This window comes from Mixophyes fleayi, chromosome 3 (assembly GCF_038048845.1).
Source record: "Mixophyes fleayi isolate aMixFle1 chromosome 3, aMixFle1.hap1, whole genome shotgun sequence".
NCBI classification, from domain to species: domain Eukaryota; kingdom Metazoa; phylum Chordata; class Amphibia; order Anura; family Limnodynastidae; genus Mixophyes; species Mixophyes fleayi.
The window spans coordinates 143,048,206-143,192,384 of record NC_134404.1 but is presented as its reverse complement, the minus strand read 5'-3'; the positions used below and the strand labels follow the sequence as shown (position 1 = coordinate 143,192,384).

At 39.7% G+C, this 144,179-nt stretch overlaps 2 long non-coding RNA genes across 2 annotated transcripts; one reads left to right on the top strand and one right to left on the bottom strand.

Annotated features, from left to right (window-relative positions):
* Nucleotides 1-30,857: 30,857 nt before the first annotated feature.
* LOC142142787 (uncharacterized) lies at nt 30,858-97,618 on the bottom strand. Its single transcript, XR_012689330.1, has 4 exons — nt 97,544-97,618; nt 80,616-80,688; nt 42,152-42,173; nt 30,858-30,978 (listed from the first exon to the last, which is right to left on the bottom strand). It is a non-coding gene; the product is annotated as an uncharacterized LOC142142787 (long non-coding RNA).
* LOC142142788 (uncharacterized) lies at nt 97,207-127,721 on the top strand. The gene is made up of 3 exons (XR_012689331.1): nt 97,207-97,733; nt 122,096-122,164; nt 127,450-127,721. It is a non-coding gene; the product is annotated as an uncharacterized LOC142142788 (long non-coding RNA).
* The last annotated feature ends 16,458 nt before the right edge of the window (nt 127,722-144,179 follow it).

The window sequence follows — 144,179 nt, the reverse complement described above, 5'->3', positions numbered from 1 at the left end:
TCAGCCGTTATATAATCTAGAATATAAATAGAAATTGAGAAAGGCAATTTGGTATCTGTCTGCATCATAATCATCAACATCATCATTAGCGCCCTCGTCGCCTATACAAATCTCCCCCTCATCCTCTTCTAATTCCAAAGTGGCATCCTCAATTTGGGTATCACCGGCTACACTCGGGCTATTAAGGCACACATCAGCAGAATGCTCACGATTAGACATCCCACTGTTGGATGGACTCTCCACAGGGATTGTTGTCATTTGTGAATCAGAGCAAATATTCTCCTGTAATGCCTCACTGTTATCTTGCAGCTCGGCTTTGACGCGTAACAGCAGTTGTGCCCCAATTGTAGGCTGGGTAACTTTTTGGGATCTGCCACTAATAGCCAAAGGTGAAGGCCTCATTCTCTCTTTTGCCACTGCGTGTGTAGAATGGCATGCTTGCAATTTTTTTTTATCGTCACTTAACTTTTGCTCAGTTACACTTCTTTTTCGCTTCAATACAGTAAAAATTTTTTTGGTTTTTGTTTTTTGCACTAATTTGAAAACACTCTGTTGTTTGACATCGCCTTGGCCAGATGACGTACTGCGAACACTAACATCAGGACTGGTGACAGAACCTGGTTGCTCATTCAGATCATATGTGGACTGCTTTGAATCCATTCTGAGCGCAAACCACTGGGGAGTGCTAAAAATTATTTAGTAGATACTGCTGACAGATATGACTTTTCACAGCCAGAAATATTAATGCACAATTAGGGAGGACACCCCAAAAGCACTGAGGAGTGCTAAAAATTATTTAGTAGATACTGCTGACAGATATGACTTTTGACAGCCAGAAATATTAATGCACAATTAAGTAGGACACCCCAAAAGCACTAAGGAGTGCTAAAAATTATTTAGTAGATACTGCTGACAGTTATGACTTTTGACAGCCAGAAATATTAATGCACAATTAGGGAGGACACCCCAAAAGCACTGAGGAGTGCTAAAAATTATTTAGTAGATACTGCTGACAGATATGACTTTTGACAGCCAGAAATATTAATGCACAATTAGGGAGGACACCCCAAAAGCACTGAGGAGTGCTAAAAATTATTTAGTAGATACTGCTGACAGATATGACTTTTGACAGCCAGAAATATTAATGCACAATTAGGGAGGACACCCCAAAAGCACTGAGGAGTGCTAAAAATTATTTAGTAGATACTGCTGACAGATATGACTTTTGACAGCCAGAAATATTAATGCACAATTAGGGAGGACACCCCAAAAGCACTGAGGAGTGCTAAAAATTATTTAGTAGATACTGCTGACAGATATGACTTTTGACAGCCAGAAATATTAATGCACAATTATGGGGGACACCCCAAAAGCGCTGGGGAGTGCCAAATATGAAGAAAAAATAATAAACCTCTATCCTCCTCTCTACCACTAGCGATTTTGGTTAGAGCAATTGCAAGAACAATATTGTATTCTCTGTCCCTGCTCTAATTAGCCTATGACTACACCCTGCTCTCTCCCTCTGTCAAATGGCGATGGATTGCTGTGGAGGCGTGTATTTATAAAGTTGAAGTATCGCGAGAACCGAGCCCCGAGATCCGACGACGTCACAATGACGTTCGGCCTCGATTTGGATTCGGAATGGGCGGGAGAGTACCGAGCTGCTCAGCTCGGTACTCGGATACCCAAAGTTCGGGTGGGTTCGGTTCTCGGAGAGCCGGACCCGTCCATCTCTAGTGACAACAGAACAGGAGAATCAGCAGATGGTGAGAGAATGCTCAAGGAAAGTCTATGACTAGCAGCACTGGTAATGAGTAGATGTATGTACACGAGGAACCAGATGGACAAGGAAACGTGAGGAGAGTCATAGGTCTGCGTATAGCAAGTTGTACCACTGCTATAGTGAGGAGGAATGTCCAGGAGAAGCGAGGAGGTAGTGAAAGTCAGCGGTCTGCGTATAGCAAGTTGTACCGCTGTCTATAGTGAAGGAATGGAATCCAGGTGAAAGTAGGTAACGGGGAAGTCAGTGGTCTGCGAATAGCAAGTTGTACCACTGCTTATGTGAGAGGATACTTGAAACTGGTGTCACAGGGAACAGGAGTCAGTGGTCTGCGTCAGCAAGTTGTACCACTGCTATATATATGTGAGGAGGGGCACGAGGAGATGAATGTACAGCAGAGTATACACGGGCACACAGAACTTGATCCCACGATGATATCCACAATACAACGATAACTGACAAGCACTGCTTGAAGTATACAAAGTCACAATAGCTATCCAGGCAATAGGAAACAAAGTCAATGGTAACAATAGCTTCAGTGGATAGGAGGCTCCGGAGGAGAACACAACTCAGTCCAGATGGATATGCAATACAAAAGCAAAGTCAATGTAAAGTATGCATACCGCGGTTCAGGAGAGCAGGCTGTCAGAGAGACGTGCAGGGATACCTGAACGGCTGAAGGCCGGCAGGAGGAGAGACCACTGGAGGGTGGAAGCGGTAATCAGGTTGGTGCAGCGCACGGCAGGTAATCCAGAATCAATGAAGCAATACTCAGGAAGCAGTAGTAAGTGAAACTGGAAACATGATGAACACGGGAGAGTTGAGGCTGTCTGGTATCCAGTAGTAGTGCTGGAGGCAGCGGAGAGAAGGCACGCTGACCACGGCATTGTAGAGGCGGTCTGGAACCCTGTAGTAGTAACGGAGGCAGTGGAGAGCTGACACGAAAAACACAGGGGAGTTGAGACGATCAGGAACTCTGTAGTAGTAACGGAGGCAGCGGAGAGCTGACACGATAAACACAGGAGAGTTAAGACGATCAGGAACTCTGTAGTAGTAACGGAAGCAGCAGATAGGAATCAGCTAAGTGCAGGCACGATGAACACAGGAGAGTAGAAACGAACAGGAGTCCGGTAGTAATAGCAGATAGGAATCAGCTGAGTGTAGGCATAATGAACACAGGAGAGTTGAAGTGGTCTGGAAACCACAATAGCAGTAAACAGGAATCAGCAGGAGCTGAATACACAAGGAACACAGGAACACCTTCAGAGGCTCATGGGGAATGAGACTCCAAGATCAGGCAACCAGGTAATGATCACAGGTGGTTTAAATAGGGAGGGTTGCCTGATCATCCAATCAATTAAAAGCAACAGGTACTGAAGGTATGATAAGGGCTGCACATGCGCAGACCCTCAGGATGGCGGACGGCCACGGTTCCTGAACACACGGGAAATGGCACTCACAGTCCGGTGAGTGACAGTGGCCCTGCAGAGCAAGAGCAGCAAGCTCAGGTGCTACGAGTTGCAGAGGCACAGGAGGAAAACACCAGCTCTTAAGGGAAGATATGGTCCAGGTGATGCGTGACAGGAATGAACCACCTGGTCAGACTCTGCAGAAAATGTCATCAGTTGATAGAGTCCTATCTGATGTCCTTTGACAGAGTTGAAAATAGCAAATTGGCTCCTGAAATTTGGTTACGAGGTTTGCACCATATTTACCAGGCAAAGCCCAGTGAACTTAGATAGATCTAGATGAGAACTGGGCATCTGATTATCTGTCCTTAAAGTGTGAGATATTGGCTTGCTATCACACACAGGGCAAGTTGATCATTCGGTTGGGTCCCAGCTCACCTGTCTGTCCTGCTCCTCCTCCTCTTGTAACTCCAGCTACAGTGCACCCAAGCACTGCCTGCTGTTCAGTACTTCTGCATCTAAGTATATGCTGCTGCAGACCATTGCACTCTCTCATTCCAGTTATAGTGCTTCCAAGCACCACCTGGACCCTTGTATACTACTGCTGCTGCCCTATATACCTCAGGATGATCCAGTCCCTCACTGCCCAGCAGACCTGGACCATAGTATGTAATTTCTTCAGACCATTGCACTCTCTAGCTCCAGTTACACTGCTCCCAAGCATCATCTGGACTCTGTGTGCCAAACTGCAGTCCTGTATACCTCAGGCCGACCCAGTCTCTTGCTGCCTTGTATACCTGGACCTGTATACATTTATATATCTTTAGTGCTGATCTCTGCACCCGTCTACTCCAGTACAAGCTCCCTACCATCACATGTACTCTCATTTACTACAGCCACAGAACATCACTGCTCCGCTACTCCACTTTACTGTCGCTCTGCACTCCTTGTCTGTGGTGTGCTTCTTCTACAATACACTCTTCATCTGTTGCAGTCACTTTGCCCCTAATTCTCTACTGGGTCTTGCTTTGCACCTACTTCGAGGACCATGACCTGCGTCACGGAAGCAGCCAAGCCCATATCCCCTTGTGGGGGTCACTGGTGAACACCTTCTGTGTCGTTAGATGCCATGTCTCCCTTTAGGTGGTGCTAAACTAAGCAGGCCCCAAAAGGATTCTTCTGACCCCTAGCCCATGACATTTGGTTTGGGGTTTCAGGCCCAGCACTATCAGAAGTGGCTCTATGACAAACCGATCAGATCACAATTCTCCTACTCGGATTGTTAAAGTTTTAGCGATAGATCATTACATCCGGGGGCTGGTCTGCGACCTGCAAAGATGGGTGCTGCAATCGGACCCACAGACTTATGAGGAGCTTGCCTATCAGGGCCACAAAATATTCCTCTCTGACCCTAACAACAGCAATTGGATAAATTCCCTGGATCAGTCCCCACGATGATGTCCTCTACTGATACAATGTTTTATTTTACTAAAGATACCATTTATTGGCAGAAATGCATCTAATACATGTTTTACATTTTGTTAGAAAATTTCCATCATCACAAACTGTCTTTTCTCCATTAGCAACATGACAGAGCTTTGTGACAGGTTGACAACCTCTAGCAAAGAAACAAAATACATAAATGGACATATATATGATATCCCAAAACATAATTTAACATAGTGATAAGTAAAATAGCAAAGTGCTTTTATTACTTTGTCATAATACTACTACTCATTACTGCAAAATATGAGGATAATAGAAGTCACCTCTGAGCTCCATAATGTCCAGCCTTTTACTTATGTTTTATCATGGAACTGCTCTGTGACATCTAATAACCTCATAGTTCACAGTAGCAAGGACCCAAATATTTCAGACACAGTGAAGGTGTCAGCTTTAAAGTTTCTTCTGAAATTAGTGACAGTATAATCAGGCCTGGTACATCAACTTCTAGGGGCCCTCACCATAGCCGCAAAAAGTGGCGTGGTCACACCAGGTTTGTGACTCCTCCCACTACATAGGCAGGCCTGGACCATGGTATTTTATACCTGCCCCCCCTTCCCCTCTACACACTCTATACATACTATGGATTCGAAAATCAATTAATTAAAATGCACCATTTTACATAGAAACATAGAATTAGACGGCAGATAAGAACCACTTGGCCCATCTAGTCTGCCTATTTTTTAACCTATGGCAACCTTAAACCCTATTCGATCCTTATTTTTTTGTAAGGATATCCTTATGTCTGTCCCAAGCTAGTTTAAATTGCTCTACTGTATTAGCCTCTACCACAACTGCTCCGGCATTCTTGTTTAACATTAAGGAAGGAATATGCTTTTCTAAAGTATAATATATACTGTATCACAATTAAGATATATTTTGTTTTACAGACAAAGGGTCAGAGAGCAGCATCTTCTCACACAAAGATGTGGAACACATGGAGGTAAAGCCTCATTGAGTATGGTGTAGGCATCCACCATTAAGTGGGTGACATCATCTACGCATTGGGACAAATCCAAAAATACATTTTTGCTATTTCCAAATAAGTTTATTATTTGTTAACTTATCTCCTTTTTGTTATATTGTTGTTATAATCTGAGTAGTTTCAAATATTCATTTATTTTAACATAATAAGGTAAACAAATGACAAAAGCGCACAATATAAACTTAACAGAATTTAGTATTTGTAAAATCACAATTTTATTTTAAAATGCTTAGACAATGCACTGCGCTCAAGTTGCAGTATTAATAGACAATAAGGTGTTAACACAAGGGAAACAAGTGTGTTTAGATCTGTTCTTTGTTAATGGTGCAATCGCAGTACACAACTCAGAGGATAAGGTGTTAATACACAAGGGAACCAAGTATGTTTAAATGCGCTCATTATACTAGTACAGTACCAGTAAAGAACTCATAGAGAAAAAGGTGTTAATACACAAGGGAAACAAATACACTCAAATGTGTTTGTGGTTAAAGGTGCAATCACAGTACACAAGGCATACACACTGTTAATGTATTGTTTACTCAATTTTAAATATTTTAAAGTAAGAAATACTTTTTTAATGTGAGCTGTCTTTATTGAGAAGTGTGACATATGCTCCACTCTACATTAAGCTGTACTTTATGCTAGCAGCATCTGTATGCTGTAAGAAGAGTTGGTTGTAGGTGTGCCTGATGTATTCTTCACATACGCTTTGTGCAAATGCTTGTGATGTACAGATTGATGCAACTTGAGATGCATCCAATTGTACACATGCACATGGGCTTATTCATGGATGCATTTTATCATTCAGTGAACCCCACTGTGAGTTTGCAAGTCATGAGTGTGAACATAAGTTTGTGCTAAGTGCATTAGGAGGCAAATGGTGTTGCATTACACCTGTCTTTTGTAAATTATATCATATCTTGAAAAAAGAAACACACCTGTATAATGTAATGAAATTACATTTATTAACCAACAGGTATTCTTTTAACTTTAATGGAGAAATAATGAAACATTCAGTTAGCTTCTGTCTTTGAGTAACATTTCAGAAAATAGTGTAATCATTCATACCCTAAATTGTCCATTAAATGATTTGTTTTTTAGTATTTAATATATCGCTTTGCTATTGCTTTTTTATTATTTATTATTGTAAAACTACATTTTTGCAATAAATAAGTATTTGCATTTCTACACAAATTAAATCAAGCTGTATATTTGAAGTATACCTAAAATACTAAGGGTTATGTACATTAAATTGTTTTTATTATCTATTTGCAAATGCAACACTACAGTGCATTTGTAATTCCCATAAAATATGCTTCAGTTTCCCAAGACAGCAGCTTACACAATCAGTTTGCTGTAAATATCTGTAAAAGATCTACATTTGTTTAAGAATTAAATGATGATTGTAATTCATTTGTAGCAACAAGAAAACATAATACAGGATTTGCATACCTAAATATTAAATATTAATATATATTAAAACTTCCTAAAATAATCTAAAGTAAATTAAACCAAAAAAGTATACCATTTTGAAATCAGCACTGCAGTTATAGAAGGACAGCAGGATATGTTATTATTTTTTTAAAATCTAATCTAAATATTATGACATGTATATTGTTTTATATATTTACTTGTAGCAGAGTTTACACTTTCAAAAGTGGTGTTTAATAAGTAATAATCAAATGACATACATTGTGAATACAATATGATACATTTACTAATACAAAGTGGTGTAGCTGTGAATCTGTTAGTGTGGTCCTAGATACTTTAAATATAAAAGTTCTAAACTGGTCATTTAACAGTTAATAATTAGCTCCATGCTGAAAACTGCAAGGTATCGTCATGACCACTGTTGGTTTTGGTGATTGGAACAATACAATATTACAGTCATGGCCAAAAGTTTTGAGAATGAAACAAATATTGGTTTTCACAAGGTTTGCTGCTTCAGTGTTTTTAGACCTTTTTGTCAGATGTTGCTATGGTATAATGAAGTAAAATTACAAGCATTTCATAAGAGTCAAAGGCTTTTATTGACAACTACATTATGTTTATGCAAAGAGTCAATATTTGCAGTGTTGACCCTTCTTTTTGAACACCTCTGCAAATTGCCCTAGCATGCTGTATATCAACTTCTGGGACACATACTGACTGATGGCAGCCCATTCTTACATAATCAATGCTTGGAGTTTGTCAGAATTTGTGGGTTTTTGTTTGTCCAGCCTTTCAAAACGGACAAGTATTGAAAAATAGAGTATAAAATATAGCATTTTTGGGGGGCGTGCAGCTGCTGCTGAATGCCACTCACAAACACTCTTTTTTTAATATGGACAGAAGCAGGCTAGGGTAGAGGATAGAGAGGCATCAGCCCCCAGGCCGGTCCCAAAGTGGGCTATCTTGGGCTGGGTCATCTGTATTTTTTCCCCCTTAAAATGTTCCTGCTGAGTCTAGTCTTACTCCCTAGGTTAAAATTTGATGAAAAATGAACAAAAATATAATATAATTATATATAGCCTTTTTTTGGTTGTGCAACTGCTGCTGAATCTCACACACAAACACCCAGTTTTTAAAGAAAATTATTTCAGATGTCAGTACCTCACACTTTCAATAGAAAAACGTAACATTTTAAAATAAATAAATCAATTTGTTTTTTTGATTCTGCCTGAGAGTCAAACAGCAAAATCACACTGTTTTACACTACACTAAATAAATATACTACTTAGTGCAAAATTATATCTAACTCAGTCTGTATATACTGTCTAATACTATTATATATGCAATGCATTAACAACAACCCGTAGCCACTAGTTAGTGTAAAGTCTATCAAAGATTGAAATTAAAAGCAATTGATCATCAAACTATTCTAGCCGACTAATTTCTACAGAACTGCTTTACAATAATGATACGATTCTATTGCTTTCTTGCCAAAAAATATTTATCTGAAATGGAGTTTTGCCTCGTTTTGAGATCCGAATTTTGCGTGCAAAACCAAGCCATGTCTCGTTTTCAATCGGATCCCCAACGTTGGATCTTGATGGATTTCAACTAATCCAAACTGCTCAGGTCTGGGCCAGGGGGCAGGGGGGCAACGGCCCCCCGGGCCGCTCAGAAATGTAGCTGTTAGGGCCGGCCGGCATATGTTACTCTCTCTTCCGGGGGGCAGCCAGCCGGTAAACCGGCGATAAACGTGATGCGGCCGCCTGTGCGCCCCCCGGGCTGACATCTGCCAGCCCGCGCCTGGAACTGCTCATCTCTAATAAATATACTAATAAATATACTGTGATTGGTTGGGAGTAGGTTAAGATTTCTAACTTTGTTACACAAAACTGGGAAATACGTTGAACAACCGACAGCAAATATACATACAAGTACCAGGATACTGGGAAAAGGGATTCTATATTTTAACATATTCTTGCACATATTCCCACAGAAAATCAATAATTAATTGCTAACACCTGGCAGAGACCATCTGGCTATGATGGATTATGGAATGCTGTCTTTGTTCAACATTATTATGCAGGCTCATGCACTAAAACAGTTCCTGAATATGTAAACATGTATACATCTGTACAATATCATCGCTATTTAGGTGCTATTTTCTAAATGCTAAATGCAAGTCAAACAGGTTTATACTGCCTAAGTATTCCTCAGGAACCTTTCAAGAAATTATACTAGAAATTATACTAGTTTTTAAACTATATATATATATATATATATATATATATATATATATACATACATATATATATATATATATATATATATATATATATATATATATATAAATGAAGTGAAAAGTATGACACATTGTACTGGAAGGCAGCTAGAAAAAATATAATTGTATAGACCTTATAAGCCTATAATCATTACATTTTAATTACTTAGTTACATAATTGACAGTAGACTCTGCTCATAAATATGTAGTAATGAGTTTATAAATTGCACAAATTGCTTTGATATGTGTGAGTATGGGGATAAATATGCAGTTATTTACAGTATTATTGGTGGGGTTCATGAATTCAAACAAAAGAGATTGATGTCACATATTAATTGATGTATAATGGTATTAACACAATAGACTCAGTCTGCAAGTCTAAAACCTATACACATTGTGGATAGAAATGCTCAGGCTCAGTATCTTAAAAACCAAGCCCCCTTGAACATAAAAATCCGAGCTCGGCTCGTTACTTTCCCGCTTCCTCGTAACTGAAAGCGAGGCAAAACATCATTGTCGCGTTGTAGGATTTCGCAGGTTTTAGATTACATAAGTACCTCTTGCCACCGAAGATCTGGCTCTATTGCTCAGACAGACACAGATGGGGTAGCAGTGCTCTTCTCACTCTCCAGTCTCCAGTGACATTGCGCTGTGCCATTGCTCACACAGAAACAGGAGGGGTGGCAGTGTTCTTGTCACTCTCCAGTGCTATTGCTCAGTGCCATTACTCACACAGAAACAAGAGGGGTGGCAGTGTTTTTGTCACTCTCCAGTGCCATTGCTCAGTGTCATGGCTGACACAAAAACAGAAATGATTATATTTTTTTCATGTGATCCAGATAGACAACACAACATTTATATAACTGCACTCAAAAGGTAATGTCAGTGATAAATATTGAAAAAGGGATTATTCTTGCAGTAAAAAAAGGAGGTATATTTACCGGATGTAAAACACTAAAATTGTCTGGAACAATAATAACAGTGCTGTTGAATTTAATACAAGTGTAATTTTTGAACTGTGAATTTCATTAATGCACGCAAAACCTATTATGCACTTTTTAAAAAAACATACGTAAATTGGGCATATACATGTCAGTTTTCAACTAGAAGCAGATCTGATGAAACATCTCATCTTGAATAGGGGCCTAGGTATGCTCTGCTTATGCTGCATTTTACCGTATTGAGACAGACACAATACACTGCTGGCCAGGGCCATCTTTTCCATTGGGCACGATGGGCAGGTGCCCGGGGGCCCCACGGGGCATGGGGGCCCCATAGGCAGGGCTCTTAATTAGAATAAATAATCCTGCAATAGAAAAAACCTGCAAAAAAAACTTTCAAGGGTCACTGAGCAAGTACATCTATCTATCTCTATCTCTATATATCTATATCTGTATCTCTATACATTTATATATATATATATATATATATATATATATATATCTATATATATATATATATATATATATATCTATATATATATATATATAGATATATATATATATATAGGGGCCCCGGTGCACTGCTTTGCCCGGGGGCCCATAATGTTGTTAAGATGGCCCTGCTGCTGGCAGACCTGGATTAAGGCTTGAGGGGGCCTGGGACACTGAAGACAGGGGGGACTCTATGATGTAATATGGTTATCATTTCAGACAAATTTTAGACAAATTCACAGGCAATACTGTGTGCACTAATGTTAGGTGCATGCAGCTCTACCTTCACGAGCAGTACAGTGTGAAATAGGACATACTGTCCTTGCAGTTGGACCAAATCCTGACGAAGCAAGACAATCACCAAATTTGTGACTGTCCCACCAGCATCAGGGTAGTTGGCAGACTGTCCTGCTCTCTCCTACGTTCTCTTGTCATTTTCATTACCTGTGCCTGCTGGAGACTTTAGCTCAGTTGCAGCTTGTCTGGATCCGGGAATACATGTTTTAGAAAATTCAAACCAGCCCCGTCACTAAATCAATATTATGCTTATTAATTAGGCCTCCCTCCAACACTAAGTTTAAAATAATAGTATTTACATTTGATAAATAGATCTATTTACCTCCAACCATCCCTGACATTAAATTAATAGCATATACATTTAAAAAATAGACCTATTTCACTCCACCCGGATCCAATATTAAATGACTAGTATTCTCATTTAATATATAAGCCTATTTCCCTCCATCCAAACAGCCCAAGCAATAAATTAAATAGCATTCAGGTTTAATAAATATAACAATTACCCACAACCATCCCTGGAATTAAATAATTCATATTCACATTTAATAAGTAGCCATCCTTCCCAAACACAGGCCCACATTCAATTAATATCCCCAAGCCACCACAGCATTAAATGAAAGGTCCTGACCCCTCACCTTCAATTAATAGCCCCCACTATTACATTAAATATCCCCACCATCCACCTACAAATAAATTGATAACACTCACCATTAAATAATTAGCTTTGGCCCACAGTCGACCATTAAATAATAGCCTACCTCCCACCTAACTTACAGTAGAGACCCCCACCCCAGCAATAAATTAAAAGCATTTATGTTTAATATATATACTAGATTTCTCTCACAATATCACTACCATTAAATAATTCCTATTCACATTTAATAAATAGACCAGATTCTCCCCAAACAGCCCCACATTAAATTAATAGCCCCAACACCCCACCTTAAGTTAATAGTCCTCACTATAAAAATAAATAGCACTTATTAAATAATTAGCATCCACCTACAGTCCACCATTAAATTAATAGCCTACCTCCCTGACACATTATATTAACATTCCCCCCTCCCTTCCTTCACATAATATATTAACATACACCCCACCTTACCTAACACATTATAGTAACATTCCCCCCTCATTTCCATCACACATCATATTAACATACACCCCATCTTCCCTAACACATTATAGTAATGTGCCCCCCTCACTTCCATCACACATTATAGCAGCATACAACCACCCCGCCGTTCCCTCTCACTTACCTTGTTCTAGCTGCGCGGTGTAGGATCTTCTCTTTCAGGATGTTGTTATAGTCTTCTGGGATGGGGTACGGTAATCTGCTGCTGTGGATACTGACACCCAATATATCTACAAAAAAAAGATGAACAGAGTAATAACGATATAATTGAAATGTAGCCTTACCTGTACAGCGACAGGGGAGATTACATAAAGTAGTGGTATGCGACCGCTGCTAAATCCAAAGATGCTGGATGGCGACGGCCGATATTGATGTCACGTAAGTTCCTGGCGGACCCTAGCCCTAACCGCTAAGCTTAACATACCTGTTTAAATAGATGTCGGCGTCTTCAGTGACGTCAAAATCAGGCATTCAGCAGCTTCAGGTATAGCAGTGGTCGCATACCATTACTTTGGGCAATCTTCGCCGTCGCTGTAAAGGTAAGAGTGGTTTATAATTGCATCGGTATTAATCTGTTTGTGGTTTATTTGCAGTTATACTTGATGTTGGTATCCCGAGCATCGGGATACCGATTAATACCGGTCTACTGTACATAAAATGCATTTTTACAGTTGCTTTTGACTGTAAACACATGTTTTGGCATGAACACACTACAGACATCACTATCACTCTGCACTTACACCTGACTTTTAGATGGTGCAAGTGATACAACAGAAAAATACGTACATTAAAGATGCCTAAGGCTTGAGTGTTATATTCCTTAAATGAGATAAAAAACTGCCTTATAAGAAAACTGGATTACTGAAGACTTTCATAGTATACCCCTTAAAAAATAGGCCATAAAAAAGATTGGACCCACAAACAGGGCACATACATAAATATCCAAAACCAGGGCACAATATCAACTTATCTTATTTTTGTACCTTATATAAATATGGAACCCCAAAGAAGCATTAGATAAAACCTTTCTGAAGTCCATTTGAACAATATGGCATATTATACGAAACAAATGGAACTTAAACAGTCAGCATTCCCTGTTTCTCCCACTGTAAGGCAACAGTGAGTTCCAAGAAGGACAAACTGCCTGCAAATTCAAAATTTGTCCAGGAATGAATACCATTAAATTTCTAACTGATTAAAACAGCAAAAAGGCACTAACATATTCTATATCCAGAGTTAGTCATGAATTTATTAATACTCATAACTTAGCTTTATTACAAGCGGAAATGAAAATGTTGTTTTTGAGAGAAAGTTCATTGTCATGGCAAAGAGGGACTGAGGCAGCAATAAAATTTGTCATTCTCAAAACTTTTGGCCATGACTATATATATATATATATATATATATATATATATATATATATATATATATATGCCACATACTGTATATACTGGCATGCTGTATATGCCACAGTCAAATTATATGTGTGTGTGTGTATATATATATATATATATATATATACATATACATATAATTTGACTGTAGCATATACTTCACCATCTACTTCTGTAAAGTATGCCACCAGCAGGGCCATCTTTTCCATTGGGCACAATGGGCAGCTGCCCGGGGGCCCCACGGGCAAGGGGGCCCCATAGGCACGGCTCTTAATGAGAATAAATAATCCTGCAAAAGAAAAATACCTGCAAAAAAACCTACAAGGGTCACTGAGAAAGTACATCTATCTATCTCTATATATCTATATCTGTATCTGTATACATCTATATATCTATATCTATATCTAGGGGCCCCCGGTGCACTGCTTTGCCTGGGGGCCCATAATGTTGTTAAGATGGCCCTGGCCACCAGTTATGTAATACAGCAAAAGAACTGAAGATCTGGTGGTAAATGTACCAAGCTTCGATTTTGAATTCCAGCGATTTTCTCAGGCGAGTTTATAATCGCCAATTTATTAACCAGCATTTTGATGTAAAATCACCCGTGATCTGTTTCTTTCAAAATCGCCATTCTCAAAATCGCTACAAACCGCGGCCCCAATTTTTTCCCACCCTAGCTATGCAAATCACCAAATGTCTGAAGCTGCGATTTTGCAGACTCGCCCGAGTTCGATTTCAAAATTGCCAGATACAACACGCTGCTTTTTATAGGCGAGATTGCCAAACACATCACTGTTACACTGCAGGGCAATGTTAATATAGTAGGAGGCACAATTGAAGTTTCAATAGCCCATCTTTTTTGTTGTAGAGGGACAAAAATAACTTGGAATTCTCTTACGGCGGACAATTAACTATAAAATATATGTATTTCATCACCAGTGGGCCAATAATTATATTTGTATGATATGGCAACACTTATACACTTATAACTAGTTTTCCAGATGGGGTCACCATTTCAATTACATTTTTGATGCACTACAAGATGCTTCATTTAATAGGTGTGATTAGGAAACACATCCGCCAATTGTCTATGCAAGCTAATAAGGACTATGCAAAGGGACCCAAATGCCCAATACTCTGAGGGTGCTTGAAAATGGTTGGAAAAGACTTGTTGGTTGTTTTGAAGCAACACCGACAGGGAGAGAGGAACATCCACAGCACCAGGCTTCACTTAGGCCACGTGGGTTTGTTTTTCTTGGTGTTTTTATGTGGTGCTGCAATCATGTAAATGTATTTACGTTTAATTGTAAGTGATTCTGGATATGGGTGTCAATCCTGGTTTAAGACACCTCTCTAATAGAGGGGTGATAGGACTTCCTTTTGGCCTTCATAAGCCCACATTCATGTGCATTGATACATCTGGCAGTGTGTGTCTCTGCCCCAGGTAAGGTCAGGGCTGGATTAAGGGAATGGAGGCCCCTGGGCTAAGGGGGCCTCCTTTCACCCACGAGGGCCCCCCTCCCATGATCCGAGCCGCCCTTCCCCGGTGAGGTGAGCCGCCCCACCCCAAGGCACTTACCTCCTTCTCCTTCTGGCATTGCAGTCCTTCCCCGGCACGCTGTACGCTCTTTACTGAGATCTCGTGAGAGTGAGACTCACGAGATCTCCTCAGTAAGGAGACTGCAGCGTATCGGGGAAGGACTGCAGTGAAAGTGCTCAGCAGCATTGATCGCGCCAGGGGCGCCCCCGCCCCCGATTGATCAATACTGCTGCTGAGCACTTTCAAGGGCCCCCTGGATGCCCGAAGGCCCCTGGGCTGTAGCCCAGTTAGCCCTATGGTTAATCTGGCCCTGGGTAAGGTGTTGTGGTGATGTGTGCTGCACAATTTGGTCCTACACCAAAGTATACCCCTAAAACCAGCAATATACAGTAGTGAACCAGGTGAGCTCATTCCAGCAGCTGATGTTCATAATACAGATGTGGGCGGGGAGGAGGTAATAGAAGATCATCTATAGTTATTTTTCAGTTGAGAATGGTTTTAAAGTAAGTGTAATTATTGTGCAGTTACCAGTAACGTTGTTTTTAATTAGTACCTGTTATTGTCAAACCAACATCATTGTGAACATCATACGCAAACACCATTAACCTGATTTTATGGGTATATGTATGTCTGCTGAAATAACAATTTAGGCATTATTGACTGATAAAAACAATTTAATATGTTTATCCAGATTGCCCAAGTAAACAATAACAGTGTACATAAAGGACACATTTATTAACTAGTTAAATGTGAAAAAAACAGAACTAACACAGGCTGTGTTTCAAAATCAAAAATAGGTGAATTGCCATAAATGCAATACAATTTTTTATTTTTATTCTTTTATCTTTTTTTCTTGGCTGCAGGCTCTGCAGCCTTATCCTGTCTGGTGGATGGCCGTCTGCCAGCCTTGATCCTACAACTGCAGGAGTAGCAGACAATGATGGGCTTGGGGTTGTGCTTTCGGTGCTGGTAACTGTTGTGGAGGGCACTAATAGGCGTGCCAATCATTGCCCACACACCAATAATAAATTGTGGGGCAGTTCACGCACAGCCCCTGTCAAATTACTTAGTCCAGTGTTCAACTGAATAAGGCTGGCATCAATCCTTTCCAAGAAAGTGATCATAAGCTGCTGATTGTCCTGCATATATCACAGGCAGCTGTTGCTGAATCCCTCACAGGGAGTCCTGGTGAAATTGTACCACATTTTCCTGAATCCTATAGAAATGCTGAATGGATTCAGCCAAATTGGGCCCAGTAGCAGTTGGGGTTGGTGTAGCAGTCGGGGGACTTTGTATAGCCCGCACAGGCTCCACAACCTCTGTTAATGTGCCAATGGGCTGTAAGATTATGAAGTCCTGACTCCACGTCTACAATATCTCTTTCAGGTGTGTCCTCCCTGGCACCTTGTGATGTTCCTTAGAAAATGTAAAAAAACATTAATAACCATTATCTGGTCGAAAGAGTTGATTTACATTACATAAAAATGATTAATAGCAGAGCTATTCCCTCCTCTCACCATGCATCTAGTCACTTCTCACCCTTCCCTTTGTTCTTTCCTTTACCCTTCTCTATTCCTTTTCTATCCCTCTTCTCCTTCTTCTTCTTCTCCTTTTTCTGTACGAAAAGTTTGGGCGACTCACTTTCTATGTTCTGCGCGGGTCGTAGTCCCTGTGTGATTTTCCTGTACTCTTCATTATGTGTATTTATTATGTCAACTGTTATTTTCTGTTAATGTGACCTTGCAAAAATAAAACTTAAAAAAAAAAAAAGGTTAATAGCATTTCCACCTCTCCTCCCCCCTCCCCGGAGGCTGTGTGGGTGAAAATGTGAAATTTTGATTTTAATATTTTATATTGTGCAAAAAACATTCAGCAGGAAAAAACATTTAAAAGTGCTTAGACTTTTGTTTGCAAAGTGCAGAAAAATCAAACTTTTTAAGGCTGTGTGGCAATCTCCCACATCTGCCCACTTCCTAGTGAAGTGGATAGAATTAGGGCCAAAATGCAGTGATTCCCCGGGAATTGCAGTATTTGGTCCAAAATGACATGATTTCAGAGCCCCGAATCTCCCGCACGCCCACATGCCCCAGGGAGGCTCCCGGACACCAACTCCAAAAAGTTGGTATGAGATAAATATTTACACCATTATACAGTACTCACCAGCCTGAGGGTGTGACACAGGTCTGTCAGTTAATACCATTGAGGAGCTCAATAGGGATGAGCTGCTTGAACTCCTCCTTGCAAGTTGTATAGGCCATGACAAGAGCAGGCCCACCTCCAGTCCCTGCAGCTGCTCGCCTCTCCTCGGTAATCTTCTACTTCACTCTCCTTTTAATATGACTAATGCACTTGCGGAAGTTGTCAATACTTTTCTTAATGGGGCTCACTGTATTCACAGTGTCACATAATTGTGACCACTGCTGATTTTTCTTGCAAAAGTGATCTTTGCAGCTAGGCTCCCCAAAACATGCTCATACCATACTTGCCAACTCTCCCAGAATGTCCGGGAGACTCCCGCTTTTCACGGGAGTCTCACGGACTCCCGGGAGAGTGTAGCAATCTCCAGGATCTGCCCACTTAGTGGGCAGAATTAGCTCCAAAACGCCGCGATTCACCGGGAATGGCGGTGTTTGGCCCCGCCCCTTGCTGTAAAATGCCGTGTTTGCGTCATTGCGTCACGGGGGCGGGTCCAAAATGACGTGAATTTTGGAGCCCTGCCCACCATCACGCCCACCTCCCCCGACAGGCTCCCGAAAGCCAACTTTAGAAAGTTGGCAAGTATGGCTCATACAAAGGCACTAAATTGTGTATGGGGGTACAAATTTCCTCAAAACTGAAGAGCACATTGCGCCCGTACTTTGTTTTGCGCACAGATGGGCCTGCCTCTTCCTCCTGCTCCTCCTCACCTCCTTACTCCTCAGTTTTCCTCCTCCCCACTCTCCCTAGCCTCCTGACCTCTTCTGTCTTTCACCATGCTGACAAAGAACACACAGGGGAAATACAAATCAACATACAAATGCACACACAAACCAAGGACAAGGGGACATACAGTAAAGAGCAAAAAAAAAATACACTCGTCAAAAAAAAGAAATATTAATTAACACACAGACAATAAGACAAACAAGAGCAAATAAACAAAATAATACACAAACCTCACTTTCTACACTCCTTAACACAAACTATTCTCTCTCATACACTGTCACCTGCTCTTTCTATGCTCCTTAAACCCCTTTCAACTCAAATAAGAAAGTAGCCTGTTTTTTATAATGTTAGTGAAGTCAAAATCGCGTGAGTTTTGCATGTAAAACTTGCAACCAATCAGAAATGAGTATTGGTTTAAAAATGGCAATTTTCAGCTAAACACAGACGAGTTTGAAATAGCTGCAAATCGCGAGAGATGATCAGTGATTTCAAAGATCAGAGTAAAAATCGCTACATAATACATATGGAGATTTTGATCGTTAAATTGCTGGTCATCTCTTGCGATTTGCGGCGATTTCAAAACATCGAAAAAAATACAGCTTGATACATTTACCCCCTGGTCTTCACCTTTAACAGCCCTTATTTCTCATAGAGCTACATATGCTAACTGGTACTCAGTTGCTCCCAGGTCTTAGAGCAATAGTATAGGTTTATATTTATGAACTGGCACATACAAGGCATATACTGAAGACTGGTACCCTGAATCAACACAGAGCAAATACCAGATGACAAATGGTAACTGAATACAAGAGGCAGAATAGTCAGGTACAATCCAAAAAGGTAGCATGTGGCAAGCAGAATATTATGAGACACAAACAGGGTAGCCAGCAGAAAAGAATAATCAATAAACAGCTTAAGGTCAGTGAAGGTAGCAGACAAGAATGGTCAATAAACATGCAAGGCCAAAAGTCCAACAGACAATACAGACACAGAGCACAGTGACGCAAGCTATCACTATAACAGGCCAATAAAAGCCATATGTACCAAATCCCAATAAGTCAATCAGCCCAGCAGTGTTACCTTATTACTGAACATTGTATTCTCAAATATGACCTTTTTCCTCTGACAATGATTATCTGAGTTTGAAATGTCACCTATTATTTTATTATTAAGTTGTATACTTAAATATGTCAAATATGACTCTTTTCTCAATGATTATGTAATACATGTCTAATGGTTATACCACCTAAATACTCTATGGAAATAAGTGCATACTGAAAAATGCATACCCCTGCTCCCCTTTTTTGTACTTCTGTATCCTTTTTATTACTACTTGTTCAATAAAAACACTGTAGAAAAAAGTATAGTGCAAAACTGTTTATCCAAACTTCCTCTGTACTTTTGCATTTAGAGGCATTATAGAAGTTGGGAATTTCCAACTGTGATAATCAAAATCAAGTAAAGCTGTACACATACTATTTCAAACTTGCATGTGCTTAAGTATGTAACCTTGGTTTAATCATTATTTAAATACCATAAGGGTAATTTATAAAGATACACAAATAGGTGTACATCAGTCAGTTACATACATCAATCAGTTATACACATCAGTTAGTTATACACTAGGGGTGTGCACCGGGCACTTTTAGGGTTTTGGGTTTTGGGCTCTGATTAGCTTGAGGTTTTGGGTTCTGATTTGTTTTGCCAAAACACCCGACGAAAGGTTTTGGTTCTGATTTAGGGTTTTGGGTTCTGATTTATTTTTAAAAAAGCATAAAAAGCGCTAAAATACATTATTTTGGTTTTTTTACACTCCTACGCTATTATTAACCTCAATAACATTCAACTGGTCTCAATTCCACTGCACATATGGCTGCTCCTCCATCCTCTGCAGCATATAGAGGGTGGAGTTCTAGCGTGTCAATACCTCTTGTTTTCGATCATTAATTATTTTTGGATTTGCCCCCAACACTGAATGTAGTTAAATATCTGATATGCATCTATCTGGACTGCGTAGTGGAGTGGCCCCAGTACCCAATTTGGTACCGGGGCCACAATATATCACCCTCAACAGGTATGAATTCCACTGCACAGATGGCGGACATCGGATGGATGTCTAAAACCAACATAGATGTTAAGACCGCAGTTCCTCTTTTTTGGGACTGCACAAACAATTAACGTAGTAATATAAATGGAAGTTACTATTTTTTTGAACTAAAGAAAGAAAGAAAGTATTAATAGAATTGTCAGTTACTCCTTTTTGGAACTACAAAAACAAAGAACGTAGTAATAGAAATGGCAGTTCCTCTTTTTTGGAACTTAACAAGAATTATATAATTTTGTTTATTCAGAAATGATGAGTCTCTCTATTAGAGTGTAATGCCCCTTAAAACTCCTTTAAATAAAATAGTATGTATTCTAGGAGACCCTGTTTATATATTTAACTTGGTTCTGTAAAAATATGCATGATGATCACTGGACAGAGATCTGTAATAGAGCAGCGATCAAAGTGGCCTGATTAAAGGTCATGTAAGATCTTAAAGCACTCACAATTATATAGAGACTGTATTCTCATTAAAGACGCTGCCTAACGTGTCTAAAAGTTGGCACTAATATAGCGCTTGCTTCACTGGGTGATGTGAGCAAGCGGAGTGTGTTAATATGGAGAGACCCTATCTAAACATTACCTATTTTTAGTGACAGCAGCAAGAGTGAACGTAGTGTGACTTTGAATTGAAATAGTACTACCTATTTTTTGTGACAGCTGCAAGAGTGAACGTAATGTGACTTTGAATTGAAATAGTACTACCTATTTTTTTCAACCTAATTTTTTTATTTTTTTTTTAAATTGTTTTTGGATAATTTTTTTATTTTTTTTATAATTATTTTTTTATAACTTTTTTATAATTTTTTTTTAAATCTTTTATAACTTTGGAATAATTTAGAAATAACAATGCCCTTAGCAGAACAGAGCACAGGACACAGCACCACTGGACAGTGCTCGGATCTGACTCATCCGCGCTGTTCGGGGGGGTTCGGATTGCCAGAATCCGAGTCCGCTCATCCCTGTTATACACATCGGTCAGTTACATACATCAGTCAGTTATATACATCAGTCAGTTACATACATCAGTCAGTTATACACATCAGTCAGTTATACACATCAGGCAGTTACATACATCAGTCAGCTATACACATCAGTCAGTTATACACAGCAGTCAGTAACATATATCAGTCAGTAACATACATTAATTAGTTATACACATTAGGCAGTTACATATATCAGTCAGTTACTCCCATCAGGCAGTTACATACATCAATCAGTTATACACATCAGTCAGTTACATACATCAGTCAGTTACATACATTAATCAGTTATACACATTAGGCAGTTACATATATCAGTCAGTTACTCCCATCAGGCAGTTACATACATCAATCAGTTATACACATCAGTCAGTTACTCACATCAGGCAGTTACATACATCAGTCAGTTACTCACATCAGGCAGTAACATACATCAGTCAGTTACATACATCAATCAGTTATACACATCAGGCAGTTACATACATCAGTCAGTTACTCATATCAGGCAGTTACATACATCCGTCAGTTATACACATCATTCAGTTACATATATCAGTCAGTTACTTGCATCAGGCAGTTACATACATCAGTCAGTTATACACATCAGGCAGTTACATACATCAGTCAGTTATACACATCAGGCAGTTACATACATCAGTCAGTTACTCACATCAGGCAGTTACATACATCAGGCAGTTACATACATCAGTCAGTTATCACATCAGGTAGTTACATACATCAGACAGTTACATACATCAGTCAATTACTCACATCAGGCAGTTACATACATCAGTCAGTTATACACATCAGGCAGTTACATACATCAGTCAGTTACTCACATCAGGCAGTTACATACATCAGGCAGTTACATACATCAGTCAGTTATCACATCAGGCAGTTACATACATCAGTCAGTTACATTCATCAATCAGTTATACACATCAGTCAGTTACATACATCAGTCAGTTATCACATCAGTCAGTTACATACATCAATCAGTTATACACATCAGTCAGTTACATACATCAATCAGTTATACACATCAGTCAGTTACATACATCAGTCAGTTACTCACATCAGTCAGTTACCTACATCAATCAGTTATACACATCAGTCAGTTACATATATCAGTCAGTTATACACATCAGGCAGTTACATACATCAGTCAGTTACTCGCATCAGGCAGTTACATACATCAGTCAGTTATACACATCAGGCAGTTACATTCATCAATCAGTTATACACATCAGTCAGTTACATACATCAGTCAGTTATCACATCAGTCAGTTACATACATCAATCAGTTATACACATCAGTCAGTTACATACATCAATCAGTTATACACATCAGTCAGTTACATACATCAGTCAGTTACTCACATCAGTCAGTTACCTACATCAATCAGTTATACACATCAGGCAGTTACATACATCAGTCAGTTACTCGCATCAGGCAGTTACATACATCAGTCAGTTATACACATCAGGCAGTTACATACATCAGTCAGTTACTCACATCAGGCAGTTACATACATCAGGCAGTTACATACATCAGTCAGTTACCACATCAGGAAGTTACATACATCAGTCATTTACATACATCAATCAGTTATACACATCAGGCAGTTACATCAGTCAGTTACTCACATCAGTCAGTTACATACATCAGGCAGTTATACACATCAGTCAGTTACATACATCAGTCAGTTATACACAGCAGTCAGTTACATACATCAGTCAGTTACATACATCAATCAGTTTTGCACATCAGTCAGTTACATACATCAGTCAGTTACTCACATCAGGCAGTTACATACATCAGTCAGTTACATACATCAATCAGTTATACACATCAGGCAGTTACATACATCAGTCAGTTACTCATATCAGGCAGTTACATACATCCGTCAGTTATACACATCATTCAGTTAAATATATCAGTCAGTTACATACATCAGTCAGTTACATACATCAATCAGTTATGCACATCAGTCAGTTACATACATCAGTCAGTTACTCACATCAGGCAGTTACATACATCAGTCAGTTACATACATCAATCAGTTATACACATCAGGCAGTTACATACATCAGTCAGTTACTCATTTCAGGCAGTTACATACATCCGCCAGTTATACACATCATTCAGTTACATATATCAGTCAGTTACTTGCATCAGGCAGTTACATACATCAGTCAGTTATACACATCAGGCAGTTACATACATCAGTCAGTTACTCACATCAGGCAGTTACATACATCAGGCAGTTACATACATCAGTCAGTTATCACATCAGGTAGTTACATACATCAGACAGTTACATACATCAGTCAATTACTCACATCAGGCAGTTACATACATCAGTCAGTTATACACATCAGGCAGTTACATACATCAGTCAGTTACTCACATCAGGCAGTTACATACATCAGGCAGTTACATACATCAGTCAGTTATCACATCAGGCAGTTACATACATCAGTCAGTTACATTCATCAATCAGTTATACACATCAGTCAGTTACATACATCAGTCAGTTATCACATCAGTCAGTTACATACATCAATCAGTTATACACATCAGTCAGTTACATACATCAATCAGTTATACACATCAGTCAGTTACATACATCAGTCAGTTACTCACATCAGTCAGTTACCTACATCAATCAGTTATACACATCAGTCAGTTACATACATCAGTCAGTTATACACATCAGGCAGTTACATACATCAGTCAGTTACTCGCATCAGGCAGTTACATACATCAGTCAGTTATACACATCAGGCAGTTACATTCATCAATCAGTTATACACATCAGTCAGTTACATACATCAGTCAGTTATCACATCAGTCAGTTACCTACATCAATCAGTTATACACATCAGGCAGTTACATACATCAATTAGTTATACACATCAGGAAGTTACATACATCAGTCAATTACTCACATCAGGCAGTTACATACATCAGTCAGTTATACACATCAGGCAGTTACATACATCAGTCAGTTACTCACATCAGGCAGTTACATACATCAGGCAGTTACATACATCAGTCAGTTATCACATCAGGCAGTTACATACATCAGGCAGTTACATACATCAATCAGCTATACACATCATTCAGTTACATACATCAGTCAGTTACTCACATCAGGCAGTTACATACATCAGTCAGTTACATTCATCAATCAGTTATACACATCAGTCAGTTACATACATCAGTCAGTTATCACATCAGTCAGTTACATACATCAATCAGTTATACACATCAGTCAGTTACATACATCAATCAGTTATACACATCAGTCAGTTACATACATCAGTCAGTTACTCACATCAGTCAGTTACCTACATCAATCAGTTATACACATCAGTCAGTTACATACATCAGTCAGTTATACACATCAGTCAGTTACATACATCAGTCAGTTATCACATCAGTCAGTTACATACATCAATCAGTTATACACATCAGTCAGTTACATACATCAATCAGTTATACACATCAGTCAGTTACATACATCAGTCAGTTACTCACATCAGTCAGTTACCTACATCAATCAGTTATACACATCAGGCAGTTACATACATCAGTCAGTTACTCGCATCAGGCAGTTACATACATCAGTCAGTTATACACATCAGGCAGTTACATACATCAGTCAGTTACTCACATCAGGCAGTTACATACATCAGGCAGTTACATACATCAGTCAGTTACCACATCAGGAAGTTACATACATCAGTCATTTACATACATCAATCAGTTATACACATCAGGCAGTTACATCAGTCAGTTACTCACATCAGTCAGTTACATACATCAGGCAGTTATACACATCAGTCAGTTACATACATCAGTCAGTTATACACAGCAGTCAGTTACATACATCAGTCAGTTACATACATCAATCAGTTTTGCACATCAGTCAGTTACATACATCAGTCAGTTACTCACATCAGGCAGTTACATACATCAGTCAGTTACATACATCAATCAGCTATACACATCAGGCAGTTACATACATCAGTCAGTTACTCATATCAGGCAGTTACATACATCCGTCAGTTATACACATCATTCAGTTAAATATATCAGTCAGTTACATACATCAGTCAGTTACATACATCAATCAGTTATGCACATCAGTCAGTTACATACATCAGTCAGTTACTCACATCAGGCAGTTACATACATCAGTCAGTTACATACATCAATCAGTTATACACATCAGGCAGTTACATACATCAGTCAGTTACTCATTTCAGGCAGTTACATACATCCGCCAGTTATACACATCATTCAGTTACATATATCAGTCAGTTACTTGCATCAGGCAGTTACATACATCAGTCAGTTATACACATCAGGCAGTTACATACATCAGTCAGTTACTCACATCAGGCAGTTACATACATCAGGCAGTTACATACATCAGTCAGTTATCACATCAGGTAGTTACATACATCAGACAGTTACATACATCAGTCAATTACTCACATCAGGCAGTTACATACATCAGTCAGTTATACACATCAGGCAGTTACATACATCAGTCAGTTACTCACATCAGGCAGTTACATACATCAGGCAGTTACATACATCAGTCAGTTATCACATCAGGCAGTTACATACATCAGTCAGTTACATTCATCAATCAGTTATACACATCAGTCAGTTACATACATCAGTCAGTTATCACATCAGTCAGTTACATACATCAATCAGTTATACACATCAGTCAGTTACATACATCAATCAGTTATACACATCAGTCAGTTACATACATCAGTCAGTTACTCACATCAGTCAGTTACCTACATCAATCAGTTATACACATCAGTCAGTTACATACATCAGTCAGTTATACACATCAGGCAGTTACATACATCAGTCAGTTACTCGCATCAGGCAGTTACATACATCAGTCAGTTATACACATCAGGCAGTTACATTCATCAATCAGTTATACACATCAGTCAGTTACATACATCAGTCAGTTATCACATCAGTCAGTTACCTACATCAATCAGTTATACACATCAGGCAGTTACATACATCAATTAGTTATACACATCAGGAAGTTACATACATCAGTCAATTACTCACATCAGGCAGTTACATACATCAGTCAGTTATACACATCAGGCAGTTACATACATCAGTCAGTTACTCACATCAGGCAGTTACATACATCAGGCAGTTACATACATCAGTCAGTTATCACATCAGGCAGTTACATACATCAGGCAGTTACATACATCAATCAGCTATACACATCATTCAGTTACATACATCAGTCAGTTACTCACATCAGGCAGTTACATACATCAGTCAGTTACATTCATCAATCAGTTATACACATCAGTCAGTTACATACATCAGTCAGTTATCACATCAGTCAGTTACATACATCAATCAGTTATACACATCAGTCAGTTACATACATCAATCAGTTATACACATCAGTCAGTTACATACATCAGTCAGTTACTCACATCAGTCAGTTACCTACATCAATCAGTTATACACATCAGTCAGTTACATACATCAGTCAGTTATACACATCAGTCAGTTACATACATCAGTCAGTTATCACATCAGTCAGTTACATACATCAATCAGTTATACACATCAGTCAGTTACATACATCAATCAGTTATACACATCAGTCAGTTACATACATCAGTCAGTTACTCACATCAGTCAGTTACCTACATCAATCAGTTATACACATCAGTCAGTTACATACATCAGTCAGTTATACACATCAGGCAGTTACATACATCAGTCAGTTACTCACATCAGGCAGTTACATACATCAGTCAGTTATACACATCAGGCAGTTACATACATCAGTCAGTTACTCACATCAGGCAGTTACATACATCAGGCAGTTACATACATCAGTCAGTTACCACATCAGGAAGTTACATACATCAGTCATTTACATACATCAATCAGTTATACACATCAGGCAGTTACATACATCAGTCAGTTACTCACATCAGTCAGTTACATACATCAGGCAGTTATACACATCAGTCAGTTACATACATCAGTCAGTTATACACAGCAGTCAGTTACTTACATCAGGCAGTTACATACATCAATTAGTTATACACATCAGGAAGTTACATACATCAGTCAGTTACTCGCATCAGGCAGTTACATACATCAGTCAGTTATACACATCAGGCAGTTACATTCATCAATCAGTTATACACATCATTCAGTTACATACATCAGTCAGTTATCACATCAGTCAGTTACATACATCAATCAGTTATACACATCAGTCAGTTACATACATCAGTCAGTTACTCACATCAGTCAGTTACCTACATCAATCAGTTATACACATCAGTCAGTTACATACATCAGTCAGTTATACACATCAGGCAGTTACATACATCAGTCAGTTACTCGCATCAGGCAGTTACATACATCAGTCAGTTATACACATCAGGCAGTTACATACATCAGTCAGTTACTCACATCAGGCAGTTACATACATCAGGCAGTTACATACATCAGTCAGTTATCACATCAGGCAGTTACATACATCAGTCAGTTATACACATCAGTCAGTTACATACATCAGTCAGTTATACACAGCAGTCAGTTACATACATCAGTCAGTTACTGGGGGCAGGGACTGATGTGGATGAGTTCTCTGCACAGCGCTGCGGAATCAGTGGCGCTATATAAATAAATGGTGATGATGATTATTGGATCATCTGCAGCCAGTTCCCTTTTTAAGGGCCCTCCTCCGTTTAATGGGTGTCAGATCATCAGATCTCCCTACATGATAGGAAGGATCTTCTCTGCCTCCTGTTCAGCTACTCCCGTTGTGTCTGACAGCGTTACCGGTGCAGCTCAACGCTTCCCAGCTATTCTTGTGCAGCTCATCGCTTCTCAGCATCACCTGTGCAGCTCACCGTTTCTCAGCGTTACCGGTGCAGATCATCGCTTCCCAGCATTACCTGTGCAGCTCATTGCTTCTCAGTGTTGCCGGTGAAGCTTATTGCTTTTCGGTATAACTCGTGCAGCTCATCACTTCTCAGCATTATCACTGCAGTGTATGGTTTATCGTTTTTCCTGTTCCAGAGTTATAACACCTGTGTGGATCTCAGTGCTATTGCTCACTGCAGCTCACCGCCTAGTTCTTCAGCTTACCTCACTGTCAAGACCTGTGGCTTCACTACAGAGCATCGCTCTTCCTTGATCCAGTTCCAGATTTATACACGTGTGGATCTCGGTGCTCCAGCTCTCTACAGATCATCTCTTCACTATGACTGCCCTTCTGCCTCACCGTTGCTTGGTGCTTCCGAGCGTTATCTGCTCTGCGCCCCCCCTAGAGGACTGTTGAGAGCAGCTATGACCATATTCACTTTCGGGAATCCTTGGTGAACACCTCTCCTCCGTTAGACTCCGCACCTCTCTGGGTGTAAGCCGTCACTCGAGCAGAGGTCAAGACACTCGTGACAAAAACCATGATTCCACTATTTGATATTGATATTTAGAAATGATTTGTATAACTAATATATCACTATTTTATAAGAAATATGTTTATTATGATCTCTTTTGCCTCCATGCATCAGGTCACCATGTTATAGGATGGCTGCCTCTTTAACCAAACAGTTATACAGTGCTTAACAAGTTTTCAGATTTAAGAACAGAGAAAATAGGATTCTGTTCAGCGCCTCACTGTCAGCTGCCTCTGGGAGGTACCTTAATCAGCTACACACTAGTTGATTTATTCAAACAATTTTACAATAGTATAGGGATCCAACCAGCGCTGTTTAAGAAGATTCTTCATTCTTGGTAAAAAACCATGAACCCACAAATGGATGTATCATAGTCATGCGTGTGATATATACGCCTGGATATTGTATGGACTAGTTTCAAAAAGATTCCTTGGAAGTGCGTTGGAAAGTGTATCATGTGAGAGAAGGACTACCCTCCATGGAATATAAAATCTACATGGTGACCAGCAGTGAAATATCCCGGCTTTATATATCACATGCATGATTATCTATGACTGTGATACATCCATTTGTGGGTCCATGGTTTCTTTTTTACCAAGATTGAAGAATCTTCTTAACTGATGTTATCTGAAAGTTTCAATAAACTATCCTGTAAGTAGATTTCCTGTGGGAGAGGTATATGTTGGATGGTTATCGAGACATGTACATGTTTATGAATCATTAGAAGTGGGGTTTTGTGTAAGTACTTGCACATAAGGGGAAGAGTGGTGATGACTGACATGTGGAATTCAAGATAGAAGAAATGTCTGCATTATTATTGATTATTATATTATACCATGTTTATGTACACACACAGTTGCACTATGTTATGTTTATTTTTATTCCCCTCTATGTACGTCTGCTTTCAACATGGAAGAGCTGTGAACAACATCTGTCCCACTCATCAATGAATATAAGTATTTTTATGTTTTTTCTTATCTTCATTTGAGAGATAAACAGTGCTGGTTGGGTCCCTATACTACTGTGAAGTTTTCAGCTTTAATATGCGAGATTGCAGCTTCCGCTTGGTATACTCATAGATAGGGACAGAGCTAAAGGTCCTCCGATTGCCCTTGAACAGTCGATTCATTCACCTCTATTTTAGTTCACCAATGGAGGCCCCATTTTTGTCTAAAACTCTCTCATAAAAATCTATAGATAATACTTTTTTGACCATGTATCTGCACTAACCTGTTGTCATTTATTTACTCTTATTTAGTGAATAAATAACTCAGGGGACGATGAAACCAATATGGCTGTTGTGATTGTATGCAATGAGACAGATATGGAGGGAGTAATGAGAGAAACATGGAGAGAGCAACAATGAGAGAGACATGTAGGGGGCTCAATGAGAGAGACATGGAGATAACTGCAATGACAGACATGAATGGGGTTACAAAGAGAAAGACATGGAGGAGTCAGCGATAAGAGAGACATGGGGGGAAATGAAAGAGACATGGAGGGGGCCACTCCTTAAAACCTAGCAGGAAATTGTTTTACATGGGCTTGGTATAATCAACTACAAGACAGAACAAAGGCAAATGTAAATGAAAACATATATTGCATATGACAATTGATATATACTTTGAATCCTATACAATAACATAGTTTCTCTCCAGTACTAGTGAAGTGTTTGTGATTGGCTGTTTACGATTGCACTGTTGACTTGCGCATATATTATAGTTTTGCATGCATATTTAAGGAAAACATTTTTTTTTTGTACTCGAGATGGGGAGTTGTTTCTGCTGTATTAGAGAGGGGTTATTTTACAGTTTATTGATGTCTAATAGCAAATGCACTTGTTGTGCATGAAACAAATGGGCAAAAACAGAGACGCAAGTTGGAGGAACGTGTCTGTGATGCATGCCTGGTCTAAACTAGGAGCATATGGTTCTGGTGCGACCTGCATATATCTTCAGATGCATACGGCTCAGCATATGGTCGCAAATACACTATTTTTACATATGGCAGTTTTTAGACTAAATTATGCCCGTTTTGCGGACAACTCTGCACCAGGCCCATTTTGCTCAATTGGGTAACATGAAATATTAAACACTGTAGTATTGATTAATAATAAAACATTCATAGGAGGATAATATAAGTATAAATATAAACATATAATATTGTCACCATTTTTATTCCAACCAATTAAATTAATTTGTTTATATAATGCTTGCTTCTTTTACGGAGAATTCTCCTATGCTTCTTTAAAAATCAATTTCTGTGTGGATGATGGAGTTATCTGAAATAGAGGTGAGTGAAAATTCAATCATTTTTCACAGTGGGTATATGCTTAGCTCTTTCACTTAGTTCCTGCAAAGCTGATTTTCTCCTCTGCTTTCTTCATACAGAAAGTGATGATGGTTCCATTTAGTCATCTAACACCCCAGAAAATTCTTAAAATTTGTTGTAAGTGATTTGGCAGAACAGAAAGCAAGTTTTTATTTTCCCCACAGTAAAATAACTATGGATGAAAAGCCAGCATGTTGTCTGACTAAAGCTAATGTAGAATTTCATTTATCACAATTGAATCAGATGGTTGATAGAAAAACACATTTTAATAAACATTGTGCATATTGTAATCTCAGTCCAAAGCACCTAAATTGCTCCAAACCAAAATGTGTAAAATATGAAAATTAATGGACAGTGAATAAAGTAACAGGGTGACTGTTTTATTCTATGACAACATTTTGTAATATGGAAATTTTATTGTCTTTCTCATTTAATCACCCTTGCTGTTCATAAGTGTTTACACACGTGGGTATTCATTTTGAGCAATTAAAGCACATTCTTGAAGCTTATTAAATGCATTTTAAGAATTAACACTGAAAATGCAAAAATGATGTTAGCAATTAGATATGTAAGCAAACACGTACTGACAGTGCGCTGGCTTTGCTCTGCATCAATTTCTATGTGGGCTGCATTAAAGCCTTTTAAAATACAATGGATTTCTATGAATGCGCTCATTATGCACATAGTGCACTAGGCTACAGGGAAGTTTTGAGAAGTGTTAATGAATGCACATTTTGAATGCTTTGTAAAAAAACAAGTATAAGTTTATTTTCCATGATTTGATTAGCATTGTTTTTCAACACCATGGGGTACATGTATTAAGCAGTGGATCCGTCAAATCCCAGATATTCGACGATTGTGACAGCCATATTTAAAATTGCTGTTTTAAATATGGCTGTCACAATAGCCGAATATCGTTGATTTGATGGATCCAGTGATTAATACATTTACCCCTATGTGGATGAGCCCTAATAATGTTTTGGCTGTTGATTTAACACCAAAATACTGTATAACATTTTATATTTCAGTTTGTCTCAATACTAAATACCATGCACTCAAAAGGGTTTTCCCAGCCTCACCTTTAGTTGTATGGAGCCAAGGCAAATTAATAATCCCTAAACAAGTGCTAGGCGCCCTGCCTATCCCATGTGGAGGTGGTGGAGGACACAGTAATGGTTCCCAGCTCAGTGCTGTCAGAACTCACTTGAGTTTGTAGACCTTCAACCACTTGAGAGCAACAAGTTGTCTAAACCTACCCAATATTATAATAGATATCAGAGTGCTGCTGGGACCCCTATAACTATCATTTAAAGTTACCACCTTATCTGAAAATGTGGAGATACAGAACTGCTGTGTCCCAGTGACAGATACTATTGCTGCAGCTTAATAAATGATTGATGTCACTAAAACACTGTGATTTCCATTGTATAATCTAGAGAGAAAATTCTGTTGTGTGTCTTGGCAAAGTTAATTTATTAACAGATGTCAGTTACAAGGTTTGGGTGGGTTTTAATTGGGTCCTATCTGTTTAAGCAGTTAACCTGCCTGGTCCCGACATTGACGCATTAAATTTTAATTCTTTTTTATTTCACGCTGAACTCAGACAGTGGTGTCGGTCAGTTGCCCAGTCGGAAGGAGGTCCTGTCATCCTTCTGCCTCCATCGGATATCTGCAGAGTCATTTTTGAGGTAAGTCTGTCAATATTGATGTAGTTTTTTCATGAAATCGTTCTTTTCTTGCAGGTCTTCTCGCTGTCGGATTTTTCGTTGTCGCGGAAGTGATTACCACCAATGCAGTTCATAGGTCAGTTCAAATGATGGGGGTCAGCTCTCCAGCAAATGCATACTAATATTCCCGCCGAAAGCTGGTTCAAGCTGGTCTATTTACATTACACACACAATACCATTCTGATCATTAATTCCCTATAATCCATAACTAGCATACTCAAGGTGCGATCTCTTAGCCGATTGAAACGGATATCTGATGATAAATAGGGGATTAGATTGATACCAAACATGTTATGCTTCCTGTATCCTGAACCTTAGATCTCAATAAAGTGCTTTTAACATTATTATATTTAATTATAAAATCTATTACCTTTGGTCATAAACGACTATGTGTTGGAACTATTTTAAGGTGAATTATTTACAAGTGAATGTGTAATTGTAAGTGTATGTGTGCGTTATTTATCGTGCGATTGTGTCATAACACATGGCGTACTGATCGCAATCGCATGCTTAAAACAGTATTAATCAATATGGTTTACTTCATCTAATTATTTGACTTCGACAGCTGGTACCTGCAGTCCGAAATTCCGAGTAGAAAGTCATACTTTATCACCAGGTTGAAGAACAGGAACCAGTTTTCGGTGGCGATCTGCTGAACGTTTGTACTGTTCAGAGTATTTCAATAAATTTTCTTTACCAGAAGTCCAAATAATACCCAGATCATGGATAAAAGAGCGTGCAGCAAGAACTGTGTGAGCTTGAGAAGAAGAAAAATCTGGTAGTATGGGATGAGAACCAAAAACTGTGTAGAAAGGAGAAAAGCCAGAGGAATTATGAACGTGATAATTATGATCAAATTCAGCCCGTGGGAGAAGATTACTCCATTCTGATTAATTGTTAGAGGAAAAACAATGGAGAAATTCCTCAAGATCTTGGTTAACATGTTCAGTTTGACCTTTGGTCTGAGGATGATATCCTGAGGAAAACTTCAGATCGACTCCCAAATCCTTAAAGCTCTTCAGAAGTGAGATACAAATTGGACTCCTCGGTCACATATGATCTCCTGCAGACATCCGTGGAGATGGAAGATCTCTTTGATAAAAACTTGTGCAAGTTTGGGAGCAGAGGATAGACTATTTAATGGAATGAAGTGAGCCATTTTAGAAAACCTATCCATGACCACCCAAATAGTGTTGAAATCATTACTGAGGGGAATCCCGGAGATGATATCCATAGAGAGACTGACCCATGGTCGCTCTGGGATAGGTAAAGGGGAAAGTAAACCAGTTGGAAGGTGTCTGAGAGGTTTATTTTGGGCACAAACTGTACAAACTGTACAAGCAGCGACAAATTCACTGGTATCTGACCGAAGGTTTTGCTACCAATAATGCCAGGATAGTAAGGCAACAGTCTTCTTAAAGTGAGCATGACCCGCAAATTTAGAAAACTGAGCCCAGCGAAGAGCCTTCAGACAAAGATATGGATCCAGGTAATAGCAACCACAGGCGGAGTCCTAGGAGAGGATCTATTGATGGAAACAATGCTGGAAGGCTCAAGTATAAGCCGAAGTTCGGAGACAGCTAGCAGGTCGGATTCATCAAAGAACCGAGACAAAGCATCCGTTCGGAAATTCTGGGCACCAGAATGATAAGTCTCAAATTAAAGCTGCTAAAGAAGGAAGACCATCGGCCTGACGAGGGTTCAGACAGAGAGCATCTTGCAGGTAAATGAGGTTCTTGTAGTCAGTAAATACGGTGACTGGATAGATGGCTCCTTCTAGGAGATAATGCCACTCCTCCAAAGTAGATTTGATAGCGAGCAACTCCTTGTTCCCAAAACCATAATTGCGCTTGTGTCACTCACCGGAGTGTAAGTGCCTCCACTCTGGTACGTGGTTCTCCATCTTTCCCGCTCACACCTGTGTGGAACCCGCCATCCTGTCGCACTGGGCATGCGCAGGTCCCTTTAACAACTACACATGACCACTAATGTGATTGATGGATCAATCACCCCTCCCTACTTAAGGCACCTGCAGCCTTAGGTAGTGGCCTGATCTGGAAGTCTCACTCCCAGTGAACTTCTATAGGTGTGTGCAGTTTCCAAACTGCTTCCAGCTCTACTCCTGTGTGCAGTTTCCAAACTGCTTCCAGCTCTACTCCTGTGTGCAGTTTCCAAACTGCTTCCAGCTCTACTCCTGTGTGCAGTTTCCAAACTGCTTCCAGCTCTACTCCTGTGTGCAGTTTCCAAACTGCTTCCAGCTCTACTCCTGTGTGCAGTTTCCAAACTGCTTCCAGCTCTACTCGTGTGTACAGTTTCCAAACTGCTTCCAGCTCTACTCGTGCTTCAGCTTCCACGCTGCTCCCTGCTCAACTCAGCGGCGGTTCCCATACCGCTATAACGCTTCACTTCTCAGCTGATTCCGGATCTACACAACTGGGTATGCTCTACTGACTATTGACTATTGCCTATTGCTCGCATACCAGTTGTATACATTGTTGTTTGCTGCACAGGGTACAAGTACCCATATAGACTGTGTTACTGCATTGCTTCATTTAGGACAAGCTTTCACTCAAGCTACAATATCTCCTCACGCTACTACTTAGCGTTATTGTGCATATCTGCTGTGACCAGCTTCTCCTCCCTGCAAGGCATCTACTCCATACAGACTATTCATTGTGCCTTCCATCTCTGCCTCACAAGACATTGCTCTACTCGCGCTGTTTCCATACAGCCACAGTTTGCCTTTCAACTTCACTCTCCTGCACCTGGACAAGTCCTCATTCCTTCTCACAGCAGTGGTACAACTTGCTGCACGCAGACCACTGACTTCCCTGCTACCTACCCGCACCTGGACAAGTCCTACTATCACAGCGGTGGTACAACTTGCTATACGCAGACCACTGACTCTACTATTACCTACCTACATCTGGACCAGACTCCTCACCATAGCGGTGGTACAACTTGCTGAACGCAGACCACCGACTACCCTGCTTCCTACCTGCACCAGTACTATTCTTCCCATCACTGCAGTGGTACAACTTGCTGTACGCAGACCACTGACTCCTCCTCTACCTACCATCACCTATCTACGTCCACTCCTCGTGTCTACATTATCTTCAGCCTCCAGTTTACTGCTCCAAGTCGCTGACTTTCCTCTAACCATAGCTGCAAGTCGCTGACTTCCTCAGACTATCTTTACTCTCCTGCTGTTGTGTCGCTCCAATCATTCACCTGCCTGCTTTGAGGTGCGTGCCATAACCCCGCCTCTCTAGCAGAGTTCCATCTGGTAAAACTCGGGTAAGCAACTCCTAGTGCCCGTGACAGCTTGGATGGAGAAAACTTCCTGGAGAAGAATCCACAGGGACGAAAAGAGAATTCCTGTGAAAGCACTGCTCCCATGCCAGCAGATGAGGCATTCACTTCGAGGAAGAAAGGCTTCTCCTGGTTGGGCTGGACAAGAACAAGAGCCACAGAAAATGCTTTCTTTAAGGACTTGAATGCAGAGATAGCCTCAGGAGTCAAGTTCTTTGGGTTAGCCGATCTTCAGGTGAGGGCGGTAATGGTAGCAACTTGGGTGGAAAATTGCTTAATAAATTGTCTATAGTAGCTGGCAATGCCGATGAAACGTTGTACTGCTTTCAACCCTAAAGGTCTCGAAGATGGGTAAGAACTTCCTTAACATGAACGTGGGGAGAGATGAGATCCAGTGAGAAAAACAGAATGTCATCCAAGTATACGACCACAGAGCTGTAGAGAAGATCCTGGAAGACTTCGTTGATGAAGGACTGAAAAACTGCCGGGGCATTACATAGCCTGAAGGGCATAACTAGATACTCAAAATATCCCTTTCGAGTACTAAAGGCAGTCTTCTATTCGTCACCCTTGCAAATGCAAATAAGATTATAAGCTCCCCTGAGGTCCAGTTTGGAGAAGATTTTGGAGCCACTGATCCGATCAAACAAGTCTGTGATAAGTGGGAGAGGGTACTGATTTTTAATGGTTATGGTGTTCAGCTGCCAATAATCGAAGCAGGGATGCAGAGTCCCATCTTTCTTTTTGACGAAAAAGGAACCAGCTCCTGCCGGGGACGAAGATTTTGTGATAAAGCCACTTTTGAGGGCTTTCAGCAATGTAGAGAGACATGGCCTGATTTTCAGGCAGCGAGAGAGGATAGATCCTTCCTTAAGGAATCAATTGCCCAAATTGGGCAATCCCAATGGCGATGAGGAGGGAGTATCTCCGAAGCAACTTTGCAAAAGACATCCAGGAACGGAGCATAAGGAGCGGGGAGCTAAGGCTGGGATGAAAGAATACAACAGGGAACAAAGTTAACGGGCTTCACTTTTGCGAGACACTTCTTGAAACACTGGGACCCCATGAGGTAACTTGAGCTAATCTCCAGTCGAATTGAGGTGCATGAAGTTTTAACCACCGAAGACCCAGAATGATAGAATTAATGGACTGAGGAAGAAACAGAAATTCAATGGTCTCCGTATGAAGCACTCATACTGTCAGCCGAACCTGGGAAGTAATCCGGAAAAAAGAACCATTAGAAACTTTATTCTCATTCATGGCAATGAGGACGAGCGACTGAGGCAAATCTCGAGTGGAAATATGGAGTTGTGAAGCCAAACTGACAGAGATGAAATTACTGGCAGAGCCGGAGTCCACAAAGGCGGAAGTTACACGAGGGCTGGCAGGAGTATCCAGCAAGATGGTCATCAAGAAGTCTGGATTAGCAGAGATGTAGGGAGTAGTAAAATTTACTCCTAGACAGGCCTCCCTATCACCGATGGGGTACATTATAAGTACAGTGATTATTCCGACAACACTTACCCCGACATGATGACTCAGAGAGGCTTCTCTCTGACGAGGATGGATGACGACTGCTGTGGGAAGCGACTGCAACCAATCCCGATGCCTGAAGTGTCCGGTGCGACTTGATGACGTCACTTACATCTGCGATGCTGTTATTGCTGCTGTTAATGGGGTAATGTAAGTATGCGCCCATGGACAATGTACTTTACAAAGTGTTTAATATTGTCCATGGCCGCATACTTACATTACCCCCCCTAACAGCAGCGATAAAAGCGTTGCAGGCGTAAGTGACGTCATCAAGTTGCGCCGGATTCTTCAGGCATCGGGATTGATTGCAGTCGCTTCCCACAGCAGTCACCATCCATCCTCGACGGAAAGGAGCCCTTTGGAGTCAACATGTCGGGGTAAATGTTGTCGTGGTAGTCAGCATTGATTTGCTGACTACCATCGGAGTTGATTGCTGTTCAAACACAATTATGAATTTTGTGCCACTGATGTAAATTATATTGTATATCCAATGGTTCTTTGGGTTGTCCTGTGCAGAAAACAGATGTACTTACATAAATTCTTCAGCATCATTGGCTGCTATCAAAATTGACCATAGTCTCTCTCTCTCTGTCTGTGTATGTTAGGGAATTTAGACTGTAAGCTCCAATGGGGCAGGGACTGATGTGAATGAGTTCTCTGCACAGCGCTGCGGAATCAGTGGCGCTATATAAACAAATGATGATGATGATGATCTTCCATTATGTTAGTATCCCATATCCCACATGTTTCGCAGTGATCACTGGCTCAGTGCAATGACCAAACAATGGAAGAGGCTTTACTGCTTACACAAGTACATTAGTTCCCTTTTCTGACTAACTCGGCTACTCCTGGAATTCACCTAAGTTTATCTGGTATTCTCTCACTTTGTGAATAAATTCCAGATGAACAATAACAGTGTTGGTTCAAAAAATACAATGCCCTCAGAGAATAACAACTTTGTGCTGATAGCACTGCAGCTAATCCTAATCCCAAGCCAGTGGGGGTTGCAATAATAATTGAAAATGTTATTAAACACATTAGTTTACTATGTGGTACTACTTGTCAATACTTGTGTCAGCATGCCCTGACAGCCAAAACTGAGAACTGTAGTTTCATAAATAAACAACTAGTCAATATAAAAAAAAACACACTGACACCATGTAAAATGATCCATTATTATAAACACTCACCTATTCCCTTGATACCTATTCCCTACTTCTTTATTGCTCTCCATCTGTAATCCGTGGGCTAAAAAAAAAAAGGTAGTATGCAGAAAAACTTACTCCGATAGATGCTGCAACTCAATTAACAGCAAAGGGGACGTTCTTCAAGTACCCAATAAGAGCAGCTTTCCTCTGATTGATTAGGGTGTGAGAAAAGTACTCTCATTCGCTATTTGCCCAGAGACCCCACACGGGTTTTGGATAGACTGCAGTGTATTAATTAAGTTAATTCATACATTATTATAAAGCACTATATTGAAACAATGAATCATAGGCCACAAATGGTTTTTACACTAGCAACTGATCAAAGCAGCATTTTCACACTTTAGCCAATCAGTGGAAAGCTGCTATGATTGGATACTCGTAGACAAGCTTCTTTGCTGTCATTCATGTTGCAGATCCTGGCGAGCAAGTTTTTCATTATACTGCATGTTTTGCCTTGTTTTTTTTACAATGGATTACTGATAGATTACTTTAGGAACGAAAATAAGAACCCTATGGATTTAGAACAATAAAAATGACAACAAGGGAATAAGAGTGTGTCATGGCATGCTGGAATTTGTTGTTCTACAAACACAAGCATACCCAAGCAGTTAATGCCTGTCAGGGTTGCTGGGACTTGTAGTAACCAAAAGTAAATTATTGTTCTTTAATACTTTCACTTATTAACCCATAACCTACCAGCCTAGGGGTTAAGATGAACCCCAATGCTAAGCACATAAGGCTGCTTTTCCCTAAGGGGCCATATGCAGAACAGGTTGGGGTTTAATTGTGGACAGCCTAGTCTAGTCTATAGATTGTAAGCTTGCAAATAGGGCCCTCTTAGCACTTTGTCTGTTAATACCCCGTATTAATTGCTGTGATTGTTTCCAATTGTACAGTACTATGGAATATGCTTTTGCTATAATAAATCAACAGAAATTCAGAAGTATTTTATTGAGTGTTTCATTCCCTTGTTAGGACCTTATGCTTAATAATGAAAGCCCTCTGCCCCCCAAACACTGCATTTGTAGTAAGTTTTCAATATTAAGCATAATCAAAGTGCCAACAAATGACTTAGGGCTAGATTTACTAAGCTGCGGGTTTGAAAAAGTGGGGATGTTGCCTATAGCAACCAATCAGATTCTAGCTGTCATTTTGTAGAAGGTACTAAATAAATGACAGCTAGAATCTGATTGGTTGCTATAGGCAACATCCCCACTTTTTCAAACCCGCAGCTTAGTAAATCTAGCCCTTAATCTCTTAAAGTCTTCCAAATGTCTGTTGATGTGGGGAAAAACAATTAACACTTCTGAAAAGCTCTAAGGGTAGGGAACACACACAGTCACAAAAAATGCAGAATTCAGCTCCAGAAGTGTTCCAAAACTCCCAATATTGTGTCTGCAACCAGTGAAATATTTTTTTAGCGATAATTACCTATCCTAAATTTTTAAGGCTTGAAAAATTGGTAACTTATAATTAATTTGCTATTTATAGATTCTGGACCATATTCATCGAAGCACACAAAGCAAAAAAAAGGAGTAAATTTGCTCTTGGACAATCCATATTACAATGCAAGGGGTGCAAATTAGTTTATTATTTTACATGTAAGAAAAATACTGGCTGCTTTTTCATGTAGCACACAAATATATACTTGATGGCTTTATTTTTACACTGAAATTTAAAGTTGATCTAGGACACGCCCTATTCCAACTATAAATCTGTCCACATATTTTAATTTTACCTTCCCCTCCAATGCAACATGGTTTTGTCAAGGTAAAAATTTACTCCTTTCTTTTTCTTTGCTCTTCTTAATGAATCAGGCCCTCTTTGATTAAGAAATCCACCCTGCAAATCATACAAAGATAGTGATTTTTAACACTATTTCCACAAATGAACCTCTAGCATATAACCTTCATAGTGTGAAAAAAGCTGCTTATAAGTGGGAGTAATTTAGATAATGAAATGATGAAGTATAGGGAAATTACAAATTTCAATGTTACTTTTACTTTCCACTATAGCTCTGCTTCAAATTTGTGTGTAATGTAATATGTATTACTATTGACTTCCATCTATCCACCAATAGTAAATATATATCCCAAAGCTTGCAGTCAATGCATACTTATCAATTCTGCAGACATACACATAATGCAACAGTTAGAAACAGCTTCATATACAAAATATTGCATAACTAACGCAAATATCCTATTATCCAACACCTGTGTTCTTCACTATTCTGAACATTGACGGCAATGTACTAAACAGCAATATTTAAAAATAAAAATCTGCAATATGAACTAGGTAGCAGCATTCACCTCTTTTAACAAGTGCTGCATAATACAAGCAGCAGCTGGTGGGTTATGTAGTTTTGTCCTCTAGGCCAGTGGTTCCCAAACTTTTGCAGTTCGCGGCACCCTTAGAGTCTCCATAATTTTTTCAAGGCCACCTCCAAAATAAGTACTGAGCAGTCCTGTTTTAGTTGGGTCAAAAAATTGTAATAAGTATTTAGGTAAGGACAGAAATACTTATTTAGTTGTATGCAAAAATGCCCCCTCTGCATCCAGACACTCTGCCCCCTCACATGCTGCCCCCTCTGCCCCCAGACACTCTGCCCACTCTGCAGCCAGACACTCTGCCCCCTCTGCATCCAGACATTCTGCCTCCTCTGCATCCAGACACTCTGCCCTCTCTGCCCCCAGACACTGCCCTCTCTGCCCCCAGACACTCTGCCCTCTCTGCCCCCGACTGTCACATTGCCCCCCTCCCCTCTCACGCTGTCCTCCTCCTCTTTCACGCTGTCTCCCCCTCCACTGCCCCTCTCACACTGTGTCCCCCTCTACTGCCCCTCTCACGCTGTGTCCCCCTCCACTGCCCCTCTCACGCTGTGTCCCCCTCCACTGCCCCTCTCATGCTGTGTCCTCCTCCACTGCCCCTCTCACTCTGTGTCCCCCTCCACTGCCCCTCTCACTTGTCCTCTGCCACTGCCCCTCTCACGCTGTGTCCTCCTCTGCCGCGTACCAGCCATAGAAAAAACAACACAATAACTTACCAATCCGCGCTGCGCCGGGACCCAGCATCTTCCTCTCTCAGCTGCGTGAGAGAGGAAGATGCTGGGTCCCGGCGCCACGCGGATTGGTAAGTTTCTGTGTTGTTTCTTTTTTTTCTATGGCTGTCCCGCGGCACCCCTGTGAAAGCGCCGCGGCACCCCTGGGAGCCGTGGCGCACACTTTGGGAACCGCCGCTCTAGGCTGTAAGTTGCCTGTGGTGCGCAAGTACAAGCAACACTATCAATTATTATATTCACACTTCAGTGCAGAGATCATGCAAAGTATATTGAACATATACATACCTAAGTTTCATACAGCTCCATTCTGAAATGAAAGGCAATCAAAATGTCAGAATTGTAATTGAAATAAAAGGCATTACATTACACGTGTGACTTTAAGGGCATGCTGGAACTTGTAGTTCACTAGTAACTGAGGAGCCGCAAGATGCTCATGCTTAATTCAGATACATGAAGCAGAGTTTATATTTTGGTGATTTCTCCTTTCTAAACTTTTTTACAAGAAAATGTGTCATCGACAGAAGAACATAATGTATTTCAGTGGGTCCCTTTTTGTGTGTTTTTCTCACATGAGAGATAATGTAGCTAGCAACAAGGCCACTTCTTCCATTTCCTTCCATAGTAAATAATGGCTGCCTTCAAGCTGGATCATTAACTACGTGTCAAATCTTCACAGCTTTGCGAGCCGTCTAAAGCAACAACTTCACTGCATTCTTGTATTGTGTGCACTGCGTTGATTATGGAAAAGCAAAATGATTGATGGAATTCACCAAAGGTTACCAAATGCAATATCTAGCTGAGAATAACATTAAAACTTGCTCAGAGGTACAATCCTTCTATACATATTATATCTCAAGTAACAGAGTGGTTGTATTGTTTGAATGTATTTGCTTCTGTTGTAAACATTCTTAATGTAGATCTTACATCATTGCCAAAAATATGCAAACACTTTATGCAAAGCATTTGCATACAATTCCACAAATAACTATTTGTATAGCTTACAGTCTATTGTATATGGGACAGTATAGCTAAGGATCAAATTGAAAATGTATCCCATCTTCCGATAGATTTCTGAATAGTTTTTTCTGTGGATAGCTTGTGCACCTAATTCTACTGCAATAAAGCCCCCAATGTGCAAGTGACAAATACTTTCTTGCTCCATGGGCAATTTTCTGTACTCCTACAATGGTGGGGAACATAATCACCATCATTCCTCTGGGAATCCTTATTGTGGTAGCTTCAGAGCCCATGTGCAATAACAAACATACTTGCCAGTCAGGTCTGATGTTATCATCCCACTTGGATGATACAGTGTGTGCAATGATGGGAGCACTAAGGATGCTGGGAAGAGCAGGTGAAATTTATAAGCCTTTACTGCCTTCCGCAAGTCCCCTCTTTTCATTATTGTATTTTACTTCTGCCCCCCACCCCCCTCCCTTTTAAGTCTACACATATGGCATTAATAGTAGCAAAGGGATTAAAGACTAAAAAGGGGTAAAGTCTGCAGGGCATTACATAATGCTGCACATATTTGGAGACATGAGGCTGCACATATTAAGAGTATAATACTACTCATATTAGGATATATAATGCCGCTCATAGTGGGAGACATGATTGCTGCATATGGCTAATATGAAGACTGTATCATCATCATCATCACCATTTATTTATGTGTGTTCTACATATTAGTATGGAGACTGCGGTGATATACATATCGGATTATGCAGTTGCCTTGTACTAGAAGCAGTAGTGTTTGTAGAGCTGTGAGATAAGAATTTTTGTGGTGATGTGTGTAATATATTCAGGGATTGTGGTAGAAGATATTCATAAGATTTTTTGACATAATGTGAGAGCATGTTGTTGATGCTGGTTAGCATATGGAGACATTTATTTGTATGATAGCATATGGAATATATATATATATATATATATATATATATATATATATATATATATATACATATAGTATTGAGTATATTTGTGGAGTAATTTATGTGTATTTGAATAATAGGAGTATGCAGTTGCACATGTGTGTTAATGATAGTAGTCAATGACTTTTATGTGAAAATGTAGAAAATTACATTTGTGAGATAATTTGAGTGCATCTGGTTTATGTTGTGAGTTGTAGTTATTAATGATGAGAATTGTGGTATTTGTGCATAAATAAGAATTGCATTGGGAATTGTAATGGAATCTGGGATACAGACGCACACACACACACACACACACACACATATGTGAGTGATTGAGATTCTTATACATGACTATAAAACAGGTAAACAATTCAGAGTAAAGAAAAGACGATGATGTATTATACCATCTGTGCCTCACTGTTATATATTACTTGTAAGATAGTTATTAAATATTGTCATGTTAACAAGAATATAAATAATGGTTCAGAGGAAGAAACATCTGTATGCAATCTTTTTTGATACAAGTATCATTGTCCCTATGATGTATTTTGTGTATCTAAGCATGTCTGATTATCTATTTGTACTGTATGGATGTATAGCAGAATCTGTGTGAAAGTGGCTGAAAGGAAAGTATACATATTGTGTGTCCAATATCTAAGATATCTGCTATGGTATGAATTAATCATTTACAGTAAAACATACGTCTAACACAGAGTCAATTTACATCTGTTTAAAGTGGAAACTACATTTGAGATTAGTTATAAATAGTTATTAAATGTGCATTAGAATATTTCCCTCGCTATTAGCCCCTCAGTGCTCTTAGCATGACATTTTACAATAAAATATAATTCATTCAAATGTATTTTTTTCCAAATCATTGCTAATTTTTTTACGTGTTTTTATAGTTTGACACTCAAAATTGACACTTTAAATGGCAATACTACTTACTGAATAATCAATTCTAATTGAAATTTCCTGTATTTCATTTCACAACCTAATTTGAGACTCCTGAAATGGCCAAAATCCAATGAATTATGAAAATGAAATAGCAAATTATTTTGCTCATCTCTAAATTAGGCAGTGCCTAATTACGCAGGAGGATACAGAGACTAGCCGGACATTCTATATAACTATTTCATTTTCACTGTAACCTTTGCATGAACTGCTTTTCTGTGAAGGATGGTAGGTACCAAAACTGAGAATCAGTTTGATACAGGTAATACAAACTTACAAAGTAAAACAGTTAAAGCACCTGCCCATATAAAACATGAATATAAAAATATCAATGGCAGAGCACCAAATATTGTAAAGATGTGCCAATCTAGTGCAATGATACAACACAAATATTAGAGATGAGAGGGCTCGGATTTCGGTAATCCGAGCCCACCCGAACAGTGCGGATCCGACGGGATCCGAGCACTGTTCGGGAACTTCCGGGCGGCAAATGAAGCCAAACCGAGGCTATGACATCCAAGTCTCGCGTCGGATCTCGCGAGACTCGGATGTCATAAATTCACCGCTCGCGGCCGTCATCTTCATTCTGGCTGCGATCACTCGTGAGGGAGGTTGTAGTTAGGGAGCTCCTGTCCTGCTTTTCAGTTTAGTGTTGCTTTGTGCTTTGTCCAGTGCTCTGTCCTGCTGAGTCCAGTGGTGCTGTGTCCTGTGCTCTGTCCTGCTAAGGGCATTGTTATTTCCAAAGTATCCAAAAGTTCTAAAAAAAAAATAAAAAAATTATAAAAAACTTATAAAAAAATAATTAAAAAAAATATAAAAAAAATTATAAAAAAATTATCCAAAAATAATTGCAAAAAATATTAAAAAATTAGTTAAAAAATACTAGGTACTGCTATTTAAAAGTCAAATTACGTTCACTGTTGCTGCTGTACCCAAAAATACTAGGTACTGCTATTTAAAAGTCAAATTACGTTCACTGTTGCTGCTGTACCCAAAAATACTAGGTACTGCTATTTAAAAGTCAAATTACGTTCACTGTTGCTGCTGTACCCAAAAATACTAGGTACTGCTATTTAAAAGTCAAACTAGGTTCACTGTTGCTGCTGTACCAAAAAATACTAGGTACTGCTATTTAAAAGTCAAACTACGTTCACTGTTGCTGCTGTACCAAAAAATAATAGGTACTGCTATTTAAAAGTCAAACTATGTTCACTGTTGCTGCTGTACCCAAAAATACTAGGTACTGCTATTTAAAAGTCAAACTACGTTCACTGTTGCTGCTGTACCCAAAAATACTAGGTACTGCTATTTAAAAGTCAAACTACGTCCACTGTTGCTGCTGTACCCAAAAATACTAGGTACTGCTATTTAAAAGTCAAACTACGTTCACTGTTGCTGCTATACCCAAAAATAACTGCGGCCTTAACAGCTATGTTGGTGTTAGACGTGCATCCGGTGTCCGCCATCTGTGCAGTGGAATTCAGACCAGTTGGAGGAGGTAGGAGCAGACATCTGTGCAGTGGAATTCAGACCAGTTGGAGGAGGTATTGTGGCCCCGGTACCAAATTGGGTATCGGGGCCACTCCACTACGCAGTCCAGATAGATGTGTATCAGATATTAAACTACATTCAGTGTTGGGGCCAAATCCAAAAATAATTAAAATGCACTGTCATGATCGAAAACAAGAGGTATTGACGTGCTCGAACTCCACCCTCTATATGCTGCAGAGGATGGAGGAGCAGCCATATGTGCAGTGGAATTGAGACCAGTTGGAGGAGGTATTGTGGCCCCAGTACCAATTTGGGTACCAGGGCCACTCCACTACGCAGTCCAGAAAGCTACCTCGGTGCAAGGTTTTGGACTAAAAACAATATTGTGAGGTGTGAGGTGTTCAGAATAGACTGGAAATTAGTGGAAATGATTGTTATTGAATGTTATTGAGGTTAATAATAGCGTAGGAGTGTAAAAAAAAACCAAAAATTGGATTTTAGCGCTTTTTATGCTTTTTTAAAAATAAATCAGAACCCAAAACCCTAAATCGGAACCAAAACCTTTTGTTAGGTGTTTTGGCAAAACAAATCAGAACCCAAAACCTCAAGCTAATCAGAACCCAAAACCCAAAACCTAAAACACTAAAAGTGCCCGGTGCACACCCCTAACAAATATTCAGGCTAAATTATTGAAAACACTATAATTATCAATGGAAATTTCAGTAGTTCAGTGTAGTATATTGTGTTAAGATAATTCACCCAGTGGCAGAGTGCAGAACATTCAAAGGTCTGTGCTTTAAAGAAGTAGATGGCAAAAAAGAAAAATCATGCCCTTTGTATATTGAAAGGGTATGTGTCTTCATAAAGGAAAAACACTATACTGTAAATCAATTAGGGATGTGCACCGGCGACTTTTGAGGTCTCGTGTTTTGTGTTTTGGATCCGGATTTTCGTTATTTTTGGGGTTCGGATTTGTCTCGCAAAACACTTGACGAAAGGTCTCGGTTCGGATTTAAGGTTTTGGATTCGGATTTTTTTTGAAAAAAACATAAAAAGTTTAAAAATCAAGTTTTTGGGCTTATTTTCACTCCTAGGCTATTATTAACCTCAATAACATTCAATAACAAGCATTTCCACTAATTTACAGTGTATTCTGAACACCTCACAATATAGTTATTAGTCCAAAACGTTGCAACAAGGTATCTTTCTGGACTGCGTAGAGGAGTGGGTCACCACAATATATATTAAAAACCCTGAACTTTTATGATTCGCACCAATAAATGTACCTGGACTGCGTAGAGGAGTGGGTCACCACAATATATATTAAAAACCCTGAACTTTTATGAATCGCACCAATAAATGTACCTGGACTGCGTAGAGGAGTGGGTCACCACAATATATATTAAAAACCCTGAACTTTTATGATTCGCACCAATAAATGTACCTGGACTGCGTAGAGGAGTGGGTCACCACAATATATATTAAAAACCCTGAACTTTTATGATTCGCACCAATAAATGTACCTGGACTGCGTAGAGGAGTGGGTCACCACAATATATATTAAAAACCCTGAACTTTTATGATTCGCACCAATAAATGTACCTGGACTGCGTAGAGGAGTGGGTCACCACAATATATATTAAAAACCCTGAACTTTTATGATTCGCACCAATAAATGTACCTGGACTGCGTAGAGGAGTGGGTCACCACAATATATATTAAAAACCCTGAACTTTTATGAATCGCACCAATAAATGTACCTGGACTGCGTAGAGGAGTGGGTCACCACAATATATATTAAAAACCCTGAACTTTTATGATTCGCACCAATAAATGTACCTGGACTGCGTAGAGGAGTGGGTCACCACAATATATATTAAAAACCCTGAACTTTTATGATTCGCACCAATAAATGTACCTGGACTGCGTAGAGGAGTGCGTCACCACAATATATATTAAAAACCCTGAACTTTTATGATTCGCACCAGTAAATGTACCTGGACTGCGTAGAGGAGTGGGTCACCACAATATATATTAAAAACCCTGAACTTTTATGATTCGCACCAATAAATGTACCTGGACTGCGTAGAGGAGTGGGTCACCACAATATATATTAAAAACCCTGAACTTTTATGATTCGCACCAATAAATGTACCTGGACTGCCTAGAGGAGTGGGTCACCACAATATATATAATAAGAAAACCATCAACTTGTTTGATTCGCACCAATAAATGTACCTGGACTGCGTAGAGGAGTGGGTCACCACAATATATTAAAAACCCTGAACTTTTATGAATCGCACCAATAAATGTACCTGGACTGCGTAGAGGAGTGGGTCACCACAATATATATAATAAGAAAACCATCAACTTTTATGAATCGCACCAATAAATGTACCTGGACTGCCTAGAGGAGTGGGCACTGGGCACCACAATAAAATATATAAAAAACCTTCAACAGGTCTGCATTACACTACACATACGGCTGCTCCTCCATCCTCTCCATCATATACATGTTGGAGTTTTAGCGTGTGACAACCTCTTGTTTTTGATAATGTCAGTGCATTTTGAATATTTTTCAATTTGCCCCACACCACTGAATGTACTTTATCTATGATACGCATCTATCTATCTTGACTGCGTAGTGTGGTGGCCCCGGTACACAATTTGGTACCGAGGCCACAATATAATTAAAAAACCCTCCACGTGTCAGAATTCCACCAAACAAGTATCTGGACTGCGTAGTGGGGTGGCCCCGGTACACAATTTGGTACCGAGGCCACAATATAATTAAAAAATTGGGCATCAACTGTCACCGTTGTTTAATATCTGATACACCTAAATATGGACTGCACAGTGGAGTGGCCCCGGTAGTAAATTTGGTGCCGGGGCCACAATACCTCCTCCAACTTCCAAGTGTAGTGTTTATAAAGACAGACAGCGTCGAAGTGTTATTAGTTGACTTTCTTAACCCTAAAATTGTCCCTGTTGCAAATATTTGTGCAATGGACAGTTACTTTTTTATTGAAAGACTCAAGCTTTCAAGTGTAGTGTTTATAAAATATAAACAACAATACAGTAGTTTTAGAGCACGTCAATACCTCTTGTTTTAAATTATGACACGGCATTTTACTTTTGGTTTAATTTCTTGAATTTTTTAAAATTTGGTTTTACTTTTTGAACATGGCAAACGACTGTTGATTGATCATATAATGCCAAAAAAAAAGTTCCAAGATGGAATTGTCCTTGGGCCCTCACACCCACCCTTATGTTGTTGAAATAGGACATGCACACTTTAACAAACCAATCATTTCAGCGACAGGGCCTACCAAACAACTGTGGCTGAAATGATTGGTTTGTTTGGGCCCCCACACCAATAAAACAATTCATCTCTCCCTGTACAAACTAAACAGGCTCTTCTGAGGAAAGATGTCGTCCTTATCCTCAACCTCTGATTCCTCTCCCCCTACAGTGTGTACTTCCTCCTCCTCACACATTATCAATTCGTCCCCGCTGGACTCCACAACCACAGTCCCTCTGTACTGTCTGGAGGGCAGTGCTGTACTTCATTGAGGAATTGATTATTCATTTTTATAAACATCATTTTTTCAACGTTGTGAGGAAGCAACCTCCTTCGCCGCTCACTGACCAGGTTCCCCGCTGCACTAAAAACTCTTTCCGAGTACACACTGGAGGGGGGACAACTCAGTTAAAAAATAGAGCCAGTTTGTACAGGGGCTTCCAAACTGCCTTTTGGAGTTCTACCACGTCACTACCTCTAGTTAATTTAGATTGCAAGGCTTGTAAATATAAATACTTTGAAGATAAAAAAAAGCAGGCTGCACAGACTGTGGAGCTAGAAAGTGAAATTAAATGGACCACGTTACTTTGGTGGCTATCTATGCCCCCCCCCCGCCCTACACTTGTAGTTGAATATAAATAAAGCAGCCTGCATAGACTGTAGAACTAGCAATTCAAATATACAAAGAAATGGACAAAGGCAGTTTGGTATCTGTCTGCATCAGATCCCCTCTCCACTAGGAGTAAAACAGAAAACTTTTCAGCCGTTATATATTCTAGAATATAAATAGAAATTGAGAAATGCAATTTGGTATCTGTCTGCATCATAATCATCAACATCCTCCTCAGCGCCAGCTACATCAATATCCTCCTCCCAGTGTACAACATTCACACCTTCATTAGCCAAATCTGTAACTGGACTGTGGGTGATCCTTCCAGCATATGCAGAGGGCGTGCTGCAAATGCTGGATGGAGTCACCTCTTCCCGTACAGTGATGGGAAGGTCAGGGTTCACAACCAACAACACCCTTGGACTCGCCTTGGGGATTTGTGATGTCATCTGTTTAGAAGGCAGAGTTCTTTGCTGTTTTGTTGTTGTTGCTGACAGCATAACTCTCTTAAATTTTTTGTAGGGGGGGGGAGGAGGGCTTAGATCCTTGGGTGAAGCTGGACCACTAGTCATGAACACGGGACAGGGCCTAAGCCGTTCCTTGCCACTACTTGTCGTAATTGGCATATTGCCAACTTTACGTTTCTCCTCAGATGATTTTAAGTTTCTTTTTTTGCTGTTTTTTGAGAACTTGGGCTTTTTGGATTTTACATGCCCTGTACTAGGAGATTGGGCATCGTGCTTGCCAGACGACGTTGATGGCATTTCATCGTCTATGTCATGACTAGTGGCAGCAGCTTCAGCATTAGGAGGAAGTGGGTCTTGATCTTTCCCTACTTTATCCTCCAAATTTTTGGTCTCCATTATATGTAGCACAAGATACTGCAGAATGTGTGAACTTGGTAATATTGCAGTACCAATGGACTTATACTGCTGGATTGGTTTTGCAAATTTGGTTATAATTATATATATTTTTTTTAATTTTTAATTTTTAATTTTTTTTTACTTTTTTTTTATTTTTTAAAAACTTGGGAATAATGGGGAAATAACTATGCCCTTAGAAGCACAGAGCACAGGACACAGCACCACTGGACTGAACAGGACACGGCACAGGACCCAGCAGCACTACGGAACTCAGCAGGACAGAGCACAGGACACAGCACCACTGGACTGATACTGCAGAATGTGTGAACTTTGTAATATTGCAGTACCAATGGACTTATACTGCTGGATTGGTTTTGCAAATTTGGTTATAATTATATATATTTTTTTAATTTTTAATTTTTAATTTTTTTTTACTTTTTTTTTATTTTTTAAAAACTTGGGAATAATGGGGAAATAACTATGCCCTTAGAAGCACAGAGCACAGGACACAGCACCACTGGACTGAACAGGACACGGCACAGGACCCAGCAGCACTACGGAACTCAGCAGGACAGAGCACAGGACACAGCACCACTGGACTGATACTGCAGAATGTGTGAACTTTGTAATATTGCAGTACCACTGGACTTTTACTGCTGAATGTGTGAACTTGGTAATATTGCAGTACCAATGGGCTTATACTGCAGGATTGGTTGTGCAAATTTTGTGGTAATTAAAAAAAATTAAATTAGTTTTTGGTATTTTTTTAAATAACTTTTTTTTTATTTTTTTAAACACAGGGGAATATTGGGGAAATAACTATGCCCTTAGAAGCACAGAGCACAGGACACAGCACCACTGGACTGAACAGGACACAGCACAGGACCCAGCAGCACCACTGACCTCAGAAGGACAGAGCACAGCACACAGCACCACTGGACTGATACTGCAGAACACAGCACAGCACAGCACAGCACAGCACAGAACTAAACAGCACAGCACAGAACTAAACAGCACAGCACGAGATCTACCAGGACAGAGGACCACCTAACACACCCTCCCTCTACCCTGATCAATGCCCGAGTGAAGATGGCGGCGACTAGCGGGGAATTTATAGGATCCGAGTATCGCGAGATCCGACAACGGGATTATGAGTCAGAGCCTCAGTTTCACATTTGAATTTGGCGCCAATACCCGGATCTGTCTCGGATCCGACTCGGATCCGCAACGTTCGGGTGGGCTCGGATTTCATAAATCCGAGTGCGCTCATCCCTAAAATCAATCACAAAAAAATTAAAAACAATGCCCTAATAACTGCAAATAAGTTGACAGATTGCAAAAAAAGTAAAAATGCAAAAGAATATATAGATTCTTATAAGGGAATGTATTCTTAAAAGTACAATAAAGAATGTACACGCATATAAAAATATATCTGTACAGAATGTAGTCAAAAACTTGTGTAGAATTTTTTTTATATTATAATATCGAAATTAATAATAAAAATATATCCAAAATTATATTCTTTGATTGCATTGACAGGTTTGCCTAGTAGGTCCATCAGATGCCACTGCACTGGCACTCAATTTTATTTATATATTTAGTTTTCTTTCTTCAGGTCAAGGTCAACTTTATATTAGTAAATCATTTGAAAAACATTTAATTTCTTGTCTAAAGTTATGATGTCATAAATAGAAAAAAAAACAATAAAAAGCTGTTTTTCATAATTTATATTGAATATATGTAACTCCTTAGTACAAATCAGATGGAATCACTAGATGCAATGTCAGCCCATCTCCCTGCTCTGCTTTTCAGACCATGTGTGGAAGATGGCAAACCATGCTCCACTGATAAGGTAGCCACTGTACTACAGAAGAAAATGTGACATGCATGAGGCTGGGGGGAAAAAGGCACTCAAAGTGCTATATCCCCCCAACCCTGACACCTACACACTCAGGGATACTCTGGTTTGAAAGAGGTGAGTAACCTCTTTCACACTATGTGGCCTCTGAGAATTTACTGTCTGATGATCAATGTGATCAAAAGTTAGTAACACCTATACTACACATATTATTAAAAAGTCCTAGGATGGGGAAGGAAAGCCATTGTGGCTTAAATGAACTCAGAGGCACTCACATTTGAAAGACCCCTCTTTCAAATAATGTGGGCAGGCAGTTATTAGTTATTATTTACACACATTTGGTTTTAGTTCACTTTAAACTCTTATTTGGCTATGGGTAGAATTGTTTTGTTGCGACTGGCTGAATAATTCTGAAAATACAAAATTTGTGTGGGTAATGAATACAAATTATCAAATATTATATTGATTCCTTATATTTTATGAAAATTATTATGATATAAATTAATTCACAAATGCACAACAGTAACAGCAGCATACATAATAAGGGTATGATTACAGCGATGGGCTTGGCCGGGGGGCAAGGGGGCACATGCCCCCCGGGCCGGACAAAAAAAGATTACTTTGGGCCGGTCCCTACAGTCAGACTAGGTGGCTGGCCCCTCCCCCTGGACCAGCCACCTTCTCCCATTCGCCGCGGATCCTTGATACCCCCCTCCCTCCTGCTCTGTGTGCTTCTCTACTGTAGTCACATGGGAAGCGCACCACATGACTGGTGCCGTCCCATGTTTTAAGAAGAGAGGAAGAAACGGTGCCGATGAAACCAGGTAAATAAGCAGGGTGAGGGGTCAGCATATGAATGTAGTGTGTGTGTGTGTGAGGGGTCAGTATATGAATGTAGTGTGTGTTTGTGTCAGCATATGAATGTTGTGTTTGTGTCAGCATAAGAATGTAGTGTTTGTGTCAGCATATGAATGTAGTGTGTGTGTAAGCAGGGCCATCTTAACAACATTAGGGGCCCCAGGCAAAGCAGTGCATCGGGGCCCCTAGATATAGATATATAGATGTATACAGATACAGATATAGATATAGATATAGATATATAGAGAAAGAGATAGATAGATGTACTTGCTCAGTGACCCTTGTAGGTTTTTTTCTTTTGCAGGATTATTTATTCTCATTAAGAGCCCTGCCTATGGGGCCCCCTTGCCCGTGGGGCCCCCGGGCAGCTGCCCATCGTGCCCAATGGAAAAGATGGCCCTGTGTGTAAGTGGTCAGCATATGAATGTAGTCTAGTGTGCAATATGATGTAGCTCATACCACTTGTGGCTGCTGGTTACTTTAGCTCATTTGTTGGTTGTCTGGATCCTGGAATATTGGAGGCCCTATTGGGAAAAAAAATGGGTACATAAAATTTAGAAACCTCCCACCATTCCCAGTGTTAAATCAATAGCACCCACATTTGATAATTAGGCCTCCCTCTAGCCACAACATTAAAATAATACTATTCACATTTTCTAAATAGTTCTCTTTCCATCCAACCAGCCCTGACATTAGATACCAAACACATTTAATATATAAACCTATTTCCCTCCCTCCAAACAGCCCAAGCAATTAATTAAATAGCATTTATGTTAAATGTAACCATTTCCCACAACCATCCCCGGCATTAAATAATTCATATTAACATTTAAAAAATAGCCCTCCTCCCCAAAATCAGCCCCATATTCAATTAATATCGCCAAACCACCAAAGTATTAAATTAAAGGTCCCGTCACCTAACCTTAAATAGCCCCACAAATAAATTCAATTGCTCCACAAATAAAACAGCATCCATTAAATAATTACCCCCCACATGTACTTGTCAAAGTCAAATAATTGGATGAAAGTATATTGCTTAATATTGTTTCACCGTGCGATTGCATTCAGTACACCACATGTCATGACACAATTGCACGATAAATAACTCACGCATACACTTGCACTTACACATTCATTTATATATAGTTCATATTTATTAAGGTTCAAATCCACATTAATTTATTAGTAAAATGTATTAGATTGTTTATTTATGCATATGTAATACTGTAGTAAAGGTATTTATGGTTCAGGTGTTTTAAAAGGTAAAGATTTTGGTCTCATATTAAAGCTTATTTTATCAGGATTAACCCGGTATGGATGGAATAGCGATCGCATCTAGCGATCACAAGATACAAGCAATATGAGATTAATGCTCAAAAATACTTTTGTGTGGGTCAGTTTGAACTGGTCATTCAGAGCCAAATCATGGGAACAATAGGGTGGGGGAAGTTTCCCCCCACCCTTTGTAAGGATCAAATGAACTGACCTATAACTTGCAAGGAACTGGAATATCATTAACCCTGGACCAATTAAGACCTCACTAAGTGTTATCTGTACAAGTATATACAAGCATGCTGGCTTTTGTTCTATCTCTTTTGATCCTGGGAACGTGAGAGCATGGGTGCATTCATTGAATCTGGATGAACCCTATAAGGAAGATGTAATGTATTTTGGTTTTTATACTTTCCTGCTTTAATGTAACATCTTTATTATGTATCATGTATTGACTATATTGTACTGTATTTTACTTGTTTATGGAACTGCTAAACCTTTTCTTGCTTTTAGCTAAATAAATTGCTTGTGCTTTGGAACACATAAATCGCTTAGACAATGCTTATTGGAAAATGATAAAATTAGTTTAATACACTCCACCATTAAATAACCTACCTCCCACACTATATTAAGAACCCCTCATTCTTCCCTCATACACAATATTAACATAGTGTCCCCCACTCACACACACACACACTGTATTACATACATAGTGGTCACCACTCAGACACACACACACACACACACTGTATTACATACATTGTGCCCTCCACTCACACATCATCCTCCTCATCACTTATTTATATACCGCCAGCAAATTCCATAATGCTTTACAATTGGGAACAAACATTAATAAGACAATACTGGGTAATACATACAGACAGGGCGGTAAAAGAACCCTGCTCGCAAGCTTACAATCTATAGGACAATGGGAGTTTGAAACACAAGGGTATGAGCTACATCATATTGCACACTGGACCAGCTAGAATGTAAAGGTAAAAATATTGAGTGGGCTGTGTGTGTAGCAATGTTGGTCAGAGGGTTGTTGTCTTGTGTTAGCTGTGTAGAGGGTGGTAATAGGGTAACCTAAGGAGATTAAGATGGTGGTTGAGGAATATCATAAGCTTATCTGGAGAGGTGGGTTTTCAGAGAACGCTTGAAGGTTTGAAGACTAGAGGAAATTCTTACTGTGCGAGGGAGGGAATTTCACAAAGTGGGTGCAGCCCAAAAAAAGTCCTGTAACCAAGAGTGGGAGGATGTGATGAGAGTGGAAGAGAGACGCATATCTTGTGCAGAACGGAGGTGTCGAGTTGGGATATATTTTGAGACAAGTGAGGAAATGTATGTCGGTGCAATTTTGTTGATGGCCTTACATGTTAGTAGAAGAATTTTATATTGGATTCGTTGAAATACAGGCAACCAATGTAGAGACTGACAGAGTGGCTCAGCAGAGGAAGAACGGTTTGCAAGGAAAATCAATCTAGCTGCTACGTGCAAAATAGATTGTAAGGGTTCTGGGAAGTCCAGTAAGGAGGGAATTGCAATAGTCGATGCGGAAGATGATGAGTGCATGAATTAAGGTTTTTGCTGTGTATTGTGTGAGATATGTGCATATTCTGGAAATGTTCTTTAGGTGTATGTAACATGATTTAGATATAGAGTTGATGTGGGGAATAAATGACAGTTGTGAATAAAGGATTACACCTAGGCAACGAGCTTGCGGGGTGGGATTTATGGTCATGTTATCAACAGAAATAGAAATGTCAGGCAGGAAGCTTCTGTCTCTGGGTGGGAATATTATTAATTCAGTTTTTCAAAGATTGAGTTTGAGTTGGCGAGAAGACATCCAAGATGAAATGGCAGAAAGACAGTCAGGATAGATGTATTTGTGTATCAACTGCATAGAGATGATACTGAAATCCAAATGAGCTTATTAGTTTTCCAAGAGAAATGGTGAGCCTTGTGGTACTCCAACTGATAAAGGAAGCAGAGCAGAGCTGGATCCAGTGAAATTAACACTGAAAGACAGATTAGATAGGTAGGATGAGAACCAGGATAGGACAGTGCCTTCAAGACCTAGGGATTGTAGCGTTTGTATGAGGAGAGAGTGGTCAACAGTGTCAAATGCAGCACAGAGATCCAGGAGAATTAGAAGAGAGTAATGGTTTTTACTGTAAGAAAGTGTGTGAGGCGAGTGTAGGCAATTCTCTCGAGAAGCTTGGAGGGGCATGGGAGCTGAGAGATGGGGCGGTAATTTGCTAGAGAGTTAGGGTCAGAATTTTGTTTTTTTAAAATGTGAGTAATCACTGCATGCTTCAATAGTGATGGAAAAATACAAGTAGAAAGAGATAGATTACAGATATTAGTTAGAGGGGGAATGAGCACAGGTGACAGGGACCTACTAATTTGTGAGGGTATGGGGTCGAAAGAACAGGAGGTAGAGTAGGAAGATGAAATGAGTGTAGAAACTTCCTCTTCATTTGTAGGATCAAATGAAGAGAGAGTGTCAGAGGGTGCTACAAAGGAATTGAGCTGATTGCTTGTCGAGGGAGATAATACCATTTCAAGTCTGATCTTATCTATTTTGTCCATGAAATAGGAAGCAAGATCCTGGGCACTGGTGGTAGTTGGAGGATTTGGGGCGGGAGGATTCAGAAGAGATTTAAATGTATTAAATTTGGGGTTAGAAGCCTGAGCATAGATGAAAGATTGGAAGTATGTTGTTTTGTAGTGTCCAGAGCATTTCTATAGGAGTGGTAAATACTAGTATATGTGATGAAATCATTAGAGGTACAAGAGTTAAGCCAGTGACGTTCTGCTTTATGAGAACGTTTTTGTAGAGTTCGTGTTACTTTAGTGTGCCACCGTTGGCAATAAAGTCTATGCAGAGTATGTAGTGTCGCTGGAGCCACTTGATCAAGGGAAGTTGCTAGGGTTTGGTGAAAATGGGGTACTGCTCGATCAGAGCAGGAGAATGTAGAAATTGGCGAGTGAAGGTGTTGGAGAGAGGTGGAAAACTGTTGAAGATCAACAGAGTTCATATTCCTGCGGTTGTGAGGAGGCTTGGAAGAGTTTGACACTAGGGAGGGTAAAGAACTGGAGGTGAGGGATTAGCTAATAAAGTGATGATCCAAGAGGGGGAAAGGAGTGTTAAGGAAATAAGAAACTGAGCATAGTCTACAGAAAACAAGATCAAGAGAGTGACCATCCTGATGAGTAGCGGATTGAATCCACTGGGAGAGGTCAAGTGAGGAGGTTAGAGAGAGTAGTTTGGAAGCAGCATTGGAACGTGGATTAGAAATAGGGATGTTGAAATCACCAATGATGATGGTGGGGATGTCAGAGAATAAGAAGTGAGAGAGCCATGCAGAGAAGTGTTCAAGAAATTGATGGTGTGGTCCAGGGGGGAGATAGATGACAGCATCAGCTATTTATAAAGCGCAACTAATTCTGCAGCGCTGTACAGAGAACTCATTCACATCAGTTCCTGCCCCATTGGAGCTTACAATCTAAATATATTATAAATTACACTGTATTACATACATAGTGGCCCCCACTCACACACACACTCTATTACATACAGAGTGGCCCTCAATCACACACAATGTACTACATACATAGTGGCCCCCACTCATACACAATGTACTACATACATAGTGGCCCCCACTCACACACAATGTACTACATACATAATGGCCCCCACTCACACACAATGTACTGCATACATAGTGGCCTCCACTCACACACTGTTTTACATACATAGTGGCCCCCACTCACACACAGCACAGTGTATTGACAATGACACACACACAGCACAGTGTATTAACAATGGCACACACACTATTAGTAAAGCAACACACCCACTGTATACTAACATAAAGACACACACAAACACAATATTAACATAAAACACTGTTATACTAACATCACACACACATACACACACACACTTACCTTATTCCCTCTGCGCGCGCTGTCTGCTGCTGCTGCTCACACATGGGACGGCACCTGTCACGTGGTGCGCGTCCCATATGACACTGGGCTCTCACACATAGGGGAGGAGGGGAGGGGGGGCGGATCAGGAGGATCCGCGGCCAATAAGGAAGGTGGCTGGTCCCGGAGGAGGGGCCAGCCACCAAGTAATAGACTTGGGCAGGTCGAACCACCAGCCCAAAATAGACTTCTTCTGTCCGGCCCGGTGGGCATCTGCCCATCTGCTCCGCGACCCAGTCCGCCCCTGTGCCTACCTGTAGTCTAACTCTGCTGCTCCCTGGCTATTTGTATTCTGAGAGCACTGCACCTTAATCTTGTTTCAAGTTGAATAATCATATCTGTCTACTGCTCCTGTTTTGACACATACACTAATACTAATACAGCATGCCCCTTGAGAGCGAATAGATGAGCTCATTTTTTACTCATCGCACCAGTTACACATTCATTCTGGTCTCTGTTCCTGTTTTCCTTGGTTCTCACTTCCTGCATTCACTTGCTGGTCTGAACGGAGCACGCACACACCTGGTCTTTTCAAAACTTTCTACATTCACTTGATTGGCTAATTTGCCTGTCAGCCCTGTCTATTTAAAGCACCTGTTTCCCTACTGAGGTGCCAGATCTTCAGTTTTCCTTATCTGTTAGGATATCTTCTCCTCTGGCTCCTGTTTATTGCTTCCACCTCGTTATTCATTGGATTCAGCAACCACGCTGCAGATCATTGCGCATCACCTCTGATCCTGCTCCAAGGTTTCCAACTCATCAGGATCTCAAGACTTCACCATGCTGCAGCCTGTTGCACACCTGTGTACTTCTGTTTCAACTCCGCAGTCAAGACGCTGCTACCACTTTGCAGAACGTTGCACATTACCTCTGATTCTGCTCCAGGGCTTCCAGCTCATCAGGACCTCAACACTTCACCATCCTGCAGACATGCATACCTGACTCACCTTCTCTGAGATCTAAACGCTGCTGTCTCTCTGCAGACAATTGTGCCTATCCTCCAATCCTACTCCATGGCCATCCTGTTCACCAGAACCTTGGACTGTTGCTTTCTCTTTTTATCTAGAACTACCACTTAACTTTTGGACCCGCCTCAGCACTCTACTATAGCCGCATTGCCACCTTTATTTCCTGACCATCCATCTAGTCTTGCTCATCACCCCTCTAGAGAACCGCAACCTGCGGTTAGAGAGCCACTAAGCCCATAACCCCTTGTGGGAATCCCTGGTGAAAATCTCTCTTCCGTTAGACTCAGCGCCTCTCTGGGGGTAGTATCCACTTGAGCAGACTTCAAGGCCTATCCTGACTCTGAATCTGTGACACTCATCCATGCAGATCTATGCATCAAACAAATATATGGGCAGAAAAGGTGGATATAGATCCAAAAAAGGGACTTAACGAGTAAGCTATCTAATTGCATAGATAGTTTGGTCTAAACAGCAGACATAAATTATTTTGAGCTAATTTGTTACTGATTTACCATTACCGTAGTCTCTTAAGTTTTGTGTCCCTCCCCTTCGTTAAAAACGTAGTTGGGTTTTGAATTGCAGAAGTTTTGAAAGTTTTATAATCCCATGCAAAATTTAAAATGAAGGTAATCTATTTTGTAGTTTAATTGTAAATATTAACACACAAGTGAAAGTAGGCTGACATATTAAAAGTGTACTAAACAATCATTTCACATTTATTGCTTTTATAAATTATAAGGCAGCACATATTAAAGAACTACACATCAAAATGTTGATCCGCAACAAAAGAATTGTCATTGTTGATGCCTCAGGCTCAGACTTTATTCAAAGGTTTTTCATTTGCATTTGCTGAATGAAATACTACATTTTGGATGATGTTCAATGTTATATTTTTTCATTATTTATAATTGAGCAAAACCAATGCAGTATTATGGCTTCTTCAAGTTTGAACTTTAATTAGTTTATTTTGTGTTATTGTGAAATATTTTTATTCATTAATCACTTTGGTTTTTATAAAATAGAATACATTCTAGAATCCTATAAAACATGGTAATCATTTATTTTACAGTATTAAAGGTGTAGTCAGCCATGCAAGTTTCAAAAGTTTTTACTGTGTGTGCTTGGAAGTTTTCTTATTTTATAATATGAGACAAATACTTGTACATTTTATTTTAATCAGGCAAATGTAAAAAGTGTATATTACAGACTACTCTCTAAATGCTGCTTATAATAAGTACATGCTTTACACAGATATGAACAAAGGTCCTGCAATTCGCAAAATGTTTTAGCCTGACTAATTAAAATTTTTTCATGTTTGAATGTTGAAAGCTATTTTTAAAAAATATGGAGCATGGATTTCTGAAGCCAAAATAAACAACCAGCTGGAAGGACTTCCTCTGAAGAAATCACCAGGCAGGTGATGAAACGCGTCAGGTGATTTGGATGTTCATTGAGCCGCTGGATAGCACTATTCCATGACCCAGCTCATATCCCTAGTGGATTCTTGGAGGTTGCCTTTTTTGAGCCATATTATCGCTATATATTTGGTGCCACGATTGTGTTAGCTGCTATTCCACTACTTACACGAATTGCCGTCTTCACCTACATATTTACCACGGAGGTCCTGGAGTTCGTCTGGGTATGAGGTGCGTGCGCATACAGACCACAATACGGGACTGAGTATCGGACCAGGTCTGTATTGCGCTTACTGCTCAAGCAGCTTAGCGACTTTGATTTCCATTCAGGAGTGGCGGTTTTCTCATTGTGGCATTTATGGCATATTCTCCTCCATACTACATGTGTAAGAAGCATTGAAGTGGGGTTCACCATCATCGCGGTGACGTACAATTTCCACCACCAGTGTGGCCACACTTATTTTGAAGCTCCACTTCATGACCTTGTACGGGGTCATTGGACAATAGTATCTTTACGATGTGGGACATTTAGCTGGTTCTCTTCAGAAGTGATCGATTTGATGGTTCATCAGCCTTATTGATGGTCAACACAGTCGGTTGATCTGATTTTTTACATGTCTAGTTGTTATCCACTGGCCAGTGTTGCATATTTTATGGTTCATTTTTAATAAAGTGTTTATATATATTTATCACCCACGGATGGTTGTATATTGATTGTGTGTATCAGTCATCAGCGCTGTTTTCTGTTGAGCTGGAAGGATTGCTTTGTAAATACTGATAGCGTCATTTTGGCCCCGCCCCCCGCGACAAAAAGGCACTTACGTCACGGGGAGCGGGGCCAAAATACTGCGATTGGCAGTGACACGCCCCCTCCTGCCCCCCAGGCACGCCCCTCTCCCAGACAAAACAAGGAGAAAGTAGGTAAGTATGTACAATAGCCACATTAAATATATATTAACTGAGAAAAATGTTGATGTGTTCAATACTTATTTAACTTCCTGTTATATAAATATATATATATATATATATATATATATATATATATACAAGTTAACCCGTGCACGATACTCATGCATTCTATTCAAATCAAGCTACTTAAGGTGTTAAAAAGGTTCTTGTCATGCATTTGGGGCTAGGCCAGGCCTCCTCAGGGGAAGAGCGTTACTTCCCGACGTAAGCGCCCTTTTTTAACGTGGCTTTGTCCACATATCACCACCTCATCATTCTTCTCCATCACCTCATCCTTCATCTTCATCGCCACATCCTTAATCTCCATCGTCTTACTGTTCTAAAACCTCTCGATACACATCGTTTCTGCTAAACACCTTATCGCTGTGCTCAATCAGTCTTCCTTGAAGGGCAGTATTCATAACCTGCACTTTCACATCACTGCTTCTCCGTACTTGTGAAAATGTGACATACAATTGTCCATGACCAAACACAGGCTCTGGTATATAAATACCCACACGGTCAAGAGTTTGAGCCCTCAACTCGTAAATTTAGCCTTTACTACCCCTCCCACGGGGGGAAGGGGGGATGATGGAAGTTAACTGACTTCACTATTATAATTTTTTTGTCAAATAATGTCAGTATACCAAATTTTAGGTCAATTGGATGAGCCCTTTCTGAGAAAATAGTTTTTTCCACACACACACACACACACACTCACGCACACACACTAACACATGCCACTAGGCTTATATATATTATATATATATATATATATATATATATATATATATATATATATATATATATATATACATATATATATATATATATATATATATATATATATATAGTGGCAAAAAGGCTTATTTGCCCCACCTCTCCTATAGGGAAAAAGGTAAAAACTAGAAATGTTTACTGACCCCCATGTTTTGGTTGTGGTTTTGGATCTGGATCAACTTCGTGTTTTGGCTTTGGTTTTGGTTTTGGATCCCAGATTTTTTTTTCTAAAATCCCTATTTTTTTGGGCTAAAATCACATAATTTAGCCTTTTTATCTTTTTTTTCCCCTACATTATTATTAACCTCAGTAACATCAATGTCCAGTCATTTCCAGTCAATTTTTGTCAAGTGACAAGACCACTGCTACTCCTCCTGTTTCTGTATAAGCAATGGCGCTGGATCTACTGGGAATGGAATCCAAAACCTGCGAGATCTGACAATGCAACAATGACAGGCTGCAGACAGAGTTAAATTTGATCTGGGTACTTCTTCTAGCACACATACACACAGGTGTACCACATGGGTGTAGTAATTGGTTTGTTGAGTTGTGATTCGTTTGCAGTGCTAGGGTGGAGGATAAAAACACTTACTCTTATGTTTCTGAGGAAATTGCAGAGATGCAATGAAACTTGTAAGACTGGATAGAGTTTTATATGCTATTATATTTTGACACACTCATGACCTCAATATCACCACAGAATTGCTACTTCTATCCTCGTGTATGAGGTAAAGCGACAAATCCTGTGGTTTTGTGGTTGAACGAACAAAGTACACACTGAGAGAAGTTAACGAATGGTTGAGCCCTGGGACAGTGAGTGCAGTTTGAAGGATTCGGCTTGCTACATACAGAGCCGCACGGACATCGAAAGCTGCTTCAAGGCTATCAGTGTGGAAGAGTGTGCCGGCATCTCAGTCAGAGATAGCAGCAGTTGTTTTCACTCCGGACAGCAAGTGCAGCTGAAGGAATTTCAATTGAAATTGAACAGAACCTGAACCATCTATCAATACCAGTTCAGGAACTGTCAGTTTGTAACATCTTGTGTGAGTAATCATCTCCTCCTTATTACATAAGCGCTTGTTGTAACCAGTTACTAGACATGCATAGTATTAATAACATGAAATGTGATTTCTTTAATATTTACTATTGACGTGATATATGCTAATATTATCCTTATATGATCTGTGTATTTTATTTTTATTTTTTAACTTTTAAATCGATTATAAATACATTTACATTGTATTTTAGAAGAAGCCATCCATCTCTCTCCTTTTCTTTTATTTATGAAATGTTTGATCTTTTTGGCGCATCTAATCCTTAGAAGTGGCGCTGGCAAGGAGTGAAAACTACTTTCCTGATGGGAGATAACTCAGATGAAATGATGCCACCAGACAGAAAAGATGAGGACTGCAATCTGGTATCAGGACACTTTCCCCTGAAGAGCTTTGCACGGAACTAGCTATGTGATGCTGCCATACTTAATGCACTTAAAGTTTTGGTTGAGGCTAATGGAGTATAGAATGACATCAAAACCTACTGGAAGTCAGCTTACTTCATAGTTAAAATTATTTTTTGTATGAGGTTTGTAACTACCAAGTGAAGATATTAGAGCAGTTCTTAGTCCCACATGTTCATGCCCCACTGTATATGGGGCCATCTTGTGGACGACAAAACATGTGATTGATGTTTTGTAGTTTTTTTTGCCTGGGATATGTGAGGCAATTAATATGTACTACCATTCATGCCCAAGATGTCAGAATCCTGCTCTAAACCTGCTTAGAGGGCTCCACTGATACTCATTCACATGGTGCCGGTCCCATTTTAAGCACATAGACATGGATCTTGTTGGTCCGCTGGATAGGTCAGTGCATGGACATCAGTATATCCTAGTAGTGTTAGACTATGCCACCTGATATTAGGAGGCAAAACCCCTAGGAAACATATGCTCAAATACCATTGAAGAAGAGTTGGTTCTGATGTTCACAAACTTTGTAATACCCAAGGAGATTCTTACAGACCAAGGGACCCCTTTTGTGTCTAAAGTAATAAAAGGCATGTGCCAACTTTTAGAAGTGAAAATTATTAAATTCTCAATTTAACTTCCTTAGAGTGATGACTTGGCCGAATGCTTTAACATGAGCCTGAACACACATTTTGAGAAAGATGCTGCTCAGAGTGAAAGAGCACCCTGTTTTTTGTCCACTAAGTAGTTCAGATGTGTCACGACTACGATAGGAATTTGATGCCAGCTGCCGATCAGTGTTTGGCGCAATTGAGCAAGGAGCACCAGAGTCTAAAACGCTCCTTGCATTCTCCATGGTCCCCACAAGGAGGTTTGGGCTTTGCTGTGTGGGACATGCAGGTTGCTGCCTCTCGTTGTCAATCACCCAGTTAAAGAACAGAGTGGTCAACCAAACAGATAACACAGGTCTGCAAAAAATAAATTTTGGACAGCTGTTTTAGTTTCGTTGACTGATTCTTACGTTTTTTGGTGCGCTGAATCCAAAAATGACAGCCGTTTTGTCCTGGGACTTCAGGTTTTTGAACAAACGGCAGGTCATCGTTTAAAAAAATCTCAACGCAGATATTTTATTTACATGAAAATTTTTAACTCATTTGCACAGGTGACGACAAAATTAACACCACACTCAAGTAGATTGCTTGTGAAATCATCTTTTTTTAAACTCTAAACTTCTTTCTGAGCTTTTCCTCTTGTAGGTGGCTTCCGGAAGATCCCTGTACAACATCCAGCAGTAGTCAGCCATCATCGTAACACTCCATTTCCCTTGATACCTTCTTTCCAATTCTTTTATATCTTGATGGAAACGTTCTCCCTGCTCTTCACTCACTGCTCCCAAATTTTCAGGAAAATAGTCAAGGTGTGAGTTGAGAAAATGGACTTTTAAGCTCATGGAGCAACCAAGCTTTTGCTTTTAAGTCTAGAACCAAGTAATTCAGCAGATTGCTTAGGTAGATCTAGGTCTCTCACCAAATCATTGAGTTCCTCTTGCGAGAAAAGTTTTGGTTCGTCAACTTCAACATCTGAAGAACTTGATCCATCTTCAGGCTGAGGTACAGTTCCATTCTCATCAGGCCAATTGACTTCATCCAGGTTTGTAGGAGGGTCGGGCTTAGGGATGTCTGGACCATGGGGAATGGGACGAATAGCAGAAGGAAGATTGGGATACGTGATGGTGCACTTCCACTTTGAATTGTACCCCTTCACATCACAGGAACAGAAATAACAATCATCTCTATGATTCTTTTGCTCGCGCCACATCATAGGAATTCCAAATTGAAAAGCTTTTATCTTGCCTTTTGACCAATTACGAAGATCTTCGACGCACCGCTTACATACTTTATGAGGAGCCCAAACTTTATCTTGGTCACCAAGTTTTAATTTAAAATAAACAAAATAAATTTTCTTATTCAACTGCTGCTTTTTCACCATGAACTCTCCACATATGAAACAGAAAATGTCAGGCAAATTTACACACTTTCTTGGAGGCATTGCACTAATTTTGAACCACACAGACAATAGCAGGATGAGGACTGAAATGAAATACAAGATTGTGGAGGAATCAGAGAACAAGTTAATGCATGAAAGAACATGTCCGGGCAGGCCCTAGCAAGCACACTCAACAATGCAGTGATCACCATAAACATGTATTTTGTAGGACCAATAAACATGTATTTTCATGTTTTTGGGAGCACTGGCAGTGAAAATAAATTTGTTTTTCCATGTTCAGTTTTGTTCCTCAAGTATGATGAATTAAAAATTTAGCGATTTCCAGCTACCTGTTTGACCAAGGCACATTTAGATTGTGAAAAAACCTGACATCCCAGGAGAAAACAGTGGTCATTTTCGAATTCAGTGCACCAAAAAACATAGATAAAATTATGAAAACAGCTTTTTGGTTGCAGACCTGTGTCAATGGTGCCAAATCAAATGCTAAAGGAGTGGTCAGGAACAGCAGAGGTCTAAGCTGAGTAACCACTGGAGCCAAATCAGATGCCAAAAGAGGTAATCAGGAACAGCATAGGTACATAAGCCGAGTACACAATAGTAAATAGCAGGGACAGGAGAATGCTGGAGCTGGAACACAAGTGACCCAATATTCTGGCAACCAATTTGTGTGGGAATTTGCCTTGTATGGTCAATACAATTAGATTTGGTGGTCAGGAGAGGTGGAACAGCGTGTTCCATTGCCCGGCAATGGGCATGTATGCACAGACCGGCAAAGAGCAAGCGAGAAATCGCATCCTATTGCAGAGAGCGGGCGTGGCTGCCCGACAGTGGAGGAAGGCATCCGTCCTTTTGATGAAACAGGAGAGTAAGGACCTGACAATATGTCAGTGATAATGCATCTCACACAATTGCCTTCAGATTGAAACACTTGGGATTCTGAAATCAAAATCTTTTTTTGATGCTCAGGATGAAACAGTACCCTGTTTTCTGGCCACTAAATAGTTCAGATGTCAGTGAAAATTGCCTTAAATACTATTACTACTAGTAGTCTCTGATTGTCTAACCTTCATATTCTCACACCCATTTTATCAGCACACAATTCCAGCAGACTGCTCTGTAAATAAACTGTTAAAATGTGTGCAGTAAAATCACAGTTATCTCAATACATAATGCCTCTTTCACCTTGTCCAACCCTCTACAGCCCAATTTATGAGCTCAAACTTGCAGCAAACGATCTCACCACATGCCCTCAATTCTAAGATAGCAACTGAGAACAGGAGGGAGGGCTATATATATATATATATATATATATATATATATATATATATAGACGATATTGATCCAAAATAAATAAAAATATCTAAAAAAAAATGAATAAACAGATGTAAAAACAGGCCAGCTGTCCTAAATTGAGATAAACACAATTCAAGACAATGCCTAAGCTATCCAAAAAGAGAAAGCCATAAGACCATCTAGAAATTAGAAAATCTACAAATAATGAGAGTATCTGTAGAAAGTTTATAGCGCTGAAGAAATTTGTCATATTAAAAACAAAGGTTAAGTAAAGAATTTATAATGCTGTTGTTTCACCTGAACAGAGCCTTCTGTTATCTGTTATGCCACACCTGGGCTTGGTATAGTATATTTGTTATGTCTAGTTAGGGCACACTATCTTCCCAGAGCTCTGTAAGAAATCTCTATATCACAAACAGTGCATAACTGGAAAGTGCAACATATAATCATCATCATCATCATCACCATTTATTTATATAGCGCCACCAATTCCACAGCGCTGTACAGAGAATATTTGTCATTCACATCAGTCCCTTTCCCAATGGAGCTTATAGTCTAAATTCGCTAACACATACACACAGACTAGGATTAATTTTGTCGGCAGTCAATTACCCAACTAGTATGTTTTTGGAGTGTGGGAGGAAACCGGAGCACCCTGAGGAAACCCACGCAAAAACAGGGAGAACATACAAACTCCACACAGATGAGGACCTGTTTGGGAATTAAACTCATGACCAGTGCTGTGAGGCAGAAGTGCTAACCACTGAGCCCCGTGCTGGCCCTTAAATTAACCAGACCACAAAGAGCATCCAATGTAGGCTGCTGCTTGAGGAATCTGAAATGAGGTGCATGTGCTGCTCTAAGAAGACTTGTTGCAGAGGATACAATAGTAAATAATATAGTATCCTGCTCTGGATACTGCATTATTTAGTATTGTATCCTTTGCAACTGTTCCTCTCAGAAAACCCTGTCATGCTGTACTGTACTCATCCTACAGATACCTATCTTCACACTGCTATTCATGCTGTGATCTGCTTCCTTCCATATCTCTTATAACCTCTTCTCACTTATATCTCCAAAATGTCTGCTATGTCTTCCATAGAACTGCCTACCTCTCCTCAAAATTCCCATTATTCATATGTTTCTTTCTGATCCAACACTTTTGAGAGGTCTAGTCCCTTATCCAAGTCTTTCTCAACATTTCTCCACCAATTATTTTCTATGGCTGCCCTAACCAGTCATCATGTCTCATGTGTTCCAATACTCTTCTAAATTCTTGCACAGATCAATAATTAAACATATAGTTTTGAAATAAATCATTTTTTTTATCAGAAATCTCAAGCAATACTCAATCTTTCTTAAGAAATGTCAAAGTTTTAGAGAGATATAAATTATAAAAATATAAATAACTAAACACCGGCATGAAAGTCACAGTGATTAAATAAAAATGACTGTAAAAAGCAGAAAACCCTTATTTTATTATGAAAAATGAAACAGGAGAAGTTTATGGCATTGACAGGCAAATGTAATATTGATGAGTGGAATGTACCCAGGTATTCACTTACTGTTGTTCCTAAAATAAAGCACATGCAATATTGTATTACCTGAACATACTCTTCAGCTATCAATAACACATGTACAAATAAACAAGATATAGTTTATATAAACTATGTTTATCAATTGTATTATGTGTTATGTGAGAATCTGAAGTACCACAAGACATAAGTTACAATTTGATCCAATTACATATAGTAACATTCAAAATAATATACATGCCTCCCTATTCTAAATAAAATCTATAACCTGCACATATTTGATAAACTAGGCCTAACCTGATGGCAAAGAAGAAGTTTTATCATTAGTACCATATAAATTAATAGCCACTTGTATTGAGGGAAATTGGTAGTATGAAGCACTAGGAAGGAGCCTTTGGGGTCTAGTTATCAAGACTCCTTCAAGAATCAGATTTTGTATAGCTTTTCAGCGATAGAAAAGCTTTTATATGGCAATTTATTAAAATATATCACCAGGGGAATGGAGCATTGCAGCACCGGTGGCATTTAAAGCTATAAAAAAAAATTTCCTTTTGGCAAACCGACTACTCATATCCTGAGATAGCGTTAGCAATTGGAGGACATCGGTTGTCCATGATAAATAGGAGGCCGCCGATGAAGACTTTTTATTATCAGGAAAGGTCTTTGGCAGAAACAATAGGCTCTGTAAAAACCCTCAATTTTCACATGACATAGGGCTTTTGTCTATTTGATAAATAGACCCCTATGACTGAAAAGCAAAACCCTGATAAGAAATGTAAATCTATAATAGATAAAATTGGCAAAGGCTTATATACAATATGTCACATTGCATAGATTAGCAAAAAGGCAGTTTATAAAGTCAAATCATCCTAGTAACTGGTCACAAAATTATTTTGACAGAGATAGTTTTATCGACATTTGGTGGCCTTGCCCAAAAGTCATACAAGTCTGGATAAAATTTTACATTGCATACAAATTGTCACAACTTTCCTAAATATAAAGGACACACAAATTATGGAAACAGAGTATTAAAATACAATCCTCTACACAGAGCCATAACTGGACATTTTAGTACCCTGGGTGAGAAAGAACACTGGCGCACAAACACACGCATATAGTTTCTGTGAGTAAATTCTACCTCCTAGCGGAAGCGCCTAGACTTTTACGAGCACTAGACAGCTTTCCAGCCCTGTGCTGCTCTCACTTATATGTTCTTGCAACCTTGACTAACTGGTGCTGCTGCTTAAGATCTTTATGGAAAAGAGACTGTAACTAATCACTTCCTGGAAAGCAGAGCAGTACTCTAGGTCACCTTACCCCCAACAAGTCCAACATTAAATTAATATAATTTTTTTGTTTAATACATAGGCCTCCTTCCCCAAACCAGCCCCGAAATTAAATTACTAGCATTCACATTTAATAAATATGTATATTTAATCCACAATGAAGTCAAAGAGATATTCAAATAGAGAAAGACACACACAAAGAAGAGACATAGATGCACTCACAAAGACACACATGCTAAGACAGAGGGGGAGAGACTGACATAGACAGAGGAATGGCAGAGAGAATTGTGCAGATGTGAAGTGAGACTGACACAGAGAGATGAGGTGGAAATAGACTGCACAGACAGAAGAATGGCATAATGCCTCTAGAATACAGGGGAGTGACAGAAGACAGATGTAAAAAGGGAAGTGTAGATAAACTTGCATAGATAGTGGAAGGACAAAGGAGCTGGTGCAGACAGGGGACGGTTGAAGAAGTTGGCGTAGACAGAGGAAAGGTAGGTAGGCTGGCACATATACAGGAATGGCAGAGAGAGCTGGTTTAGACTAGGGATGTGCACCGGCGACTTTTGGTGTCTCGTGTTTTGTGTTTTGGATTCAGATTTGCTTGAGGTTTTGGGTTCGGATTTGTCTCTCAAAAGACCTGCCGAAAGGTTTTGGTTCGGATTTAAGGTTTTGGATTCGGATTTTTTTTGAAAAAAGCATAAAAGGTTCAAAAATCAAGTTTTTGGGCTTATTTTCACTCCTACGCTATTATTACCCTCAATAACATTCAATAACAATCATTTCCACTAATTTACAGTGTATTCTGAACACCTAACAATATTGTTATTAGTCCAAAATGTTGCAACGAGGTATCTTTCTCGACTGCGTAGTGGAGTGGTCCCCACAATATAATAAGAAAACCATCAACTGGTCTTAATTACACCAAAAATTGTACCTGGACTGCGTAGAGGAGTGGTCCCCACAATATAATAAGAAAACCATCAACTGGTCTTAATTACACCAAAAATTGTACCTGGACTGCGCAGAGGAGTGGTCCCCACAATATAATTTAAAAACCCTCAAATGGTCTGAATCCCACCAAAAATTGTACCTGGACTGCGTAGAGGAGTGGTCCCTACAATATAATTAAAAAACCCTCCACGGGTCTGAATTCCAAAAAAAAAGTTTCTTGACTGCGTAGTGGGGTGGCCCCGGTACACAACTTTTTACCGGGGCCACAATATAATTAAAAAACCCTCCACGGGTCTGAATTCTACCAAAAAAGTTTATGGACTGCATAGTGTAGTGTTCCCCACAATATTATTTAAAAATTTTGCAGCAACAGTCAACGTTGTTTAATATCTTATACACCTCTATCTGGACTGCATAGTGGAGTGGCCCCGGTACTAAATTTGGTACCGGGGCCACAATACCTCCTCCAACTTCCAAGTGTAGTGTTTATAACATATAAACACTACAGTAGTTCTAGCACGTCAATACCTCTGGTTTTAAATTATGACAGGGCATTTTACTTTTGGTTTAATTTTTTGAATTTGTTGACATTTTGTTTTACTTTTTGAACATGGCAAACGACTGTTGAATGGTCACATAATGCCAAAAAAAGAGTTGCAAGATGGAATTGTCCTTGGGCCCTCCCACCCACCCTTATGTTGTTGAAATAGGACATGCACACTTTAACAAACCAATCATTTCAGCGACAGGGCCTACCAAACAACTGTGGCTGAAATGATTGGTTTGTTTGGGCCCCCACACCAAAAAAACAATTAATCTCTCCCTGTACAAACTAAACAGGCTCTACTGAGGAAAGATGTCGTCCTCATCCTCAACCTCTGATTCCTCTCCCCCTACAGTGTGTACTTCCTCCTCCTCACACATTATCAATTCGTCCCCGATGTACTCCACAACCACAGGTCCCTCTGTACTATCTGGAGGGCAGTGCTGTACTTCATTGAGGAATTGATTATTCATTTTTATAAACATCATTTTTTCAACGTTCTGAGGAAGCAACCTCCTTCGCCGCTCACTGACCAGGTTCCCCGCTCCACTAAAAACTCTTTCCAAGTACACACTGGAGGGGGGACAACTCAGGTAAAATAGAGCCAGTTTGTACAGGGGCTTCCAAACTGCCTTTTTTTCCTGCCAGTAACAATATGAACTGTCTGACATGTCTATTTGGATGGTGTCAGCATAATAATCCTCCACCATTTTTTCTATTGTGACAGCATCCAATGCAGCAACAGTAAACATGTCTGCAATGATTGGCAGGTCCTTCAGTCTGGACCAGATGTTATCAGCATCCCCGCCAGCGGGTCTTTTAGGAAAACTGAGCTTTTTCCTAGCAGCTTTATCCTCCAAATTTTTGTTTTCCATTATATGTAGCACAAGAGAGCGTACCCCTAAGCCACACACACTCGGCAAAGCCTTTAAAAATTATATGCGGCACAGGAGAGTACCACTGGACTTATACTGCAGAATCAGTGAACTTTGTAATATTGCAGTACCACTGGACTTATACTGCAGAATCAGTGAACTTTGCAATATTGCAGTACCACTGGTGGACTTATACTGCAGAATCAGTGAACTTTGTAATATTGCAGTACCAATGGACTTATACTGCAGGATTGTTTTTGGATATTTTTCTTTAATTTCTTTTTTTTTTAATTATTATTATTTATTTATTTTTATAACTTTTTTTAAAAAATTTTATAACTTGGGAATAATGGGGAAATAACAATGCCCTTAGAAGGACAGAGCACAGGACACAGCACCACTGGACTGAACAGGACACAGCACAGGACCCAGCAGCACTACTGAACTCAGAAGGACAGAGCACAGGACACAGCACCACTGGACTGAACAGGACACAGCACAGAACCCAGCAGCACCACTGAACTCAGAAGGACAGAGCACAGGACACAGCACCACTGGACTGAACAGGACACAGCACAGAACCCAGCAGCACCACTGAACTCAGAAGGACAGAGCACAGGACACAGCACACTGGACTGAGCACAGCACAGCACAGCACAGGATATAACAGGGCAGAGGACCACCTAACACAACCTCCCTCTACCCTGATCAATGCCTGAGTGAAGATGGCGGCGGCCAGCGGGGAATTTATATAATCCGAGTATCGCGAGATCTGACAACGGGATTATGACTCGGAGCCTCGCTTTCAGTTTTGCAATTGGCGGGAATACCTGGATCTGTCTCGGATCCGGCTCGGATCGGCAAGGTTCGGGTGGGCTCGGATTTCAGATATCCGAGCCCGCTCATCCCTAGTTTAGACAGGGGAAGGGAGAAGAGGCTGGGAAAAACATGGGAAGGGAGAAAAGGTGCAGACTGGGAAAAGGCAGTGAGGCTAGAGAAGAATGGGGAAGGGCAGAGAAACTGGCACAGACAGTGGAAGGGCAGGGAGACTGGCATAGACAGGGGAAGGGCAGGGAGGCTGGCATAGACAGTAACTGAGTAAAGAGACTGGTGAAGATGGGGAAGGACAGAGGCTGGTACAGAGAGGGGAAGGGCTGAGAGGCTGGCCCAGACAAGAGAAAAGCAGCGTTGCTGACCCCCCTCCATGTACAGAGAGGAGAAGGAGACTGCTCAGTCACCACTGCCCATTGGAGGAGGAACAGAGGTGCAGTTGGGGGACACTCAAAAATTGTTATGGTGCCCTGTTGTGTGCAAGGTAATGGGGCAAATGCCAGACGGATAAGGTACCCCCTTGGCTTTGCACCATGAGGGTTCACACTGCCCATATTACGGTTCTACTTATACTATTACAAATACTCACCAGCAAATTGCTTAAACATGGATAGGTGTTCAGTCCTGTATCGTAGTATTTTTCTATTATTATTATTTATTTAATTATTTATAAGGCGCCACAGATACTACTGGATACAGAAGCATAAACGTTTTAAACACCAGAGTGGAATGAAGACACGTATTTAGATCTCTATGAACAATTTAATTGCTTAGGAGACAGGTGTAAGTAATTGTTAGTTTCATAATATAATGTATTATATATAATAATTTTATATAATATTATAATATTAGTGTATTCTATACTTAGTGTAAACTAATGACCAAATGCCTGTTTTTATAATTGAGCTTTGAGACTGCCGTAAAATATAACTTTAAAGAATGTGACGTTCCTGGCAGACTCACATTATTGTGGATGCATTGTATGCTTAAATAATTACTATATCTATCTGTCACTCACAGTAAAACCCATGTCTTACGGTTTGTAAATGTCACACAATACGATTTACAAAAAATCAGAATAGAAGACTAATCTATATAGAACATCTAATCTCTGTGTTGAAATATATGCATTTAGTTGCATTGATAAAATATTCTACTTCTGTACAAATAGCTATGTATCTGTTGAACCGTGTTTTGGTGTTTTTAATTAAATATGTCCACTTTTCTGCAAACTAGACTTTGTTTAACAATGTACTGAACAATGAGGAACATTGCCAGAGGAGACAGAAGAAAAAATAAATAGGATGGGCCATGTTGAACAATGGAAGAATACTGTCAGCTTTTTTTCCCAGTTTAAATTATAGCCAAGGCTTCATTTCAAATTGTGCTAAACATTGTTTTAATCTCAATGCAGTGAGCAGCAGGGCAGTACTTTTTTGTTCTACATTAAAACACAATGTGAACACTGCTCCAGCTCTTTCAGTAACATTAATTACAACAATAACTTCTCATTTAACAATGTCACTCTTTGCTTTATGCTTCATGATAATAGTCTGTTTATTTCTTGCCAAATCATGATTCACTTTGTTTTTATAGAGAGGCAAACTGCTTGGTTTATATATCCTTTTTTTAAGAATGTAAAATAAAGTTTGTAAAATAAAAAAAAAATGTGCATTTGAAAATAATAAATGTACAATAAAAGCAAACCTTTTTAAATCTGCATTGGCAACCATACTGTTTTAAAACTAAATGATAGTAATAATAAACATGATGAAAAGGTTACTGATAATAGTGATAGGTTAAGGGAAAGTGGTATGGTTTTAAGTGGTTTGGATTTAAGTGGTATGATTTTAAATGAGCATTATTTAGAATTAGTTGTAAATCTAGCTAAAGGTTGCATGCTGCACTGTGAGGGAGGCAAATTTAAAAGGTGTAGACAGAATTAGAAATGGTTTTCTACTGGGTTGTCCAGGTGCAAATTTGCACTGTTTAGCTGGGTTTAACTCAAAACTCTATAGCCCCATTTATTAATCTGCGGTGATAACAATCATTTTTTATTGCTGCTTATCCGATCAATACAAAATTTGTTATCACCGCAATTTCTTATTAATGTATCCATCCTGACATGGCGATAGCGAATGGAGGATTGCAGTAGTACATGTTATCTAGGCTTCCCCATACTTTGCATACGCAAGACTATTGCTGGAGAATACTGGCAGTGGATATCTCTGGTAGCAATGCTATTGCTGGTGTTAACCCCTTCATATTTATAAGTCCGATCACCAGCTAAAGTACCCATTTTCAATGGAGATAATGCTTTTCTCCCTTTGATAAATATTCCCCTATATGAAGCCCTATTTGTATAATTTTGCGGTTTTCAAATAAGCCAACTGAACTGATTGTAAGAACTTGTAACAGGTACATTAGAATGAACGAAACAATACATTATTAAATGCAACAAATTTGGTGCCAGATATATTAGTAAAAAACAAAAGGAAAAGTAGAAAAGTCAATATGTTTATAAAGTAAATCTGCAAATATTGAAAAAAATTGGTATAGTGCTTGCATTGTCATTAGCTAAACTTTTTAACCAATTTCTGCTGACAGATGTATTAGTAGGTGATTGAAGAATGCCAAATATATTTCCACTTCACAAAAACTATAGACCTTTAAGCCTCCCATCAATAGTAGGAATATTAATACCACTACTTTAAAAAAAATTGTCAGTGAAGCTATTTTGCTAGTACAACATGAATTTATACTTGGGCATAACATTTTTTGACTTGGTAAGTAATGTGATAGCTCAGAATGGATCAGTAGAAATAGCTTATTCAGATGCTAATAAGACATTTCATACAGTATCCCACAAGTGTTAATAAACTAAGGGTTGTAAATCAAGCTAGAAAATCTCCTCAATTTGATAGCAATGGATCAAACAGATCAACAACATGATAAAAGACAATAAGCAGACAAACATAGTTTATAATAGTGCAGCTTTCAGCAGCAGGTAAGTGACAGTAAAATGACATTGTGGGAAACATTAACATTCTATTTTCAAAATTATCCTGGTCAGACTATAATCATGACATTACTATATTATTATAAACTATATTTTGTGTATTTCTGTAATAATGGTTTATGATTAGCTATGTTCAAACCATTTTGAAAACAGTTCTTAATCTAGTTTGTTGATTCTTTGTAAAACTTCATAAAGTCACAGGAAATTCTTGAACTTTTGCAAGTTTGAAAGATTCAACCATGTTGGAATATAAGGGTTTCTTTATTACTTTAAACATAACTGTTATTTGAGAACACAACAAACTTTTCAAGACTTTTTTCTTTGAAGACAGTGACAGAAGGGACATGGGGTATAATACTAGTTTAGGATGGCTTCTGAACTGGGACTGGCTAACAAATTTTAGCCTGGCTGGTGAGCACACAGGACTGGCCACAATTGTATGAGTGGTGGGCCATCTCTATGATGACAGTTCAACTTTAAGTGTATTATGTGGCTGGCTGTATGGCAGTGTACCCTGTGGCATTCCAGCTGCCTTGGAATGACAAGTTCTAGCTTGCCCTCTGTCATAGCATGCAGTGCATTGTAATTTTACAACACTGAAGTTATAATATTGAATTGATGAATAGGGATGTACATGATTTCACCTCAGATAAAAGTGTTTACAAACATTTGGTCAGTAAGGCTAGGTACACACTACATTGTTTTCAGCCAATTATCGGGCCAATCAGACGAGAAACGAGTGGTTGGCCAGATATTGCGGTAGTGTGTACCCTGGAACGTTGAACGATCATTGTTCCAAAGCAAAGATCAAGTTTGATCTGATTGGTAGTTCTGTTTAAAAAAGCTATGAACAATTTCAGTCCAATTCTGCAGTGTGTATGTACTCTGCAGAATTTGGAAGGACATCTGAAGTTAAGCTCTTTGCAGCAGAGCATCAAACCTGCTAGCTGTCTGTATGCATATCAAACCTGTCCGCAGTTTGCACATGTCCCGTCTCTAGATCAATGACCCGTCTTTAGGTCAATGATCATGAAGGTAAATTTCCTCCCTCTGTCTCTAAGGTTATCACCTTTACTCTCTCTATTTCCCTCCTCTTATATTTTAATCTCCCTCTCATTTTCATTCTCTCTCTGCTTTTCTCCTGCCACCCCTCTCTCTCCTACTCACTGCACTCTTTGCTTTTGCTGTGCTTGTCCAGTCTGTAACCTCAACCTAACCTCAACAGCCAAGTCTGAGTCCACGGCTCCGACCCTGACCCAGCACATGCTGCTAATACCAGTAATCCGATGCCTAGCACAACCTGTGACTTGTAGAACTACAAGTCACAGAAACAGCGGCAGGGGCACAGATTGACCATTCATCGGCAGCGCATCACAAATCAGCAGATTCTCTTGGTCAAAAGTGTGCAGATCTGTGTGTACAAGTTTCACATTCTGATCTGACATAACAAACTGACATTTATACACTTGTAGACAGTGTTCCCAGCATAAATCTTCCCTCCGTTACCTGTCTGATCCTAATCTCCCCAGCACACTATCTGCAGAGACGGGGGGAGAGCAGGGGGGTCGCTATAATTAACCCCTGTAATGCCAGCCTTGCACTCATGTACCTTCTTTTATGCATAGCCTTATAACCATCAATTGTGCAGGAAGGGCAGTAAACAAACACCTGAGAACAGCAGGAGAGGGGTTAGGAATAGGAAATAGGCTACACAATGGGAATCATTTTTTTTACAGCTCTTGACATCGGATTTGTGTGACCACCTGTCACTGATCTTGACCACCTACCACAGATCTAGCCGACTTTATGACAGATGGAGAGCACAAAGGTTATCAGATGTAGTGTATACACATGAATCGCATGCTGATCAGGATTTTTCTGTTTTTTAGTAAAATTGGTAAAATATCGTATCAACAGAATTTTGTTGTAGTGTGTCCCTAGCCTAAGAGAGGTAATTAGGTAATTAAGCTAAGCTCAAGCATTTTTTCAATAAGCTAAATTCACATATGCAGATCCCAGTCATGCACCCCATTTGAACATGCATGTCTTTTCCTATTTAGAGTAGATTGTCTAATTAAGGTATTGTATAAACAAATAAATCACTAGGTGTAAGGTGTAAATCAGGGAAAGCTATATTCTGGAGGAACCTATTAGGTCAATTCTAAATATAGACAATATTAACTTCAAAGACCATGCCTTTATATTTCATATTTTGGGATATCGGTGCGCCACTCTGTACTATACCAACTGCACAGGAAAACCATAGTAGTCACATGTTTTTCTGAATGATATTTGATATTGTTGTAATTCCATCATATTTGACATGTAAATGTGCTGGAAATTATGAATGATTTATTGAAGGAGGAATTATGTCTTTAGATATTTCCAAGAAAAGATATGGAAGGTTATTTATTTTGGACTATTTTTGGACAAACTATAATTGACACCTAGGGGACATTTTCTTCTTCACATTAACATATGCATTGCCCCTCTGAATTCCCTCCCAGTTAATCCTGCATAATTTCCATGTGTTGTAGAGAGTAGATGGTCATCTCTTGGGGTCTCAATCTAATTGAAGGACTGCCCATTTCATTTTGCCTTGCCCCAGGTATACATATTATCATATGTAAGTTGTATTCCCTGTAATTTCATACATTTGTTTTTTTGTAAAGGTATTGCATTTATTTCTTGTATTTTACTATATCCAAATGTTTTTTATTATATCCAAATACCCTGTACCTTTGTATATTAAATATAAAATGTAATAAGTTTTGATACTCTAACAAATCCATTAGCCTTTTATGAAGAATATTGCTTAACCATGTCAACCCTTTGAATGCTGGTGTGTGAATTGTTAAGGCATTTGACTAACAAGCCTAGTGTTTGCAAGCAAGTACATTTGTGTAAAAGTTTTTATGTGTTAACCCTTTCATTGCTGGTGTATGCTTTGCTAACTTGTGTGTAACAAGGAGCATAGGGTGTGATAGCATATAGGGATTTTATTGCCTTTATTCAATATGCGGTGGCATATCATAGTTGTATATGGGGGTGATTCAGCAAATCTATAACCTGTGTGATAGGTGAGTGAAAGATTGACTGCTGGAATTGTGTGTAAGTCCATACAGTAAACAAAGAAAAGTTATAAAGTTTATCTGTCTGTGGCGCTCTACTAGAGTGTTCAGCCGAATATGTATATGGAGTAAACCATCCTGAGGGTGCCAATATGTTTGCACCATCAGGATCAGCACAATCATTGGACATTTTTGGGGATTGTTGAAGACATTCATATTATGTTGTATGAAGGGAGCGCCTTATGTATATATAGGATTTTGCATTTGAAATCCATACAGTTAAGTCAGGGACACTGAGAGCGCCTCGCTGACATAGGGAATTGATAAATGTTAGTAGTTTGGGTTCTAGCTTCCCCTATACTGCTTTTCTAGAGCAGTGCAGGGAAGTAAATATGTTGTGTATTGCAAAGCTGATTTTTAAAGATCTCTCACTATAATGAAAATACCCTTGTCACTAGAACTACATCTAAAACAAATATTTATTGATTATTTGTGTTTTTATTGCAACATAATTTTTAGAACACTAGTCTAAACAAGCATTATCAAAATGTCCAGGGAGCTTGATGAATTTTATTTCTGTTAAAAGAAATATAAATCCAGTTACCCACAAGTTATCAAGAAGATAAGAGGCTAGGGTTAACTTACTGCTTCCTGAGGTCTGTATCTGCAGTTGTGTGTCTGTGTGAGCCAACTTCCAAGACTTGGGGTTTCAGTTCCTCTAGAGTGGAAACAAAGTTTTTTAAAAAGCTTAAAAATTGATAAAATTTATTGTAAAAAAATGTAATAAATATTTTATAACCTCTATTCAAAAAATCCAGAAGGAAAATATTTTTTGAAATGGTTTGAATCTGTTTTTTGCCAACATGAGATGGCGATAACAGAACAGATATTGTGCTGGTACATGGAACAAGAAATTAAATTCACATGTGAAGCCTTTGCTTTTGCAAAAGCTGTAGAATTTTACTGCCATCAGGGTTATCATTGGCACTAAACTTTTGATGTATAAGGCAAAATGAAAAGTCTGACTCTGGCAAAATGGGTAATAGTGCTTTTTGCCCTTTATTAAATCTGCATGCATCTTCAATGAGAAATCCTGTGCAGTGTCTTAAAACCCCATCAGCACACGTGCTAATGGTGTTTCAAGCTTGATGGACAGGACCTTTAATATATCAAAAGTTTCCTATTCAGTAGCCCAGCAAAAATGAATAAAATCAGAAGATTGTGCTTACCAACCTGACCAAGGTTCATCCATGTCGCTTCTGATCAGCAAGCACCAAGACTCTAGGGTGTAAATTTATCAAACTGCAGATTTAAAAAAGTGGAGATGTTGCCTACAGCAACCAATCACATTCTAGCTGTCATTTTGTAGACTGTACTAAATAAATGATAACTAGACTCTGATTGGTTGCTATAGGAAACTTCTCCACTTTTTCAAACACGACACTTGATAAGTTTATCCCTCGGGGGAAGAGAAGGAGGAAACTAAAAGGTGAAGCACTTCTGCCTCACAGCACCGAGGTCATGAGTTCAATTCTAGACCATGGCCTTATATGTGTGGAGTTTGTATGCTATCCCTGTGTTTGCGTGGGTTTCCTCTGGGTACTCGGTGTTATGTGCGTTTTGTCGCTAACCAATAACGATTGTCGAACCTCGATTTGTGTTTCCAAAGCACAAAGATTTATTCGCAATAAGTGGAAAAATATGCTCAAGCGAGGTAATAGTAAATACAGCCGTTACTTATCGCAGGCGCTCTGGATCTAGTGCAGTCATTCAATCCTGAAGTCTGGGGACAAGATGTCTGCACTCTGGATCACAAGCTGCTGCTTATATACACAATCAAATACAGTAATACAATGAAGATGGTATAGCTTGCATCTATTGGTCCGGGTCTCAGGAATGTCCAAGGGGTCGTCAATCATTGGCTGGTTCATCCTAAGGAATCCAAAGGAGGGGGTCATCTCTGCAGGGGGTATGCTCTGCTCTTCCCGCCCGGATTCCTTAGTCTTAAGTAGTTCATAATTCCCTATCATTCATAACTTGCGTATGCACTCTGCGATTCCCTCGCAGAGTGAACCAAACAGTAGGATATGTAATAAGGTTCATTATGATACCACTCATGATGTTATTCATTTAACCCATTCCGTGTATTTCACTAATATGCATGTAACTCTGATATAACATATAAATACTACTATATTTCGACATAACTGACTATGTGTTGCAACTACCATTAATGTGTACTATTTTATAAGTATGCGTGTTTGTGCGAATGTATGGTAAAAGACCGATTACTGTTGCTGCCACGTGTAGTGGATGCGTACGCCCTTTCACGCCGTAGCGTGCCCTTGTACGTCATAGCGTACCGTACGCTTCTTTTCAGACAAAGACAACCAGGTTTGCTAGACTTTAATTGAAATGACTTTATCCAATTTGCTGACTTCGACAGTTCCACCCTTTGATAGTGTAATAAACTATCACCCAATCACCGTTTCAAGTTCAGGATTATACAATACTTCTTCACAGACCATGATCTCAGTATCTGGTACCACCCTTTCAGTCTCTTTCTCAGTGTTACTCCCCTGAGACCGTTTTCCACACTTCAACACAGTAGGAACACATTTGACAACTAAACCAATTGCTAAGATGACACCCAGTATAAGGAGAAGGAGCTTACCTACACTCGCAATCATTTCCTGTACCCACTCCCCCAGACCGGAGAACCATTTTGCTGGGTTCAACCATGAGAACCAACCCGCCACCTTTTCCCCGACCTCATATAACAAAGAATTATGGCTCTTTCGAAATTCCCATTTCAGCTGCAAAATTTCATCCATCTTCCGGTCTATAACCTCTTTAGGGTCATCAGTATTATTAGTAATGTACGTGCAACATTTGACACCGAGCTGGGTGGCCAGTGTCACACAGTACCCACCAGTAATAGAGGTTAGATAATTTAGTACCAGTCTATGTTGCACCAACTCCTTTTTGTACGCTTGTAGCTCCCTTCCAGTATACCTGAAAGTGTCATCATACATCTCGGTGATATTATCTATTAATTTAGCTAGGTCTTGGATATATTTAAAGTTTAATGTTCCCCGAGCGGTCCTGGTGAGATCTAGAGCAACCATAACTTGGAAACCAGTAGTTTCGCTAATCAATTTTGTAGCTATGTGTTCCTCACCAGGAATCATATTTCTTTTGCCACTGTGTTCATACTGTGTGTGTATGTATGGTGGTGATGTAGTCTTGTGAATATCAACCATTTCTTCATGAGTAATAGTCATGATTTCAGGAACCAGTTTAGCTAAGAAACACAAACCTTTGGAACTCGGAGTCACCCAGGAATAAGCTTTTCTTCCACAAACAAAGTACACATCCTCAGGGAGAACATAAGGGACGGTATGCACATGAATTATGTCACACAGAGTTTTGATAAAACTACCCATGCCTAGTGTCTCCATCTGCTCTAGACATGTGTCGGCATTAATGACATTTTCACATTTATCTGTAGAGACCTTTCCAATGGATACCTTCTTATGTTTGGTTATACGCCCTAACTTGTGACTTCCATCAATATTCCTGCCTAGTAGTGACCTTGTGAGTCTCTCTCTAAAATGAGTGTGGCGAGCCATTGTCTGATCTGATAGGTCAGCCTCCCAATTCTCCAGGCGCTTTGCGTGAGATATGATTAGGCACAGCAAAGATCTGCCTATGGAGTATTGTCGAAGCGTCAGACTAGGGGACCTAGTGTTATTGTACCTCCCTTCTATGGGCCTCCCACCCCTTAATTCGAGTACTTCGGATATGTTTAGAGGGAATGGCACTAGTCCTATGTTATGCTGCCCTTGAGGAACGTGAGAGCACACCCAACACTCGGTTTGGTTTAGCACCTTACCCACCAGGGAGTGATAATCCTCCAAAGGATGCCCGCCTATATTCAGAGTACTGGGGGACTGGCATCGTTGGATGCATCTCTCTTCAACTAGGGAGTTGCAGAACTTGCAGATACAATACTCATCAGACAATAGCCCCTCACACTGCCTCCGAGTTCCTGAGCTAGCAGACCTTTTCATAACCCCTGGACCAAGTTTGATAATGGGCTGCTCAGGATATTCTATTGACTTTTCTTCGGCCTCTATTTCATCCGTATCACTCCCAGAACTCTCCTCCGTCCTCCATTCTCCTTCACAAAAATAGAATGTCCTAGAAAAAGTAAAAACAAGGAAAATCCTGGAACAAAAGAAAAACAAAAACCGCCACTCCATCGCTGGAAAGATAGTTCTGAGGCAACGTCTCTGGTTCAGGTGTCTCAACTGCAGGCTTTAGGTCTCCCGGAACAGGCTCACAAGTGACAGCTCTATGTCGTCGGTCTGAGTCTTGTCTTGCACTTTCTCCGGATTATGGACTCTCCTGCAGTGGGTGGAATGGACCCAAGTGTCTCTCTCTGCAACCTTCAGTGATGTAGTACTTGTCAGCAGCACTTGGTACGGGCCTTCCCAACGGTCTGTTAAACAACCTGAACGTAAGAAATTGCGGATCATAACATAGTCTCCAGGTTCAACATCATGACAGTTCGTTTCTGGCATACCAGGTGACAGCATTTTTAGTTTTTGTTGTTGTTGTTTCAGCTGTCTACTCATTCTTATAAGATATTGTACAGTCACTTCATTATTACACTTTAAGTCGTCTTGTGGACTCACGATCAAATGAGGTTGTCGTCCGAACAGTATCTCAAAGGGGGACAGATTAAGAGGAGGTCTAGGAGTGGTTCGAATGCTGTGGAGGACCAACGGCAAAGCCTCAGGCCATGCCAACCCAGTTTCAGCCATTATCTTACCTAGTTTGTTCTTGATAGTACCGTTTACTCTCTCCACCTTACCACTGGCTTGTGGTCGGTAAGGGGTGTGAAGTCTGCTACTGATTCCCATGAGTTTACACATATTTTGGAAAACATCACCAGTAAAATGGGTACCCCTATCACTTTCAATGATTCAAGGGATACCGAACCTACACACAAAGTCTTGTACGATTTTCTTTGCAGTGAACACAGCAGTATTAGTGGCTGCCGGATATGCTTCTACCCAACCGGAAAACACATCAATACACACTAACACATACTTTAGATTCCTGCACGGTGGTAATTGGATATAGTCAATTTGTATTACCTGAAAAGGTCCGTCTGTAGGAGGGATGTGGGATGGCTCAGTTGGAATAGTTTTCCCAACATTTTTCCTCAAACAAGTAAGACATGACATTGCTTTCTTACCAGCTTGAGAGGAAAATCCGGGAGCACACCAGTATGCTCTCACCAGTTTGCACATACCTTCTTTACCCAGGTGAGTCAGGCCGTGTGCTGCTTCAGCCAGGCTTGGATAGTATGTTCGGGGAGCTACAGGCTTACCTTGTCCATCCCTCCAGAGTGCTGAGGACTCTTGACCACATCCCTTCGCCTTCCAGACCGCCTTCTCCTGCAGGGAACACAAATCTTGCATTTCAATTAATTTCTGCGTGTCTAATGTCTGAAAAACTATCATAGTCTCGGTCGATACAGTCATAGGTTGCCCTGCTGCCCATTTAGCAGCTTCGTCTGCCCTGTTGTTGCCCAATGACACTGGGTCTTCTTCAAAGGTATGTGCTTTGCACTTTATGACGGCTACTGTTCTGGGTAACTGTATCGCTGTCAGAAGTCCTTTTATGTGTTGTGAGTGTGCCACTGGTGTACCTGCTGCTGTCGTAAAGTTTCTAAGACGCCAAAGGGCCCCAAAATCATGCACTACCCCGAAGGCGTACCTAGAGTCAGTATATATATTGGCTGATTTACCCTCTGCCAGTTCACACGCTCTCTTTAGTGCTACTAGTTCCGCCACCTGGGCTGAGTGAGGTGGACCAAGGGGTTCAGCTTCTACCACATCCTGATCGTCTACAACAGCGTAACCAGTACATAGCTCTCCTGTCTCTGTCTGTCTATGGCAACTTCCGTCTGTATAAAACGTAAAATCTACATTTTCTAAGGGGGTGTCACGTATGTCGGGCCTTGCAGTAAAGGTCTGATTCAGGTGTTCCATACAGTCATGCGTGTCAGTATTCTTGCCTAACTCATCATCAACCAGGGTCTCCTCACCTCCCACCCTTTGTGTCTCTTGAGACACATACGGAAGGTATGTAGCTGGATTTAGGGTGCTACATCGTTTGATGGTGATGTTTGAGGGTGCCATCAGGGCTAGTTCCCACTTTGTGAATCTAGCTGAAGAAACATGTCTGGTTTGGGCTGAATTTAACAGAGCTGATACAGCATGGGGTGTATAGATGGTTGAATTATGTCCTAATACTACATCCTCGCTCTTACTTACTAGAAGGGCCGTTGCTGCTACACTTCTGAGACATGTTGGGAGTGACCTTGCCACATTGTCTAATTGTGCACTGTAGTATGCTACCGGTCTACTAGCGTCACCATGTTTCTGTGCGAGGAGACCTGCTGCACAGCCATCAGCTTCTGTACAAAATAGCTCAAAAGGCTTTTCATAATCAGGTATTCCCAATGCAGGTGCTCTTGTCAGACTATCTTTAAGGTTAAAGAACGCTTGCTCTGACTCTTCTGTGTGTACAACACGCTCTGGTTTTGAGGAAGAGACTAGCTCCTGCAATGGTAATGCCAGAATAGAAAAACCTGGGATCCAGGACCTACAGTATCCACACATCCCCAAGAAAGTACGAATCTGCTTCTGGCTCTGTGACAGGGTCATGTGTTGTATGGCCTCAATTCTGTCGGTTGTCAGGTGTCTTAGCCCCTTAGTGAGGCAGTGTCCTAAGTATTTGACCTTAGTCTGACATGGCTGTAATTTATCCTTTGCCACCTTGTGCCCTGTTTGTGAAAGATGAAGCAACAACAATTTAGTATCATGCAAACATGACATAAAAGAATCAGAGAACAACAATAAATCGTCCACATATTGAATTAGAACGGACCCATTGTGGGGTTGAAAGGATTGCAAACAGTCATGTAAGGCTTGGGAGAAAATACTGGGGCTGTCAATGAACCCCTGGGGTAGTCTGGTCCATGTGTATTGCACTCCCCTGTAGGAGAATACAAAAAGGTATTGGCAGTCAGGGTGAAGAGGGACTGAGAAGAAAGCAGAACATAGATCAATGACAGTAAAATGACTGGCAGACGGTGGAATCTGCATGAGGATGACAGCTGGATTCGGCACTACGGGGAATTGGCTCTCAACAACTTTGTTAATTCCCCTTAAGTCCTGGACTAATCTATAGCCCCTCCCCCCACTCTTCTTCACAGGGAAAATGGGACTATTTGCTGTACTGGCTGTACGAATTAAAATCCCTTGTTGTAACAGCCTCTCAATAACAGGATATACCCCTAGTTCCACCTCTGGTTTTAATGGATACTGTGGGATTTTTGGAGCTATCCTACCACTTTTTAGATTGACCATGACAGGGGCTACGTTTGCCATCAGTCCAGTGTCCTGTCCATCTCTGGTCCATAGGGAACCTGGTATTTCCAGCAACATCCCCTTTACTTGAGATGGACTTTGTTCTATAACAGGAGAGTGTAACATTAACCTTTGAGGGGTGTCCAATATGTCCTGTACCTCATGTGCAACCTTCTCGGGTATATCTAGGAACACACCATCTGAAGTACAGTATATGACACATCCCATTTTACATAACAAGTCTCTCCCTAGCAAGTTAGTAGGAGCCGCTGCAGCCAAGAGAAACGAATGCTTAGTATGCAGAGGCCCGATAGTAACTTCGGCGGGTTTAGTTAGAGGATAATGTAACACTTTTCCCGTCACCCCCATAGCTGGAATAGTTTTGCTGGTCACCTGTAGGTTGAAAGGAGAGGTTATCACAGATCGGGCCGCCCCTGTATCTACAAGAAAAGTTTGTTTCTTACCAGCTATGTCAACTATCATTGTTGGTTCTTCACTCTGACTCTCAGTTAACCTCACTGGCTGTAGACTACAGGTATGACCTGACCCCTACCGCTGACTATTGATTTCCCGCGCAGCATTTGCTGCCGTAATATGCGCGGGTAGATGTGAGTCTTCTAGTCTATGTGAATCCCTCCTTGGAGGATATCTATGTGACCCACCTCTCTGTGTATTGAGTCTTTCCTTTTTACACTCTCTAGCGTAATGTCCTTCCTCGTTACAGTTAAAACACCTGATCACTTTAGGTTTCCGGTTATATGGGTTGTATGCTGGTGGTCGTGTATGCACCTTTTCTAGAGCCTGTATACTTACCATCATTAACCTATCACTTTTCTCCTCCCTTTTTCTAAAAAGGTTTTTGTCATGCTCCACAGCAGACTCCCTAAGAGAGTCTACTGTGACGCCTCTCCAATTAGGTAATGTGGTTTGTACTCTCGTCTTTAAATTTTCTCTAAGGCCATCCATCAGTACTCCTACAGCTACCTCTCTGTGATGTGGGTCCTCACTTTTGTTGGATATCCCAGTAAATCGTGCGATCGCTGTTATAGCTCTAGCAAAGTAATCTGAGGCAGTTTCACTATCCTTTTGTTTAATGGTGAAAATCTTACTCCAATTTACTACTACTGGAAAACAGATGGCTAAGTGTTTGACAATTTGTTCTATATTCCGTTGGTTAATCTCATCAGTCAAGGTTTCATCTTCCTCCAACAAACAATCTTCAATAAATTTTTGTATGTTAGTATTGGGAGGAAGACACGCCCTCAACACTACCCGCCAATCCTTACTGGTTGGTTCGTGAGCATTTCCTAAATCTTTAACAAATTTCTGACATTTAGCTAACTCTTTTCTAGGATCTGGGAATTCAGTCATAATGGAACGTAATTCTGATCTAGTCCAGGGACAATGCATTGTAACATTTCTTAAAGGAACTACACCATCCTTATCCGGTTTCCCATTGGGAACTGATATTGTGCGGACCGGGAACGCACCCTCTGGTACACTGACTTCAGGAGACACTACAGGATTTACTGGTCCTAGATTTAGAACGCTTTCACTCCTAGTGATCACGCTACTCTCACCTATCTCAGCCATTTTCTCATACTTGCGCTGAGCCTCTAGTACACTAACGGCATGGGCAATGGCCGAAATCACAGTGGGTTCATCTTCACTTTCAGATACACTTGATTTAAACTGGTTTAAAACAGGATACAACTTAGCAATTTTTCTATTTTCAGTTTTAACAACGGCTGTACTTACCCCTCCCGCCACATAAGGTGGCGGGGGCGCGCTTGCGCTGAGTTCGCCACGCTTCGCAACGGTTACATCCGCCTTGCGCGTGCTTTTCGTCACGCCTACTTCCGGTTTGCATTCGCTGCTCTGCCACGTGTTACTTTCCATTTGCCACAATTTTAAACAATCATTATGTTTATTCCTCACTTTCGTTGAGGTAATCAACCATACTTTATCTTTTACAGTATTTAGTACCTCTGTATTAAAACTTCCTATTGTTGGGAAAGGCCTATCACAATCTTTGGTCATCTTGACCCACGTGTCACAATACACAGTTGCGTATTCACCATATTTCTTACACATGAGAAACTTCGCTGAACCAATAGGGCCTTCCTTAGGCAGTACACTGACCTTCTCTAGCGTATGCTTAGCACCCATGTTGAACAATATACCTTCTACCCGGAACACAGACACACCGCAATGCTCTGTTCCTTCCGGCCAAATGTGAAACACAGACACACCGCAATGCTCTGTTCTTTCCACCTGATAATTTCAACTCTGTTGCTATACCCACCGCTAGAGATCTATAATACTCGGTGAACGTATTTCCTTTAGCCGCGTTCACTCGCTTTTCTCGCCCCTGGCGAGGATCCCTAATACAGAAATATCACTGTGGGCCCCAAGGGCTATCAGCTCCTCGATACCCTGGCTCAACCACAAAAATCTGCTGAGTTTATTATCGCTGGGAGCGCAAGTTAATACAATCAACCTGCCTTTCCAGTATAATTCCTCCTAGCTGCTTCACCAATTCGCACTAACGGTGCGATCGGATCGCACTGCCTACCAATACTAATTATTAGCAAACCTTGCGATCTATTGGTAGCGCTTTGCGAAAACCCGGTTTTCGCATTCGGTATACCTGCCCTGTATACCGTCCTTCAGTTGGGCAATCCGCCTCGTCAGACAGCAACTGAGCACAATCCACAACAAAACAGTGTATCTACGTTACAACATCACACACTATACACCTTTTCTGCGCAGAAAATCAAAAGTTCCCAACAACAGTAATAATACCTCAGAGGCTTTCACAAGTAATTATACTATACACGTACAATAACTATCAAAACGATTGTTTAACCACGTGGCAAGTCTACCGGAAGTTCGCGTACGCACAGCAGGAAATACACATACGCTAAGCAATGCAATACAGTTAAAACGCACAATGACAGAAAAAAGAAACAGTTTTCTCTTTTGTCCCTAGGTTCTAGTTAGCGTGCCCTAGATAATGCAAAACGGACATTCGGTTTCACAACACAGAGTAAAATTCAGGTTTTGAACACCATGCGTTCTTACCCGTTTATGACGCGTCTCCACCCTTTGTTGAGGAACCGAAATCCGTTGGTCTTGCGTATCATCGGCAACGAAACCTCCAAAGCTCACGAGCCCCCAAATTGTTATGTGCGTTTTGTCGCTAACAAATAACGATTGTCGAACCTCGATTTGTGTTTCCAAAGCACAAAGATTTATTCGCAATAAGTGGAAAAATATGCTCAAGCGAAGTAATAGTAAATACAGCCGTTACTTATCGCAGGCGCTCTGGATCCAGTGCAGTCATTCAATCCTGAAGTCTGGGGACAAGATGTCTGCACTCTGGATCACAAGCTGCTGCTTATATACACAATGAAATACAGTAATACAATGAAGATGGTATAGCTTGCATCTATTGGTCCGGGTCTCAGGAATGTCCAAGGGGTCGTCAATCATTGGCTGGTTCATCTTAAGGAATCCAAAGGAGGGTGTCATCTCTGCAGGGGGTATGCTCTGCTCTTCCCGCCCGGATTCCTTAGTCTTAAGTAGTTCATAATTCCCTATAATTCATAACTTGCGTATGCACTCTGCGATTCCCTCGCAGAGTGAACCAAACAGTAGGATATGTAATAAGGTTCATTATGATACCACTCATGATGTTATTCCTTTAACCCATTCCGTGTATTTCACTAATATGCATGTAACTCTGATATAACATATAAATACTACTATATTTCGACATAACTGACTATGTGTTGCAACTACCATTAATGTGTACTATTTTATAAGTATGCGTGTTTGTGCGAATGTATGGTAAAAGACCGATTACTGTTGCTGCCACGTGTAGTGGATGTGTACGCCCTTTCACGCCGTAGCGTGCCCTTGTACGTCATAGCGTACCGTACGCATCTTTTCAGACAAAGACAACCAGGTTTGCTAGACTTTAATTGAAATGACTTTATCCAATTTGCTGACTTCGACATCGGACTTTCTCCAACACTCCAAAAACATACTAGTAGGTTAATTGGCTGCTATCAAATTGACCCTAGTCTCTCTCTCTCTCTGTCTGAGTGTGTATATGTTAGGTAATTTGTACTGTAATCTCCAATGAGACAGTGACTGATGTGAGTGAGTTCTCTGCACAGTGTTGCGGAATTAGTGGCATTATATAGTTACTGCTGATGATGATGATGAGTGGAACTAAGTTGTGAGAGGTGCAGGGGAAAAGTGAGTGATGGATGCAAATGTCTGAAGAACGTGGGAGGTATATTTGACAAGACAGGTAGAGAAACAGAGAAACGCTGCTGTCTGTTCCAACCTCACCTACCGTTCTACCCCCAGCTATCAATCTCCTCTGGTACCTTATTTTCCTAATTAAAGCACATTCTTGTCTGCACCATCTTCAAAAAACTCTCCTTTGACCCTACCTCTATTTCTAACTATTGTGCTATCTCCCTCCTCCAATTCGCCTCCACGCTCCTCCAGTGACTTATCTACAACTGCCTCTCCACCTTCCCCTCTATTCACTCTCTCCTCAACCCACTTCTATGCAGGGTTTCTAGAGGAGGGTTTCCAAATGTTTGGCTTTGGGAAAAAGCAAAGAAAACTGTTGCTCCAATAATAAAAAAAAGTTATAGAAGTTCAATTTATGTAAACGTAATAGTGTATGTTAAATTCAAAAAGTAGAATGATGCAAAAAGTAAACTGCACATTAAAAAACTACATTAATAATGACCTCCTTTAAATAAATCAATTTTGACCATCTTACCAAATTAATATAAATGTAATACCTTAAAAAGTAATGCAACGCTACTAAATGAATACTAATTTCCTCTCACATCCAATTACATTTTTAAAAAAAAATTAGCGTTACGGTTATTAACCTTGTGCTTCACAGTACTCTCAGTAGCCAGGAAACTGCAGAGGTGTACAATCATATTTTTACTGCCTATCTTTTTCCTAAAGTCACAGAAACACTAAATAAACAGAAGAACGAACCATCCACTAGAGCCAAAAATAAGAACAATAATGGTAACCATAAATAATTATTTTGTTGAAGACAATGCTAATTAAAACATAGCTAAATCTATCTGAATTCGCTCGTGTCGGGGGTTTCCCGTTACCTAGCTCCTGAAAAGCAATACCCTTACCTACCCCGCCCATCTATAACTATAACATCTATAAAAAATAAACCAGCAATTTTTCAAACTTTATCCCATTTTATATGGTTGTATTTTTATAAGGCAACTGTTTTATTTCTTCATTTTTATATTACTCTTGGTAGGCTGGCCCTGAGGTATTTTTCTATTTTTGTGTCCGAATATGTATATTTGGCTAATATAACCTATGTACATTACATACATTTTGTATATTCTATTTGCTATAACCTCTACCTATCATCAATTACAATCATTATAAAAAAAGATTAATAAAAAAAAAAAGGGCAAATCTCCACAGCAATGGGTCTTAGGCTGCAGACAGTTTTACAGTTATTTCAAAGCAGGCAGGAGGATAAGGTTCCTAGAAGCTGTTTTTTTTTATATCTTTTGGATCACAGAACTTCTGTGATTTGAGTGTAGATGGTTTTTGTGTAGCTGGAAGTTAGAACTAGAAGTTCACCAGGGTTCATGGAAAGGTAGAATCATCTAAAGAGGCACACTGTGCAAAAGTGTAGCGGACACATCAAAGCCCATTCTCCTACCACTTCATGATCACCCCTTTCAATAAATTAAACTTTAACATTTTTCATCCTAAATATTGCCCTGTTTAGTCTTATATATGGTTAGTGTGATGGACATTGTTTTCTTTTTAGAGTAGAATCATCGGGACCGCCCCTGTTCTAAAGGGGGCGGCCCGACTGTCACTATTACATGACAGACAGCCTAGCAGTGATTGCTGCTAGCTACCTGTCTGTGCGGCCGTGGGTCTTAGCCTTGTCACATGAGATCAGGACTTCCACATCTCATGTGACCAGAGTAAGAAGCACCCAAGGCCACACTGACAGGCAGCTAGCAGCAATCGCTGCCAGGCTGGCTGTCATGAATAGCGTTGAAGAAAAGACTGCTGTGCCGGAACAACAGATAAGTCTTAATGTCTGGGGGGGGGTGTAGGGGCTGTGCAGATGATAACACAGAAGGAGGCAGGTGACCATGCTAATGGATGCAGGTGAAGAGACTAAAAGCGGGCAGGTGAAGACGCTAAAAGGAGGCAGGTGGCAAGGCTAAAGGGGGCAGATGACAATGCTTGAAGGGGCAGATGAAGAGGCTAAAGGGGGCAGATGAAGAGGCTAAAAGGGGGCAGGTGACAATGCTAAAAAGGGCAGGTGACAATGCTAAATGGGGCAGTTTATGAGGCTAAAGGGGCAGGTGAAGAGGCTAAAGGGGCCAGATGACAATGCTTAAAGCGGACAGGTGAAGAGGCTAAAGGGGCCAGATGACAATGCTTAAAGCGGACAGGTAAAGAGGCCAAAGAGGGCAGGTGACAATTCTAAAGGGGGGCAGGTGACAGACAATGCTAAAAGGGGGTCGGTGACAATGCTAAAAGGGGACAGGTGAAGAGGCTGAAAAGGGCTAATGAAATGGTTGAGGGGGATATTTAAAAAAAATAGAGCAGTTTTGGGGGGCTATGATCTTTGTATTATGTGGCAGTTATGAGGATGCTCTCTGTGGTTCTAGGGTCATTAGAATACTAAATATTTGTCAGGTGGGATGATAGAGGTTTGTATTTGATTTTAGCTCTTTGACAAAAAATGTCATATATTGTATTGCCTACATATGCCTGTGCTATGGGGTAATTTTATCTGGCCATAAAGGACTGTTGAGTTTTGGAGCCTAATCATTCAGGATTTGTTAACATTTAGCATTATAATATAATTGCTGCATATTTTCAAAACAGGTCCCCAACTTTCCAGAAGACAGCTAGACGACAACAAAGCTGCAAGAACAGAGAAGAGAGAAGAGCAAGAACTGGTAAGAATGAATGCACAATCTGTCTAAATTTGAATGCTGAAGAATACTGCTGACTATTCATATTCATGAATATTCCTCTACGCTTATATTGGGGGGGGGGGGGGCACTACGGTTGTAATAGACTAGGGCAACTGGAAACCTTAATCAGGCCCTGAACCCCTTAGTTTGAATATCAGCACATGACAAAAACATTTTTTTTCCTTTTCATTAGTCATTCAGTGATTATACAAATATATAAAATACATAGTCAATATCCGTGCATCATCAGCTAGTCATCCATAGTGAACCATCGTTTCCTATTACAGAGCACCACTAGGTGATATCAAAATGTTTCACCCACAAAAACAGGCACATCTGTAGTTGAATATTCAATTTCTGGAATGAAAATGAAAATAGATATACACTTGGGTGCATGGAAATACAAACTTAACCTAGCAAACAGTTTAATATGTTTAAAGACAAACGTAAAATCCCTTATTGACAGTAATAACTTTCAAGATTGATTTTTATCCTGAATACAAGTAAACAGAACAATCCCTATTGTGTCTTATAATTTTATGGTGACTCAATGAGTTTATATATGTAAATATAAAAAATCCCCATTGTGCTTTAAAATCTAATGGTTATTCAAAGGATTTGCATGTCATAAATGCATTGAAGCAATGTCAGCCAAAATACTATTACATATAACATCACCAAAGCTGCAGGAGCAATATACTGTGTAACTATAAATATACATTGAATTCATTTGTTTTATCTGTTTGTTAAAAGCAAACTCTCAGATGTACTTTATGTGAAATGCTAATTACAAAGTGACCAAGGGTGAATCATTAAGGTTTAAAATTAGTCACCTTCTACTCCTGCCAAGTAAATCTTAACCCTTACTATAAAGACAAATGCTTGTCAAGAATGAACAGAGCAGTACAATAAGAACGGATACATTTAATAAGAGAATAATGCTAATAATCAAAATAAATAAATGATAACACCTTGCAATAGATAATAAATTAATTAAATAATTGAAATTAGCACAGAAAATAAATCCATGCATAATAAAAAAAAACCATGCATAATAATGTGGGATATATACATTAAAGACAGAGGGCCTGATGCTGAGTTAGGAGAAAAACAAAAAAAGGAGTACTGGTATATTGTGCCCCTTGGCGCTCCACTGATTGTCATAAATCAGATTGTGTGGAAAATTGGATTACAAATATATTTAATACTAAAGTGTTTATTAATACAAACACATCTGTATGAATGGTGCCGGCCAGAACCTGTATATAAACATTCAATTAAAACATGCATGTCCAAACAGTCAATATGACAATGGTGATAAATGCAACAAGTGAGTTGTCTTCTATAGGCAAAAGTCTCAATTCCTATGTCACCTTACTTCTTATCTCGATAGTTCAAGTATAGTCCAAGTTCATTAAAGTATAGTAATCAAATCCACATGAGTAACAGTGACTTTTTCAGGTTTCACATGTGTATTTGACTACTATCAGTGGAACGCCAAGGGCCACAAAATACTAGTTTAACTATTTAAGATAGGGATACTATCTAATCCCCATAGGCAGCACTAGTAACGTACACCAGAAATAACGTTATTAAAGGACAAGGCTGTTTTCTTTCCTCCAAAAAAAGGAGTACATTTGCACCCCGGCAAAACCTTTTTGCATTGAAGGAGGAGGAAAATTTAAAATGTTGGGGACAGATTTATAGTTGGAATAGGGCATGTGTAAAAAGATAAGCTATTAAGTATTTGTGTGCTACATGAAAAAAGAGCCAATATTTTCTATGCATACAAAAAAAGAAATTAATATGTACCCCTTGCATTGAAACATAGTTTGTTCAGGAGCAAACTTACTCCTTTGTTGTGCTGTGCTCCTAAGGGGGGTATTCAATTGTTGCTCCGGGCGCCGCCGGAACGAGCGCGTTAAAACTATTACATTTATACGGTAATATTGCGCGTAATTACCGTTCATACGGTAATTTTCTCGCTCAATTTCAGCTCGCTGCTCAGGGAGCTGCGAGCTGAAATTGAGCGAGTAATTACCGTATAAACGGTAATAGTCTTAACGCGCTCGTTCCGGCGGTGCCGGGAGCAACAATTGAATACGCCCCTAAGTCAGCATCAGACCCAGAGAGGTCATAAATGAGAGTAAAAGTGCCGCAGATTACAGCTGCTTCGCATGTTGGCAACAGGGTTTGCTAGAATTTGGAATAAATATGGACAGATTGGGGTGGTCTGTAGGTGTGTATACTGTATATATTGTGCTTAGAGTACCACAAGTTCCTAAAAGTAAAAGAGCAAATGCATAACCATGAAATGTAAGTGTGCACAAATTGAAAGCGGCTGTACATGATGTGTCACTGTCATGGACATGTGGTGTAAAGGCTATTCTTTACTCCCGACCCTAAGGTGGTCTCAACCCAGTTTTCTGTTTTAGTAGGGAATAACTAAGGAAAGCCATCCACTTGTATGGCATTCCTTGCGATTTTAAAGTTTATCTATCAAAAACCATTTAAAATCTGTAAAAATATTATTTTTCCAATGTAAAATCTTGTTTTTTTTCCAGTGTTTCTCTAGTTTTAATTTAGGTTGCACCATTATAGTAAAAAAAAATGCAATTGTAATCTGTGCATTGCATATCTCTGGTTGTCAATCACTTACAACCTGGCTTTATTAATTTAATCAAACCTATCACATCAGGGGCAAATGCAGGATTCGAAGAGGGGGGTTTCCATGCCACTATACAAGTGGGTATGTCCAGTATGTGTAGGGGCGTGGCTACAAACACACACCGTGTCAAACACACAGATATGTAAACTGTCCCATACACTGACAAGCACAGACACACACAAACACACAGGATCAAACACACAGACATGTAAGCTGTCACATACACACACATACATAAACACACACACACATACATAAACACACAGGATCAAACACACAGATATGGAAGCTGTCGCATACACACACATACATAAACACACACATACATAAACACACACATACATAAACACACAGGATCAAACACACAGATATGTAAGCTGTCATATACACTGACAAACACAGACACACAAACACACACACACACATTCTTACCTTCTTCTTCTGCTGCTGCCTCCTGCATAACACCCATGCTGGCCGTGTGGGAGGAAGGGGCGGGGCCAATCTGCCGGCAGAGAGCTGTGCTCACACAGCAGGGGACTGACTGGGAGACGGTCACAAGCTGCAAGCAGTAGTGGCTGGTCCCTGGAGAGGGGCCAGCCACTGTAAGCATACAACACCCCAGGTAGGACAGTTGTTTCTGGGTACTAGGAAATCCCCCCTGGGTGCGCCCCTGCACATCAGCGCCAAAGTGTAGAAACTTGTCTAGCATTGATAGATATTGCATTTCTTCTATTTTCACATGATTTTAGTAAACTGCGGTATATGCCAGTGAACAGAGATGTGCCTTTCTTTGATAAGAAGACAGTTAAGTTGTGTTTTGTACAAAATTTCATGAGTACATTGTTCATAGTGACTGAATTGTTTTTTAAAGGGTAATATATTTTCCCCTCAAATAAAAACCTGAAATTGCCATCTGTATTGCTGTATTCATTCTTTAAAAATAGACGCTGCACATTTTATTAATAGAGACTGTTTTAAAGTGTAACATTATTTCAAAGAATGAAACAACCCATTCCAGCTAGTGATAAGTTGGTTTCAAAGTAGTTCACACTCTGTGAATAGAAATTAAATTGATTAATAGCTGCAATGATTGAGAATTTCTACAGGCAAGAAAGCTAAAAATGTCATAGAAGTCTATGAAGACTTTAGACTATTGTCTATAATGTGGAGTTGGCAGGCCCAAATTAAGTTAATAGTTTAAAATAATGTGTATATGGGATAGAAAAATGCTTCTGGGTATGTACAAGTTTGTTCTTTGTCAGAGATAATAGAAAGAAACATCTTGCCTGAATTTAATGCCAACGTTAGCCTATATTTTGTGGTACTCTTAGGCGGTTTAGCAAAGTAATAAAGCAGAGATCTATACAACAATGCCAATTCAGTCTGCATGATACAAATGTTACAATGGTAAGCAACATTAGAGCAATTATATGTCATTTCAAGTAAACATTTATGAAAAAAATGGTAAAAGATACAGAATATTTTTAAGCACATTATAGACATGATTTTATGCAATGGATTAGAACAGTAGGAAAAGTATATGTATCATTGATTTTGTATATGATTATTTTCAGGGAAATAATGCAACTCCAGAAATGTTACACTTCAGTTTTTCATTCTGCTCGTTATACACTTCGTACAGAGTAATGTTTTTTGTCTATAAACTATAACTACATTTGGGATGGTTTGGTTGGAAGGTAGATGCCATTGGTGACAGATTTCCATGTGCAATGGCGCAGTCTACGCAAGGTGTGGACTCTACAATTCGAGAAATAACAAGTCTGTTGCCAAGCACAAGGAAAAGTGTTTATGGCGTAGGTTGACTTAATTGTGAGTAAGACAGTGGTGATTTTGGGGATTTTCAGAGGGGTAATACAGGCCTGACAACCCAGCAGCAATTTAAAAATGTTAAAAATAACATTTAAATTTATGTTTATGATACATGAAACATATGTCCCAATGCTGGAGGGACTTTCCAGCAAAACTATTTCCCTAGAGAAGTCCTTGGAAGTGATGTCTCCTCTAATTTGAGTGGCCTGAGGCACTGGCCACTGACTAGGTGATAGTTTTGTCAGGCGCCATCCCTGCAATGTCTATAGGTGCCAGGGGTGCACGCCTGTCCTTCATTACGGGCCGCAAGCAATGGGATGCACTTCCGGTTTCGGGCCCTACGCTGCCCGCGCATGCGCAGAGAAATAGCGTCCCATTGACAGGCATTGGGACGCTCTCCTCTTCATTTATCGGTGATTAGGTGCATTTGACCGCCAAAATCATTTGCCTCCAATCAGAGGCTGTCCTCCACTATTTCAAGCTCCTTCTAACCCCATTCTGTTGCCAGAGTATTGATTCACCAGCTCCAGCATTCCTGTCTCCAGTTCCTTGTTCCTGCTATTGTTGTTTTGGTCCTGACTTCTGGCTTGTTCCTGTCTACGCTGTTGTCCTGCGTTTTGGTACTGCTCTCTTATCTAAATTTCGACCTCAAGCTTGCCTTTGAAGATTGTCCTGGATCCTCTCTGTGTACCGCGCCATCGTTTGGTATCTGACCTGGACCGCATGCCCATTCCTGTACTCTATCCACTGCACTGGTGACTAACCTGGAAAACTGCAACCTGCGCACCTCACGCAGCCAAGTCAATACCTCGTTTTTGGGGGTCCCTGGTGAATACCGGGGGAGCATTAGACTCCGCACCTCCCTGTTTAGTTGTGAAAATACCAGTCAGTGACATCTATAGTGTCATTAACGTGACAAATCTTATTTGCCTTTCTCTCTGCTGTAACTGTTTAACTGTTACTGTATCTTTCAGTAACTTGAGCACTAATTGCTTATAGAAATAACCCTGACCTTCAGGCAACAAAATTAATTCCCAGCACCAGTGCATAGGCATTTTGATTTGATTCAGACATAACCTTAAATAAGCCAGAAAACGTAGACAGCATGGAATGTTCAGTTAAGTGGCCAGGGAAGTCGGGTTTAGGTTGGCAACTTGGCAGCTTGGTATGTAGCATGGGGTCCCTGTGGAAATGGGGGTATTTGTGTGAAATATATAACTGGCAATGGGCATAGCACATTGCAATGTCTGACTGGCATTAGGAGTATCTCTGTGCAGTACACAAGGGAATGGTGGTTATCTCTGTGCCATATATAGTGTCACGAAACTCAGGAATATATATCTTACTGGTTTCTACACTACTCACCAAAGAGGTGCGGAGTCTAACGTGTCCCAGGTCTTCGCCAGGAACCCCCGCAAGGGAGTATGGACTTCGCCACGGGAGACACGCAGGACGCCTCAGAGGGAGCAACCAGTGAAGCGATTAGAATGGAAGAGGTGTCAGGTGGTCCGGGTCTAGCCGAGTAATCAGGAGATGCCAGAAGGGAAGTCCGAAATCATAGTCAAGAGCAAGCCGGGTCAAATATCAGGAGCGTTGGAGATAGAAGAGAAGTCAAACAAAGCCTGGGTCAATTCACGAGGAGCACTGGGAACAAGGATAGTCGGATCAAGCATACACAGGAATACCAAGATGCAGAAACTCTGGATGCTGGAGATTAGGGACCTAATACTCTGGCACCCTCCAGGTGCCAGAGCTAACATTATATAGTGGAGGAGCCTTCCTATCATTGGCGGTGGTGACACTGAACACCACCGCCGGAATTAGTGGGAACCTAGCAACGGGACGTGCGGCCGCCGCCGATCCGGAAGTGCGTCTGGTTGCCTAGCAACCAGGCGATCATCAGTAGTAGCAGGCGTCCGTCCCTGTGTGACGGAAACAGCACGGGGACGGCGCCTGACATATAGTTTGGAATTGGGGCTATTACTGTGCAATGTATGGATGTCAGTAGGGTTTACTTCTGTGAAATATGTGGTTGGCAATGCTGATATCTGTTCAAATGATATGTGTGCTTTTTCCATTACCGCCAAATGTGATTAGGTATTCCATGGCTTAACCACATTTACAGTAAATTATCTCTTTCTATGCTATTGGTTTTTCTTCCATTTTCAATTTAAAACACCCTCTGTATGGTTCTTGTTAGGAAAAGTTTATTAGACAAATCTTTGCATTGATCTTGAATTTATTTATACATAATAATTATGCTGCCTCTAAAACACCTTTTTTCTAAAGTAAATAAACCTAGTTTTCTCATCCTCTACTTATTATTTATCCTTCTATTTCTTTTATTAATGAGTTTTTCCATCTCTGAAGGTACTCTAGCATTCCTATATCCATCTTACAGTGGTCTCCCAAAATTGTACCCCATGTTCAATATGTAACTAATGCAATGGTTGCAAGATGTTTGCATCACATGTATTTATCTACCATTTTATGCATCCAAGGTTTTATTTGGCTTTGCACCCACTGCCTGCCTTTGTGTTCTACTCAGCATTCTGTTAAATAGTATAAGCTATTTTTCATATCAGTTTTCTTCAATTGGATTTAATTTAATATGTAAGCAGCATAGTTCTTACCATGGTATAGGTGCATAACCCTTCAATTAAATCTGTGATAAAGTGCCAAGTTTGCCATTTTGACTAAATCTGTCTGTATCATGCTACTATTCTGCTCTGTGTTAATAGCCCTACTTAAGTATCAGGATACTGGAGCTATCTGCTGAATTTGACGCAACCCTGTCTGGAGACACAGAGTCTAACATGCCTCTGGTCTTCACCAGGTTCACAAGGGGGTTTGGATTTAGCTGCGAGAGACGTCGTGCTTCTCCAGAAGGTCATTCATTGAGATATATATAAGTAGTTGGAAAGCCATGGTAAAACCATGTGGACATCATAGTACACAGTGAGGATCGAATGGGATAGTCTGCCAAGCCTAAATCAAATGCCAGGAAAATCTTACAGAGCCCAAGGGAGAATCCAAAAGAAATGTCAGGGAAAGCCGAGTCAAGAACCGTGGAGTCAAACCAGATGATGTGGAACTACATAAATGCCTATGACTAGGGGACTTATTACTCTGGCACCCTAGTGGTGCCACAGCCTTCCTTAAATAGGGACCAGGATGGAAATTGATTACTGGCGGGGCTGATGTCAGCAGCCGCCGCTGGGTTCCAAGTAGCGTTATGGGATGTGCCTGCGCAGAGGACTCTGCCGGCCAGCTGGGTCTGGTGCATCTGGTTACCTGGCAACCAGACACGACTTCCGGGAGCAGAGAAGGTGTCTGTCCCTGTGCGAATGGGAGAGCACAGGGACAGCGCATGACAATAACTTAGTGTCATCAGGAAATATGTATACTTCACTTTCAATGACATTTTCAAGATCATTAATAAAATAATTAAAAATAATATGGCCCATTACTTGTATATTTGGTATACCACTAACATATTTAGATCTGTCTGAATATGTCTCATTGATACATTACTCTCTATTCTCTTTTCTGTAATCTCAGTAATCTCATCTGTTGTACCAAATTTATTTGGAACAATATTGAATGCATTCCAGCCTTTTAAAATCATATTCTATTTGTTAGGCATAACCATTCCTTAAAAAAACAGTGTTGACACTGTGTTATCAAATTGTTTTCTAAAATATCTCAGAATAACTTCCAACACTTTACCCACAAGAGAAATCAGGGTCACAGGTTTATAATTCCCTGTTTCCGATATTGTTCCCCCTTTTTAAAGATACCACATCTTACTGCCAATCTTGTAGTACTGACATGGTTATGAAGGATTCTATGAATAGAAGTAATACTGGTTTATAAATTACAAACTTCATTTCTTTAGAATATGTGGGTGGATGTTATCTTTGGCCAATTGCTTTACCTGTCTTTACTTTGTTTAGGCATTTCTGCACATCCTCTTGTGTTAGATAAGTAACATTTAATGGTGTTCATTGGCTATTGCTATACAACCTATGTCCTGGTACTTTTTCTTCCTTAGTGAACACAGACAAATGAAACAAATTGAAATAAGCATTTTCCCTATCGCCTACAATTATTTTAAACCATTTAGTGGCCTAATATAATATGTTTTATTTTTATAGCTATATATGTACTTGAAAATCATTTTAGGACTAGACCTGGCATCTTTTGAAATATGTTTTTTCAGTCTTTGCTGACCTGTCTTTTTAACATATTTTGCTACCTACCTTGTATTTACATAAGTAGTTTTCCATTTTTCCTAGTTTTAATAATTGAAATGCTCTGTTTTTTACTCCTTTGAACCTGTTATCATTTCCTATTTAACCATGTTGGTTGCCCTTTTGTTTTGTGAAAGTTTGTTGACCTAATTTTATGCTTTTGCAATGGTATTTAACACATTTTTATATGTCTCATTTGTAAGCTGTGCTTTTATTTATTAGATGTTCCCAGTCTACATGCTTCAATGCTACTCTGTGATTAAACTTTGCCCTTCTAAAATGTATATTTTTTTAGCTCCCATAAAAAGTTTTTGTTGAAGATATAATCAAACGCTGCAATGTTGTGGTCACTATTCCCTAAGTGCTTCCTTACCTGTACATTCATCATCATCATCATCATCATTTATTTATTTATATAGCACCACTAATTCCGCAGCGCTGTACAGAGAACTCATTCACATCAGTCCCTGCCCCATTGGGGCTTACAGTCTAAATTCCCTTACACACACACAGACTAGAGTCAATTTTGTTAGCAGCCAATTAACCTACTAGTATGTTTTTGGAGTGTGGGAGGAAACCGGAGCACCCGGAGGAAACCCACGCAAACACAGGGAGAACATACAAACTCCTCAATGATAAGGCCATGGTAGGGAATTGAACTCATGACCCCAGTGCTGCCCAATATACATTGTATATAATATCTGTTCTATTTGATAGTACCTAGTCCAGCAGTCACCTACTAAAACTTATTTAATACATAACAATTTATATCTGTTTAGATAAAATCACCTATGATGAGGAACACATTTTTCTTTCTTGCTCTTTCAATTTGTAGTAATAATTGAATTTCACTACAAATGCTTTTGTTATTTATTTTATAACAAACCATAAGGTTTCTAATTTTCTATGCACACAAATCCCTTCCCCTTTCTTATGTTTTCTATCTCTCCTAACCATGCAATATATTTTCAATTTGACTGCCTGGCATGATTTTTCTGCAGCCAAGTCTCAGTTATACCCAATACCCATCATAATTCTTTTCCACATCATTATGTCTACTTCAACTATTTTGTTTGAAAGACACTCAACATTTCTTACCAAACAATTGCTATATCTACCGCCTCTTTTAAAATGCACCTTCTTACTACCACTTCATCTCCTTATAAGTCACCACCATAAAAAGAGGAAAAATATGCATAGTGTTTACACAATTAATAAAAGTAATATCAATATAAACATGGACGTGTCAAAAAATAAAAATATAAACTCCTCGTTATTTCACTATTTTTCCTCTTTTTTATGGGTGATTCATTATTACACAAAATATATGACTGTAATGATGAAGGAAGGAAATGGTCTTGTCATGCTTGGGAGGAACCTGTGCTTTTACTTTTAACTTTTTTTTTTTACCACCAAGAGATACCCTAAAGTCTCAGTGGAGTTTTTGGTGCTTCTCATCTTATAGACTGATACCGCTTTCATACTGCCGCCCCGGCAATATCCCGGGTTTTTCAAGCCAGGTTTTTGCCGGGGCTCGGAGCGTCCCAGCTCAGAAACACCATTCATACTGCACCTCGGACCCGGGAATGTCTGTGCCCTGGCAATTTGTGGGAGTCATCACCAGAGCAGTTTTCATTGGCTGAAAAATAGTGATGTCATTGAAAGGTGACTGTTTTTTTGACGCATAAAGATGATGCAAAAGTGGGTGGTGATTGTTTACCACATTACTTTTCATCATGGCCGTCATTCTCCAACAAACTCCGATTCTGCTTCAGCTTGATCTGCACTCCACCATCCACCACTTCTCCTAAACTCCTTCTCGAATCTTCCAACGGCTCCCACCGATGACATCATCCTCCAGAGACAGGCAGACAGCCAATCAGCTTGTTTTCTGTGCAACCCGGGTTGAAAAACCCGGGTTGCACCATTCATAGTGCAGGCAACGCGGGTCCGACCCAGGAATTACCCCTCGATAAATCCCGGGTTGAAGACCCGGGTTTTTAGACCCGAGATTTTTGACTTGTACCATTCATACTGCACCAAGACCCGGGTCGTTTGAGCTCACCCCGGCAAAAACACGGGATTTTGGTGCAGTATGAATGGGGTATTATTAATGAATTGTGAGGAGTCTAACCACACCAAGTAGTCATTCTGTGGTTCAGTTGAATGGCAATTCCTGTTGACTGGCGTAGCATTTGAACTTTAGTATAATGCATACCTAATGGATGTTTATAAATACCCATAGGGTATTTATATTTGCAGCACTGAGATGTCAGATTTAGCCCCCTTAGCCATTTGGGTCAAAGGTCATGCTTTTACTAGCATTTTCAATGCTTGTTAAAACATGGGAATAGAGCTGGAACCAGTTGTTAGGTCTATTAGTGAGTCCCTAGGATGTTTAATCATATGCTTAATGGTGCATGGAGGACAGAATCTCATAGTAGGAACATATTGTCTACTTGGCAAGTGAACTATGAAATAAAATCAGTTTTATCCTCCATACACCTTTAAACTACTGATTAAACAGCCTAGGGACTCACTAATAAAACTAACAACTGTTGAAAATCATTAGCACTTTGGACACATAATGTACCTATCCAATAGACAATACCTTGAGTCCATATGATACTACATCTGGAAGAACAAGGCCATAGACCAGAGAAACTTTACAGCATTGGCGAACATGAAGGAACATCCTGCATGATCCCATAAATCTGCATAATACTTAATCACCAGCAACCCACACCATTCTTATCCCTGATGAAAGCTCCATTAATCTCAAATGCGTTGGATGAACACAGGCCACAACGCAGAGATAATCACAAGCAGATGAAGAATAAGGATTCCAAATTACTCCAATACAACCTGAGGAACTATTCTTGCCTTACCTGAACCATATTGGCACAAAGTAGGTAGATACAGCTTACATGGCAGTAACAACCGGGATATTGCAACCAGGAGGTGCTTTAAGTTCCACTGTCGAACACACACAGAAACAGTAAGTGTAAACTGCCGGCATTCTAAATATAAGGCTACACAAGAGACTAATCGGTTCACCTGCTATGGTAAACTCTTTCATAAATTTGGAAAACAATTAGTACTGAGCCGCAGTGCAAGTGTGCTTTCTCTTGTGAGCTTATTGGAACACCTCACATATAAACCCTCACTGAACATGCATTTGATATACATGCTGTTGATCTGTTTGTTCATGTTCCTGGAATTGAGCCCGATAGAATCCTGGACTAAAAATTCCTGAAGTAACCTGCACGGGTAGGTATCACCTAATTTAATTCACAATTCTATCTGGCTCTATTCTATTTGCTTGGGAACTATGTTCATTCTGAGAAATTCCAACCTACTCTATCTACAGAGAACTATATTTGGGATTACAAGTTACAGCTGCCTCTTTATTCAAAAATAATAATGATCAATTACTTTCCAAATGGCTTCCATTATTGCCTGAAAAGGGCTGAATTGGTGGTTACTTACAATCTGGCCCTTATTGGTACCTACAAAGAAATTGACTAATATCTACAAGTTTGCTATTTGCATGTTGTGGATATTACATCTTCACAAACCCATCCTGATTTTTTCAAATGAGGCAAAATTAAGAACTCTGCATCACACTAATATTTGGATTACTCAAATGTATTCATGTTTTCTATATGAGGGCGATCACACCCAAAGGATTGGGGATTTATAAATTTCATCTACAAACTGATTGAGCTGGATAAATATATTAACTTTTTAGTACTTTGATATATATCATTTAGACCTGCCATGGTTAGTATGTATGATAATTTTATTTGTGTTTACATCATTTTAACGTAACATTATTACAGTTTCTTAATAAATACTGAATACAGTTGTTAGTTATACGTGTGCTCTTTAGTTTATTATTTTGCTTGTATCATACTTTATTACAGATACAAGGCCTGTTACTTTTGAGCAGCAGTTAAGTTAAGCACCCTATTATACTCAGTAGAAGATGATTTATTTTGTGTTGTTTTCAATGTATAAATAAACACAATCGGTGCTCAACACAGTCAACAACCAAGGATGAAGCAAAAGTACAATCTTGTTCCTGAAATATGGGAGAAAATAATCTAAAGTTGACAGAAAGCTGCCTAAACATCAAGACGATGCAACATCAATGTAATAATGGTGATCCCGGCATCCACCCCTTATTCCAGTGTGAGAATCTAATTATCTTGAGGCGAAATAAATAAGCATGGGCTCTGGTAGCTCTGTCCGGAGGCGCTGAAGCTCCCAACCATGCACTCTCTAAACCCTCACTTGTAATTCTCGCTGTTTAGCTGACTTTCCATTTGTACAAGTCAGCTGACCCAATACTTGCAATGGGTTGGTGGTCGGTAGCTTGTGGTAGGTGTGAATGTGAGCTCCGTAGGCAATGCATTAGAGGAAAAATATAGAAAGGACCATCATCATTACCATTTATTTATATAACGCCACTAATTCTGCAGCGCTGTACAGAGAATTCATTCACATCAGTCCATGACCCATTGAAGCTTACAGTCTAAATTTCCTAACACACACAAATTTAATAGCAGCCAATTAACCTACTAGTATGTTTTTGGAGTGTGGGAGGAAACCGGAGCACCCGGGGGAAACCCATGCAAACATGGGGAGATCATACAAACTCCACACAGATAAGGCCATGGTTGGTAATTGAACTCATGACCCCAGTGTTGTGAGGCAGAACTGCTAACCACTAAGCCACTGTGCTACCCCATTGTGAAACTGTAAAACACTGCTTTTATTACAAGATGAAAATACACTTACATAAACTCTGTAGGAAACAGCTTTTAAGAATAATGATATCCTGTATATAAACCATGCAATATCCAATGTGTTTCATCCATATACCTTTTTCAAGGAAACTGTATGTGCACAGAGGTCTGTTTAAATACCCGTCTAAATGGGATAATTAATTGCAAATGTGATCTCTCGGATAACATCATTGCCATACAAATAAATGAATAGATGATATGTTTAGCCGGCATATGAATACATAAGCATTTCTAAATAACATTACATGTACTTAAAACATATAAAAAAAAAAGATTTTGACCTTCTGCACCAAATTTAAAAAGTATATTTCTATATCTATAAATATTTCATATATACTGTGGGTTACAACTCTATTGTTCATAGCTGTATGTACTAAAAATACGCTCATACCTTGATTGGTATATTGTCTATCATTAGAATGGCACTTAACTGAAGTGTACCCATATGTCCACATATAAAAAATGAATTAGTTTATGTTGGTAGCTATAACCAGAAAAATAAAAAGTAAAAAAATGAAATAAAATAAAATAAAATGATTGATCATACACTTTAATCAAATACAAGTCATTCCATCAGTACTGATCATATTAATACCAAACAATCTAAACTTTATAAATGATTGAATATTGCATTCAAAATGCACACATACCTTGATGGGTATAGCGCCTACATCTTAATAGCAGTCATCTAGAATGTACCCATATGTGATAATAATAATAATACACCCTATTCAATTATAACACATAGTAAAATAATAGAGACATGCAGATATTGATAATGCTGAGCCCACATCTAATATTATGGATAGTTTAGCGCGGCCCCAAAATAGACTTCAAAACGAAATCCACATTGAGGCCATGTGGAACAAGAGTTTTCAACTTGTATATCCAACTGGCCTCTTCATGATTGATCTTATATAGGAAACCCCCTCCCCTCCAGTTCTTCTCAACCTGCTTGATGGCTACAAACTTCAAACCCTTTGGATCATTGTTATGTACAGATTGAAAGTGTTGCGATACATTATGTTGTAAGAAACCTTTTCTAATATTCCGCACATGCTGACTAACTCTCATGCGCAATTCTAACTGTGCAGCCTATGTACTGACATGAACATTCCAACAACTATATTACATTCATGCTGTTGCAAGTTAGAAAATCTTGTATGTGGAATAGTTCATGTGTAATCCTAGATTTGAAAGTATTGGAACCGTGTGTTAGTGCATCATAACGTTCTACAATTGATGCAATCTCCACAGTAATAGAATCCAGTTTTAACTTGTCTTGAGAAACTTCCCAGCCAGGTGTTCTTAACTGGTTTGATGGGAATGTGGATCCGAATAAGTTTAGAATTTATATTAGCAGCTTTCCTGTAAACCACTTTTGGTTTGGTTTGCAGAATGCTCCCTAGGACAGGATCTTTCAAGAGAGTATTCCAATGTTTCATTAATATCCTAAACTTTTGATTGGACATTAGAATATTTTCTCCCATATTTCAGGAACAAGATTGTTCTTTTGCTTCATCCTTTGTTGTTAACTGTGTTGAGTACCGATTTTGTTTATTTATGGTTTTAATGTGTGGGGGAATTGGTTAACCCCTCAGTTGTGCTGCTCGCTCAGGTGACTCTCCTATATACCTTAGTGTGTTGCGCTACTATTTTTGTATTATATTGTTTTCTATGTATGTTGTTAAATAACTTCCTATGTGTATGAATCATAGGTTGCCTTTATAACTCACATGCACTAAAATAGTACTGTGCATATACAACAAGGAAACAGTGTTGGTCTGCTGAAAGCATGGTACTTTACTTCTGCTTTGAATCTGAACAGCTTTTAATCTTTTAAAAAGCTTTCCATTGTTTATTTCCACCTTCAACTTTATTATTCATTTTTATTATTTATTCATATGACGCCAATATCGTCCTTAACAATTTCCAATATGTGAACACATTAATGCAAGTGGCACACTTAGAACATTACCAGTGCTTAAGCATAAAAATCATTTAGTTTTCCTGCAGTCAAATGGAAAACTAATCAATTCAGAAATATGAATAGAATTAAGTTAGATGTTTTCTAATCCATGAGAATAGCTTTGAGATCCTAATGTTAAAAATAGATAATGATTTCAATATAAGAATGCTAATATAACTATTATTTAATCTAGTTGTCTTCAACTCTAGTCAATATGCCACTATACGATCACTGGGAGGTTGCTGAACAGTTAGAGACTATTCTAAGACCATGGGTGAAATTTAGTAGGGCTGTGGCTACCCTAATCACTTTGAAATAAATAGAAATACCTATTTTTCAATGGGTTTTTATTTTCATATTATGGGTTATTGTTTGTATACCTGCTTATTAGATAATGGTTGTACAAATAATATTAGGGCGCTAGATAGGACCTATAAGATAATTACAGCTGCCCCTAAACGCTAGGATGCAAACCTAGACCAAAAGACAAATAGACATAAAACAGATATAGAGGCGCTAGTAATTACTTGATTAAAAAATTATTGACATTTATTGTTATAAACATACACCAGGAACATATATTCCCTAAATAGGGATTTTAACAAAAGGCTCCTATACCTTGGGTGGAGCAGGTAAAAAATCACAGCACTATCAGCTATGAGCACTCGGACAGTTATTTGAAATGACAACCAATATTAATAAAAGTCAATAAACTCCATAGATGAATTGAATGAAAGTGGGGATGACACAATTTGTTAGGAACTCATATAGTGTAGAGTATTATGTTAGACTCTTGCTGAAATACATGTCCAGATGGTATAGCAAACACCATATATGAGTTCTCACAATGCCGTTTATGCAATGGTATAATTTATCAAACCGGCATCATCTCCGCATGAGAGACCACCAGGGAGAGAAACACAATATCAATGGTTTGAAAAGAATAAAGGGGGCAGTGCACCCTTGATCTTAATACAAGCTGGATCTCTTCTGGTGAAATATGATAAAATTAGATCACCATCTTCAGTATAAGGAGAGCGCTTAGTATAGTCAATGTAGCAAACTGCAGTTTGGAAATGTTCTTTTGAAAAAAAGAAACCCACTTTTTGTAGGATCATCCTGCTTCTGATGAAACGACATCTGTTGAGAAACGCGTCAAGCTTTTACATTTATAACTTTGAAAGTTTTTCTTGAAAATCTAGAGACCCCGGGGATCTCACTAGCGGATATCTGGTTTGTTTGTATCTCATGCAGACTGACGGACGAAACAACGGCTTTTCCATTCAAAGTTTTTTGCATCTATTTCCAACAATCGTCTGAGGACGCTCTGGAAGATGAAACTTTGAGGTTATATTACGCTAAGCTTCAGTGAGCCGCAATAACCGTCTGAGGACACTCTAGAGGGTGAGAGATCAAAACCACGCTACAAAAAGTGGGTTTCTTTTTTTCAAAAGAACATTTCCAAACTGCAGTTTGCTACATTGACTATACTAAGCGCTCTCCTTATACTGAAGATGGTGATCTAATTTTATCATATTTCACCAGAAGAGATCCAGCTTGTATTAAGATCAAGGGTGCACTGCCCCCTTTATTCTTTTCAAACCATTGATATTGTGTTTCTCTCCCTGGTGGTCTCTCATGCGGAGATGATGCCGGTTTGATAAATTATACCATTGCATAAACGGCATTGTGAGAACTCATATATGGTGTTTGCTATACCATCTGGACATGTATTTCAGCAAGAGTCTAACATAATACTCTACACTATATGAGTTCCTAACAAATTGTGTCATCCCCACTTTCATTCAATTCATCTATGGAGTTTATTGACTTTTATTAATATTGGTTGTCATTTCAAATAACTGTCCGAGTGCTCATAGCTGATAGTGCTGTGATTTTTTACCTGCTCCACCCAAGGTATAGGAGCCTTTTGTTAAAATCCCTATTTAGGGAATATATGTTCCTGGTGTATGTTTATAACAATAAATGTCAATAATTTTTTAATCAAGTAATTACTAGCGCCTCTATATCTGTTTTATGTTTATTAGATAATGACTTAAAAGTAATTGCATATGTACTATATGCGTTTCGCCCTCTGTTTGCAAATAAAACTATTCTTTCTAAACAAAAAAATAAATGTAGATCAATTTTGCTAATTTGGGGTATTTCCACAGAAGATTCTTCGAATAGTGTTTAAAGATAAAGAGATCCTTCTAGGTTTAAACATTTAAAGACTGTGAAAAGCCTCACTTGCTTTATAAGAAAATGCAAACACATACAGGAGAAGTATGGAAAAGGGGCAAATAATTAAGGCAACTGAATCAGACGCGCACTCAGGGGGTGTTTTCTGTTGGCCAGAACCCCCCCTTCCCCCTACACTATGCTTTTACTCCAGATTAGTCTCATATAGGCTAATCTGGCTGCAGCACATCGTGACACTGTGGGTAATGTATCCTCGGAACGCTCAAACTGCGCTTCGAGGATACATTGCACACAGTGGTAGTGCGATCGGCTGCAGAAAACTGCTTATGATCGCGACAGAATGACGTACGCAGCGCTGGTGCGTCAGTCAAACATGAGAGGATGTGATGTCTGTACTTCCTCTCTGAGCTGTATAGGAGGACACACAACACACAGTGGTGCGGCAAGATTTTAGGTAAGTGAGTGGGGGTTGGCCAATGTCAGGCATGATAGTCTTCCTTAAACTGAACAGGGGTGCTGAGAAGGGGGAGGACAGATATTGATTACAATGGCCCGGGTATGCCAGGGGGCCAAGGTTTTTTGTTGTTTTTTTTCTTTTCCTATTTTTTTTCTTTCTGCTGTTTGTTTTTTTTGTGTGCTTTTGTGTGTTTCATGTGTAGGGGGGGGGGGGGGGGGCAGGCAGTCTATGTGGTCTCTGTATGGGCTGTCAAGTCGCGAACTATGCACCAGATCCCGGATTCCTTGTCACTTTGACATCAGCAGTTCATGTCACTGCTGCAGTCACATGACACACAGTGCAGACAGGCTGTTGGATATCTTCATGTTCCTGTGTGCTGTGCAGTGGAGAAAATGGTAAGAAAAAGGGGTGATGTGATGGGGAGGGGGTATGTGTTAATAAAGCTGCTGGGCTGAGGGTGAAATGTGTGAGTAAAGCTGCTGGACAGAGAGGGGCATGTGTGACAAAAGCTGCTAAGCATAGAGGGACATGTGTTATTAAAGCTGCTGGGCATAGAGGGACGTGTGTTATTAAAGCTGCTGAACATAGAGGGACATGTATTATTAAAGCTGCTGGGCATAAAGGGATATGTGTTATTAAAGATGTTGGGCATAGAGGGGCATCTGTGACTAAAGCTGCTGGTCATTGAGGGACATGTTTTATTAAAGCTGCTGGTCATAGAGGGACATATGTGACTAAAGCTGCTTGGCAGAGGGGGAAGCATGTGTGAGTAAAGCTGCTGGGCAGAGGGGGGCATGTGTATGTAAAGCATGTGGGCAGAGTGGGTATGTGTATGTAAAGCTGCATGGCAGAGAGAGTATGTGTGTGTAAAGCTGCTTGGTTGAGGGGGTATGTTTGTGTAAAGCTACTTGGCAGAGGGGTATGTGTGTGTAAAGCTGCCTGGCAGAGGGAACATGTTTATGTAAAGCTGTTGGGCATAGAGGGATATATGTTATTAAAGATGTTCGGCATAGAGGGACATATGTGACTAAAGCTGCTGGGCATAGACGGACATGTGTTTTTAAAGCTGCTGGGCAGAGGGGGACATGTGTTATTAAACTGCTGGGCAGAGGGGGACATGTGTTATTATAGCTGCTGGGCTGAGGGGGATATGTGTTATTAAAGCTGCAGGGCATAGGGGGGCATGTGTGATTAAAGCTGCTGGGTAGGGAGGGCATGTGTGATTAAAGCTGCTGGGCAGAGAGAGTGCATGTGTGGGTAAAGCATGTGGGCAGAGTGGGTATGTGTATGTGTAAATCTGCTTGGCAGAGCTGGTATGTGTGTGTAAAGCTGCTTGGCAGAGGGGGCATGTGTGTTTAAAGCTGCTTGGTAGAGGGGGTATATGTGTATAAAGAATGTGGGCAGAGGTGGTATGTGTGTAAAGCATGTGGGCAGAGTGTGTATATGTGTGTAAAGCATGTGGACAGAGTGGGCATGTGTGTATAAAACATGTGGGCATAGGGGGCATGTGTGTGTAAGCATGTGGGCAGAGTGGATATGTAAGTGTAAAGCATATGGGCAGAGGGGGTTGGGCAGGTGTGTAAAGCATGTGGGCAGAGGGAGCATGTGTGTAAAGCTGCTTGGCAGAGGGGGTATGCATGTGTAAAGGATGTGGGCAGAGTGGGTATGTATGTGTAAAGCATGTGGGCAGAGGGGGCATGTGTGTGTAAGGCTGCTTGGTAGAGTGGGTATGTGTATGTAAAGCATGTGGGCAGAGGGAGCATGTGTGTGTAAAGCTGCTTGGCAGATGGGGTATGTGTGTGTAAAGCTGCTTGGCAGAGGAGGTACGTGTGTGTAAAGCATGTGGGTAGAGGTGGCATGTGTGAGCAAAACTGCTGGGCACAAGGGGCATATGTGAGTAAAGCTGCTGGGCATTTATGTAATGACATTGCTACAGGACTCCTTCCCTAGCGCATGGGAGCCCTGTTGCACCAAATGATTGTATCCTCTAATGAGTATATATTAAATTATTACTTGCCTTGCGCTTTTCACCTCCTAGGTACAGCCCCAATGATGCACAGCCACACCTCCAATGGAATGGCCACACCAATTTGGTTGCACATAGGTTTCCCTTCTAGTCGACTATAGGGGGGTCCGATCAAGTTTCCCAAGGGGGGCCCAAAATTTTTCTTGGCAGTCCTGAAACTAACCATATTAAAGGGGATGAATGTTAATTTTGGGGGAAAACAGAATTGATTTTAGGATGGTAAGATCTAAGGGAATAGGAGGAACTGGGTTCCATAGGAACATACAGTAGTGTACTTGATGGATATGTACATATTGCATTAGCAACCACTAATTAAACAGAGACCCAGGATCAATCAAAGATTTGTTGCTCTATAGAAGTCTACAAAGTCAAGTACAAGCATTCCACCATAGTCCACTTGAAGCATCATAAGATAGGGTAATCAGTGGGGGCAAAGTGTGTAGCAATAAGAGTAACAATTAGACTGACAATAGCAAGAGAGGGGATGTTCTATATAAAAAATATATAATGTTTAATGTTATGTTTTCTTTGGAAGCAAATATCTGGAATCCCCCTCTAGAAAGCCTGTGTTTGCCCCTGTGAATGCCCACCTGTATTACCTCCTGTCACAAATTACATAATTTAACAACCATATTTTCATAGTTTAGTAACTGCAACAGACAAGAGCTAAAATATATAAGAAAGGAGAGGTTTAAACGGTGAGGGATCAAAAAGCACTGCACATACAATTAATAAAGTTCATATAATCAGATTTGTCTGTATTATTGGCAGGATTATAGGAGTTTCCAATGCATTTATAATAATTCAAAACAGGCATAGTTTTGTCAATCCTAACCATAAGTGGCTCTGCAATTTATACGGTTGGTTGATGGTTTGTCTTTTTATCTGTACAATAAATTGAGATATTAATAATAATTCATAAATTAATATTAGACAGCAAATAACAACTTAACATGGTTCACTAAGCACAGAGCAGATTTAATGTTTGGAATTGGTTTGCAAAGTAAATAGGTAAAGGGGTTAATGGGACTGGAAACATTGAATTGTAATTTAACATAGGTTCTACTGCCTACCTCAGGGCTTAAGGGAGGAGATGGGAGGTATTAGGTATGAACACAATAATTAGAGTAATCCTAATGAGGGAGTATTTTATAAATATTTTCTTCTTTTTTGGTACAAAACTGAAATGATGAAATATTCTGAATGCAACCAAATTCCAAGCACATAAAGATTTGTTTATATTCAGAGGCAATGGTATGTCAGCTATAATATTCCATTAGAGTCTTTTTCTGACATTGAGCAATCTATTGTAGATTAGGAAAATTAACATGACAGTACCCAATGGAACATGCCCTAAATAGAGATTATCAACATAATTGTTTCTTCAGAATGTCAACTTTTGTTTAAATACATTATTAAAAGGACATAGCTGTTATCTATTTTGTTTAAATGAAATCTAGCATGAGTCCCAAATTGCATATTTTATCATTCACTGTGTTTTAAAAGGCAGCTACCAATTAGTTGTAGATGATGTCTATAGAAATGTACTAAATTAATAAACTATTAGATTTAGAAAAAGGTAAGCGAGACCTAGCTGCTTCTCCTGATCCATTTCCACCATCTGCAATTTATAGCCACAGAAATCTACTGTAGTCAAGGCTAAGACTTCTATGTGTCCCAAATTGTCAGTGGGAAGTCCCTTTTCTCCATAAACAAAATCAAAAGGACAAGTGTAATAGTCTCTGATAACTTTTCTAACTGATATGGGGCCTAAAAACACATGGGTGTTCAGGTTTTTCACGTAAAAATTATTTTGGGTCCCCTAGTCGAAGCACCTAGGAAGATTTCTGCGTAGTGATACTTTTATTGTATTGCTAAAAATTGAAAAAATTTAGCAAACTTTACATCATCTGATTGCCCCAGTGTCTAAACAACTTCCTCAACAACTGACTGTGATAAAGAAAAAGTTTTTTGAACTGAGACTGATCGGTCTGGAAACAAAAATGTTTTTTCAGGTCCCTCACAAATGCAAAATCAGATAGTGAAGAAGGATAATTGAATACAACTATGTGGTTGTATGCAGTGGTCAAAGTGGTCTTTAGCAGTGGTGGTATAGAAATGTGAAGTGAATGACCAGAGACTTATGCCGCCTAGGGCCCCAGAAGCCTTCAAAACACCAGCTTAAATAGATGGGCCAAAACTGGCTGATCGTAAGCGGGGATGGAGCTATAAATTGGGGTGGGAGAAAGATGGACCAGGGTATACTGGATTCGTCATCTTCTAGTAGCAGGACCAGCTGCAGTGACTTTAGAAGAGTGTCTGGTGAGAGATCAGCGCAACTAATTTCAGCCCAGATATATACCCGTGAATTGAGCCTGCCAGCACTGAGGAGAACAACTGCAGGCTCATGCTGCGGTGAGGAGCCCAATCTTTGACTTTACAAGCATCTATTGAACGACTCCATCAAGAAGTAGGGAGAAGTAGAGAGATGTCGTACCGGCACATACCGGCCCATTTCGACCAGTGGTTTATGTCAGTGATAAGCAGCATATGATCTTATAATCAATGAGGTCTGTTTATGAACTGGACATAAAGCGCAAGATACCCACAAATTCTGTGTAATGTCATAAAAGCATATTTAAGGACTGTATAACTATTTTTATATAATAAAGCATGGATTTCAGTGCCAATACAGCTGATTGAAGCGGACTTAAAAGTAATTAAAATAGCGTTTACAATTTGATCAATTCTGGCATGGATTTATTACTAATACGTTGCATGGGAGGCCTGGCTCAGTTCTCCAATGCATCTACAAGGATCTTCATTTTCCAATGAGACTTAATTATATTGCCACCAGGAGCCATGAGGGGGAAGAGAGAAGTAGAAAGTACCTGGGTCTACATTGAGGTCCCAGTGGTTGCAATGATATTGCCCATCTGAGACTATTGTGGGTGAGGTCATATCCACCCAGGCTGTGCGTGCAGCACCTGCATTAGCCAAAGCTGCGTGCGCAACCTGTGGGGTGGTCTGCACTTTCATGCACCCCTAGGCTGAATGCAAAGCACCAGGATTTGCCAAGGCTGCAAACATAGCCCTGGGGAGGGACACTTATTGCTCTCAGCTGTCCTGATTGCCACTTCTCTGTTGAGAAAATGTGTTCACTGCTCCCTCAGGCTTTCAGTGACAGAATGAGTGAGGCTTCATCTTGCCCTCTATAAACATGTTGCAAATTGACAGTTCAAATCAATTAAAGAAAGAGAGAAGTTTCTTCAATTTATTTGATTTGGTGAGTCTGTAAAACATACATTTAAAGATACTGTGAAGAAGTTCAATTTAATGAAGCCTCAGTCCACATATGCAAGCAGGCAGTACTTCCACCTGAATTTTTCATGTTTGTAAACCGAAATACTCTGAAGTAGTAGGTGTCGTATACCATCAAAGCAAACAGACAAATGTTTGAAAGGTGGGGGAATATGGTGCAAATCTGGCTGCAGAATTATACAATATGCAAAATACACACAAATTAGTGATATAAACTGCCACAAACTACCAACATTCTTACCAGTAAATATAAGGTCATTTCAGAAATATAACCCTATGTTTTTCATTAATTATAGAGGCCACATTGAAGATCAAACAAGGCAGAGTGAATTTGAGAGTCCACTACATTTGCGTTTTCTGTTGCAAAACCATCTAAGACACCTGCAAATAACAGATAATGATCACTACGATGTAGAAAAAAGAATATATATTTACTTTAGATATGGAAAACCTTAACACTGATGATTGCTAGCAATAAAGAGTCAGCAGAGAACTGAATCAGATTCTAACACATCTTTCCAATGCTGGCAGATGAACAATAGTGCTTTAATGAGCAGTTGTACAGAACATTCAATATTGTCTGCCTCCATCAGCTTTAGAAAGCACTAAAACACAGTATAAAGAGTATATATCTTTTCAATCCAGCAGTTAAAATATATAACAAGAAGGGTTGTATGAAGGCACATTTTATTTTCTGTGAATCAGCCAAATTTCAGCTCAAATGCTGAGCTACAGTATCTTTACATTTTGCTCGGATTTGAAAATAAAAAAGAAAGGAAAACCTCTCTTGACCTCAGCGTTGGTCCTGATTTCACAAGTCTAATGATGTTTAAAGTTGAAAAAAAAAATAGAAAAAAAAGAGATAACCTAAAAAAACAAGCAGCCTGCACCAGGTCCCAAATTCCCAAACTGCTTCAGTACTAGACAACCTACACTCGTTTAGAATACAACAGGGAGACCATGTGCTCAAGGTTCCTCTGCTATAGTGAAAACCAGTGCAAGGATGGTCAGTGCAGGGTTGATTCTTCTATGGAAGAAGGGGGTGTGCAAACAACAGCAATCCAGTTCTTCCAAAGGCCACCATCCCTACCTATTCTTCATGAACCTCTGGGCTGTGGTGACCATGGAACATACCAAGACTGGAAAATCAGGAGTGGTCCTCAAGACCTTCTGTCAATTATACCAGACATGTATAAAATTATATACACAGACACAATTTTAAAATAAACTTTCTTTGAATAAAAGCTATCTAGAACTTCTGGAAGTTGCCTCCATGGGGTCATCATTTTGTTAGTTCCCTTTGATACTACAGCCAAGGGATCTGTAAAGGATGTAAGCGCTTTTAACTTGCAGCCTCTGTGATTATCATAAATCTGAACTGCTCATCTTCATTCACATCTTTTATTTTTTTAAGAGTGGTTCACAAACATTGATTTTCCTACAGCTCTGCCTCCCTGTGCAGTGAATACAAAAGATTTTATCACCAGGCAATGATAGAACAGGAAGAAAATCATGGTTCCCACCCAAACTCTCAAAAATTTAGAATGAAGAGGAACATTTGAGGTTGTGTGATTTACCACTTCATACATTAGTTTAATATTGAAATTATGAAAAATATATAATAGGCAAACACAAAATAGTCAGAACAAGTAAAGTCACACTCATGCAGACTTCAACCTGATACAGAGCATAATGCTTAAGTGAGCGTATGTTATAACAGGCAACGTGAATCAATGTGCAGACATCTCTATACCACCAGCAGTGGCTAATCCAAGCAGTGGACTAATCAGCCCTCTCAGCACTGATGTAATCCTAAACACCTGAGAAAGACTGAAGTCAGAGGGAGGTCATAACAACCAATATAATCAGTTTAGATAACTTGAGATGCATTGGAACACCTGCACCTGCTATGGTTTCTGTTCAAGCCTCTGTTCGCAATCCTTAACATTAGCAGGCTGCCTACAATTATGTTTTGTCTTCTGTCACACAGAATATTTTACATACACTTCCCTGCAGAATCTTAAAACGGCCACTAGTCCCTCCATGTCTTACCTTTGATGTGGTGTGAAATCAAAATACCGCTTTATTTACACCATCAAACTGACTTTATGTTGATTTCAATTTATATTACTTTCACTGTTGAGAGGTTTCAGGTTTCAGACTTAGGTGTCAAAAAATGTGATAACTGAAATATAACGCTCTTTAATAATTAGGCCTCCTAGTATACATAGGTCTCTTCATATTTCATTTGACTTTAAACATGGGGAGGATACTTGAAGAAGTGACCTCTGTGGTAATCTGAATCATTACACTACTCTATGTTACCTCTCCATATGGTTGAGCACTGTGTGTTATAGTGTGGTGTCGGATCCAATTAAAATCAGTGGGGATTGTATTAACTCAGACAGACACACACCCTGATATACTGTAGCATGACATATTGTTATACCATCCGTAGCTTGATTTTCTTATGACATTTGCTCTCATAAGCTAATAATAGTTTCAAACAGTATAGCAAGAAAGACACTGCTGAATTTCTATGTTTGGTGCAATACAATACAACAACACATGCTTCATCTGTAGGTGTCTTTTATATTTATTGTAAAATATCTTGTGTGAAAGAGCAGATAAAGCCCAATAATTTAGTCAGATAACAAATTCATTTGAGAAAGTTTGCAGTTATCAAATAATTACTTCAGGAATAATTTGAAATAATCTTTCCGGGTGTATTTCCCAGATAAAAGAACGGATGTTGCTGAGCTATACAGTCTCTCAGGAGGAGGGAAGTGGAGACGCAGATGATTAGAAATGCAAACTTTCAAAATGCTCTTGCAATGCTAAACTGTTTTCCGTAGTTTACCATTAAACATGTCCATCAAAACAATATTCTTATATGCATTTTAAATGAACACGGTGCATGTATAATTTTGTCTTTTTTGTGGTTTGTTAATATGCCTATAATATGTAAATCCTTGATTTTACTGTACATATTTATCTATATCAGATATATATTAGCTGTATTTGAAGAAACATGTTTTTACAATAATGAATTTGGGTAGTATGATTTTTTCTATGGAAACATAATTGATATTATTCTGTGTATAAACTGTTGTATCTCTATGTAAAATATATTATTATTATGATTATTATTTTATTATTTTAACTGCTGTTCTTGTCATTAAATTGTCCATTTATCAACATGATAGGAAGGAATGCTGGAATGTGCCTTCTGGAATTACAGATACTAGTTAATATCTTGGGGGTAAATTTTTCAAGTTGCGGGTTTGAAAAAGGAGAGATGTTGCCTATAAAAAATGATTAGATTCTAGTTATCATTTATTTAGTACATTCTACAAAATGACAGATAGAATCTGATTGGTTGCTATAGGCAAAATCTCCACTTTTTCAAACCCACAGCTTGATAAATTTACCACTTGGATACATAAACAGATTCTGTTTACTGCTGTAAACAAACTACATCTAATCTCAAATTACTGTATGGATCACTGTGCTCTTTGTTAGACATATCTATCATGCATATCAGAATTTTATAAAACAGAGAATGGATTACCATTAAAAAATTATTCCTATGCTTAGTTTTGTATACTCTCCATTGACCTCTTTTTTGAAATTGTGTAAAAGGTCTTGTGTCCCCAAGCTAGGAAAAAAATATTTCAAATCAATTACTTTTAAAATCCTAAAATTCCCCAGATGATAAAATACTGTTACTTTTTCTACTGCTTGGCTGGTGAAATACAGCACTTATGAATGTTGCATGATCATAAATGCTGATTGCAGCACAAACTAACTTTTCCATTCAACCCTTCCCACAGACCCCAGATAAAAGATATTGAAGTAGCAGTCATCTGATGTAACTTGTATTCACTTGTAATTGTTACTCAAGAAGTTACCAGTGTGTTAAACACTGTCAAGGATACACAGGAAAGTATGGATAACGTAGACATTTTGAAATGTAATTATTTTGTTGCTGTAAATTGGTGCTAAGGAATACAACTGTTCTGCTGTTATTAGTTTTAATTTGCTAACAATACTTAATGAAAAAAATCCCTTTCACACCCTCTCCTTCCCATATTTTGTCTCTTCAATCTTAATAGGGCATCAAGTGACCATAAGCACAAGATTCGACTCAGTCTACATATGGCCACAACTGTAACTAGTGCTTTGTGAGTATGTGCAGAAGTAAAGAAGCATATTATAAGCTGAAAATGCTATTTGCATCGAGCTCTGCATAAGCTACAATCTCTTTTGTGCAAGTCAATTTATAGATAGAGTTATCAATTCAGTCAACAATCACATTGGCTATAAGAACTCATTAAGCACTGTAAAGTTTTTTGGGGAGAGGGTGATCACATGACTATCCCCAGGTACAATACAGATTTAATTATTACTATAATTTATTTATATCTTTCCACTCATATTTTGAGAGAATATTTAATCAATCACATCAGACCCTGTCCTGCAGCTTACAGTCTAAGTTCCCTACAACACAAACACACAGTATGGTCTATTTTGCTGGGTGGGGTACGGCATATCGATGCCGAGTACCCCGACAACACTTACCCCGATATGATGACTCCAAAGGGCTCCTTCCCGACGATCAGTGATAATGACTACTCTTTAAAGCGACTGCAACCAATCACGATAAAGTAAGAAGCCGGCTCCACTTCATGACGCCATTCACCATGGTGATGGTAATATCGCTGTTGTTAAAGGGGTAATGTAAGTATGCACCCACGTACAATGTAGTTTAGAAAGCCTTCTTATTTTACATGGGTACACTGAAGTAAATGGTATACTGAAGTAAAATTACAAGCATTTTAAAAGTGTCAAAGGCTTTTATTGACAATTACATTAAGTTTATGCAAAGAGTCAATATTTGCAGTGTTGACCCTTTTTTTTGAAGACCTCTGCAATTCGCCCTGGCATGCTGGCAATCAACTTCTGGGCCACATACTGAATGATGGCCGCCCATTCTTGCATAATCAATACTTGGACTTTGTCAGAATTTGTTGGTTTTTGTTTGTCCATCCGCCTCTTGAGGATTGACCACAAGTTCTCTATGGGATTAAAGTCTGGGGAGTTTCCTGGCCATGGACCCAAAATGTTGATGTTTTGATCACCAAGCCACCTAGCTATCACTTTGCCTTATGACAAGGTGCTCCATCATGCTGGAAATGAACAATGCGTTCGTCACCAAACTGTTCTCGGATGGTTGGGAGAAGTTGCTCTTTGAGGATGTTCTGGTACCATTCTTTATTCATGGCTGTGTTCTTAGGCAAAATTGTGAGTGAGCCCACTCGCTTTGTTGAGAAGCAACCCCACACATAAATGGTTGCAGGATGCTTTACTGATGGCATGACACAGGACTGATGGTAGCGCTCATCTTTCCTTCTCTGGACAAGCATTATTCCAGATGCCCCAAGCAATCGGAAAGGGGATTCATCAGAGAAAATGACTGCGAGGATACCACCTTAGCTGGGATGGCAGTTGCCCTCTGTGGGATTCAACTCCGGTAGACAAGAATATATCCAAAATAAGACTTTATTACGACAGCACAACACCACAAGACGTTCACAAGTTACAGGGTAAATGGTAGGATGTAAGCTCCAGCAGCCTCTCGCAGTCAGCACTCCAAAGTAATAATCTCTGTCTCTTTCAAAGACTTATCCTCCCGCAATAATACCACTACCAATTAGCAAAACAGTTATTGTGTTACCCAGCCTGGGTTACTGGCTCACACCGACCCTGTCCTGGTAGAGTTCACTCCAGCGGCAACACGATGCCTGGCCCAGAGTCCTTTTTGCTGATGTCTTGTACACCAGGATCCTCCAAGCTAGAATATCTCCCCTGGCATTCTCCTCTCCCTATATTCTTCCCTGTATACACATGAAGTAGGGTCAAATGTCTCAAATCTCCCCCTTACAGCAGGGACACTTTTGCTGCTAGACATGCTGTCCCTGTTACCTTGATTATACAATAGAATGGCTTAACTCAATTAGCTATTTTGGCTGGACACATTAAATATGGGGTTACAATATTACAGCGGGGAATGTCACTGCACGCTTACATGAAACAATAAGACTTTTGACACATTGTATCAGCAGTGTTACTCATCTGAATCTGTGAGACATTTTAATACAATAACATTTATATTGATACATATTGATATATTTCCCAATGCTATTTCACCCAATATATTACTGTGGAGGCACATTGCATATCATTTAGAAGTTCTAACCTCATTACCTCTCAGATTACCTTTTGACCTAGCTAATTAATATGGGCTGCCAGCTAGTTATCTCAGACATTGTTATGATTACAAACCAAATCTAAGCTGCCCCTCATAACAATGGACATTTGAGACAAATGGTAATGACATTAGCTAATACTAGCAAAATGACTGCTGCTGTCCTGTTATTTTCACAAAGTATGGCAAAAACATTTATATTTATACTACATACAATATTGCAGGTAATAGCAAGGGCAAAATGTACCTAATACCATGAAATAATAATACACATAATACACCGATGCTCTGGTGTATATACTTAGACTGGGCCAAGAATTAAAGAACAATTAAAGTACATTAAACTGTGAGAAACGGGTGATGAATACAAAGTTCTCAGTCCAGTAGCACCCTGTTTCCTCACAATGACTTTACCCCAGTTCTCAGCAGTCCAATCCGTGTACCTTTTGCAGAATATCAGTCTGTCCCTGATGTTTTTACTGGAGAGAAGTGGCTTCTTTGCTGGCCTTCTTGACACCAGGCCATGCTCCAAAAGTCTTTGCCTCACTGTGCGTGCAGATGCACTCACACCTGCCTGCTGCCATTCCTGAGCAAGCTCTGCACTAGTGGTGCCCTGATCCTGCAGCTGAATCAACTTTAGGAGACAGTCGTGGCACTTGCTGGACATTCTTGGTATGAAGTCTTCTTCATACCTATTGAACCTCTTTCCTTGAAGATCTTGATGATCTGATAAATGGTTGATTTAGGTGCAATCTTACTAGCAGCAATATTCTTGCTTGTGATGCCTTTTTTGTGTAAATAATAATAACTGCAGGTGTTTCCTTGCAGATAACCATGGTTAACAGATGAAGAACAATGATTTCAAGCACCACCATCCTTTTAAAGCTTCCAGTCTGTTATTTTAGCTCAATTAGCATGACAGAGTGATCTCCAGCCTTGTCCTCATCAACACTCTCACCTGTGTTAACAAGAGAATCACTGACCTGATGCCATCTGGTCCTTTTGTGGCAGGGCTGAAATGCAGTGGAAATGTTGTTTTTGGGATAAAGTTCATTGTCATGGCAAAGAGGAAATTTAAAATTAATGGCAATTCATCTTATCACTCTTCATCACGTTTTGGAGTATATGCAAATTGCCATAATAAAAACTGAGGCAGCAGACGTTGCGAAAAATAATATTTGTGTCATTCTCAAAACTTTGGCCATAACTACATACAAGCACCACACAAAAGTGTTTTTGCAGACATCGAACCTCTGCTCTATAACTTGGAAATCCTGTGTCTTGGTTGCAACAATATTGCCCTCCCATCAATTAGAGATAAGTTCTGGAAAAGCATTAGACAATTTAACAAAGCATGGAACCCAAATAAAGACAACACTTTTCTTATTTTATATTATGTAGTAAAAATTGTGCCATACAAAAAAGGTCAGATATTATTCACACATAGAGTAACCATAGGCTTTTAGTATCAGTAATGAGCATAAACACAGCTACATATTGTTTCCCCAAACAATGAAAATAGGGACGCTATAAATGCTGACAAAAGCTACAGGTAATAACCATAGCTACAATACAATATACAGCTCAAGACTTAGAAAGAAAAACACTCATGCAAATGTTATTGTACCACCATGTCATAATTAGCACTTCATCTAAGAATAAAATGTTTTTTTTCTAAACCTTTCAACTTGATTTTTTTTTTAAGCAATCAAATAAGCCCACATAATGAACTTTGCAAGAAACTGAATGAAGTATAAAAATAACAGAAATAAAGAAAATGAATATTAATTTTCTCCAGGCCCTATTGTTCGGGGTATTAGATGTTCTACAATACACTTTCTGCCTGATTGTTTAGTACTGTTTATAATAGAATATCTGCTGCCCAACAACATTAGAAAAGTGCAACTCAGTGGCACACTCCCAGGGATTGTTCCCCAGCCTCACATTGCAAGATGTAAGGAAAAAAAGTTTTCTCATAACTTATACCAGTATATATTTCTATACACTTAGATAATAACAAGGAGATAGGCAACACTAATAAGACAATTACCACACGCAGGGTCCTCTAACAAGACAGTGCCATAGGATCCTATATTTGGCCTAAAAACATTGCCTCATGCAGTACCTGTAGTACTCAATAAAGGAAAGAAAATCATATTTTGCATTAATATCTACTTGTGAATGAAACTAGTCTTACTAGTGCTGCCTATGTCTTTGCTGTTTTTTATTTGATTAGTGTGGCTACACTTTTGATAGGCTTTACATATTTGTACTTTTAAACCATGTATTTCTATATACTACCAAAGGCTTTCTGACTTTATTCTACTTCCTTATATACTGTACTGCACGTTTTATAACCTAACATGTTATGATGTTTTGCACACATTTTTGACAGTGTTATTTGCTGCAGAAAGCTGTGCACATTCTCCGTTGTCTTATTTCATTTTTTGCTCATTAAATGACTCTGTTAATATTTATACAGTATATTGAGTAATTTCGCCAGTAAGAGATAAGTATATATAGTATATAGAACTTGAATATCACTATCATATTCTTATATTCAATATATACTTTAAAGAGAGCTGTGTATTCTTCAAAGAAAAGTCTATACAATATTCTGCTCCATTATGCACTGTCCATAACTTATTCATTTACCAGCATGTATAAATAATATTAGAGAGTGTCCTTTTGAATGTTGTGATATTGTCCTATTCTCCAAGTTTTCAGTTATACTGTTCATTGTAAGCTGACCAAATTCTATATATTTTAACTATGAAACCATATGAAACACTTAGAATTGAGGATTCAATAATACAGTGAGAAGAGAATGATAAAACAATAGTGTTTTATTCATCAGTTCCTAAAATATTTATAGAATAACATTTGGCTACATTTTGAAAAAATCATTTTACCAACACATTGCAAGAGTTATTTTTGTTGCTAAGCAACACAATGTTAAAAATTGAGAACGTCTTGTTTGTTATAGTATTTGCAGTGTCTGATGCAAACAGAATTTTAGTTAGTTTAGAACATTTTTGTTTGTGACATCTCAGATGATTGTTTGATTATTTTATTTGTGAGATATGTGTTGCTGTAGTTTTCCGTAAGAAAATCACTTACCAATGTGACTGAGTTATAAGATTATCACATGTTTACAGCTGCACAATGATATGTGGCTCAATATTTATCTCTTCCATGCAGGAAACCTTATGGTGATAAATGCAGCAAATTTACTATTACTTAAGTTTTAAAGAGTTTCTGATGAAGCAGTACAGAGATTGACCATGACCTTCATGGCTCCTGGAAATGTTAAGCACATTATAGGTTTTGAAGAAATAGCTGTATCTGAAAAGTTGGGCATATTTTTTTTTCTGTATTTGTTATTATCATATGCATGCAAAGTACATTAGCATTTTGTAAGCTATGTGCATTTCAACAATGTGTGCCTTGCTGAAATTTCCAGCAAATAAATAAACTACTACAACTACTACTACCACTACCATTATTACTACTATTACTACGAATAATAATAATTATTATTATTATTGTTATTATTACAAGTTGTTAGTGTTGTCTCTTACGATTACTAACCAGTAAAACAAGAAATTAAATCAAGGTAAGCAGGTCGAACAGTACATAATCAGCTGGACAAGATTGCAGTCATTAAACAAGCAAGGGCCACAAACAAGTTAGGAAGAGTCAAACCTGTAAACAATGCCACAACAATAGAGGGAAATAGAGGAGCACCAGCCCTGGATTTATAGAGGCATTCTGGGTGCCACTGTACACAGGAATCTGGCTGCTTGCCAGCATGGTGCTATGCATATATACGTGAGTGTACAGTTGTGCCATGACAGGGGCATGGAACACATGTATCTGCTGTCAAATGTTTTTAGACTGTCTGATGATGTTTCTTGTAGTGTTTCAGACTAATAGTGGACATTTGTTGGAGGTATGGTTGATGAACAAAAATTAATTGACTGAGGTTGGGATTTAGAAGGAAGATTGATATATTGATATAATGTACTGATCAATACCTGTACATTGTTAAATATGAAGAATATTAATGCTATCTATATTTGTAAAGTTCCTAGTGACATAATTAACTATGTAATTTGCCATTTGATTACATAAATGGTGTCATCAAAAAATTTGGGAGTCAATTTAATGTACAAAATAAATTTAATGTTCACCAATAACATCACTAGGTCCACCACTCTAGCAAAGCTACTTGTGGTCTTTGCCTTTAGCCTTAATGTGTTCACCAGTACTAAGGTACCCACAGGTCCTCTAAATGTACCTATAGTTGCTTACCAACATGGCTACAACTGACCACCAACAACAGTGTGAAAGAGATCAGATATGTCATGTAATATACAATAGACAAATGGTACAAAATCAGCGGGGGAAAATCAAAGTCAAAGCATACACGGAGGTCGAGGCAGGTAGTAAGGAAATATGGTCAGGAAAAAACTGATGGTAAGAAACAATAAATTCAATCAAAAGAAGCTCATCCAGGTTGGAAAACAAAACCTTTAATGTGAACCTTAGTGATGCCAGGCATGGAGCATCAATTAAAGTGCAGGCCACTTTAAGGTGAAAGGTGACATGCCCACCTGGACACCCACGGTTACACATGATACAAACAATTCTTTAAGTTCTGTAAGTTGCGTGGTGGGGCCTCCATGGCTTGGATTTGTTTTTCCAGGTCACCCCACAGATACTCGATCGGATTGAAATCTTAGGAATTTGGAGACCAATTCAAGATACTGAAGTCCTTGTCATGTTCCTCACACTATTCCTGAACATATTTTGCTGAAAGAGACCATTGCCATTAGGGAATACCATTGCCATGAAGGGGTATACTTGGTCTGCAACAATGTGTAGGTAGGTGGTATGTGTCAAAGTAACATTCATTAACATTCACATGAATGCCAGGACCCAATGTTTTCCAGCAGAATTTTGCCCAGAGTATCACACTGCCTCCTCCGGCTTTTTTTCTTCCCATAGTGCATATTGATGTCATCTCTTCCCCAGGTAAACTATGTACACGCTTCCGGCTGTCCACATGATGTAAAAGAAAAAGTCATTCATCAGAGCAGGTGGTAAATGTACCAAGGTATGATTTTTTCAGTGTTTTAAAATCGCAGCAAATCGCAGGTGTTAACCCGCGATTTTAGTCCAAAAGTTATCAAACGTATCAAGTTGCGATTTTTACCCTGATCTTCAAAATTGCTGGTCATCTCTGGCGATTTGCTGCGATGTCAAACACTCCTGTGTTTAGCTCACTCTCTTGTGTTGTCCTTATCTAGCTGTGAGATTAGTAAACACATCACTGTTACATTGTCCTGCCTACAGAGCCGGAGGTCCTGGCAGCTGCCCAAACTGTTAAAAATAGATAAAAGTTTAAATAATAAAAGGCCTGGGGTTGGCAGCACAAGGGTTAATAGTGAATAGAGAATAGAGGGGGGGCCCCACGCTTTTTATTTTTTAACTTTTATTTATTTTTATCAGTTTTGACAGCTGTCGGGACTTCCGGCTCTATAGCAGGACAGTGTAACAATGATGTTTTTACTGAACACACTGCTAGAATGCAGCATGTTGTATCTAGCGTGTTTAATAGCAAACTCGGGAGAGCTTGCTAAATCACAGCTTCATACATTTCAGACTTGTATAGCTAGAGTGGCAAACAATCGGGAGTTTGATCTCTATCGATTTTGGAAATAGCGATTTTGACAGAAACACAACTCTGGCGATTTTAAATGAAATCTCAGGTTCATTTACCCCCAGGTCACTTTCTTCAGTTGCTTCATGGTCCAAATCTGGCACTCATGTGTCCTTTGTAAGTGCTTTTGGCGGTGTACATGGATCAGCATGGACACTCTGACATGTCTGCAGCTAATGTTAATCTTAAAATCAGCAAAATAACAACAAAAATGAAATAGTCAATTTAAAACTACTGAGTACACTTATAACCCTATATATCTCCTAAATATAAATTCTTTATTTTGCAAAAGAATGTCTGAATACAAGACAAAAGATTAGTCAAATAGCTACAATTAAACATATTAAAGGCATATAAAAAAGATAAATAATATTTATATTTCCTTGATAGTAATTAATTCATAATATTTTAGTAGCACATTAATAAATATTGCAGAACATTTGCATTTTAATAATATTGAACAATTAATTAAACATAAAAGAAAATAGAAGGGGAAGGGAAAAACATTAGGAAAGGAGGAGGAGGGGGTGGGGAAGGGGTACTAAGTGCTCATATTTTCATAATGTAACATATGAATTATTAAGAGAAAAGTAATAATTATAGAATAAGAAATTATAGGATTTCCTTGACTTTACATCTGAGGCTTGTAAGTGATCTAGAGGTTGTTAGAATTATATGTTATGAGAGGAGGTTTCAGGAAAACTAGACACTGACACATTGCAGGTTAAAATAACAAGCTATTAGTCTGTTCCAATAGTCTGGGAGAGATGTGTGAAAAATGACTTAAACTTCATTGATTCTGTAAACTCTAACCAGCTGAAACAGGTGGCTGTGAAAGTTGCATGTTTATCATTGGCAGAAAAGATAATGTCATCCATGGACATGTAAAAGTCCACGGAATTGAGTCATTTTCTAATTGAGTCTGGGGACTTTTATTTCCAATGCACTGGGTTGACAGCTCTGGCAGCATTATTCAAATGCTTTAGTAATGATTTTTTTATATTGGGAAATTGGGATAGTAGTATGGGAGATTATCCAGAAGCATGGATCCCTAGGAACCTTATGTCCAACTATAATCTCTTAGAGTCTTAATATTTCTTTCCAAAAATTTTATATGTGCAGACATTTCTGCCCTATATGGAAAATGTTCCAGGGGCCTTTTTACATCTCCAACAGGTAGGCGGCATTTGTGGGTGATATTTGTGTAGAGAAGAGGAACATCTATACTATCTAGGTAAAAACTTGTATTGTGTTTCCACCATCAAGATATTTAACTAGCAACTGTGAATAGCTTAGTATATTTTGGGCCAAGTAGATGTATATGTGTCGCTTAATCTCTGTCCCAATGACTAACAAAGGAATTTGCGGATTCAGATAACTTTTCCATTAAGATCTTATATATTCTAGAAATTACTTGATTAGGGCTAACTTTGGATAAGCACATAGTCTCAAAGAGAGACAGATCTCTACCTAATGTACTAAATGGTCCAATCGAACTAATGTAGTGTTTCACCTGCAAATATCTCCAGTGTTTTGATTCAGGTATTGAGCATGTTCCTGAAAGGAGCATAGTCTCTTCTTAACCATCAGTTGGCCCAATCTATCAATCTCTGCCTGAGACCACCCTCTGAATGATATCTCGACTAGGCCAGGGAGATGTCAGTATTAGAGACAATGGGGGATAGAGGAGATGGAAATGCAGATATGCTTTCTTTATATTGAAGCTTTTTCCAAGTCTTTAGAGTTGGACCAACAGTGGGGTGGACAATTCTGGGAACTTTCTGGGAACACTAATAGTGTTAGTGTTGTTTTTTCTGTTTTTCATAAATCCTCCTATTACATATGAGAAACAGTACGAATATTAGTATTTATATATATATTATTTTCAGTTTAACCTGAATAGGATATATACAGCGCCTGATTTATTCTTTAATTATTATATTGAACTGTGATTTTAAGCCTCATGGAACAGATTCACAAGTGACGGGGTTGTAGTATCAGCCTTGGCCTAGTCTTGAACCTTCTCTGGATTGTTGATTTTACTACAGTGGGTGGAATGGATCCAAGTGTCTCTTTCTGCTATTTTCAGGGATGTCGTACAGGTCATCAACACTTGATACAGCCCTTCCCACCTTTCTCTTAAACAACCTGAGCATAGGAAATTGCAGATCATAACATATTCCCCAGATTACAGTTAGTGCCTGGCATATCAGGAGAGAGTATTTTGAAATTCCTTTGTTGCTGTCTCAACTGTTTGCTCATCTTTATTAGATATTGAACAGTCACTTCATTGTTGCATTTTAAATCATCAAGTGAGGTTGTCTGCCAAAATGTATTTCAAAAGATGACAAGTTAAGAAGAAGTGGTCTAGGAGTGGTTCTATGGTTCTATTGTTGTGAAGTACTAGTGGCAGTGCTTTAGGCCACACCAATGCAGTTTCAGCCATCACTCTACATAATTTTTTTCTGATTGTACCATTGACTCTCTACTTTCCCACTGGCTTGTGGCCTTTAGGGCGTGTGTAACTTACTAGCAATACCTATGATCTTGCACATAACCTGCAAGACATCCCCAATCAAATGTGCACCCTGACCACTTTCAATGATTTTGGGTATACCAAACCTAAATTATTTTCTTTGCAGTGAAAACAGCAGTATTAGAAGCAGCTGGATAAGCCTCTACAAATGTTAGCGAAAACATTAATACATACTAATAAAAACATGAGATTCCTGCATTGTGACAATTGGATGAAGTCGATTTGTATGACCTGGAAAGGTCTATCTGTAGGAGGATTGTGGGATGGCTCTGTTGGTATTGCTCTTCCCGTATTCTTTTTCAGATAAGTAAGACAAGACATTGCCTTATTACTAGCCTGTGAAGAGAAGTCCGCTGCACACCAATATGCTATTACCAATTTGCACTTCCCTCCTTACCCAGGTAAGTCAGACCATGTGCCGCCTCTGCTAGGCCTGGAATATATGCCTTGGGAACTTTTGGCCTACCTTGTGCATCTTTCCAGAGTCCAGAAGACTTAACAACATCACTTTGACTTCCAGACAGCCTTCTCCTGTAGGGGACATAAATCCTGCATTCCTATTAATTTCTGTACACTGAGGGCTTTGAAAATCATTCATTTGGTTTCATTTGTTTTTATGAGTGAGCCTGCTGCTCTCTTAGCAGCCTCATCTCTTCTGTCATTACCAAGTGATATGGAGTCCCTGTCGGATGTGTGTGCTTTACACTCACTTTAAAATCACAGAATGGGGTCAATGACTGCTAAGGAACATGGTGCCTAAAATTCATCAACACTCTGCTGATTCCATAGCTAAAGAGTTTCGAACTTCCACTGGAATTAATGTAAGCATAAAAACTGTGCGGAGAAAGTGAAATGAATTGGATTTCCATGGCCGAGCAGCTGAATGCAAAACTGGACTGTGGAAACTTGTTCTGTGAAGTGACAAATCACGCTTCTCTGTTTGGCAGTCAGATGGGTGACTGTGGGTTTCGTGGATGCTGAGAGACCGTTACCTGCCTGACTGTAACTGTGAAGTTTGGTGGAGGAGGAATATTGGTATTCAGAGTTTGGGCTAGACCCCTTATCTCCAGTGAAGGGTAATCTTAATGCTTCAGCATACCAAGTCATTTTGAACATGGCTATGCTTACAACTTTGTGGAAACAGTTAAGGGAAGACCCTTTTCTATTCCAACATGACTGTGCCCAAGTGCACAAAGCAAAGACTACAAAGACATGGTTTTAGGAGTTCCGTGTGGAAGACTGGTCTGCACAGAGCCCTGACCTCAACCCCATCAAACACCTTTAAGGATGAACTGGAACGGAGATTGTGAGCCAGGGCTTCTTGTCCAACATCATTGCATGACCTTATAAATGCTCTACAGAATGAATGAGCTGGAATTACCACAGAAACACCCCAATATATTGTGGAAAGCCTTCCAAAAAGCCTGTTATCGCTGCAAAAGGGGGACCATATTAAAGTATATGTTTTTGAAAACAATGTCATTACGGTCCCTGCTGGTGTACTGGTCAAGTGTTCAAATACTTTTGTTCATATAGTGTATGTACTCTACTATATATTATAGTATACTATATTTTAATCGCTTGGCCAGATGGTACTATTAACTGTTTGCTTTGTGTACCAATACAAATACATTACACCAGACAGTATTATTAACCATCTTTGTTGCGTGCTTATACAAACTAGTTTCTTTGCTACACCCCACAATCACAAATACACTTTGCTAGTAAAATTTCCTATTGTTGGCAACTTTCTTTCCTAAATACATTTAACAATGTACTTTACTATATAATAACACAACAGAACCTATTATATATATATCTCTATATTTAAATCTGTGGCAGTATAGAAATGTAACATGCAAACAAATGCTGTGCATAGCAAAATAGGACTATGTAAAACAATATTACCTTCATTCCTTTAGGTTCACTCCAGCACCTCTGATGGACTCTCAAAGCAGGAATTCAGCTTATCAACACAAGATGTTAAGTAAAGTAAAGAACGATACTCGTTCTTACTTTATGTGATTTGTCGTTCATCCTTTCTTGATAAACTGAATGCCATAGGTCTGCAAGTCCTAGAGTAGTGTGAAGTCTGCTCAGGGCCCCCAACTGTTAAGTCCATGTTTTTTGGTTACAACAAAGATTCTCAGTTGCGGTCGCTAAACACATACGCATGCGCTAGTTACACTAACACAAGCTTCTATGAGAACGCTCTGGTTTCCAAAGCCAGAGGTGATCAATTTATACACAGTATAGTTGTAAACGGTACTGACATCACATACAGTAGATACACTGTCACAGTATTAAGGTATTCATTCCTAGGTCGAAGGGTCTTGACCTCCCAAGAACTTGACATGGCATTGATGAATTCCTTTGGTCATTGTTCCTTGAGATTGCCTGGTGTCCTTCTTCAGATTCCTGCCTCTAGACCTGTACAAACTGTTTTTATGATCCCTGTGAACTGGCTATTTGCTGTATGAAAAACTGATATTATTAATAAATAGCTTTCTTAAGGTACCTTTTTAATAGATAGTTTTACCACCATCAGACGGGAGTTGTCGCAGTCTTTAGTCACTCCAACAAATTAGCCCAATATAAACTATCTGTAGCAGACTTCATCAACATAAACTATCTAATAAAAAGTTCTTATTTGCACTATGGAGTGTCTCCGTTCCTTACTTAATGTTTTAGATCTTTAGTCCAAAGCAAAGAATGGACAATTACAAGGGCAATGTAAATTTATTTTGCTACCGTATGTCTTACTGAGCATACAATAAAAAGAGTTAGTGTGTTTGGCAAGGAAAAAAGTAACTGCAGCTGATAGCGGTGCTGGCTGTTTACACATAAGCTAATAGCAAATATAGCTGCAGGAGACCAAATGGATGCATTGCTTTCTTTCGGGATATTAAGTATTGCAATAAACAATGTTTTATTATATTGCAATTAGTGACAGAATTGCTGGCCCCATGCCATCATTGCTGGCATAGATAAACTAAGGTTGATTTTGTCCCACATAAAATAATTGATTTGTTACGTGTGGTACAATTCATTTTAGTCCATTGTGTGTCTTGTTCAGAAAAGGTTAGGAATCAATAATTTATTAAGGAAATGTCAAGTTATTAGGAAGCGTATTTTCTCCTTGTCTTGCTTGAGTTATTTAAATAGATGGTTGTACTCTTTGATCGATAATCTTTTTGGCCTCAGTTACACATTTTTTCCCTGTATGGTTTTCACATGGTGCCAAAATGCATCATTGTAATTTTGTCCTTTTAAAGAAAGCGGAAAACTAATTTAATATATGAGAGTTAAATAATCAGTAGTGAGCTTTCAAGTTTAGAACATAGTAGAGTAGTTAGTAAAAATGATAATGAATAAATTAGCAAGCTGAAGGAATTATATTATGTAGTGTGAAAACATTCATATAATGATTGCAAACAGTAGTGGTGATGCACGGGCAGGAGCATTTCTGTGAAATGTTATTTGTGTAATGACTAAGGTTTTTTAGGATAAGGTACAAAACAGAAGATTATTACTACAGTTGTTTTTAGAACAAAAAAACAATAACATTTATTTAATTGAATAGTTGGTAACTTTGTTGCTGCTAATAAATCACACTTTGGGGTATATTTACTAAACTGCGGGTTTGAAAAAGTGGAGATGTTGCCTATAGCAACAAATCAGATTCTAGCTGTCATTTTATAGAATGCACTAAAAAAATGATAACTAGAGTCTGGTTGCTATAGGCAGCATCGCCCCTTTTCCTAAACCGCAAATTAGTAAATATACCCACTTGTCTAAAACATTAAAGAGGCTAAAGCATGATTTTCTGAATTAGTGATTTAATGGTGATTTTAAAATAACTGAATGCATTAAACGGAAGATTTTCAAACCTCTGAAGAAAATTGACAAACATTGCAAAATCAATCAAATCACTGATGTCTGCAGTGGTTATTATAGAACAGGAGCTGTCCATGAAATATAGATTTAGAAAATTGCCATTGAAATTGCCAAAATAAAATCCCTGGTTTCAGACACTCAGGTTTACATCAAAACCAGTGAGATAAAAAAAAATATTTTATGCATGTACAAAGCTTTTCACATCATTTCTATGTGATGTTGAATACTTTTGTGTCAAAAAAGACAAAAGTATTATAGGAGTGATATCTTTATTGGCTAACCAAAATACATTTTTATATTTGCTAGCTTTCAGAGCACAGAGGCCCCCCTTCATCAGGCAAGTTTACAAAAGAATGTCTGAGAAAATGGCACAATATTTAAGAGATGCTACATCAATTTATACAGGGGGGGGGGGTACATCATAAAGATAAGCTAAGATAAGCACATTTATTTCAATAGACCCGTTCATTTCAATTGATTTTCCATGTGCTGCACACATATAGGACATCATATTAAAATTAAGGGGAATAATTCAGCTACTATATAATTGTAAAATATCAGACAGCATCCACCCCCAAATTCTCAATTAACCCAGCGGCTAACAACAAGCTGGTGTCCACAAAAACAGAAAGGATCATGAGTATAGGGTCCCCTTTTCATAGTAAAAACCAGCCATAGGCTGGTCAGTGCAGCACTGGAGCCTCTATAGGTGAGGAATAGGGGCTATTAAAACAGCTGGGGCACTTCCCAGTTACACAGGGCTGTTATGCCTGGGGTAATAAAAAAATATTAGGCTCCCTGGAGTGGCAACTTTGCCACCCCAGTGACCCTTGTACAATAGACCAAGTTCCCTAATATTGTTAAAAAGTAGACATAGTTTTTAATTTAACTTTACTGTTTTAACATAATTAAAAAAATGCCTAAAGAAGTGTTTACTACTTTATTAAATATAAAATAAAGTTGTATATATTTCTTGATCTACCATAGTCCAATGGGTAAACGTCTTCTTCTACTCTTACTATTACTAATAATATTATATTCTAATTATATTATTATTCTTGATTTGTCATCATCCATTGGAGAAACCACAGATTAAAAATTACATGTCCACACAATGTCATGGTACACTTATCAATAACTCAAAACTATAAGATAAAAAGCATGTTTTTTTCTACTTGTAAACCAGGCATATGCATAAGTGCTGAATTAAGAGCAGCCACACCCACTGAGACAGACACACAAGGCCTGATTCATTAAAGCACTCAAAACGGACATAATACACTGCAGGATACATACAATACATATGTGGAATACAAATTCCCAGCAGAATGCATAGAACAAAAAAAGGTTTTAATCATTGTCACCGATTAATAATAAAGGGCCTGTTTCATTACTGATCTTATCTTGTGTGTAAGTTGCTATGAGTATTTTAAGAACAAATGGGGAGATAAGAAATTTGTAATTCAACAAGGACCGAAAGTTCAAAGACATGCCCATCTTAAGTCTTTTAAGCAATGGAAATTAAGATGCAATGGATCTTAAGCAGTCAGTCCATCCTCAGATTCTCATCTTAAGATTCCCTTATTAAGATCCACTTCTTATTTAAAGATAAGACGGTATTACGTAATGGCAAATTTGGGAGGTATGAAGAGTTTGTTTACAAATGTTAAAACACAATCAATCATGTGTATATGTACGGTGGCTAAGGGGTTAGCACTTCTGCCTTACAGCACTGGGGTCATGAGTTCAATTCCCGATCATGGCCTTATCTGTTAGGAGTTTGTATGTTCTCCCCATGTTTGCATGGGTTTCCTCCCACACTTCAAAAAACAAACTGGTAGGTTAACTGGCTCCTAACAAATTGACCCTAGTCTGTGTGTGTGTTAGGGAATTCAGACCGTAAGCCCCAGAAAAGAGCATGGCAGAGTGTGCAGGGGGGGCCAGGTCAGCATGGTAGACTGTGCAGGGGGGGCCAGGTCAGCATGGTAGACTGTGCAGGGGGGGGGGGCAGGTCAGCATGGTAGATTGTGCAGGGGGGGCCAGGTCAGCATGGTAGACTGTGCAGAGGGGCCAGGTCAGCATGGCACAGTGTGAAGGGGGGCCAAAGCAACATGGCACAGGGTGATGAAAGGGGGCCATGAGAAGGGGGGAGCAAAAGCAGCATGGTGGGCGCAGTGTGATCATAAGGAGGCACAGCATTGTGATTAAGGGGCACATTAGTGTGTGTGATGGCACAGCGGGCTTGTGGCAATGTAATGTGTGTGTGGTAGATGGTGGCTAAGTATTAATTGTGGGTCCTATTGATTTAACGCCGGGCTGGTTGGAATTTTCTAAATGTATCCATTATTTTTTCCAAATAGGGCCCCCAACATTCCAGGATCCAGACAAGCCGCAACTAAAGAAACCAGCAGCCAAAGGTGGTAAAAGTGACAAGGACAGGTAGGACAGTCTGTCAAATGTTCTGAGTCTAGTGCAGGCTTGGCTAACCTGTGGCACTCCAGGTGTTGTGAAGCTACAAGTCCCAGCATACCCTTCCAGCAATAAGCTGCTATATATTGGCAAAGCATGCTGGGGCTTGTAGTTTCACAACACCTGGAGTGCCACAGGTTAGCCAAGCCTGGTCTAGTGGGACAATCCCGATTTTTGGTGACTGTCTAATCTGAGAGGCACGGCTAGACTGTGTACTCTTTATACACACACTGCATTCTTTATATACTACACTATGGTGCTAGCTGTCCTTCGTGGGCTGACCACTCCGCCTCTAGTGTCTGGTCCCACCTCTATGATGGCTGGCCACACCCCCTCTGGTCGGCCCCTAGCGTTGCAGTCCTCCGGTGGGCCCTTCATGCCCCAGTCCGACACTGCTTCCATCCATAATGAAAACCTCTTTTTTATTACTTTAGCTTATCTTGATGATGTATTCTCTTCCCCCCTGTACAAATTTCTTGATGTAACAGCTCTTAAATGTTGTGCCTCTTTCTCATTTGTAAACTTGCCTGATGAAGGGACCTCTGTGACCTGAAAGCTAGCAAATATATTCATTTTTTTTGGTTAGCCAATAAAGGTATCACTCCTATAATACTTTTGTCTTTTTTTTCACAAAAGTATTTAACATCACAGAAACAAAACAAACAAATGCATGTTAGTTTTATCCCATTAGTTAAAAGTGTTTCAAGGCAGGTCATGCCGAATATCTTCTTTATAGGGGTGTGCACAGGCCACTTTTCGTGTCTTGGGTTTTGGGTTCTGAATACCTTGAGGTTTTGGGTTCGAATGGGTTTTGCCAAAACACCCCACTCAAGGTTTTGGTTCTGATTTTGGGTTTTGGGTTCTGATTTTTTTTTTTAAAAAAAAGCATAAAAAATGCTAAAATCCACATTTTTGCATTTTTTTCACTCCTACGCTATTATTAACCTCAATAACATTTATTTCCAATAATTTCCAGTCTATTCTGAACACCTCACACCTCACAATATTGTTTTTAGGCCAAACGGTTGCACTGAGGTAGCTGGATGACTAAGCCAAGTGACACAAGTGGGCTGCCACAAATCCCCAGGAGAGTGTAAGTGGGGTAAGCCACTGCGAGATTATTTCCCTCAGTTTCTCTAAGAGTTTGTCAGCGTTGTGCCTCTTACTAAAACTGGTGATACACAATGTTGCCTGCCTTGGAACGAGCAGGTGTTTTGGAGATGCTGCTTCTGATGCTGCTGCTGCTGTTGCTGCGGAAGGCGATGCATCTACCCAGTGGGCTGTCACAGTCATATAGTCCTTAGTTTGCCCTGAACCACTTGTCCACATGTCAGTGGTTAAGTGGACAGTGGGTACAACCGCATTTTTCAGAGCACTGAGGACACTTTTTCGTACTTCTCTGTACATCCCGGGTATCGCCTGCCTAGTGAAGTGGAATCTAGATGGGATTTGGTATCGGGGACACAATACCTCCATCAACCTTCTAAATCCCACTCCACTGATGGCGGACACCGGACGCACGTCTAACACCAACATAGCTGTTAAGGACGCAGTTATCCGCTTTGCCATAGGATGACTACTGTCGTACTTCGTGCTCATGGCAAACGACTGTTGTACGGTCAATTGTTTAGTGAAAGACGTAGCGGTCTTATGACTTCCCCTCTGGGAAGATGACCGACTACCAGCAGCAACAGCAGCAGCAGCAGCAGTAGTAGGCGTAGCACTGCAGGATCCTCCGGAAGAATCCCGGATTGAAGAGGACTCAGTCATGCCGGTGACATGGCCTGCAGGACTATCTCCAATCGAGATCGAGAAGGAAATTGACGAGGAGGGTGTTGCTGGTGTGGATACAACAGGACCAAGGGATTTAGGTGTCCCTGGACTGCTGACGGTCCTAGCCACAGTTCCTGAACTAAACACTGAATTATAAAGGTTCTTCAGGTGACGTATAAGGTGGCCAAGATCCTTACCCCTGCTTATTTGAGCTTTACATAAAGTACATATGGCAATACATTTGTTGTCCGGATTGGGATAGAAATAATTCCAGACCAAAGAGGTGGATTTCTTGGTCTTCTGGCCAGGCATGACGATGTGCTTTTTCATCCCATGGACAACAACTGTTTCCCCCCTGGTGCCTCATTTAAGATAACCACATCAGCATCCTCCTCATCAAGTTCCTCCTCAGCGCCAGCTACATCAATATCCTCCTCCCAGTGTGCAACATTGACACCTTCATTAGCCACATCTGTAACTGCACTGTGGATGATCCATCCAGCATATGCAGAGGGCGTGCTGCAAATGGTGGAAGGAGCCACCTCTTCCCGTACAGTGATGGGAAGGTCAGGCTTCGCAACCACCAACACCCTTGGACTCGCCTTGGGGATTTGTGATGACATCTCTTTAGAAGGAAGAGTTGTTTGTTGTGTTGTTGATGACAGCTTAACTCTCTTAAATTTTTTAGAGGGGGGAAAGGAGGAGGGCTTAGATCCTTGGGTGAAGCTGAACCACTAGTCATGAACACTGGCCAGGGCCTAAGCCATTCCTTACCACTCCGTGTCGTAAATGGCATATTGGCAAGTTTATGTGTTTCCTCGGATGATTATAATTTTCTTTTTTTGCTAATTTTAGTGAACTTTGGCTTTTTGGATTTTACATGCCCTCTACTAGGAGATTGGACATCGGCCTTGGCAGACGACATTGATGGCATTTCATCGTCTATGTCATGACTAGTGGCAGCAGCTTCAGCATTAGGAGGAAGTGGTTCTTGATCTTTCCCTACTTTATCCTTCAAATTTTTGTACTCCATTATATGCAGCACAAGAGAGAGTACCCCTAAACCACACACACCCGGCAAAGGCTTTAAAAATTATATGTAGTTAGATTGAACGTAGTTAGATTGCAGTACCAATTTTTTTTGACTGCAGGAACAGTGAACGTAATTAGATTGCAGTACCAATTTTTTTTGACTGTAGGAACAGTGAACGTAGTTAGATTGCAGTACCAATTTTTTTTTAGACTGCAGGAACAGTGAACGTAGTTAGATTGCAGTACCATTTTTTTTTGACTGCAGGAACAGTGAACTTAGTTAGATTGCAATACCAACTTTTTTTGAGTGCAGGAACAGTGAACGTAGTTAGATTGCAGTACCAATTTTTTTTTAGACTGCAGGAACAGTGAACGTAGATTGCAGTACCAATTTTTTTTGACTGCAGGAACAGTGAACGTAGTTAGATTGCAGTACCAATTTTTTTTAGACTGCAGGAACAGTGAACGTTGATATATAGCCAGGGCCTGATCAACCACTAGGCTGACCAGGCTGCAGCCTGGGGCGCTGTGTCCCGGGGGGCGCTGCCTTGTGGGTATTTTAAAAAAAAAAAAAATTTTTTTTTTTTTTTCTTCATTCATTTTTTTTTTCGGGGTGGGGGAGGGGGGGGTCGCCACGGGGGGGTGGAGGGCTCGACAATCAAAAGCAATGGTGGTCAGTGGTTAGCAACACACAGCCAATCGCCAGGCTGCCACAACTACAGGTAATTGAAGGGGGGAACTGCCCTGCATATCTATAGGGAGGGGGGGAACTGCCCTGCATATCTATAGGGAGGGGGGGAACTGCCCTGCATATCTATAGGGAGGGGGGGGAACTGCCCTGCATATCTATAGGGAGGGGAGGAACTGCCCTGCATATCTATAGGGAGGGGGGGAACTACCCTGCATATCTATAGGGAGGGGGGGGGAACTGCCCTGCATATCTATAGGGAGGGGGGGGGACTGCCCTGCATATCTATAGGGAGGGGGGGAACTACCCTGCATATCTATAGGGAGGGGGGGGGGGAACTGCCCTGCATATCTATAGGGAGGGGGGGGACTGCCCTGCATATCTATAGGGAGGGGGGGGGGAATGCCCTGCATATCAATAGGGAGGGGGGGGGAACTGCCCTGCATATCTATAGGGAGGGGGGGAACTGCCCTGCATATCTATAGGGAGGGGGGGGGAACTGCCCTGCATATCTATAGGGAGGGGGGGAACTGCCCTGCATATCTATAGGGAGGGGGGGGGAACTGCCCTGCATATCTATAGGGGGGGGGGGGAACTGCCCTGCATATCTATAGGGAGGGGGGGAACTGCCCTGCATATCTATAGGGAGGGGGGGAACTGCCCTGCATATCTATAGGGAGGGGGGGAACTGCCCTGCATATCTATAGGGAGGGGGGGGGGAACTGCCCTGCATATCTATAGGGAGGGGGGGAAATGCCCTGCATATCAATAGGTGGGGGGGGGAACTGCCCTGCATATCTAAAGGGAGGGGGGGGAACTGCCCTGCATATCTATAGGGGGGGGGGAACTGCCCTGCATATCTATAGGGGGGGGACTGCCCTGCATATCTATAGGGAGGGGGGGGAACTGCCCTGCATATCTATAGGGGGGGGACTGCCCTGCATATCTATAGGGAGGGGGGGAACTGCCCTGCATATCTATAGGGGGGGGGGAACTGCCCTGCATATCTATAGGGAGGGGGGGAACTGCCCTGCATATCTATAGGGAGGGGGGGAACTGCCCTGCATATCTATAGGGAGGGGGGGGGGAACTGCCCTGCATATCTATAGGGAGGGGGGGGAACTGCCCTGCATATCTATAGGGAGGGGGGGAACTGCCCTGCATATCTATAGGGAGGGGTAACTGCCCTGCATATCTATAGGAAGGGGGGGAACTACCCTGCATATCTATATGGAGGGGGGGAACTATCCTGCATATCTATAGGGAGGGGGGGAACTACACTGCATATCTATAGAGAGGGGGGGAACTACCCTGCATATCTATAGGGAGGGGGGGGCTACCCTGCATATTTATAGGGAGGGAGAGGGGGGACTGTTATGCATATGTATAGGGAGGGAGAGGGGGACTGTCATACAAATCTATAGGGTGGGAGGGGGGGCTGCCATGAAAATCTATAGGGAGGGAGAGAGGTTGATATGTATGAAGGAGGGCAGAGGAGGGGGACTGATATATAATGTGACTGGGGGAGTTTTGATGTGACGGGGGGGATAGCTAGCTAGCAGAGTGGAGGTAAGGAAAATAGCTGCAAGGGGGATGGATGCAGGGTGGGAGGTAAAGAAAATGGCTGCAGCAGGGGTTAAGGAAAATGGCTGTGGGGGGGGTTGTGGTTAAGGAAAATGGCTGCAGAGGGTATTTAAAAAATACAGCAGCTTTGGGGGGCAGAATCTCATGATTGTGTGGTGGTCACATGGGTGGTCTCAGCAATCACTAGAATACTAAATATTAGTGAGATGGGGCTGGTAGAGGTTTGT